The 140,896-nt window shown below is 32.1% G+C and overlaps 4 protein-coding genes across 7 annotated transcripts in view; 2 read left to right on the plus strand and 2 right to left on the minus strand.

Moving 5' to 3' along the window:
• LOC130444510 (uncharacterized) overlaps positions 1-1,586 on the plus strand; it is a 26,689-nt gene extending 25,103 nt beyond the window's left edge. For all 3 annotated transcript variants that reach the window (XM_056779656.1, XM_056779657.1, XM_056779658.1), the window contains exons 5-6: positions 899-1,003; positions 1,481-1,586. In XM_056779656.1, the coding sequence (XP_056635634.1) occupies positions 899-1,003; positions 1,481-1,495 (120 nt within the window). In that variant the 3' untranslated portion in view covers positions 1,496-1,586. The remainder of the gene's footprint in view (positions 1-898; positions 1,004-1,480) is intronic.
• Positions 1,587-4,733: 3,147 nt separating this feature from the next.
• On the minus strand, positions 4,734-9,928 carry LOC130443812 (glucose dehydrogenase [FAD, quinone]-like). Its single transcript, XM_056778663.1, has 3 exons — positions 9,687-9,928; positions 8,012-8,234; positions 4,734-6,570 (listed from the first exon to the last, which is right to left on the minus strand). The coding sequence occupies exons 1-3, from the start codon at positions 9,889-9,891 to the stop codon at positions 5,121-5,123; spliced, it is 1,878 nt and encodes a 625-aa protein (XP_056634641.1). The 5' UTR covers positions 9,892-9,928; the 3' UTR covers positions 4,734-5,120.
• An 8,186-nt stretch (positions 9,929-18,114) lies between these two features.
• LOC130443813 (uncharacterized) lies at positions 18,115-83,662 on the plus strand. The gene is made up of 26 exons (XM_056778664.1): positions 18,115-18,352; positions 20,672-20,857; positions 23,197-23,327; positions 24,999-25,150; positions 26,957-27,372; positions 27,897-28,147; positions 30,830-31,158; positions 32,514-32,767; positions 36,165-36,421; positions 37,215-37,314; positions 39,310-39,461; positions 43,788-43,970; positions 48,948-49,368; positions 53,168-53,398; positions 55,460-55,581; positions 58,043-58,391; positions 58,470-58,618; positions 59,459-59,705; positions 60,332-60,540; positions 63,601-64,014; positions 66,519-66,893; positions 68,391-68,541; positions 68,601-68,732; positions 79,710-79,864; positions 80,039-80,186; positions 83,369-83,662. The coding sequence occupies exons 1-26, from the start codon at positions 18,238-18,240 to the stop codon at positions 83,557-83,559; spliced, it is 5,820 nt and encodes a 1,939-aa protein (XP_056634642.1). The 5' UTR covers positions 18,115-18,237; the 3' UTR covers positions 83,560-83,662.
• A 27,564-nt stretch (positions 83,663-111,226) lies between these two features.
• On the minus strand, positions 111,227-135,885 carry LOC130443972 (F-box only protein 28). 2 transcript variants are annotated; one of them, XM_056778903.1, is made up of 7 exons: positions 135,594-135,885; positions 130,376-130,672; positions 126,115-126,559; positions 123,072-123,407; positions 119,750-119,914; positions 117,927-118,156; positions 111,227-114,505 (listed from the first exon to the last, which is right to left on the minus strand). In XM_056778903.1, the coding sequence occupies exons 2-7, from the start codon at positions 130,631-130,633 to the stop codon at positions 114,416-114,418; spliced, it is 1,524 nt and encodes a 507-aa protein (XP_056634881.1). In that variant the 5' UTR covers positions 130,634-130,672; positions 135,594-135,885; the 3' UTR covers positions 111,227-114,415. The 2 variants fall into 2 exon arrangements, with proteins under 2 accessions (XP_056634881.1, XP_056634882.1); XM_056778904.1 differs by having other exon boundaries at positions 123,081-123,407; positions 135,594-135,879.
• Between the last annotated feature and the right edge of the window lie 5,011 nt (positions 135,886-140,896).

Genomic DNA, 140,896 nt, shown 5'->3' on the forward strand with positions numbered 1-140,896 from the left:
AGAGTGGTCAATAATGTCGAATAGTAATCTCCAGTTACTGTTCTACCTTTATCCAAAAAATCAATCATGATAACTCCATGGCAATCACAAAAAACTGAAGCAAGAACTTTTCCAGCAGATCGAACTAGAACGTAACCTCTTAGGTCTTGGAGAACCAGAGTGTCATTATTCCATCGATTGTTGCTTTTTTGGATCGTAGAAATGTACCCAAGTCTCATCCATAGTAACAATTCGGTTTAAGAATTCTACATCGTTTTCAAATCGAGCACAGCAATGCTTCTACCCTTGCACGCTTTTGGTCAACAAACAAACATTTGGAGATCCATTTTGCAGCAATTTTTCTCATGTCCAAATTGACGTGAACTATATGATGAACGCGTTCGTATGAAATATTCAGTGCTTCAGATATCCGTTTTAGACCAATTCGACGATTTGATAAAATCATGTCATGAACTGCATCGATATTTTCAGAGACTGACACAGAAACTGGCCAGTCCGATCGATTATCATCTTCAATGGAAAATTTACCTCTTTTGAGTCCAATTTTTCACGGTCGCATACGAAGGCCATTGATCACCAAGGGTATTAAGTATATCTTCGTAAATGTGCGTAAATTTATTGCGTAGCTCTGGTTTTCTTTTTTGATGTCAAACTTTACACTGACACTTCTAATAAGTTATTGTTTGTTGCTATGGTAACACAATATTTTGTTTATGTATGGAACTGGTCTAGGCTAACTAGATATCAATACATCCTCGTAAGTAGGTTTATGCGAGTTCGATGAATATTGGCTTATCTGTACCCAAATTTTCAAAATTTGATTTCATAGAAAATAGAAATGTATGCTGTAATAAATTACATGTCACTTTCCATTTATTATGTGATGTGTATTTTTTAGAATCAACATATAAATGAATGGAGAAGAATAGCAGCAATATTTTTAGAAATAATTAGGCAATCTACTAATTACTTAGACGTAACTTTATACGATGAAGAAGAACAGGTAAATGTAGATATTTAGTTTTATAATACAGTTTATACAATACAAAATTGATTTTCGTAATTAATGATTGATCGTTTTCAAAAGCAATGCCAATTATACATATTGAAAACTACCTTTACCAATATAATGGTTGTTGGATATAGTGCAACATGCTTCTCAGCATTTTTCTTCAAATATTTTTCATATTTCGTTGTTTATTTATTGTGGCTCAGTAATCATTTCTATTTTATTATCACCTTCAAGTTCAGTGTCGATTCTAAAACGTCGTCTATCTACAAGTTTGTGGTACAAATATTCCGTATATTCGCTGTTTCACAGCTGCAAGTTGCAATTATGCACCCATGACATCGATTTATCTATTTATTCTTTTTTCGTAGCGGAAACACTCCTCTTTGGATCCCCCCTACTTTAAAAACATCAATTCCAAATTTACAACTAAACATTACTAAATTTAACTAAACTATATTTTATTTTCAGGGGTGCGATGATTAAAACTATTTATTGAAAGAAAAGAAGAGCCGAAATAAAACATTTGTTTTTGTTAAAGTTGAATATTTAGATAAGACATAAAATATAAAGTGGATATCAATAAAGTCTTTCTATTAATGTTTTCGAAAATATTCTTCAGATATTCATGGTAGGGGCTTTGTTTTTAAGGAATTTGATATCAGTTGAGTTTAATACGGTGCGTTGAAGACACGTTCCTATCACGAAATCGATCGTAAATCTCAATACCATCGATGGGTGCGTGTATGGGAGGCAGCGATAATCGTGAAAAAAAAGTTAGTTGTCTGAAGTTGTTTTATCCCAGGAAAAATTGTTCTCACACAAAATCGATGTCAATTAGCAACGAAAACAACCGTCATTCGTGCGGCAGACGGGGGATAATGCGTCTTTCGAGTGCGTTAGCTTGACAAAAAAATATCCTGCCTGTCGAGTGGGGGTAATGCGGTAGACATAATGAACGCGAACATGACGAGGGTTCACTAGTAAACATAACCTTAAAAGTGCATGTATATAAAAAAATTTGAATTATTTATAATGTATTATATACTTACTTTACTGTATAAAATGCATGGAGAAATATATACAAGGCGTCATTTGACAAGGCGTTGGTGGATGAGACCCCTCAATTTAATTAGAAATATCTACAGCTACTTCAATAAAACATATTTTAAAATGAACCAAATAGATCCAGACGAATTTTTTAAATAGAAGAATCAATCGAGGTTTTTGCGATCAACATTTGAACAGGAGCAGAGACTTAACACAAAACCTGATTGTCTATTAGATCAGGAAGTTTTGTTACGGAATTTTCAAATGGGAAAATCTTTTATCCAGCCGACCGTTGACTCATGAGCAGGTATAAATTCTATTAGCTTTTCAGTCAGAGAAGTCATGTTTCAGGGCATCTGCAACTACAAACTACATTAGAAAAGTGAGGTTATGTTTTTGACGTTCAGCGACGATTAGCGCATAAAAAAGAGGAAGTTGGTTAACTTCGACGTCAAAAGCGCGATCATTGTGTGCGTTATCACAGTTTCTCAGCAAGTCAATCTACCTCTGACATTTATGAACGTTTATAGCGAGTTATGCTCGTTTTTATTCTGGCTATCGCTTAGTCGGTCAATCAGGGTGACGCGAGGAATTTCATAACGATAGACTGACGACTTTTCGGTCAATAGACGCAATTACCTGACGGTTATTATCACATTTCTAATAATTCACATTGTAAAATATAGTATAAATATATTTTAGTCCTCGCTATATAATAAAATATGTATAGTCTAAAACTAAATACTCGCCACAAGAAAGATTCACAATTTAAAGACATTACATATTTGCAGCCCCTTTGGTAATTTCTCCTTCCAACGTGGAAGGTACAAGGGCTTTTGACATTAATTTATTGTTCAGTCGTGAATCATCTGTTGATACGTGACATTTTTAATCAGTGAACATGAACAATATTTTGAAAATGCTATGGCGTAAATGAAACCATGTATTTTGCAATAAAAAAGCGAAAACTGAACATTTTCACTACTGATAATAATTTGGCAATTAGTTATATCAAATATTAGGCAAATGATTACATGGCACCATGGATCGGTGTAAAAACAATTATCGTCATTCACCTGGAATGTTATAAATATGAAGTTATTGTTGAGCAGCTCACGAAGAAGCAGACACATATTTGTCACTTGAATTCTGATATTGAAATTACAATACGCTGCTCTTATACAACGGGAAGAATTTACAAATCTCGATGCATGTTGAAATCGAAAAACAATCAAGAATTCCTTGACATCACCAAATTGTATGACACAATAGGTACAAATTTGAATTTTGCACCAAGATTTCATATCTTCATATCTTCACGAACTGAGATTTTAATTCAGCTTTCTACCGTAAAGAAAAAACCAATTTGAAATTCTCCGAATGTCTCGAATGTACACTAAGCATTCTGGAACATATCACAAATTCCCAATTGTAAGCAGATCATATGCACTTAAAGGAGTTAATGATATTAAAATGCCTTGTGTCCACTAAACTTGGAAAAAAGAATAGATGGCTCTTTATTTCAGTTTTGTAAAGCTGAACTGCAGCAACATGTTGTAGGCACGGAATACATCGCTAATATTTGGAAAAATGTTCATGTACCCGTGCCTCCTACCTTATTGCTTACTGAGTATGGATGTGAGGAAAGCGGTGATAAATATTTATTTGAATGGTTTGTGAGTGATCAATAATTGCCACCTTCCATCAAAGCATTGCTAATTTAGACGTAAGTCCTGAAGGTAGAAATAATGGTTTCCTTCCTTAATTTCGGACAATTTATATTAAACAATATGATTTTATATTTTTAATTGATAATATTTCCACGAGCGACGATGGAACAGAAGCAGATATTAATTCCCATAATTCCCAGATAATTCCTATGATAATAGGATGATGATTGAGGATTTTCTATTGAGGATAAAGAGAAAGATAAAGAGAAAATCGCCACCCCGACTGATGGTCTACCCCCTCTAGACTGGCAACTGACGGTCATTATTATATTTCTGTATATGTATGAAATCATGTATGAAAATTTCAAGTGAGATAAGATAATTTGAAATTTATATTTTTTTGTCAAATTAACACGCTCGACAATCGCATCATCCCCCGTCTGCCGCACGACTGCGATGGTTGGTTTCGTTGCAAATTGGCATCAATTTTGTATGAGAACAATTTCACCTGGGATAAAATAACTGAAAGAAAACTTTTCTTTCACGAGTACCGCAGCCTTTTTCGCACGCAGCACCCGCGAGACATACAGTATTAAGCCCGAGTCATGAATTTGACTTTCACAAACATTGAAATTCATAAGACCATTCATAGTTGCCGTTTTGGGATCGGTCTGCCGTGGATGACTTTCAACATAATTTTATGTTTTCCCTTCGGCCCCCGTTCGAAGCAATAGAAAAAAGTCAATCACATGCGTTTGCGTTTGTTACGTGATTTATCTTCCTGTCTGTTTGTTTATGGTGGTCTTTTGGCTTTGCTTGTTTTCCCTTCATTATTTTCCATGATATCTTCCATAAATACCGGATTACAAACAAAAATACCACAAAAACAAGAGAATAAAAAAATTATTAGGTGAATGATAGCAACGTCAAATTTATGAATAGGATGTAGAATTTACTACGAACTTCAAACGACAAACGTCACCCACGAACGGCAACTGCAAACGGAATATTAAGTTTATGATTCGGCCTTTAAACTCAACCATCTTTGAAAAAAAAAACACTGCTTCCCGGACTATCACTATACACTCTTTCAACTTTATTACAAATATAGAAGTATAAAAATGTTTTATACAAAAGTTTTACGGAATCACCTAGACTTTTTTAAAATTATATCATAAGATAAAATATATACAGGTTAATTATGGTGGCCAAAGTGAAGCGGAATATTTGAAGTTTCAAAAGGATTTGAGACATTCAAGTGCTTCAAAGTTCAAATCAAAGTTGTATCACGAGATTTAGAATCCACTCACGAACAAAAAACGAAGTAAAGTGAAGAAAAGAATGTAGAAAACATTTCAATATTTCATATAAAATGATTTATTTAAATACGTTTAATTCAAGTACACAGTTTCTCCATAATCTTTTTTAATAACATCGCTTATTTTCTCTCCTATAGTTGCACAGGGAATTGTGGAATGTCCCGCAATATTATTCGGGTATACACTGCAGTCGGCAACTCTTAAATTATTGACTCCAAAAACTTTCAAATTCGAATCAACTACGGCTCCTTTGCTAGGGTCAGTACCCATAGCACAGGTACCCACCATATGTAATCCAGGTATAGCATTTTGTTTCAATGCACAATGCCAGTACTCTCTTCCTTTACCTTGAATTGTTGAACAAGCCGGAACAGGAACATTTAAAGATTTTAATTGATATTTTTTGTATGGTCCGGAATTAACTAGCTTAAAAATGAACTCCACACTTTGATATAAACCTTCTAAATCTTCATTATGCTCATCAGAGAAGCCGTTGGGATTTATTAAGGGATAATCATATGGATTATTACTTGCCAGTCTTACCGAGCCAATAGATTTAGTGGGAAAATATTCAACACCTAATATCAATAACGTGTTATTGGAATATTTTGGCTTATCTTGCATTAAAGCTTTCAAGTCTAAGCCAACCAATGTGAAAAATTCCAGATCTGGTATACCAGTCTCTGTTTTATTCAATTGATAAAATCCTACAAGTTGAGGTAACGATGGAGGAAATGATAAAGCACCAGTACCATTGAAATATTCTTTCAGTTGATCGCGGAGGGATGGTTGATAGTATTTAAAACTGGACATGAAAGGTAGAACTGCAATTGAAGTATCTTGATAGTTATCTCCTACTGCTAAATTTTCTATTACAGGTATATTTAGCTCTTTCAAATGTTTCTGTGGACCTATTCCTGAAAGCATGAGAATTTGAGGACTAGCTATACTACCAGCGGATAATATAATTTCTTTAGTAGCTTTCGCTCTATAAATTTCACCATCTTTGGTGAATAAAACGCTCTCGGCAACTTTCGTAACATTATTGATTTCTATTTTGATAACGTAACTGTTTTGAGTTACTTTTAAGCTGGGTCGTCCAAGGAACGGTGTTACAAAAACAGATCCAAAATCTTGTCGCTTTCCATTTTTAATGAAACGTTGAATATAAGAAGGTCCTATCATGTTTGGTCCATTATAATCGATTATCTCATATCCCATTTCTTTGTTCGCCTCAAAGAAGGGTTGGTTAAAAACGCTATCTGGTAAACCATGCTCATTGTGTAGTAAACCCACTTGACCGTGATAGGATAAGTCTATTGGCGCTTTCGTATTTCTCCAACTGAAATGCTCGGTTTTTTTGAAGTAAGGTAAAAGATTTTCAAAATTCCACGAAGGGTCATTCAGTTTACTAGCTAATCTATTGTATTGTTCGGAAGGACCATGGCTATATATTATTTCATTAACAAGAGAACCGCCCCCTACGCCTTTTCCACGACTTATTTCACAGGTTTGATTCACACTACCTAAAACAAAGTGAAATTTTATTACGTTTGATAGTTATTCCATGTTATTGTAGTGTAATGTAAACATTCCATATTTCAGGGGTTGTAACTATATATCTTTGAAAATAATATTCATTGTAACGTAAAAAAAGCAAAAACACTAGCTAAACACTTAGATTTGTGCACTTCTGCCAACATTTTTGGTACCCAACGTCAACGTGGATAAAAGTATCGTCGAGACGTTTCTGAAAAACTGTACAGATAATCAAGATCACAAAGCGTCTATTCCCTTTGACAGAAACACATATAATGCTTTCTTCACGCATAACCCAATTACTATCGATTGCTTTTATACGTTTAGCACAAAAAAGGGATAACAGACCGGATACATTTCAAACTGTCACAACAACCGTACGCTCCGATAAAAATGCCGGTTTGGCGTCAGTTCGTTGCCGGTGTGTGGAATTACATAGAGGGCATGTGTGGAACTACAAACGCGATAATGCAAACGCCTCGCATATACACTTTGGAAAGTAGAAACCATATTAAGTTCAAAATAAAATCAAATCCAAATTTGATGAAAATAAATTAAAAAATTTTCCCAAAAGATGATATCTTGTTAGTAAAGTCAAAGTCTGAATCATTAGATTTCGAACTAAAGTTCAAATTTCACTATTCAACTTGACTAGCTACTTGATACTCAAGAAAGTTTATAGAATATGAGATGGATGCAAAGCAATTTAATTATTGAGCCAAGGTCTACTACCTATTTTCTCTGATTCCAATTCCAAATCTCTTAGTAACTGGCTAGCCTTATGTGCATATAGTTCATAGTTGGAGTGAGCTATCAAGAACCGTAGCGCACACATGCTTTCGGATAACCCCGTCGTGTCTCACTTGAAACTATCAAAGACCGATGTCATTTCAGAAGCAAATCGGACCCTGTGAATTGAGCTGTGACGGGTTGCCCAAGTGTTTGAAACTCGTACGTGTGAGTGCTGGGCAATCACCGATGATATGGTCTTCATTTTCTTTCTTCTCCACGCACCAGCGGTATTCCCGATCGTCCATGATGTCTACAGTGTGGAGATGGCGTCTTAGAAGACCGTGTTCGGTTCAAAAGTCTGTCACCAATCAAATTTGGTGGCTCGTTTCATGCCATCCATCTCCGTTGAGCCTAATTTGCGTGTAGATTGCTGAAAAATCTGGGAATCAAATCAGTCTCATCGTTGCCTTTGTTGACTTGCACCTAAACGACATAGACTTACAGCCAGCACTCCCAGTTTTTGTGGAAAATTTTACGCTCTAGTTCAAGCTGTCCTTATGTACATAAATTAAAAGAATACTGTTATATCTAAAATCATTATATCAATTATATCGATTATATCAATCAATCAATCATTTTCACATAAAGGAAAATCTATGTAATTTTTTTCACATAATTTCTTCATAATATACCTACCAAGGCACATATTTTTTTGCGGCACCGATGGATATTCCCAATTATATTTAGAAGATTTATGCTGTCGCAAAAAACCTGGGATTTGAATGAAGCCCCCATCACTATAATCTCCGGCTTCTATTAATAAAACTTTCCAGTTAGTTATTTCCGACAATCTATTTGCCACCACACTGCCGGTTACTCCAGCGCCAATTATGACAAAATCGTAAGTACCATAATCTAAAAAATGAAGAAAGTATTACATCATCATCAAAGTGATGCAGTTCATAGTGACACTGTAGCTATACCAAGATTATATATATTCAACAAAACCTTATTAAATGTATGGATTAAAAGTGAAGCTGAGTCATAAGGAAATGTAAGTCTTATTTACTGCCAAAATAGTGGTGTATAAGCTAACACCATAGTTTCGTCATTTTCATGAATTTCTCTTTGACCGTTGATTTGTATAAATATAAAAAAAATAACTTTTAATTGACCTTGGCACTTGAAATTTGAACTTCGCTACAAATACTAGAATTTTGAAAATTGAAAAAACATTCGTTTCATGACCAATATGTAGATATTTCTAGTGATAAATAAAGATAAATTAAATAAAGATATGCAGCTAGAACTTCTTCTTAATAATTGAAATTTTTGTCAATTCTTTATTACGCTCCAACTTCTTCTTCTGTAAGCTGGTAACTCTCATCATATTTTCTCACTCTTATTTTTTCTCAACATTTTAGACTAGGTATCTCTCATTTTCCACAGTGTCAGGTATCTACGATGGTGGTTTGTGATCTATTTCAATACGAACTTTTCAAATTTATTGTAATCCTCTAGTTTAGATCACATTCTCCAGCCATATTCTTTTTCTGAAATCTCTCAGCTTAGAATCATAAAGTTCCTTGCTGATGGCTTTCATGTGACTAGTAGTTGGAGCTCTTAATACCCATTTCAAGTACTTATTATTTGAATATAAAGTTTTACCATTTAAAATACATATAAATACTTTTTTCTTCAAATTTCTAATACATAGTCACTTTTTACAATAATGCAACTCAGTTCGATGGACCTTGCGGGGAATTTTATGCTCTTACAAGTCGCTTTGGAGCTTTTTGTGTAACTCGCACTGGTACACCAATAGGAGAAAAAATTTTTTTAAAAAAACTGTGCTTCAACGCTCCTATTGGTGCGAGTTACACAAAAAACTTGAAAGTACTTAAAATTGATAACAATACCGCATTTTTTTTAATATGCAGATTAATATTTTGCTTAAACACCGAAAAAATTTTTGTTGGAAATGAATCATCCTACTATATAGTTTTCTATATGAAAGACTGATCCAATATTATTTCGAAATATATACTTTCTTTTACGGGTCTTAATGTGAAAGAGTTTTGATGGTTATATCAAATTTTGAAACCATTGGTAAGTAAAGTAAACTGTTTTTTTTTTTAATTCTCCAATAATAATCTGTAGTTCAACTAGGTTTTAATTTGGGCAAAATCCTTATCAATTTCGTATTTGTATTCTTATAAACAACCACAGTATCATCGACTAGGCTGCTGATTTGCAAAATTTCTTTCCTAATATCTACAATGTGAAATTCCTATACAAATCAAACACTTACTGAAAAATTAAATTTCTACGATTATAAGAATGATAGAGCATATTATTTGTACTCACCCTTCACTTTATCATCTTTTGGTTTATATTCATATGCATTCGTAGGAAATTTGTAATTTGAAGATTCTTTGATCGATTTATTTATAAGGTCTACAAAATAATCCAAGGTACTTTTTTGTGCTTCACATATATTAATGCGAGATGATATGAATAATGGTAATATTAATAAGTATATTTTTGGATAACCCATATTGACTAGTGTCATAACTAGGTCAACAGTCTTTTATACAAACGATTCGATTAAAAGTCAATTTTTGTACATTGTTTTACATCCATTATGTAAATATTTCATACAATGAATAGTTGTTGGATTATACAATTGATTTAGAATAATTATGACAATTCATTTTTGGTTGAAATATTTACGAAATGGAATTAGTCAGTCCCTAAAATATATTTAAAATTGTTATATGTTTAATATTACCAATAGCAAAACTAAAATAATGGGGTTAGGGGCACTTAGGACAAAGAAGCACTGCAAAACGATGACGATGGTACAGAGACAAGGTGCGCTGAGGATTGCCGGTACCTACGGTTTCTCCACAGGCTGTCCTAGTAATAGCGGGATTAATTCCCGAGGACCTCCTGGCTTAGAGCGTCAGCGCTAAATGAGAATAATGCGACTATTGCGAAGAGAACCAATCAGCACCTTGACGCATGCTTCACTGAATTCCTCATCCACCGCGAGGCCAGAAAGTGACAAACGTCATATCGTTCAACGTTCAGTTTTTGATGTTCGGTGTATCATTTTTGTAATTAACTATAAAGGCTAATATATCCCTAATATATATATATATATATATATATATATATATATATATATATATATATATTATTCTATTATACCTAATAATACTGATAAAATAAATAAATAATAAAATTATTGTTCCACGTCTATGAACACGTGGACAGAATGACCAGAGAAAGATTAGCAAAAATCGCACGAGACGGTAAACCAGGGACACGACGACCTTTAGGAAGACCTCCAACAATATGGATGGATTCATGGACATCAAAATCTCAAGGATGACAAGCTGGAAACTACAGGCCTACAATATATTGAAGAAAGAAGAAGAAGAAGATTATATAAGCATATACATAAAGAAAAATGTGATTAGAAACTTTCTGTGATTTGACAACGTTTGATTTTTGTTCCCAATCAATATCGACTTTCGCGTGCTATTGGTGTAGAAAGAGAAGTAAGAGGGCGTGCGAGCAGTGTTTCTTGCATCGCTCATTATGTACTACATTTGATGTTTGAATATTACAGAGAAATAACGTTTATATCATTTTTCACTATATCAATTTGTGCAAAATGGATTAAGACACATTAATGAAGCTCCGAGTGCAAATTTAATTGAAATATGGGTTAAGCGTTTTGAAGGGATAGGTTCCACGTTTAAACCACCAACAAATTTCATCCAAGAACGTCTAGGACCACAGACAATATTGAAAGGATCGCGACGAAGTTTACAGTGAATTTTGAAGTTGGATCTTAAACTAGAAACTTATAAGCTCCAGTTAACACAGGAATTAAAAGATACCAACTTTAGAGCAAGATTAGCATTTGCTGAAGAAATGCTTAGTCGATATTCCACTTTTGACATATGCTATAGAGCCGTAAACCGACGGGATTGTCGTTATTGGATCGAAAAAAATCCAAAAATGAAACATCAAAAACCACTGCATAATCCTAAAGTAACGGTATGGGCAGCAATCTCAAGCAAAGGAATTATTGGTCCTTCCTTTTTTGAAGATTCACGAGGACGAAACATCACCGTCAACACCGATCGCTATGTTGCGATGTTAAAGGAAGATTTGACTCCAGAACTTGCGAGATCAACAGTTCCAGTTCCAACAAGACGGAGAGATCTGTCACACATCAAATAACTGTAAGACTAATTTCCAAAAGAGGTGATATCCCTTGATCCCCACGTAGCCCTGTCTTGATGCCTCTTGATTTTTTCCTGTGGGGACACCTCAAACATTAAGTTTACATAAACAATCCGATGGACATCACTCAGATAAAGAAAAATATCCGCCAGGAAATGGCAGCAATCATCCCAGATTTATTGACAAGAGTTTTCACAAATCTTCGAGAGGGCCGACATTTAGATGATGTTATTTTTGGAAAATAAACTTCATTTAATTACTTAACAATCATATCTTGTATTTCATAAATACCTTTTGTATTTATTTTTTTATCCTATACTTAATAAATGCACGTTCTATTGCGCCACCCTGTATTTGCGGCCAATTTAACAGTGAGAGAGAAAAAGTATGAGTTAAGTACAATTCGAAGATTTGCTTACTTTAACTTACCAATCAAAAATCAATACCTAATATTCAAAACGAGGATGTGTCTACAATATTTCATGAAATTCATCGCCAGAAGTAGAATTCCATGTGTAGAAATTTACCCGAAATACGATCCGGAGGACGATTTCGACGAAAGTATGCGAGACCTTCTACAAAACATCATATATATGATGTCCTCAAGTATAGAAAGTTTAATAAGAGAACAAGGAGCTCGCCTCAAGTATCTACCGAGCAGCATACCGGATATTTTATTGGTATTCGATTTCAAAGAATCCAAAGGTAAATCACTATAATCGATTCGACGACATATACACAGTGTTTTTTTAAATTTTTAGTACGATCTTATTCGATATGTTGAATAATATACCGTTGGGACGTCTGACTGATCAACGAAATTATTCACAGTAAATTATTTTTATATCCTCAATGTCGTAAAATATTGTTGCCCGTTATAACCGATCAAGTGAAAACTTTATTTACCACTAAAGAAGAGGTAAGTAACGTTAGCTGTATAAATCCGCTTTTACTGCTTCTTTTTTCGTTGTGTATATTTGGACCAATGGCCTCTACATGTATAACATAACGTTACGTTTTATTGTAGGTTGGTACCAAGGTGAGAAAAGAGTAATGAAGTTTAAAATAACGAGAATTTGGAGGGAATCCAGTGATCATTACACTGATTGTTATTTTTGTATTGTTAATCCACTCAGAGGTGAAAATTCCTAGAATACGACCTACAATCCACATCTGTTCCAATACTATATGAAGAAAAAAATCCTGTGCCAGCTGCGCCATTGTTGGAAAAGCAACTACTCTCTCAAGGCAAGTTCGACGAAGTTCATCGGTATCCGTATATTCTGAATTGGTTTTTGAATCTAAATCAAAAATATCACATCTCATCCACTCTCAAGATCTCAATGACTTAATAATAGACTTAAATCTTCCAAAAAATAAAGCCAAGTTACTCGAATCGTTGAAAGTTGAAAAAATGAAATTCAATTAAATATGATGTTCAAATATCTGTCTATTCAAAGAAATCGGCATTCCAAGTCATACATCTGAATGGTGTCTTTTTATTGACAGTTCAACCAAAAGTCTGATAGCTGCTCTACTTCAAAATGTAAGCAAATTTCCATCGATTCCATTAGCACATAACGTACATCCCAAAGATGTTATTAACTAATATGTGGAATAAGAGTGGGAAATAATTGGTTATTTCAAGATGGTGTATTTTTTGACAGGAATGTAAGGTGACTATACTACTAAACACTCCCTTTATCTATGCCTATGGGATAATAGAAATGATCACTACCGATAAAAACATTGCCCAGCAATTATCGATCTCAAAACTATATTGAAGCCACCATTGCATATTAAATTTGGTCTTATTAAACAATTTGTGAAGGCTCTTAATCATGAACAAATATTTGAAAAGTCTTTTTCCAAAGTTCTCAGAAGCGAAAATTAAAGCTAGAGTCTTCATTGGCACTCAAATAAAAAAAATGATGAATTGTGATATTTTTGTGGAGTTACTAAGCAATAAAAAGAAAAAATCCTGGATCAGTTTTAAGGTTATCTTGAAAACCATAAAGCCGACAAGTATGAGGAGCTGATCACTGACATGATCACGAATTTTTTTATCATGGAATTTAGATAAATCTAGATTAATTTAAAGATAAGACGGGATCTTATTCCTGGAACTATGTTCTTTAGTTATACTGAAGTTTTGCAGTTCAGGCAAGAAGAAATTGTTTAACATCGGCATATAACGCTCTGAATTCACTGTAACTGCGTTTATCATCTTCAAAAAAGTATGGGACACCATCAAAGCAAGAGGAGTTTGTCCAAAGAAAATAGATCCGTCGATGTTACCCTGGACAAACTTGGTTGACAATCTGGAAAAAATATTTAGTCAATTTTCAGAAATTAGATATTTGGTCAAATTTTCTCAATAATTTACACTACCAGGTCAAAAACCTAGACTATAATTCATAATCGTCACACACGGCACAAAAAGCTGACATATCAGCAGGTATCAGAAAAATTCGTGGTTAGAACTGAGGAGTCAGTTCCAGTATAACCAAACTATTGATTCTTCACAAGCATAGTTAGGCCAAAGATAACCTATGTATCAAAGTTGTGGTGGACGAAGACACAGCAAATGAGGACTATAAGGCAATTAAGTAACAAACAAGAACTAGCCTGCCTATATGTCATAGAGACCATAAAAACTATTTTGATAACTGCAATAGACGTCTTACTGAATCCTTCGCTTGTACTCATTTTTCTACGGGGCGAGGCCAGATATGGTACCTATTATAAGAAACTAATCACAGACTGAAAGGCGAGAATGAAATGAGGTAATTTTTTAATGCAACAGTCAAAGCTGTCATACCAATTTCAAAATAACTGTACCAGTTAGGGAAAACTGGAAGAAATGTGCAACCGTACAGGTGGAAGCTACTACTCATACGAACAATACAAAGACGTCGGAAGTTGTAGGGGCAGGAACTACAACAACTGAGAGCTGTCTCAGTAAGAACGCCATAATTTTCCAAGCGGAAAACCACCACTATAAGGAACAAATTAAAAGATGTTGGTCAACTATCTTTATAGACGCCCGAAATTGTCAATATCGAATGATTTAGTTTACGGTGGAGGAATTCTTCATATCAAAGACAAAAAAAAACAGTTTATTATAGAACAATCATCATAATTCACATCTGACCTGCTAAGTAAAGACAATAATCCTCTGAAGCTGTCGTTGTGAATCTGTGAATGAGGCACTGTTAGCTCAATACACATGTGAAATTAATAAAGTCGACGAAAAGTCTTTATGAAGTTTATGTAAATCAAGAAAATAAATTGTAGATCATATTCTGTTACACTCTGAATCTCTTATTTACTAATTAACATGATGGTCAAAGCAGTACGATGCTTGACAGTACACAGTTAAATTAGAAATGTTTAATTATGTCAATACCTCCTGTAAGTATTTTCAATAAATAATTACAATTTATGATAATTTTCTTCAGAATGACTCTTTATGGCAAACGGTTTCCTTAGCATGTACAACAATCTAAAAATTTACATATCTCCTAAATCATAAATTTTATCGAATTAAACAAAAAGTATTTTGTTGTTAAAAAAATCGATTGAAAAATTCATTTTTGCTATCTTTGGATTGTACAGGTTATCCTTGTAAAAGTTAGATTATTAACTATTGGGCATGAGCCGTCTCTGGCCTTCAGATAGTAGTGTAGAATTATTTATTCCATCAACACATAACCATCCATCAAAAATTCATAATGTTCACATGTATCATTTAGAAAATATACTTAAATATAGGAAGAATTTTTTTATGTCTGCATTACTTCCACGACATCTACTCACACCAGAATTTTTTGCATCAAGTCCCACTCTGTATGCGCAGCTTTATTGTACATGTAATATAATGTTTCCTGATAAAGCCAAGCTTATGTTTAATGGTACAGTTAATCGCCATAATTGTAGATATAAAGTAATGTGGCAACATACAACATGAATACCTTTGAAAACTAATGTTAACAGACTCAAGTATTTAGATGTGGTAAAAAATCAAAAAGATCCTGTATTGAGAAATGATATCAATTTTAATCATATTTGGTTTCAGTATTGTTGATGTTATTTATTAATTCAAATTTCGAGGCCAAATGGATTTAAAGATGCACACTAAGGTGTGCTCAGTTTTCTGGTTCACCCTATTCTTCTAGGGTTATCTAGAATCATTGTGTAAAAGAAAATAGAATACTTTAAAAGCATTTACTTAATTCCATATCAGCTTTTTGTAAATAACTTGGATAATGTCAAATAAAAAAAATTAGAACATTAAATTAAACAAAATTATTTGGTCTTTTGAGAAAAATGTATCCATAAATTATTTTTTTTCCAAAAACTGTGGGATAAGTTGGAATTATATGGCAATGAACAGTTGTATTTATAATTTAAGTAGATTATGAAAAACTGAAAATATGTAAAGAATATACCATCTAATCGAGTTTTGCAGATAGCCTGAATTATTTGAAGAAACTACTTAAAATTTTTCACATCCCTCTTATAAATCAAAAGATTAACAAGTTACTTATATTTCATGAACACATTGTATTAAGTTGACAAATCTACAAAGAAAATGTGGTGATTTTGTTTATTGAAGTACCTAGTAATGTCTGAACTTCTATGTAAAAATTATCAATGAATGCTGAAGTTTCAATTACTGGAAATTTAGCTATCAAGAATCCTTTTAATTATATAAAATACAGTGATATGTTTTCTAATATTGTTCTAACAAGTATGGACACAGACACAAGTATTTTCAAAAAGTCCTTGTTCAAGAAAAACTAACTGTAGATTTTTCAGAAAAAAAATTAATTGAAGATATGTCACAACGACATCCACTTAGTCTTTAAATAAAAATTACAAGTTAATTCATTCAATCGTACAAATTGGTACAATCAATATAAATTAGTATTCTAATTCAAACATCATTCGTTAGATAATAATTATCAATATATCCACGTATGCTGTATTATCTTCGATAACATCATAGATTCCTACACGAGAAAACTTTTACTTAAACTTTGGAAATTGTATTTTTCTACGACCGCGCGTTAATTAATATTTATAATAATTAGTAATTTTTAGCTAAAGTTTTGTATATTATTATGTTTGTTGGAATAAAATAATTTTAGAAAAATGGGTTGGTATACTTTTTTGTATATACTGTCGTATAAAAAATAATGTTCCTAACTTCTGCGTAAAGTGTCTTTCCGCACTTGACTGCTTGCCCGAACTCCGCTCCGTGTCGTTCGGGACAACTGCAGTCGCGTGCGGGAAAGTATCACTTTCCGCACTTGTTAGGAAAATAACTATTCAGAATTTCAGTTTCTCCAAATAGAAGGCGTATTTGAAAATATGAAATTAAGGAAGCAGAATTTGAAATTTACCCAATTAAGTGGCACTTTATACACGATAATCGAATTCTTCAACACATTTTGCGCTTTTTTCATCAGGTCTATGTCTTCATATAAGAGGTGGGGGAGCGTGGGTCCCTTTTTATGAAAACATACCTGTAAGCCCATTTCTACTTAGCTGATTTTCATAAACACTTAATGTTGTTCGAAGAGCTTTTGTCTAGCAATACAGAATATATAAATATTAAGCATTTTTATAAGCAACGTAAATGCAAAAGGGAGTTGTTTCATATATTCTAGATATTGTGATTTCTCATGTAAAATTTAAATGGAAGTATAAAAGTTCAAGTAGGTCTTTTAAAAGTAAACTAAATTAACATTAAAATAGCGAAAAGCGCATGTAAATATCTTTTTACTCTCCCGAGATATCTTAAAAAATTTGTAAACGGCTAGAATTTTTCTTCAAACGTCTATTAGGCTGATTCACCCGAACGGAAATTAAAAATTTATTCTAGATGAAAAGTTCTTACATTGGCCTACTTGCAGTCATTTAAACTATTCTCATAATCATCTTATTCTGACCGCTAGATGACGTCATCTTAATGTAATCTCACCAAGTCCCACCACTGCTTATCGCAGACTGTCTGGTAGGAATATTTCGAAGAAATTGTGTACATACAGCTTCGGCCAATAGAAATCCATTTATGTTTACGATTCGATGTTTTGATTGGTAAACAGTGGAGATGATTAGTCTACGTGGACTGAAGATTTGTTGATATTCACCGGGAGTAAACATTATTTTTCATTTCATAATTTTGTATAAATGCCGTGCGTATTTATGAAATATTGATTGTTCCTCGCATAAGTGTCTTCTGCAATTGATATTGGAAGAACTATAATAACTTTGATATGTCAATTTTCTGGCGAAAAAAATCAATAATTTTTCAATAAGATAAATTGCTACGAAATGTATTAGATCAGAAAATATGTTTGTTGAAAGAATAGCATGAATTTTTTGAAAAATTTTTATTCATCTTTTCTTGTAATTAAAACAAAAATCTAAATATCAAGTTTACATTACTTTATGAACACACTGTATAATACATTCATTGGCCAATCGAACATTAACGTGAATAATTTTTTATTAAAGTTGGACTAGTAACTTAATGTGAAAGTTTTTCAAGAAACAACTATTTTTGATAATATTTGATATGAATATAATTGTGTAGTTATTTGTGTTCATGTGTTTTAAATTATGAGAAAATATTGAAAGTTTCACAAATATGTTCAAATATATTTATATCTCAATCGCAATAGTTCCTTTTTCAATTTTATGTCAAAATTTTGAAGAAGCTTGGCATTCTTATCAAAGTTCCATATTCAATGGGAATAGAGAAGGTTAGTTATAACTCCTTATAATTATGGGCATTTTTTTCATGCTATTAGTTTCCAAGTTATCCAAATAACTGTGTTCTTACTTAAAAGAAATGTGGAATACTTTTTAAATAGTTTATCGTAAAAAGTTGATGAACTTAGATTAATACATCTAATTATAAAATGAGTTTATGAAGTAACAGAAACATAAATCTTGTGGGTTAACATTAAATGCAGGAAAGTAGCTGCACATAATGCTTAGTGGCCGGTTTAATATCCTCCAGTTGATTATGTTGAGTAAAGTTGAAGATCGTAGAGGAATTGGAAGCCTCTTGGTTGAAGAATACTAGGGAATGGGCTGGGAGCAGGACTACCTCAAGATAGAGAGAGTTTTGCCATGCGGATCACCACCGTCAAGGGGATGATACAGCTAAGAAGAAGAATAAGAAGGGTTATTATGAATGCAATTTTATTTGTGATACTAAACTTTCTGAATGGAATACGGAATATGCGTTTCATAATTGACAATTAGCCTAAATGTTCTTTCAGTCTGAAATTCAAATTTAATCGAAGACGAAAAATCGGATTCGTAGCATAGTAGCACGTTGACCAGATTCTGTTTCCGACCAGACAATATTCAATAGAAGTGATTTGAGAAGGTAGTTTGAGGAAAGACACTTTGGAAGACATTTTTTAGTAGGACAGCTGATATCGCATTCAGAGATACCTTATTAGTACAGGCAAATTAGGCGATATTGAGCTCAAGTCTCAAATTGAATTGGGCGGTTTTGATTTTCTAGATTCTGGGAGTTTTTGGGATACTGAATAAGTCTAGCAACTCTTTAACAAAATTATGAGCACGGATTATCGAAATTTTTGGATTTGAAACTCAAAAAAATTTTGAAAGGCGAATAACTCGAAAAACTTTTGTAAGCATTTTTTCCTAGCCTCAAAATTTTCACCGTAAAATGGGTTTATGTACTCAAAACATTTTGAATTGCGATTAACTCGAAAATTATGAGGATTTCGACACAAACTGCCGAGAAAAAAATGTGGAGCAGTACAAAATAGGTTTAAATTTCTTCTCAACCTCTAAATTTCCATTATAAAATGGGTTTGATCGTTCGAAAATATTTTGAATCGCGAATAACTCGAAAGCTACTTAGAATTCGTAAAAAAGTGCCGAAGCGAATTCATGCTCCTTATTTATGTTAAAAACACTGTTCAGACAATACACTAATATAGTACGGACTCGGCAACTGCAAGAGAAACTATTAAAGAGTCTGTGAATATTGAAATAATAATCAACCGAAACCGAACGATAAATATCTCGTTCCGAGGAGCGACAAATAGAGACCATTTCAACCAAATAGTCATGGAGATAGTTCACCCTTAGAGGCAGGCACGGCACCGAAAGAAGGTGAGGAATTTAACGACATTTTTTCATTTCTTCATGAACATAAAGAGGAGTCAAACCCATGAGTAGTTAAAGTAAGAATCGTAATAAAGTGTAGAAACCAGGTAGTGGTGAACTCTGTTTGTTGACTGTTCTTGTTACCAATATTTGTAAAATTAATTGTATATTTGCATCATTTTTTGTATGTAAGAAGCGAGTACAAGAGGGCAAATCCTATTATACTCGAGTAAGTCGAGATTTGCTTGCACTGTGGAGATAACTGTGAATATTGTTCTTTTGAACTTCTGTAGGCTGTAGTTTTAGAGCAAGACTTGACTTGGTAGCTAATTCCACAAGCTTGCACCTCTCCAAAAGAAAGAGACCAGATAAATTGACATTTTGGGCGCCTGCAGGCGAACTTGGTGCTCATGAGCCATGTCTGCCTGTCGAGTACGACTTGCAAAAACTGCTCTAGGTAGGATTATGCTGGACAACTCGGAAGAGCATCTGCCGTGGTAGTATCAGTTAAACAGAGTCAGCTGAGTAGCTTTCTTCTATGCTCTATGCTGTCCAAGTTTCTAGCCAACAAAAAGGTATGCTTTGAGGACGCGCTCCATATCTGCTAACAATACTCCATAGACGAACCAATCGGGGACTTGTTGTGGGGTATATGGCTTTTGCTTCTTTCAGAGGTCTCCAAGTTTTTATGAAACTGCCTTAGCTGTTTTGGTTGTGTTGGGTAGAAAGTTGATGTGCAGGAGAAAGAGGGCAGGCTCAAACACTTCTGAAGGTGCCAAGCCAATAGATAAGTATTTTACTATGGTTCGTGAACGTATTACAATTTCCAAGTAAATTGATCTTTTTTTTCTATTCAATAAGTGTTGAGACCAATTGTTTGGTTTGATATTCATTTGATTTATATCTGAAACGTGGTTTTCTCATTTCAGAACTGATAATATCTAATGTAACAGCACAAACGATTTTGTCTTTTAAGTCAAATGTAGTAACATGGCGAAGTCAGAATATCGGATCCATTTGCTACTCAGTTGGTTTGGCAGATACCGGACTAACAATTTTAATGTCGTATCTTAATACAAATAAAAGCGGGTTTAATACGACAACAAACTTCATTCGTAAGTATTATTTGCCTAACCTATTAAAACACTGCTTTTGTTTAAGTCAAATAGTATTCTTGAAACAAATCCAGCATAAGCACAGAAGGCAAAAATGTTATCATTAATAACAGTCACGAAAAATAATTTCGATCATACGCACAGCTTTTGGCAACAACAATGATCATCAATTTTTGAACATAAAAGCAAAACAAATGCTTGTGTTTCACTCTATTATTAGTATATTATTGGTCTAATTTGCTCTGGTTTTCATAACACGTACTAATTCAAAGGGTTTGGATTTTTTCAGTTTCCGGATATTATGTTGATTACCCAGGAAATTACAGCCTTCTATGTTTTCCTTCCTGTTTCTAGGACAAATGTGAAGTTGTTCAAAGTAATCTCTTATAAATTTGACATGGGTGCAGAGAAAAAAACATTCATTGAGTCATTGAAGTAGTCATTTTTATTTGAAATAAATTTCAGTTCAATTAAACATTTTCAACAGACACAATTTAATCTTAAAAAATAATAAATACTAAATATTTTCGACCTTGCACAAAAATCACGTCGTTTTTGAAAGCTATGAAAAATTTGATAAATTGTAAATTACTTTGATCTTGGGTTTTTCAACCCAAAATTCAATTTCAAAATCACTCAGGTTTAAGTCCGGAGAATACGAGAGACAGACTATACCTTATTGTGCAAACTTGGGATATGCTAAACCGATGACGATATATTTTTTTATTCTTACCTTCTAGGAGTATTTTTACTGACTACTCTTTTACTTCCAAGGTTGGTACGAAAACCTCTTTATGCTTCAGTATAGTTTTTACTCTAGATACTCGATGAGATACACCTTCCGAAATCTCACTCATTTTAAAATACATGTACTACTTTTTACGACGTGTCAATAGAAACTGACAACATTGTAGAATATACTTAAGTGATCCAGCCTTACTTCCAAAACCTCCTGAGTCAGTTTTGACTAATTTTACAAGAGGGATGAAAAATCCAATTATATACAGTATAGTGCGAATGAAAGGAATAAATTCGTTATTTCGTAAACCGGAGACTTTAAGGAAAAATCCTGAAACCCGTCGATTTTTAGTTTAAAACGGGCTATTCATAAGGATACCTTTTTATTTTTGACGTCATCTATGCGAGCGTGATGACGTCATCGCTAAAATGTTTAAATGGAAATGTGGGTGTAATACATTATTTGAAAGGTCTTTTAAATACCTATTCAGCCATATCAATATGTACAGTAATTGATTTTTGTATTAGATTAAAAAACTAATAAAATTTTATTATTACAATAAATATTTAATATGTTTTGTTCATTAAATACAACGAAACCTAAATATTAAGTGCCCAAATTGTTTCCCTTCAGCTAAATTACAATGAGAAAGACGTGCCGCGAACTCTTTTCGAACCTTCTCTATAACTTCCCGAGTTGTTTGTGCAATCTCAATACGTATCCTTTCTTTGAGTTCATTGATATTTTGTGGTCTATTTTGGTACACTTTACTTTTCAAGTATCCCCATAAAAATAAATCAAGAGGAATCAAATCAGGTGACCTAGGCGGCCATTCTATTGTTCCTCTTCAACCTATTCGCCGATTTGGAAAAACGTTGTTCAAGTAGTGCACACCAATACAGCATAGTGTGGAGGCGCACCAACTTGATGCAATAAATACATCATACCAATACTTAATACATTTTATTAAGAAATCTGTTGAAATTTCATAAATAATATTTGTGACAATACGCAAATCAATTACTGTACATATTGATATGGCTAAATAGGTATTTAAAAGACCTTTGAAATAATGTATTACAACACCCACATTTCCATTTAAAAATTTTAGCGATGTCGTCATCACTTTCATATAGATGACGTCAAAAATAAAAAGGTCTCCTTACTTACATTTCGTTATGATTGTTTATAATGATTTCTACCAAAAGTTATAATTATAATCTTCAAACTGCAAAAACGTTCTTTTTGTATTTAATATCTTATGTTTTTCCAATGCAGTTTTTTATGTGGTATTAATAACATTTTAATCTATTTTCTGAATATTGAGATAATCAATGACATTTTTCAACAGAGGATGAATGAATACTATAATCAGTTAAGAAACAAAAAAGATCGTACATATAAAAATATAAAACGTTTTTCTTCGTCACATGAACAAGAACTTCCTCAAAAATTAGGATAGAAATAATAAATTATCAAAATAAACCAAAAAATAAAAGAAGTTATTATATGTGAAATTGGTGTAATGTTAATTTGAATTATGATGTTTATATGTATTATTTAATTTCTAATAAATATCATCTTTTTTCCCAAATTTTAGCTACTTCGTACAAACCAAGAGATGTAGTTCTATTTCATAATCGAAGAAATATGAAATCAGAATGTATAATATTGATTTCATTCTTTGGGTTGAATAAAATAAAATGGATGAAAATTGTAGATAAATTTGTGGTGAGTTGAAAATATTATAAGCAAAAGAAGAAGCTAAATTAAACTAGGGAATTATCGGAATAATTGAGATGTTATTAAATACGACTTTACTTGCTTTTATTTTTAGATAATAAAGTGGATTTTAAAAATCAACTTATCAGAACATTGTCACATTCAACGTTAGCTGCTATTTTTAAATTAAATTATTGTCTTTTTTTATGAAGTGGTGATATTTGAGTTTCATTTTTTTTTCACTTGATATATCAAAATGACATTAAAAAATTGATTGTTGAGATATACTATAAATTTCTAACTATTTATTTAAAATACTACCTACTAAAAGATCATTTTTCTTAAAAGGCAATTCTAACGCTAACCAAACTATTTTTTGATTAAAAACAGCAGTCGAATATTGAAACGTAGTACCAATTATCCAAATAAAAGGATACCCAAATTGTTTTAGATTACCTACCAATTATGAGGGTTAACTATAGGGTTATTAGACACGATTTACTTTAAAAACGAGAATGGAATCTTTGGATTTGGACATACAAATCAAAAATGAAAAAAAAAAATAAAACTATATAGCAAATATCAGGAATTTGGTTATTTATTAAAACCGATATTCCTTTTTTTTTTATTTTTGAAAACACATGAGTCATATAGGCAACTAGACATTGATTTAAAAAAAGAAAAATCATAAAGCCGATATAATCAAGTAAATCCTTTATTAAAATATAGTAGTATAGTTCTACCAATATCAGTTGCAGATTGTAAAAACCCTTGCCTTGGAACTTAGAAAAAAATCATTATTATACCTCGTTAACTTGCTACAACTGAATATTAAATTATAAAACGTAAATCGTCGAGTAAAATGTATATACCTATACGGGTGTTTGGTTTAAACAGGGTACCAGACGTGAACTGATTCCTTTTTGTACCCAATTCGTTTTTTTTTCTGGAAAACGAAATTTCAAAGCAAAAACCATGCAGAAAAATGAATTCTTTGCAAATAATACCAAGGAAAAAAATATTTCGATTCAAAATTATCTTTATAAATAATAATGGTAGTAAGAATCATCTGAACTAGAGTCTTCAGTCTGTGTTTGTATATCATTATTATTAAATTAATACCTGTCTTTAATCTCACTACACAGAACAATTTCATTGTCTTCATTCGCCCAGTGTAAAGAATGCCACATTTCTCTTTATTTAAAGAAATTTATTATTCAAATCAATCTCACCAAGCGACACCACTGCTTAACGCAGACTGTCTAGCAGGAATATTTCGAAGAAATAGTATACATACAGTTTCGGCTGAATTTATGTTTAGGATTACGATGTTTTCATTGGTAAACAGAGTCCACGTGGACTGACGGTTTGTTAGATATTTACTGAATTTTAAATGGGAAGTAAACATTATTTTTCATTTCTTAATTTGGTATGAGTATCGTGAGTATTTATCCTCGCATAACTGTCTTTTGCAATTGATATTGGAAGAATTATAACTTAATGTTATTAATAGCGACTTGTGCGCGTGCGTACATGTCAAATATGTCACAATAAAGTTGATTTTATTTAAATTGCAGTTTCGATAATTCCTAATTATTATTTCCTAATCGATGTCTGATTTCATGATGATTCTCAAATAGTACTACGCAATAAATATAAATTTTACTAACTGTATTTTAGGAAGAAGATTTTTGGTCCTGGACTCTAGATGATCCAGTGGAGCATATCAATTATTTTAAAATAGCAACGCGTAATATATTATTCGTTACTACAAATAGCAGTGATGCATTTCTTTATGAATTCAACATTAATAACGCACGTTTGGAAAAATGGTAATTACATCGTCTATCGACAAGTGTTATATTTTCAAAACCAATTTGGTGTTTCTGCTATTCATCCATATATGATTAAGTGAAGAATCAACCAATTGATTAATTGGGCACATAAGTATAATCAAAATTCGAAATCGAATAGATTTCTTGACAAGTCCCAAGGGTTAACTATCTCTTGGTTATAACTGTGTGTTTACAAACTATAGGGTAATGTATGTGTGTGTACTGGATACATAATCTTTTTGGTTTCAGTTTTATACGTGGGAGCTCCGACTTCCAACGGTACTATAGTTAAAAATATGTTCTGTTTATATATTAAATTTCTATTTTTCAAAAATATACTTTTTGCCAATTACGTAGTATTGGTAAGTATTTGTCCGCTGGATATAAATGGCTGAGGGTTTATTTCGTAAATTTGTTACGTGAAAAATAACATTAACCGAAGGATAACTACGAGTGAAGAAACCAGTCATTAGTGTGTTTGAGGTTTTATAAATCCTGTAATATCCCTTTTATTGTATTAAAAAATATACAAATAAGGAATCGTTAGTGGAAGCCAAATTTGTATACTTCTTGCCTAACCTAAAATATCGCTATAAGTAAGTAATGCGTCCCTCAAAAACATAAAAATTTTAACACTAGAGTATACATTTTGAAGTAAAAAAATTAAGCCCCTAAATATCAGCAATTTCTCAAATAATAAGTCAGTTTTCTTTAACATATTATGGATATACATGTCATTTCATTCATGTTTTCACTCACAATATTTTCTTATCGTAATGTGTATAAAAAGCATAGTACGTTACACGACTTGTGAGCATAACGCACTCGTGAAACTTACGTAAACTGTAGAGCAAATGTACAATACTTACCACTGATTTTCAAAATTAAAAAAATAGAAAAAATATATCAAAAAATAGTTGCATTGAACACCTCAATTATCTCGTAAACGACTTGTGCGATTTTTATAGTTTTTTGTGCGCAAGGGTCTTTTGATACGGCCCGTATAATGGTGGTATTTACATTGTTGTCAGATCTATCTTTTTCCGGCAAAATAATCAACTTTGATATTTCGAATAGATCACCCTTTATATTTTGTTTTTTAGAAATCCTTAAGAAATACGGATTATTTTGCATGTAATATTCTCTATACCCAAATGCCATAATTTCGGAGTTATACATTTACAGTATCTCCACCAACTACCATTGAATAAACTCGTTTAATTTGAATATTCTTTAATAATTTATGTGCTAATACAAATCTCGTAACAAGGTCGAGTGTCAGTGAGTTAGTAAGAAGTTTAACGAAACTGGTGTAGTAAAATATTTATCCAAATCATGGCGCATAAAATCTACAACAACTAAAGACAATACATTATATAATATTATTATTCAATTTAATAATATATTGTTATATATATGATTGAATAATTTCAAGACTTTGCTAATCTTATTTCACGGAGCAGGTTAAAAATTATATTCTTTGTAAACCGCACGTGGCATTAAGAACATGAAATTTAACTGATAAACTCAATAATCATATAATTAATAGATATATCAGGTCAAAACAGGTATACAGCATACAGTATACTTCACATTTTGATTCCAACGTGACGTCATATTGTGTGAGAGAGATCACACGTGCCCGCGCATAAGCGTACCGGTGTATGTGTATCATTTACCAAGTCATTAAGAGATTATATCGCTTTTCAATAATTAGTTTGATTTCTCATAAAATACAAATTTCTGGACTACAACTTTAACCTAATATGAAATAATCGATCATTGATTTGTATTCGTTTGTAGGTTAATCCAGAATATACAATTAGAATCACCTGTGAGTTTATCGACGTTTAACAGTTTTAAGTTTACTAGCTTCCTATCGATACTCCAACCTGGACAAGTTCTAATATACAAATACCAACTTGGAAAGTTTAGATTGCAATCTAAGCTGCAAAGTATGGGTGTGAACCAAATAACTTCTTTCAATATAGGATTCAAATCTTTTTTGGCAATTAATGGTAACAGCGCTGGTATATACGAATTGTTTGAAAACACTATTATCAGACATACAATTGGAAATAGTAATTTGAATGGTATTACTTATTGGTTATCAATACCGATTCAAACGTACAGAGATGAAGTGCTTCTATTAGCGCAGAAGTGTATAGATCACGCAACACATGTAAATAATGAAGTAGATGTTTTTATCTACAATGGCAGTGAGTATTTCTATTTTTTAAATTCTTTTCGATATTCTATGTATCGTGAGATCAGCTTTTGTATTTCATTGTCGAAGAAGTTTACTTCCTGATTAAATACCTATTGCATTAGGTTCTTTTCACGAGGGTTGTCCAATAAGGAGGAAAAACGGGCTTATTTACCGAAAAAATTGCTTTCATATCGTGGCGACGCATCAGCTCTCACCTCTGCCCATACGTCCTTAAGTTCAAAAAAAAACAGTGATCTCTTGGTGCTTGATATATTGGTGGTCTAATTTTTTCCAGATGAAAGAAGGTTTATGCTCGATTTCCGCATAGTGAGATCATCATCGTGAAGCAGAGTACACAACATTCTCCACGTGGTTTGAATTGTAAACGTTATTACATTTATCGTATTCCGCGTAGCAAAAAATCAACCAGCATACACCCTTGAAACTTCTCTTTAATAAATCAGAATTATTATTTTCTATGCAACGCTTGAACTACATTAATAAAAATACATTACTTTGATAATTTTGTTACAGATAAATTTGAAGAACATGAAGATATTCCCTGTTTTCTATTTGAAGAAAGTACTACCAGATTAACTTGCCTTGCCCACAACAAAGGAATTTTAGGTTCAAGTTATATAGTCATTGAAGATGTTGTGGCTTTGTTAATTCCAGCATTTAACAATTCTTCTATCATATTCATTATTCACTTCGGCTTAAAGGAAGTTTCTAATCCATTAGAAAAGGATCTGCTTGATTTATTGCGACTTAAAAATAGTTTAGAGGTAACTATGTAATGTCGTTGTTTGAGTCTTAGAAAATTCCTAGTTAACTTTAGAACAATAAACCATTTAAAAAATTATTACATATCGTATCAGCTCTAGAAAGTACTTCACTCAATAATCGACTTTAGTACTTACCACCGATTCTAGTTTTGCATATTCTATCGAATGGAAAGTTCACTTTCAATAGGAATCTTGTGAATAGTGTCAAAATTGATGTTTGATGTGGTACGAATTATTCATGAGACATAAATTCCAGCGACTATCTGTTGTCTGTTCTTTTTTCTCCTTGACCTTTATTAGGTTCATGGATAAAAGTGAGAAAAATCTACCACCTCGTCTTCTCTCTCCATTTAACAGAGATAAAAGAGACCTACAGTTTAATGATGAAATTGAAATTGAATAAATATCGGTCAATTATCTCATTATATGATGAGAAAATTTAAGTTATTTCATGGTTTTTTCCTTTTTCATCAACAAGCATTGCTACTGATGAAACCTTTCATTATGTTCATCTGATACGGCTCCAAGATTTTCAGATAAAAAATCTAAATGTGAGTCCAAACAATGAATCTTGAGTGAAGTGATATATTGCATCCTAAAGCTTTATAAGCAGAAAGAAGCTCCCGAATGATTTGTCGGTAGTTCTCAGCTTTTCTATTCTCAAAAAAATTATAACGAACTTTCACAAAAGTGACCCAAGCTCTTTTTTCTGCTTTGTTCAACTTCGAATCAAAAGCTTCGCCTTTCATTACTTTACGTATCAGCAGACCTACAAAAGTTCCTTCCTTCAATTTTGCGTCACTGATTTAAAAAAATGTTGTTTTTAGATATTGAAAACCTGCACCATTTTTATTCATAGCTTTCACACACACAGTTTTTCATGAGTCCCAACTTTATATGTGGTATGTGTTGGCAGAAAAATTTTCTCCTTGGCACCAAAGATTTATGAATTACATTTTTAAGCACAGGAGTTTTTTAGTGAGCAATTTTTATTTTGTAATGTTTTTCTCTTGCCAGATTGTCCCACTCACAAAGAAAACAACAAACTTTGTGTATTCAATATTGAATTTTTTCTTGTAATACCTCTAGGTTTGCATAATTTTCCTTTATGTTCGTAGCATGTGCACAGAGGGTAATTATCACCATTAACGAGTAGAACAACTTTTGAGCTTATTTTTTAAACATCATTAAAAGTCTCCATTCACTAGAATCCTCTGAAAAACTCAGTTTTTGAATAAGCATCATTACAATGTACCAAATCATCTTCTTTGGAAAAGTAACTCATAAAATCTTCTTGCCTCGTATAAAATTATGAAACTCTAGTACTTTTATCAAATAGATTCCACTGTTTTAATCTTGATCCAAGATTTTGAAAGTCCCAAGCCTCTATCAAGATTAATTAAGTCACTTGTTCAAGTAAATGAGTTTCTTTAGACTGGAAGATCCAGACAAAGTGTATGAAGATTTACCGACAAAAAGAAAACTCAATTGAGATTATAGACCAGAAATATTTTTACTTTCCAAATTTTTGAAATATAAAAAAAGTCATATCGAAAAATCTAGACGTGATTGAAAAAATCGGCCAACGGGAGTAGATTCAGAACATTTGGATCGTCATATTCATAAAGTTTTTTAATGGATGGTTTCGTTGCAGACCAGTGTAATTTTATTAAACTTTAAGTTGTATGTTTAGTAAGTTAGTAAGTTTAATTTTAAAAAAATGCATATTGCAAAATTCAAGGTTTTTTGTAAAATATTTGCTACAAATGCGCTACTGCTGGCAATGTTTATTTAACTGTAGGAAATTTACTAGCGTTCGTAAATATTTTTACATCGAAATTAATATTCTTCCATGAAAAGTCATCCCACGTTAGAAGAATGCAATTATACTAGAAACTGCATAATTGTGTAACTATCAATGCCTTTGAGTGAGTTATTTATATCAAAATACACATCAAAAACACAATTCTTGTCAGTGTGCAGTCTTGGAAAGCATTTAATCTATGGAATCCAATCAACAAGTACAATTTCATGGATTTCGTGAACGTTCGACGCTGGCTTAGAGCGTCAAAAGAGGTCACGTGGTATAATTTTGATCGGAGCATCATCTTAAAATAATGCAGCGCCAAAAATAAGAGCGTCAAGCTTGAAAAACGCTGAAAAAAAACACTAAAATATACGACCTCTGTCAATAGTCTGTAAACTTATAAACATAAAGAGTGTTAAATATAAATTAATAAATATATATTTGGTGGTTAAAGATGAAATACGATAAAATATTTACCTCGTAGTCCATTACACTTCTTAGAACACTAGTAAATAGTTTTTTGCCATAATATCCGATTTATAAAGCTAAACAATATTTTCTCGCTGCATTAATTCAAGATGACGCTCCAGTCAAAATTGACGCTCTAAATCAGCGTCGAGCGTCAACTTAAAACTTATTCAATTTAACCTTTCGATAAGCTACGTTTATCGTATTCCACAGAGATGATAAAAGCAGTTTACTTTTAATACTGTGTCTTAGTAATAACTATAACCAAAATCGGACTACAAAAAAAAATAATTACATTTAAAAAGCAGTTACAATCAAACAGTGTTTATATTAATTGTATCGTGATATACATATTCTGAATAATTTTTCGAATTTCAAATTCTAATATAAGCTAAATGTTACGTTAGGCATCGATAGAGATGATAGCAAAAAAGGATGTAAATACATCATACCCCTCCATATCGTATTCTACCGGTAAGGACAAATTACTGATAGACTTAAACCAAAGCAAGTCGAATATTTCTGAGTATATGGATCAATTAAATAATTCAGAAGACGAAATAGCTGAATTACTAAGTAAAATCGATAAACTTAATATAGATGAAAATAAACAAGACTTTAAGAATATTATCATCAACGGTAGAGTGAAATTTGAAGGAGACGTGATATTGGATGAAATTGAAACTGAGAACATTGATGGACAAGAAACTTCATTGGCATTTTCAGATGTTGTAAGGTAACAAATAATCATTCCACAAGTATCAAATTCATAATTTGCAAATTTGAATCGATAGGAGTTTTCTTCAATTGCTGGAAAATTCATGAGTTTCTAATTGCACTTGTCGTTTTTTACCCCATCCGTCTAGGGCGCCCTCTAGGCGCGCAGTGTCGTTATTTAATAGTAAGATCTCGTATTCACTCAATCCTATTTTCTTTCACAATTGAATTCAGAATCTGTGTATCTCAATGTAAAAAAAATATAATTATAATTACATAACAAAATACATGATAAAAAAAGTAATAATTAACAAATACGAGTTTACATTAAAGATAAATCGCTAAACGATATTGGATTACTGACTATGTTTGATGTATTTGATTTGTTTAAAGAAGGATTTTTTGTTCACACATATGTAAAATTTACGTATCTTAAAAATTGATCAGATTTTCAAAATTATTAAAAGTAACTAACTATTTTCATTCCTTGTAATTAAATAATGTTATATGCAGTTGACGATTTTCAATAAATGATTTTCAGTTGAAGAGAATTACATAAAAATTGCTTCCAATTCTACATTCATAAGGCTCTTTTAAACATTTGAATTCAAAAGTATGACATGGAAGATTATTTTCTTGGAAACGTTCCTGATAATGCTGTTAATCTATCGTCTCCTTCTTTCTTTCAATACAGGTCTATCGCTTGTTCCTTCTTCGGCATTTTTATCCATCCGGGCTCTAGATTGTCACTTCACCTCTGTGGTGTTCGTTTTATCCTTTGCTATTTTTATCAGTCTGTCTTCTGTCATTGGACTTACATCTTGGTTTAATTGTTTTTACCATCCCCTTTTCCTTCTTCAACATCTCTCTCCATCATGGCTCTACGTTGTCACTGCACCTCTTTCGTTGTCGAACTTTACTATATGCTCCAATTGAAGATTTATCTCTTGCTATTTTTACCATTCTGTCTTCTGTCATTCGACTTATATGTTGGTTCCATTGTTTTACATTATGTGGTTTCACGGTCTAGAAGTGTTTTCCCGATATCCACCTGAGAATTTTCATCCCAGTGATCTCCAATAGATGTTTCATTTTTTGATATTTCAAGCCTTGTTTCTGATGTTTTTTGTATTAGTTGTTTTTTCGCCATACTACGTTTCTAAGACATTCCCCGACTTTATTTGCACTGGATACTTTTCCTCTTACCTCGTTTTCTATGTCTTAATAACTGGTTATGTCGATTCCATGGTACTTGAATTCTTCTACTCTAATTTACATGTGATGGGCTCTTTTATTTGTCGTTTTGCATATGGCTTTTTCAGTCGAGGTAGTTATATTATAAAAACTTAATCCTAAAATACCCTTCATTTTTAGGCGAAATAATATTACAAGTAAAGTGAAAAATAAAATATTCAATGATACACTAATGGTAGAAGATTTATTTTCCTCCACAATAAATAGACTCAAATCCAATGATATTACTTTTGCTGATGATGCTGGTATAATCCTGAATGGGAACATTAAATTCGAGAAGCCTGTAGAACTTGTAAATGTACATCTCAGAAGTAACCAAATCAACAACATCGTTTTTGGAGATGAAATAATAGAAATGGGGAAGAATCATGAAGGTATTGCAGCATTTACATCGTGTACATTTCATCTTTCTTATTATAATCTAATGAAAATTTATCGCCTCTTTAGTGTAGATTACTTTAATCTTAGACAGGCAGAAAAGTCTTTTTTTATATCTACTAATTATCTGTTTATTCTACATACAGGATGTATTTTAGTATTCCAATTGTCTAACTTCATTATTTTGACAATTATCCAAAAAGTTATCAGCAAAAATTTTATTCGAAAGCATGTTCTTAATCTGGAAAATATGTGAATAGTTTTGTTCGCAGATCTGATTCCGAATCAATTCAGGGACCGATCGCATGCGCACTTTCAAAATGGTCATTCGCGGGTCCCACCTAAAGGGTAATTGATTAATTTGATAAAGTTCAGCGCTTCCTTTGTCGTTTGAGTTATCAATTTGAAACTTTCACATCTCAAATTACAGTGCAACCTCGATATAACAAATCGGATGGGAACAAGTAAATATTTGTTATATCAAGTAATTCGTTGAACTGAGGTTTGTTATGTTGAGGTTAGGTATGTCTAAAATTCGTTATAAAAAGGTAAAAAAATAGTAACGAGCAGCAGTGTTTACATTACTTTCCATTAAACAACAATGATTGTTTTACGAACAAAACGTGTCGAAGCCTGTCGCGACATGAATCTCATACTATGAAATTAAGAGTTATACATTGGTGGGACCTTTATATAAAGGTTTTGAGTTGACAAAATTCATTAATAAGAGGTATTTATACTGTTTCTTGATAGTTGAAAATTCGTTATAAAGAGGTTGTTCGCAAAAAATGTATAGGTATATTTTACATTGACTCTCATGGACAAAAAAACACTTTGTATTTATTCTTTTATGTTTAAAATGTCGTTTTGCCTTATGAAAATACGTGGTGCAAACTAAAATATTTATTTCATACACAGTCTTCATGCGACCCTCTGTAGCAAATTGAACACTGCACCCAGGCTTCTCCATGTTTGTCCGTTGAATATTGTCCAGAGCAGAGAATGCACTATGCGTCACTTTCTTCATCGGCATCCATAGAGTCATCATCATATAAAATATCTTCTGAAGAAACCGAGGATCCACTTTCATCTTCTATATTCTTCACCCTTTTGTTTTTGCCCAACGTCTTCTTTTTAGTTTTACTCAATGCTTTTAATTTTGGCAACTGTTTTTTTTCTTGAGTGATTCTTTGCTTTGTTTCTCTTTAACAATGGCTTCTAATTCGTGCTTATAGGGTGTAATTGTTATCAACGCTGCAGAACCGTTCCCTGTTTGAGGTAGGAATCATTGAACTGCAGGATGGTAAAGGCGCAAAGTCTTGAACTTTTACAATGTTCGATAATTGTTTAGTTTTAACACCGCTACCCGTTTGTTGTTTCGGGGGTGTTTTTTCAACAGACAGTTGCATTGAGCTATTGGTGTAGACTGGTTCGGACAAAAAGTCTAATCGGAAGAGTATTCTCGAGGTGGGGTCTACGTCTGAGAATATATTCCGATCGAATAGGAAAATTCCTGCTTTACGAAATCCATTGGCTGATATCTCAGCAGTAGCACATTTTTGATAAGCAGGACACAATAATTTGCATATTTGAAAAGGACTTATATTTCGAGAAGGGTTATTCTTTAACCAATTTTGTATTTTTTTTTAATAGTATGTCTTTAAGGGAGACATAAAACAGTAATCTAACGGTTGAATTTTATGTGACATGTGTGGAGGAATACAAACAATAAAGAGAGACATAATAGCTGTCAAAAATGAGCAGTACGGGGTCTTTTTCTGAAGGTTTGACATGATTGATAAAATGTTCCATCCATCTGGTGAATATGGTCCTGGATCCATCCTGAAGGGTGACACTCAGCGATTGACCCTACCGGAGCTCCGTCTAATAGCTCGGCCGTCATTTTCCGTGAAAAAATAAATAACGGAGGAACGAATCCTTCGGCGGCATTCATGCATGTAACAACGGTTACAAGTGCTCCTCTCTCTGCAGCAGTCACAGCTCCCACTTGTTTTTTTTTCTTTCAAGGTGATGACTCTAGCAACCTTAGATTGTACCGTGGTGATACCGGTTTCGTCTACATTATAGACTCTTAGGGGATTGAAATTTATCTTCTTCATCGCTATTCCAGAATATCAAAAAAACGTTTGATATGATATTTTCCGGGGTAAAACTATTTAGTCTATTTTTTGAAATCCTCTGCGGTTTTCTCTCATCTGGGATGACGTCTCAAGAAATTTCGGAGCCATTTTTTACCGGCATTACCATCTCTGTTTGAAAATGGATGGGGAAGGTTGCTTCATCTATTTCAGCCGATAATACTGGTTTGCGACCCATTCGTAACATGTATTGTTCTTCTGAGGGTTTGCCACGTACAACATACAGTTCGAAGGTTGATTTTGAAACATTGAAGGTTTTTGACGCCTTCAAGTATCCCATTTCCTTAGATTTAATAGCCTCTATGGCATTATTCATATTTTCTTTATTCTATTTTTTATGTGGGAGTCCTAGTCCTCTTAGAAGCGTGCTTACGAATCAGACAAACGATTTCAAAGATGAATTAGGGAAAGTCAGAATTTTTAATCTTTTAAAGTTACTGCTGTTTAGTCCGAGTAAATATCTAGCAGCTCTCTTTTGAAGTTGGAAGATTCGCTCAAATTGAGTCGCACCACACGCACCTTAGAAGAAAAGGGTATATCGGAGATACAGCTCAATAAGGACCTCCAACAACAAGGGATGGAGGGAATACGAAATTAATTTTGGATTGGTTCTAAAGAAATGCTTCGTAATATGAATAAATCTTCCAAACAGGACAGTTTTTCATTGTTTGATTCCTGTAATTTTTTTTAATATACTAATTTTTTCTTTGTATTCGTCAATCAAAATCTACAGTACTAAAAAGCAATGATAAAATGTTAGCTTTTGACAAATAAATCATAACTAATTCACAATTAATTATTAAATAATGAGATATAGGGATACAGTTATTGTTTTGTACAGAAATATCAAAATATCTCAAGAACTAATAATTTCAGGTAATTTCGATACTCAAATAAAATACAGGGTGATTTATTTCAACAAACGGAGAAAATAATGTAATAGTATTTTGATTCCCCCTGTATCAATATTAACAAAATAGATAGATAATTTAAATTTTTTCGAATTTTCACTACTGTTAGAATGCTTGTGTAGGTGGGTCTTTCTGATTGACCTGGAATGTGTACCATTTACTTTGAATGCTATCGCTGGACTATGGCTGCTTGAAGGGAACTCGTGACATTGGCGTGGAGTAGAGTAATAAGGGAAATATTTATTTCATTTTGCTATTTACTTAGTGCACTTTTTACTTTTCGTTCTCCATTTTGACATATATTGAAAACATTTCACTTTTAGGGAGCTTAGCATTTGAAAATATAAATATAAAGAATAATATGCGTGCTGCTAAAATCAACAATGTTTATCTTGAGAAAAATCTAAAAACTCGGAGCAATCCATCGAGAGAAACAGATTTTGATAGTTTTCCCGATATTCATATTTCGCACAACATAACAGTCAATTATATAAATGAAGAAAATTTTACAGAATTCATGCAAAGTATATGTTTGACTAACTTAAAGTGTACAATTCCAGGTACATTGAAAATTTCAGGGGTAAGTGATATGTATTCATTATATTCTTAGTCAAAAAGATAACACAAGAAACAAGATAAAGTGTATTATAAAAAACAAATACATAAGTTTAATTTCCTTGAAATTCGATGACGATAGATTCTCCAATTATTTCATAGATGCCTAAGAAATTGTTGTGCATGGTAAAGATCTGAAATTATTAAGAACTGACATGGTCATAGTGCCTAAAAAGTGTGCAGAAATTTTTCTGGTAACAATCGGAGATGTCTTGATTCACTAGTTGGTTAAATAAAGTGCGGAAACTATTCGTCAACGAAGGAAGTTATCTTTTATTGAACATTGTAACGAAAATTGCGATTATTTCAACACAGCTCACCTTAATCTGAATATACGCACAAAAAAGTAAAGCCCTTTTTCTTCTCTTTTTCTTTCATTGCTCTATCCGTTGCAAATCCTTATCTTGTTTACTGCGTTTCTAAACAGATCAACAGATGACACTCCAAACCACTGGAGTAGATTTTGCCTTCTTCTCCCCGGTACCCTCTTACTATCCATTTTGCCTTGGACAATCAACTGCTAAAACTGTACATGTACTGGCGAATGTGGACAGAATGAAAGTCGAACGTGTCGATAATGTGGTCACAAGAAATATGTTCTGAAATATCTATGAAAATAAAATGGTAGAAGTGACTTAAAAGAATGCAATACAATCTTGTTTCCTCATAACAATGAGAAAATAATATCTGGAAAATTTATTTTTCATAAAATCTCTAAGCCACATCAATTATTTTTATTTACTATATATTTATTTCAGAAAATTGCAGCGACTGAAATAATAACCAATTATTTAAATGATTTGAAATTTCCTGAAGTTTATATTTCACCTAACTCTATATCGGAAGTTAATATTACAGGTAAGCTCTTCCAATATCAATTGCAGAAGACATTTATACGAGAATCAATCAATATTTCATAAATACTCACGACACTCATTATTATATCAAATTATTATATCAAATTATTATATCAAATTAAGAAACTAAAAATAATGTTTACTCCCCATATAAAATTCGGTAAACATCTAACAAACCGTCAATCCACGTGAACTCAATAATCTCCACTATTTATCAATGAAAACAACGAATCGTAAATATAAATGTATTTCTATTGGCCGAAGTTGTCGGAAGGCGTATGTACACAATTTTTTCGAAATATACCTGACATACAGTCTGCGATAAGCAGTGGCCTCATTGAATTCATGAAATTCTTCAAATAAATAGAAATGTGAGTGAAGACCAGTTATTGATTTACTAGAGCTCAATGGACTAAACATAACTTTTCGTAAATTTCGATATCTGTTAGGTCCACAGAAAATGTTGTAAGAAATGTTTTTCAAATAGGCGTAAGTTGATTGGATGTTGAAGGTCACTCCAAAATAACCTATCGACATGTTTTTTCAGTTTTTGATAATCTATTAAATTGCATACAGAAATGTCAAGACAGCATAATTATAACTTTGTTTATTATATAGATCTTTTAGAAAATATATTACAGAAATTATTTTCTCATAAAAACAATTGATAAAAATTAATCTGTTTTAATTGGATGTTCAAATAGCCTCCCATCTTCTACTTAATAGTAAAAAGTCTTTTATACAATGCCGATAATAAATTTTCGACCATGTTTTTTAGATAGGTGAAAAAAAGTTTAAAGCATTGTATCCCAAATTTTTTTTACATAGACCACTTTGTGCTACACTACTACCAATTTCCAAATCTCGAGAAAAAGTGAAGATTAGATCGATCTAGAGAAACTTGCGTTGTGGCTTAGTTTAAACGACGAATTAACAATTTTAGAAATGAAAAAGGTTAGAATTGATTGCTTGGTAGAGCAAATTTTAATTAATTGTGGTGTGAATGGATATCAAAAAAACAAAGCTGACCAATCAAAGAAATGACTACATCCAACCTTACTTTTTTGAAATCTTCAATGACTCACAGTACAATTACCAATCAATTCTCATAAATTTTATTTTGAAAACTTGACTCACTACTCCGATATTGGCAATCACTAATATGCATTGACTTTTCTTAATAAAATTCTGGAAACCAATGAGATTATCTTTGACATTCGTATTTAGATCGGTGAGAAATCAAGCTCTTGTAAAATTCCAAGCATTTACACTACAAGTCGTATTAATTTGCTCGTCGGAACAAACGTTGCGGACGGGAGGTGGCCGGCGCGACAACGGCATGTGTCAACGCGTTGTACTTAATATGGAATATGCAAGTTTTTACAACAGTCGTTGAACTTCTTAGAATATTATCTGTCTGTATTTAAGCCAACATTTTAGTCTCCACTATGGAAACCAATCAAATAAATTCTTAAGGACTCCGCTTATTATAGTGGACCCCAATTTTCGGTCACGCCCAACGAGGAGCCCCGTCGAGTCTTCCGTGGACCCCTGGTGGACCTGAACCAATTCGGGAATCAGGGGTCTAAAAGCGATAAATCGGGAGATCTAGTAGGCTGCTCTATTGCGGCCCCTCTTCTAATTCATGTGTTTAGGAAAACTTCATTTGAAGAATTTTGAATAGCTATAATAAAGTGGGGTAATGCATCATTTTGCTTAAACCAAATGTCATCATATCAACTGATGGTTATATTGATAATTTTTTAGATTATAAAAACTGAAAACATATACAGACTTATTTTTTAAATAGTTATTTTAGAGTGATTAGTGGGCATTACATTATGAACATATTTCATTTCTAAGCTTTAGAATTATTGATTATTTTCACAAAACGCCCTGTAATTGTTATGTATACCTGTCTTAATCTTTGTACATCCTGATTACAACTGTCCATAATATCAATTTAGAAGTTATTTCAATAAATTCGTTTAAATAGGAAATAAGCATTTCACAACGCTTGAAACAGATGAGATTACAGTTGCTGGTTCTGTCAACCAAGTAGATACCAGAACTGTTATAACAACATCTACCGAACAGCATCTTGGCAATAAAACACTTAAAAATTGCGGTATCACTGATGAACTTGAGGTAAGACTTATGTAGATAATTGTATCTAGTTAATTTTGATTCATAATTTGTGATACTACTTGTTGAATATTCAATTTTCTAAAAATTTGTAAAATATCTAATATGAACAAGCAATCAAAATAAGATCACTTCATAAGGGATTTTCCGAAAATTTCGGATTCACAAAATGTGACATTTAATTGATGCATTCAAATCATTTAATATTAGAGCTGCATTAAAAAAAAATTCTCAGTTAACGTGGTTCGTTCAGATAAGTAGTTTGACATAATCAAAAATATAACTAGCTGAATTGGCTAGTAACACAATTTGGTTCAATGGAAGGATTTTGTTAGCCCCTTTGTAGACTCATTCTCCACTTATATTTTAAAGACCACAACTGATTTGACTCAATAGAATATCTACACTAGAGACGGTCAGCAACAATATTCATATGAATCTAATCAAAACTTGTGACAAGTCACTGGAAATAATCGTTATGACTAATATTCCAAAGGTAGGCCCTTTTAAGAATTTGTCATTAAAAAATAATTTCAACATTTTTAATTGTTGTCGATGAATCGGGTGTGTGTGGGTATCCATATGGGAGGGTCCGTACTTGTTTGAGGGTCAAGTGACGTGTCAAAGTTATCTGGAAATGCTCGAAATTTACGTGGTCAAATAGACAACGATTCAACATCTTAATTTCGTGAACGGTGAAGCCTCGCCTCACTACGCTTTTTTATAGAAATTAAAATAAATCTAATAATTTTTTTATTGAACAGAGTCATTCATATTCAAGTCATTAGTCTCATTTATCTGAACAAAGCACAACAACTCGTCCTACAGACGTTTCAAAAATTGCAAAAGATAATATTATGAAATTTTATCGAATTTATGAAATTTATTGGTTTTTCGTCACAAATAACTGCATCATGTTATATCGGGAGTTGACCTTAAATTTTCATTTTAAATCTTTTGAAATTTTAGATTTTTAGCTTTATAGTGGACAGCTTCCTCTCAATTTTTTACTTCGAAGGCTTTTTGGAGATAAATCGTCTCCATTTCAGGTCTCATTAGATTGTAAATTTGTTTTAAAACAGATGAGAATATGAAGCTTCAACTTATTGTGGTCTTCATCAAAATGAAATTTGATATTGAGAAATCTCAGCTACAATTTACGAACTCACATTATCACATAATTCAACAGGGTGGAAGACATACCAGAAATTCTTAAAACAGGCTCTGTTGTCAACGCGTCGCGTCCTGGACGACCAGTATTGTAACAATTTTCCTCAGGTGCAGTCAGGATGATCCGTAGTTCTAGCATTCCATTTTGTCGTCGGATGAAACAACCTTCAAGCTGAGAGCGGTACGGACAATCGGCATAACTGCATGTACTGGAAAGACCAGAGAGCTCATGTCTTCATTGAAGAAGAATTAAACCTGCCTGGTTGTGTTTCTGGGCAGGTATTCATGCAGGAGGTCTCGTCGGCTCGTACTTTTTTGAAGTTCAAAGTTAGTTGGAAATGCTCGAAGCATTATCTGTGAAAATGGACAACGATCCAACACCACGCGAACATCCGTAATTTCATGCAGGATGAAGCTTCATCGTTATGTTTTGATTTATGATTTTCCTCCACAAGTTTCAGTTTTATAAAAGAGTTCACCCTGGACCAGAATTCTCTTCTAACACAATTCTTTTTGATGGATTGAACTTGAAGTGTTACAAGCTGCACTTTTTAGATTCAGACTTTCAGTGACTCCAACATGATGAACGATTCCGTGTTTCCCCAGAACTTCTTCATACTCTTCTGGCTTGAGAATAGTGTCCTACATTTTCAGATCTTTCCCAATCAATCCAAACACCTATTTGGATTTGGAATATTTTGAAATTGAAAATGGTGTAACTGCCTTTAGACTTGGCGAATATTGTAACTAAATCTCAAAATGCACTAGGATGTGGCGGGATTTACTACAAAATAACAGTTTTATTGAATTCAGATTGGAAAAATCAATGAGAAACAATATCAACTCAACTGCGAAAGAACTATGGATATGGCGGATTTTTTATAAGGATTTGGTGTACAGGTTTCACTCTTCAATGCACCTTGTATTGGACGACATTTTTTCTAGTATTATCATGTCCAAGAAGAAATAACCGGTTTCTTCCTGTAGGGCTTCCTCAAAGACAGTGTTTTACAAGAAGACCTCACAACTTTCCCGACTTTCGAACTGCAAATGAAGAAGAAGAATTTGAAACTCCTCGCGGTCAGCTTGATATGCTTCTCCGTTAAGAAACGTTACCATAAATGCATTGATCAAGATGGGCATCAGTTTGAACCCTTTTTCGATTCTGTTTTGTAATTTCTTTCAATATTTTCATTTTGACACCGTATTTTTTTCTCTCAATGCAAATTTGTTGTCTAATTTATGCTGACCTCTATATCATCATCACATCGATATATTAAACAGAACTCTTTAGATATAAATATCGATATATTGATTAAATAAGTTTCAAGTATCAACCGTGTTTAGCCGACTTGTTACTGGAGAACTGATTTTTTGCAAGATGTTTTGGATTTTACATAAGTAGGTACATGTAGTTCACAAAAGTATTATATAGAGGTTTCCCTCTAACTAAATTAAAATCACACTTCTTAAACTGATTTATATTAGGAACGTTAGTCGACTGTCGAATTGTTGCAGAAAATCTTGCTTTAGAGTTCATCCAATTTGGAATCTGAGCTGTCTTCACCAGCATTTATTATCCCTGGTCCAATATCTATATTCATCAAATTAATCAATGACATATACATTTTCTTTTCGGTTCATTTTAGCAATCTGTAATGGTTCAGGTCTTGAGAGGTTTTCATTTAACTTTGTTGGCTTTTAAACAAGTGATAACTTCATATTTTTTGACGAATTAGAAAGTTGCTTTTCTGGAAGTATACTATGATGATAAGGCGCATTGTCCATTACTATTAACGACGATTATTCTTAAGTAAGAATTAACTGTGTCACAATCCATTTTCTAAATATTTCACCGTGGTAATCTGACGATGACGTTTGGAGAAAAACATTAAACTCCCATTTTCCACGAATTCTTTGGAAGATCAAAGTGAAAAATAACGAAATGTTTAAATTCGTAGTCTTTTTCGTTCTAATAATGCCCTTTGTTGTCTTCCTCTTTTTATTTATATAACAAATCAATAACACCGATAAATAGGTACTTTCCATAAAAATAGTTTCATTATTATTAAGTTCGTTATTTATGGTTTTAATAGTAACATTTTTCTCTAAAATATAAAACGTTTAATATTTTCAGTACCTAATCGGCTGAAATAAAACTTCATCACCAATTTTTTTATCAGTTTCTTATTGTCCGTGAAAGCAAAATCATGAAATAACAAGATTCAGAACCTGTATGATCAAAATTACAATAAATCACTAATTTCGAAAGAATTTTAAATACATTACTGTGAACAACTGGTAAAAAATCACACTGTATAGATAATACGACATGTACAAAGATATCATAGCTTCAAATTTTACAGTAGGCGCAAAAAACTTAACGATGAAAGAATATTTGAATGAAGACTTGTCCTGTTTTTTTAATAAAAAATTGAAAAAGTGACCAGATATCAAATTTCGGAAAAATAATTGAAGAAAAACAGCTCAAGTAAATTAACACGGAGAGATGTTAGCTGTAAACAAAATGGCCGTGAGATATTACGAAGTTGTCTATTTAGACTTTCAAATTGTAACGGATTCTTTTGTATCTTTATGAATTTATCTGTTGAGTTCGGAAATTATTTATCCAATGGTTTCAAGATGTTGATAAAGAAAAAAACGGATTTACCTGGTTTGCGACTCTCGCAGAGGATATGTAAACTAGATTTTTCTTCATATTATTTAAAGTGATTACTGATTTTAATCTGAAAATTAAGACTATACTGTATCATTATTTCAAATGATTTTTAATTTGTTCATATATAAGCTAATCATTACGGCCATTTTGGTTCCTTCAGACACATCCTCTGTTTTTAGTTTTAAGGAAGTATCCGATTAAGGGGTGTTTGCAAACTGGATAATTCTCTCCCTTCTTTTAAAGGAATACATCTGCTTATAGATATTTTCCGCGCAATTGCAACTCTCTCAATTATATAATTTTCAACTCAAAATGTGTGTTAACATACTCTTATTATATTTTTTTCATGAAAGACGATAGTTGTTTATCTTTAAATCATTAACACCGTGAATGTGGATCGATGTTCTGTTTACTTTTTATGAATATTTGTCAATTCCAAGTTTCCGTATTAGTAATTAGAGAGAGGTTATTTCCTTCAGGTCTATGGAAAGATAGTTGGAAATCTCGTTCAACAATTTCCACCCAATCTACAACTACCAGATGTTGATGAAATTAAATCCAATGCTCTTTTCAAAAATTTGGAAATCAGAGGAAACATTTTCATTAAAAATAACTTCAATCAAGAAGATTACTATTCATCACTTCAAGATATCCTGTATCGAGTAAGTGAAGTGATTTTTATAAGCAAAGCAATAAAAAGTATGTATATTTTTTATCAAATACAAGTAATTATGATGCTATCTATCAATTCCTAACTTGTAGAGCAGTGTTTTCATTTGACATATATCTACCAACCTATTTTTATTGGTTAAGAATTATTAGTAGTTCGGATCCAATTCTACTCATGTCATTCCCGATACACACTTATACGACCGGTGATCAGTTGATCATTGATTGAACTGATACGAGTGATTAAAAACAGGCTCCATCTGCGTCAATCACTTCCAAAGAGTCTCAACTTTCAATACATTGCGGTAGATATTTTTGAATATATTTTTTGGAGATGTCATACAATGCCGAAGTACAAGCTCTAACCTAACCTAACCTAACCTTAACCATTCTTAAATTAAGAGGATTTTTTTTGGAAAATTTGGAATACACACTTTTTTAATTACTTAATTTATAATATATTTAATACCAAAAATATACTCATTCTTAAAAAAATAATTTTTTCTACGACCGTGCGTTTTAACCCACTTTCCCGCACGCATTTTAGTTTTGAAAGTGTCACTTTCCCGCACTAGTGCAGGAAAGTGACATTCTTCAAAGGAGAAACAACTATCAAACCACCCGGGTTTGAAATCAGTTGCTATGACACAACCCAAGCGTGTAATTGTTACTAAAACGTCAAAGTTGTTCAAAACGTCTTGAAAGTGACCGAATAAGTCTTCTTCTAAATTAAACCACATTAAACCGAATCCGATACAATAATATTAATGGATTCATCCGACGAAGAACTTCCCAAAGCCATTTTGAAGGCTGCAAATGAAGCTAATTCCGAGCTGTTACCTGCCAAATCCAGACTAAAGTATAAGAAGCAATACGACCATTTTGTTACATGGTATAAGGAGAAAGGAGCCAAAACTTATAAGGAAGAGGTATTTCTGGCGTATTTTTCAGACCTAAGTAAGGTTTTGAAATCTAATACATTATGGTTCCGCTATTCGATGGTAAAAAGTTTCTCTGTTCTACAAATGACTTAAAACTGTTGCCGTCACCGTCATCGTCATCGTCATCTTTATGCGACCTGCAACCGATGCCATCCTCATCGACGTCATCTACCTTCCAGTTGAAACCAAATAACTCCACTGGGCCGGCAATTCTTACTAGTCTACAGAATACAACAAATTGTGTTTTCAATATTAATATTTATAATAATTAGTAGTTTTTAGTTAAAGTTTTGTATATTATTATGTTTGTTGGAATAAAATAATTTTAGAAAAATGGGTTGGTATACTTTTTTGTATATACGGTCGTAGAAAAAATAACTTCAGTCGCGTGCGGAAAGTATCACTTTTCGCACTTGTTGGGAAAATAACTATTTTCTACGACCGTGCGTTTTAACCCACTTTCCCGCACGCATTTAAGTTTTGAAAGTGTCTCTTTCCCGCACTAGTGCGGGAAAGTAAAATTATACAAATTTTGACCTTATTAGATAGTTTTTTACTTCTGAGATTATAACTATTATTACGACAGGTAAATAAATATTTACGAAATACTCCATCAAATACAATTTAAACGTTTTCTAGCTTTTTGTAGCATTTTTAATTTTTTGAAAATATGAAATAATACAGATATTTTTTATATAACCTTGTAATTGTTACTAAAACGTCAAAGTTGTTCAAAACATCTTGAAAGTGACTGAATATGTGGAATTTTCTTCTAAATTAAACCACATTAAACCGAATCCGATACAATAATATTAATGGATTCATCCGACGAAGAACTTCCCGAAGCCATTTTGAAGGCTGCAAATGAAACTAATTCCGAGCTGTTACCTGCCAAATGACTTAAAACTGTTGCCGTCATCGTCATCTTTATGCGACCTGCAACCGATGCCATCCTCATCGACGTCATCTACTTTCCAGTTGAAACCAAATAACTCCACTGGGCCGGCAATTCTTACTAGTCTACAGAATACAACAAATTGTGTTTTCAATATTAATATTTATAATAATTAGTAGTTTTTAGTTAAAGTTTTGTATATTATTATGTTTGTTGGAATAAAATAATTTTTGAAAAACGGGTTGGTATACTTTTTTGTACATACGGTCGTAGAAAAAATAATGTTCCTAACTCATGCGTAAAGTGTCTTTCCCGCACTTGACCGCTTGCCCGAACTCCGCTCCGCGTCGTTCGGGACAACTGCAGTCGCGTGCGGGAAAGTATCACTTTCCGCACTTGTTAGGAAAATAACTATATTCTATCATTTGTTCAATATAATATTTAACATTTGCTGATTTTGTTCAATCTTAGATGTAGCTGATATTTTTTGGTTTTGTCTTAATAATAATTATTATTCAAAAGTTCGTATGTTTGCCCATCCCTAGGACTCACTTCGACAGATCAAATTTTCTTGCGCGCTCTTCGAACGATATCTCTGATAGTGTGCGCTAGATGCACGAAATATTTTCTAAATGTGCCTGCACGCGCGATGCACGTGCACTTCTTGCATCCCACTGCTATGTTCGGGCTGTACAGAACGTTAATGCCTCCATTCTCACCAGGTAGTCGAATAGGATAAGCGTTGTGTGGTCCCGAGTACATAATTGTCGTGGTGCAGCCTCCAATTGTATGCGATGACTAGTTGAACGCCTTAACCACTGCTTTTCAGTTTCTCAATAACATCTCGATAACTTTTGGAGTTCACAATTTAACAGGCTAGACAACTCGTGATAAACTGGTTATATCCAAATACTCAAGTCTCTTCATCTATAATTATGTTATCTAAAAATAGGAGATCACGTTTGCGCATGTCGATAGTACTGAGTAAACACTTTTGGTAACATCTCAGCGCACGCCTGTGTTGGTTGTGAAACCTCGTTTGGCGCGGTCTTCTTCGTCGTCTTCTTTCAAGCCTTCGAAAAAGGCTTTGGGTCTTATACAACAAAGCATTTCTGACTTAATATCACGAAGGTGGTTCAAATATGAGCCGGAATTTTGATATAAAACTTTTCTTATAAAGTTACAGGGTCTTTGTCACACTCCACACACTTTTCGTCTTTTCTCGTAACCATTCGCTCACGAAGGAGTTCTACCTCCGCATTGCTTTAGAATGGCAGTCCGCCAAGTGCCTCCTTTAATGGATCAAATAAAGCATAATATCATGGCAACAAATTGGGACTATAAGGATGTTCCAGTGTCTACCAACCCATCCATCTTAAGCAGATCTGAATGCGCTATTGTGATGTCTTACAGCAATATCGTACTACAGATTGGAATATCGCGTCGTTTTGATCTATAGACAGGTTTTACTGTGATTTTAGGAGGCAATCAGGTGATCCGTAGTTCTAGCATTTCATTTTGTTGTCGGATGAAACAACCTACAAGCTGAGCGTTACGGTACGGTCAATCGGCGTAACGTCGTGGACTGGAACGACCAGAGTGCTCACGTCTTCATTGAAGAAGAATTAAACCTGCCTGGGGTGTGTATGTGGGTAGATATTCATGCAGGAGGTCTCGTCGGCTCGTACTATCGAGTTTACCATCCGCGTTACCTCGAATGCAGTCAGGATGATCCGTAGTTCTAGCATTCTATTTTGTGGTCGGATGAAACAACCCAGTTCGTTTAAAGTTTCCAGTAGATCTGAATGGGCTCTAATGTTGTCTTTCAGCAATATTGTACTACACATTGGAATATCGCTTCGTTTTGATCTGTACACAGATTTCACTGTGTTTTTAGGAGGTTAATGTAATAGTGAGTGAAAAAATCAACTGCAATTACTCCTCTTATCTTCCAAAACAAGGTACATAACTCCTTTCCCGGTGAGAGAGCAGCGTTCGCTTTAACTGGCGTGGTGTATACAAGTCGCGTATTTGGTGATACTGGGTGCAACAAATTCCCTCATTTCTCTTCATACCGTTGCGGAAGACCCAAGCAAACCTTCCAGCGTGGGAATTTCTGCTCAAGATTCTTGTCACCCATCTGGCAGAAATTTTGCGGTAACCGACCCGTTCCTAAATCATTTGCTCAATGCTACCTAAGGTGATGCCTAATTTTTCTCCCATATTGTGTCTGGTATAGTAAAAAATTATAAAATAAATCTTGTACGTTTTCCTTCTTTGGCTTAGAGCTGACAATAACTTCCAAGACACACTATGTATAGAAATTATGTATTTAACATTGACTTCCTCTCGAAAAATTACTATTAATTTCAATATACTTGAAAAGTACACATCGTGATCTTCAGAATTTTATATCTGTAACAACATTTAATAGTCTTCAATTACTGATTAGATCAGTCATGTCAAAAATACACCCCACAGGCCGCTTCCGGCTCCTGGACCGTATCAATAAGCTCCGCAATCGCAATGCGTCACAGAAAGAAGAATCATGTTTTTTAGAGCTTTTACGCTTCATTCGATTACTCTATGTTTTAAATACTCATACTCTCAAGTCTATGGATGTTTATAAGTGATTTTAGCATCAAGCGGAAATGTCCTATTATTTTTGTCGACCACGCGCTTCGAGTCTAGAGTAGAGCCTTCATTAACCATATAAAACGAGTGCGTCGGCGCGAACGGGAGTCAGTTGAGTCGAGTAATCGAAACGATACGGTTGGAGAAAGATTTTAATTGCACCGCGAAGTAGTGACTGTGTTGAGTTCCATAATTATCAAAAACAAGAGAAGTCGAGCTCAACATAATTACTTCGATATGATTTTTAACAACCGTATATTATATACTTATATAATTTAATAAATAAAATGTTATAATAATTCAGTTCATTTTTTTTATTTTCAATCTGGCCCACCTACGAATTTGAAATTGAATATATGACCCTCTGCAAAATTGAGTTTAACACCTCTGCATTAGAGTTTGCATTGATTCCAATCAATATAATCAAAAAGTTTTTCTTAATCTTTGAGAATATGTTGAGAATATATAAGAAATTTTCGCTTTTATTTAATTTTTTTTAGGATGATGTGAATGCAACAATTTTTTCTTCAAAAGAATTTCTAAAGGGTCTTAAAACTTCCACTTTGTATATAGATTCAAATTCAATTAACGATGTGAAGATAAATTCGATTATTACTCAAAATACCGATCAACAACTTAATTATAATGTATTAAACGGAAGTGTTTCAATTCAGAAACTTGATGTACACGGCCTATACGAGAATATGAATATAACTAAGCTGGATACTTTTACTAAATTAAAAACCAATCAATTCATTGATTCAAGCATAGAATTTGATGAAATAGAAGCAGCGAATTTGGAAATTTTCAAAACGCTTAACAACTTAAGTTTAAATGAATATTTATACGTAACAGATGGTGGATACTTTGACCAAGTTGTAACGTTTGATAAAATTGGTGCTGGAAATATAACGATAAAAGGTAATTTGCAAAGCAAAATGATATTTCTTGACATATTTTCACATTTTATGTTAAAATTCTGTAGTCAGTTTCAGGTATATGAAGAATAGTGTGTTAGATTATGGTTGTTTCATTAAATAATTTTACTCTATGAATCTTAATAGTTTGTCCAGAGAACAAGATTAATTGAATTCTTCGTTAGTTGACAAGAGTACAAATAAATAAGTAGAATGACAATTTTATGCCATTGCGCGAAAGATTTAAATTATTACTGTTCAACTGGTAATATACGAGGGCTACTACATAAGTTTTGAGATAGACAAATAAGAACTAATATTTATAATGAGATATGGCTTTATTTTTTTTAAATATTCTCCATTAAGATTAATTTATTTTTTCATGCGTTGGAACCAACCGTCGAAGCATGTTTTGCCTTCCGATTGAGGTACCTCCAAAACATGTGATTCGAACACATCAACAAAAACATTGACCTATACAGGTGAATTTTTATCAAAAATTCACCTGTATACCTAAGTGAATAAGAAACTTCTAAATATCAAAAAATGTTTCGTTTATGTAAACACAAGAAATGTGATAACTAAAATAAGATTTTTGAATAAAAAAATAAAACATAATAAACATAAACATAACATGATAAACCATTATTTAATTCTTTTTGTTTCTTATATTTTGCTGAGAAATGAATTTAACAAATTTTTGTTGTCCTATATATTTCATTTAAATTATTTTTGAAAATCAACAAAGATTTCTTGCAGGGGCAGAAACACACTTGCTATCCTGTCAGCAATTTTGGTTTTAAGCTCATTATAAATGATATGTTTCATAGAATTACGAGGTCTGCCTAATAAATAACGAAACTGGTTACCAAAAAGGGTTTTATTATAAAAATTATTCTACATTCGAATGCTCCCCTTTAATATACTCCCCCCTCGCCACACATCTTTCCATATGTTTTTCCATTGATCGATGCAGTGCTGGAAGTCTTCTTTGGTAAGAATCTTTAGGTCTCTGCCGTTTTTTGCTTTAACTCTTCTATCGTTTCAAATCGGGTCCCTTTCAAAGCAGATCTTTTTCTAACTAATCAAGGAAATCTGAGTAGACCCGTTGACGCAAGAACTTGTGGTCAGGAGTCAGATTTTTTAGCACCAACTTCGCACAGACTTTGCTCATGTGTAATTCCTTGTGTAAAATTTTTCTAACTGTTACTTTATCGGCTTTTATAGCATCGGCAATCATCCGGATGCTCATTCGACTATCTGCACGCACAGTTTGGAAAATTTTGGTTACTGTTTCCGTAGGGCGACCTAGACGCTGGTCATCACCAGTGATCACTCGGAACACACTAAAGCACTTACACCAGAAACGCGCACATGAGGTAGAGAATTATCCCCATATGCCGTTTACAACAATTTATAGCACTCAATCGGTTTTTTTTTAATTCATCGAGAAATTTTAGATTGATTGTTTCTGTTTTGGTCACACATGGTTTTCGGCACGAAAAGAAAACACGTTCGTTTCAAACCGCTACTGCACAAATACTATAATAGTGACTGAAACGTGTTTTGGGACGTGCATAGACAAGATATGTAGACACCCAACGCACTATTCGATTCTTACTTCACCCATTTAGGGTACCCTCTAGGCACGCAGTCTCGTTATTTACTAGCCACATCTCGTATCCTGTCCTTTTATCTTTAAAACCGTGTTATGAAACATCGACGACACATTATGGAGAAAGAAAAGCCAAGATTCGGTTTCGGGATTTTCAAAATAATTTTTAATTTTAATGCAGGAAATATTTCAGATATGCATATTTAAAATATGCGCTGAGCAACAAATTCCCATAAGCTGCCGTACGTCCAAAGTAGCTTTTAGCTTGGTGAAAATATTTTTCCCGGCTCTTCCCATGACTCCAAAGCTAGTGTTATATTTTTTTAAGAGCTTTACAATATATTCGGTAAATATGTCAGACGCTTCTCCTGGAAAATCCTTTACTCCAATAATTTTTACCTGTATTCCATTCTTGTATGAAAAATATTTAACAAGTGAAGAAATAAGTTTAATTTCTTTGTGATTTGACGTGTCTGAATATACTGATATAAAACTTACGTTTCTCAAATCTTTAGCCAATATTTCATTTGCATAAGGGACAAGTACATCGGTGATTATAGCTCAACATTTGGTCCAAGGGCATGTGAATTTACCATCGAAACATACCTTGATAAGTTTACAGGTACAGTCCATTGATCGAAAAGATTGATTATGCATAACTGTATGATATGTCCATAAACCTATTTTCTTCTCGGTAGTTTTAAATTCTTTTTTCTTAAACTATGATGTCATACTCGAACTTGCAATTGCTGCTGACACTGCTCGTTTGTGTTTAACTGTTTTTATGTGGTTTTCGATGTCACTTTTTCCACAATTTGCAATAGAAAACGTACTTCTACATTTTTCACAATATACTTCACTAGGATCAATATTATTACTTTCTTTAATAAATGTATATTTTAATTTTAAATCATCATTAAATACAAACTTTCGTCGTTTTGCCGCCGAGATAATAATAATATAGGTACATCACAGTAGTTAGTACATCAAAACACCACTGACTTTAAGATATCGTGGCGGTCCTACTCATGCGACACCATATCATATAGAATTATCAGGGTAGCCAGTTCTAGTTTTATTATTTTCATTTTATTACATTTATTGTTTTAATGTTTTCTAACCAGTACTTTTCATGTACTAGTTTTGTTTAATGACTAACCAGGACTTATTTCTTGAAAACCAGTACTATACTGGTAAAATCAGTACGAATGGTCACCCTACCTTAGATGATGTTTCATCCCCAATAGTGAAGCTTGTTGATCGGCACACTGCTGTTAGTCTAATCCACGTAGAAAGTCATAATAAATCATGCAAATAGCACTCATATGACAACTTGTTCTAAGTTTACCAATAAAAATGTTACATTTTATAATATCAGATTTGACATATTCGCATCAGTGTTGCCATATCTGAAAACTAAAGGAGCAACTCCAGCAAAAATCAAATAATTTTACGTTTTATTTTTTTAACCCCTTAACAATGAATAACTTTGTTGCACTTATTGGAAAATGAGAACAAGTACTTTTTAATGTTATCGGTGCGAAAGGTCAAGGCGTGTTTAAAGAAAATTTGAGATTACTTCTTCATTTTGTTTGTGTGAAATTTTTATCTGAATGGTATTAATGTAAATTAAGAATTTTCCGTAAACGGGAATAACATAGTAGAAGATAATATTCTTTGCGAAGAAAACGTATAGTTTAACGAACAGATATCATTTTGTAATACAAAATTATCGATGTAACTTTATTCGGTAGAAACTGTTTTATATTTTTATTAATAATGACAAGAGCGGTCAAAAATGATGTTTTTCTCGAAAAAGCTGGATTTTAGCGTAAACTTGTTACTTTTTTAGCAAAGAATTATGGTAAAACTCAAAATTTCGAAAAAAATAACATTTTATCTAGTTTCGCAGAATTCAGAGGTAGAAAAAGTGTCCTTGACCCCTGCTGCACGCCTCTGGAAAAAATTAGAAATCATCTATTCATGCTAGAAGAACCTGATAATCATCAAAAAGTTTCTATAACAATCTATCACTCCATTTGAAACTTATGAAGAATAAATTATTTTATTTTTAAAACTTTAATACCATGGATGCGTTGCGGGGATAATTTGACCCAAGGAATTTCCTCTATAGCGTTGGCAGTCGAATTAATGGACACCCTGTATATTTATTCGTATACTGTTTTAGGGGAGGTTATTGGAAATGTAACAAAATTTGACTTGGAGAAGCTTAGTGAGAATTATTTAAGTATAAGCAGGAACCAGAGTGTGAAATTTGATATGAATATTTTGGAATCTAGATTAGATTCTTTGTCCTTCACAAAAATTAATGGAAGAAAAAACGAAGCGATCTTAGATGATGAAGACTTGATTGAGAAATTGATTGAAAAGCTTAATTGTGGGAACCTATCTGTTACGAGTGAGTTCTTCAATATTGAATATTCGAATAAGTTAGTCCTACATCCGTGCTTATTCTCGAAATTTACTCCTTTCCTTTTTAATAACAATCTCAGTGAAGATTTGATATTCTTTTTGATCTTCTTCTTTATCTCAGTATTTGTCATTAAATATTTAGACAGTCACAAAATTTATGGACTGTATTTGGTTTATCAAATACTTTTTTTCATGTCTTTAGCTTACTATTTTAGTATCACTCCGATTTCTCATATTACTAATGTTCTTTTTTACTTAGTAGTTTTTACTTAGTAGTTTCGCTTTTTAGCTCTTCCAAATTTTCCATTATTTATTATTTCTCATGCATCTAACCGATATGTAAGAGACTAACCGTTTCCTACTAATACCTATCCCTCGCACTACCCTATGTAGGCTCTTCAGAATTGAAAAATTGGAAGAGAATGTTGACGATTTTGATGCAAGGCTCTTGCACTAAGTAAGATCCTACTATTGTCCATAAGAGCTTGAACATTGCAGAAGATGTGTATCATAATGTCTTCCTCTATGGCATTGAGCTGGACAGCTGAGGCTGTATCTACAATCTGAGTACCTTGTAGCATTCAAGAATCATATTTGATTAGGTGTACATCCTTTGTATTGCCATTAATGCTACTGCGCTGTATAAAGCAGTGGCGCTCCTGAACCTCTTTAGGCTCTTAGATATCTGAGGTATTGCAGAAACTCTCTTTATATCTATGAAAATCTTGACACATCAAAACCTCCAGCCCCCATATGGGCCATCATAGAGATGCCGTCTTGGTACGGCCTATTTTGAAATCGCAGTTTTGTAGGCATGCAAGCTGCCGTTTGAGAGGTATCTCTATATATCTCTCTACTGTCTTCAATATGACAGATCTATATTTGGCCAAAAGCTAGACCAGTCCGGACAAGTTTGACTAGAATTCCAACAACCACCTTCGTTTACTCGTTGAAGAACGCCGGGATGAAACCAATTTAGCTAGCTTGAAGGCCCAGTATATCCTGTGGGTTCCTTAGAAGTATCTTACCAAGTCTAGTCCTTTCATTCCTTGTTCTATTTAACTGTAAAATAACCTCCAATCATCCCGTCTGGGTGTCCTTCTCGTTTCCCTGTACTCATTTGTGGTCTGGTTTACCAATTGTGAGTACATATTTGTCCTCATGGCATTGGCAACTTTAGCTTAAGTGCTTACAGTGTTTTAGTCCACCAAGGGGGACTTTTCAGTGCATATATTAGCAGATTTGCTGCCTCTTCGTGTTAAAACTGTGATCAAAGTTGATTTGAGTGATGCAGAGGTCCAAAGTAGCTATTTTTAGGATGCTACCTCATTATTCTCTTTATCCGTTTTCCGTTTGTCATTCGGTTACTTTGAAGACACCCCTTTCAAGACTTGTAGAGCCTGTTTCAGTTTTCCATCAAAAATGGTTACGAACATTCTCAAGATCTCTGCTGGTTTCCCCAATGGAACTGGGAAGTACGCTGAATGTTTATCGTCTTTGATTACCACCTTTTATAGAAGCAATTTTTGACTTTGAAGTAGCTGTCAGAACTGTCAGCGGTTTGGCTTTCTCAGCAATCAATAACAGAGCAGTACCCCTTCCACTTGTTCCATGATATCTCTCCAAATTCTTTTTAGTTTTTCATGATTTACCCAAATTGATACGTTTCTTCGAGTGCCTGGCAGAATGAATGAACCCAAAAAGCTTTTCTGGCCTATTGATAGTTGTATCTTAATACACAGACTAAATAGAACTGGTAAAATATAATCACCTAGTTTCTTGAACACTTGAAATATTTGATGTAATACTGTTACTTAAACGTTTTTTTCAAATCCACTCTTTTTCAACTGAATTAAATTTTTCAAATAATCCTTTCATCTTGTCTTCGTCAGATGTTTTATCGTACCATATTTTCTTAGATTTCTACCAGCTTGAAAAAAATGTTGCATGATTAATACCACATTAATATTTTCTTTACTTCATAGTCATTATCTTTTTGTATATTGCATTATTCACGTTTCATTGACCATTTTTGTAAATTTTCCAGATCTAATAGCATTAGATTCCATCGAATTTGAGAAAGTTAATGAAAAACTAGCAGATTTTTTTATGCCCATCAATTTATTTGATCATTTGAATAATACAAACGTCACAGAACTCACGTTTGAGGTAAGTACATTTATTGAGAATGGCTAGAGCCATTGATGTATGAATCATGTTGTACAGGGTGTTTCTAAATTCATGCGACAAAATTCAGGGAATGATTGCTCGTATGAAATCAAGATGGGTCTTTTCTAGAACATAATTTCCTCAATCCACCCATTTTCCAGATCAGTTCACTATGTCTATTCATTATAAACTAACTATCTCCGCTGAACAAACTCGTTTATATATCCAAAACGAATTTCTCAAAAATTCCAGAAAAAAACCACCAAAAAAAAAATAAAAATTAGTTCAGAAAAATAATGTAAACAAATCGCTGTTGTTATAAAAACATATATAAAAACAAACCTCAAACGAATTCCGCTTTCGCCAAATTTTAGACGTCTAAATTTCGTTTGTATTCTTAATATTTTTATCCAATCATTCGTCAAATTTCAGTTAGGTACATAATACATTTTTGGCTATTTTTCAATTAATTGTTAACCAATTTTTAAGATATTGAAAAGCAAATCAATACAATCTTCCTATTAATATCTAGATATTTTTTTTTTCATCAAATGATAATGTGCAACTAATGAGACATGTCTGTGGATTATTTTCATTTTATTAAAAAATTAACACTTATTTGGTAGGAATTTATAATTAGTGATTTTTTAAGAGGTATAAGATTTGATTTTGGAAAAAACCACAAAAATTTTGAAGAAAATTGATGAAATCTTTATTGGAATCGATAGAACGATCAGTATAATTTAACGTTTGAAGATGATTTCATGGAAATGTTGACCGGGGCTTCGCTTTAGATAGCCCATGCGGAAGGTCTAATTTTGGCACAGATTTTGGTCGGTATTTCACGGATAAATGCTTCAATATTGGTTTCCAGTGCGTCACTCGTTGCTGGTTTATCCCTGTAGACATTAGCCTTAACATGGCTCCCCAAGAAATAGCCCGAATGCGTTAAATCACGTGAGATGAACTGTTCGCCGAAGGCGGCTCCAAATTTGGTCATCGTTTCGTGTGATGTGTGACACCGTCTTATTGAAACATGTCAGGCATGACCAATTCTTCCATTTTGGGCAAAAAAAGTCGTCAATCATCACACCGTATCGCCATTCACAGTAGTGTTACGGCCATCGTCGCTTTTGAAGATAATGCCACTGGCCCATAATCCACAGTAAACAGTGACTTTTTCGGGATGCATTCGAAGCTCTTGCAATACTTTTGGCTGGTCTTCACTCCAGATACGGCAATTTTGCTTGTTGACCTATCCATTCAACCAGAAATGAGCTTCATCGCTGAACACAATTTTTCGATAAAAAATTGGATCTCCCTCCAAATTTGCCAGCGCCCATTTACCAAATGTTAGAGGTTTTGGTAGATCGTGTGGCTTTAATTCTTGCTCCAGCCGTATCTTATAAGGTTTTGCACCCAAATTCTTTGGCAAAATTTTCCTACGTAGTAGAGTAACAGAGGCCCAATTGATGCGAACGGCGACGAATCGATATTTCACGGTCATCAGTAATACCGGAGGATACAGCCGCAATATTTTCTTCGGTTCTCACTGTACGTTTGCGTATTAGTGGTTTAATGTCCAATAGTGGTAACTGGGTTCAAAATTTAGTCACAAGCTTCCGTCCCTCAGTAGGTCGATCAAACTGCCCATAAATTGTAAGAAGTGCGCGATGGACTCTCTTAACCGAGCATGAATTTTGATAGTAAAATTCAATAATTTGCAAGCGTTGCTCGTTCGTGAATCAATTCATGATTAAATTATAGACCAAATTGAACAAGTTTGAGAATGACACAAGACACGATAATGCAATATAATAAAGTGGTGACAGTGCAGTTCATACAACTTATTTTCTCATAGTGAAACCTGATCATAATTTTTTAACGTTATCAGCAAACATGTTTAGAAACATCCTGTTATCAATTATTTACTATTTCTTTATATTTAATTGTATTCAGTATTTCTAGTTTTCTCATAAAACTTGAACTTGAGAATATTTTTTAATGTTTTATATTCAGTATTTTTCCATTTATTTAATATTTTCTTAATTGATTGATACAGTTAGTCTTCATTCTATCACCTATTGTTGTAGTCATCAAGTAGGTAAATAAAGTTTTTTAAAAAGTAAATTTTTACTTTCGAAATTTAACTGGCGTGATCTGTCAAAAACAGTGTTGCCAAAAAGAAACCTGCAAAGAAAATCAGTCTTTAGTATCGCCATTTAACAAAATTAACTAAGTCGCCTATCTCTGAATTGGGACAACCACTATTTATTATGAAAGTATATAAGAAACCGCGATTGGAAATACCAATCACTGGGTCTGATTAAATAGTATCGACTATATTACCAACCAAAGATTAATATTGTATATTAACAATGTAATTTTTAAGATTTCTTAAAATTTTTTATTTTCATTCTTTTCTCAGCATACGCTTCATCTTACTGAAAAATTATTTTAGAATGACATCTACGTGCCAACGATTGAAATCTTTGAATTAAGTTTTGTGGAATGGGATAACTATGTAAAACAGATCGTCTTCAAAAATGAAACAGATGTTGCATTTTCTGGTAATAAAACATTTCAGAGTGGTATTAATGTCATGAAGCTAATAGAAACTAAACGCCTTAACAACATTTTTTTGGAATACATATTAACAAAGGAGTACAACCAAACAATAATGGGTCCCATACAAATTGAAGGAGATGTTAATCTAAACCGAGTAGTTGTCAACGAAAATATGAACGATGTACCAGTACCAGTTGTTTTAGAATATATTCTTGTATCTAACGGCAATTATTATCTTAAAAGTGAGTAATTAATGATTATTCAAGGGTGAATTATGGTTGGTACAATTTGTAATCCAATCCTGGTTCACTATTTTGTAGGCGATGTAATATTCAGAAGGTTACCTTACATTGAATCATTAAAGATATTTGGGAAAATAAATAACAAAGATATCCTGGAAGTTTTTAAAGATATTGCTTTCAGGAATAAGGATATAACTTTTAGGAATTACACAATTTTCAAAGAGCGCGTGAGTGTTTCTAATTATTTTTTTTATTTATAATAGTCAACAATCAGATCAGAATGTTAAAATACTGAATTCTGTATTCGATTAAACGCTTACTCCACGATTACTTGAAATACACCTTATTGGCTTCGGAAATTATTGCATTGCAAAATAATATCCTGTGTTGCTCAGTTCATACGAGGATGTTTGATATCTAGTTAGCCTAGACCTAGATCTGCTGGAAAAGTCTTGCTTCAGTTTTTTGGGATTGCCTTGATTGATTTTTTGGTTAAGGGTTGAACAATAACTGGAGACTACTATTCAATATTACTGACCACTCTACGGAAAACGGAAAAAATCGAAGAGAAAAGACGCGAAAAGCTATCCAAAGGTGTGTTGTTTTGCAGGACAACGCTCCTGCACAAAAATCTCATGTTGCCATGCAAAAAATTCGTGATTTAGGGGTGGAATTACTAGAACACCTCCCTTATTCATCAGATTTGGCTCCGTCCGACTATCATCTCTCCTCAACTGAAAAAAGTTTAAAAGGTCGTAAATTTTCTTCCAACGAAGAGGTAATAAAAGCTATGGAGGTCTGGTTTGCAGAGCAAGAAGAAACATTTTTTTTGAAAGGTTTAGAGACGTTGCAGGTTCGCTGTAATAAATGTATCCAATTAAGAGGAAAATATGCTGAGTAATAAAATATTTTGACATTGAAATTTTGTTTGGATCTATAGTAGACTAAGAATTTTTCAATATATCTTCGTATCTACATAGAAAATATAGAAATTTTGTTGATTTAACTGCCTAGTAAACATTATCAGTGAATGGATCAATATTAAAAAGCTACTAAAATATTCATAGGTTTCGATTGCTGGAAATTTAGCTATCAAGAATAATTTTAATTACATAAAATTCAATGATGTCGTCTCCAATATTGTTCTAACAAGTATGGACACAGATATAAACAGCAAAGTAGTATTTTCAAAAACGGTCCTTGTTCAAGAAAAACTAACTGTAGATGAGAATGTAGGTGCTCATACTATAGGTGGGTTGAATGTGAGTAATTGGATTGATAGAGGCATTTCTTTAGACAAAGGACTAATTCGAGGTATGTATTGATTTATGTCATAATTAAAAAAAATTTCATATAGAAAATGATTATTATCATAGGGAATACAACTAGTTTCATTTTAATGCTAACACTCCAATTATGTAACACAACGAAATAATAATTTAATTGACTCTACACCTGTTCCACAATCTTATGAAGAGATTAATACGAGATACTTGGAATATTTCATTTCGTCTAATATAAAGAATATTTAACTAAGTTGGAATATTTGAAACCGATGGTCATACTACTAAAAACTTTTCAGTTGTGGGAATCAAATCAAACACACAAAGTGTTTGTATAAATTCCTAGCTTTCGAGTACTTGTATATTCATCATCGGGGACTGAAATTAAAGTCAATATACAATGTAAAATTGTGTATATACCTAACCTAATCTAACCATATTATAAATAACTGACAATATTTTATTAAGGATATCGGTGTATATGTTTTTTCTTCTAAAAAAATTATCAAATTCATAAGATTCTAAATTGAATATTCGAATTGACACACGATATAAATATAGAGTTTATTGATTCTTGTCGCTACACACATTGTTTTGAATTTTTATTGGTTGAATTTTAGGTCTTTTCCAATACATATAAATAATTTTCACTTACAGATCACTACATTTTCGAACACGTATACATTAATGATAACTTGATAACAGATTTTGTTAGTGGAATAGACATGAAGAGATTGGTTCCATTGAAAACGAATCAAACCATTGAAAAGATGGAATTTATCAAGCTGAAACTTCTCAAAGATATTTTTGTGGGAAAAACAATCAACAACTTATATTTACCTGAGGAAATGAGCAAAACCATAATGGTGAGATTATGTAGCTATTGGTAACTAAACGGAAAAAAATATTGAACGTGAAACCAACAATTATCAAGAGAACAAATTTAGATCGTCAGAATAAAAAAAGATATGACTTAAACTGAGAGCTTCATAATTCAGTCCAGCAGTCATGTTGAAAATATTGGGGTCTCCTAGACAAAATTAGAAAGTTAATGAAATTTTCGGGGATTGTTTGGGGATGTATAGGGAAGCTAAATCCAAGTTTTCGAAGAAATCTAACCTGTGCTCGAGTGGGGGTGGCCAAAAAACCACGATTTTTTCGGACTTGTTTCGGTTTTTGGCTTATAACTCCAAAACTATGCATCATACCGAAAAAGATACTATATGTATACCTTTTTGAAGTAGATGAGAATCACTATCGTTTATGATCAACCGCACTTATTTCAAACCATTTTTTAATTTTGAGAAATTTGACGTATTTTGAAATGCCTGCATTTTCGGAATTATACGGTCAGCATAGTAATGTGAATAGTGAAATTTGAAGGGAATTTAATGCTCATTCCGAAAATAGAATAAAAGAAACCCTTATGATGCCTAGTTTTTGAGATATAGGACAAACACCGAAAGACGTCAGAAAAAATCGCGGTATTTTGGCCACCCGATCGAGCGCAGGCTTTTTTGTCAAAGAAACTCGGATTCCCTTGGTATCCCCGAACAATATACCAACATTTCTAATCAATTTTGTACAGGATAACTGCTATACTATTGAGAGCTTCATTTCTTCAGAAATCGGATTTTGTTGATGTTTAGATTTTTCCTTATAACTTGCAAATTGTTTGTTCTACAGCGTTGCGGTTGTGCTTAGATTGAAGCGAAATAACTGCACTACAACTTCACTTGTAATGACTTTCTCGTGGGATCAATAGTTTAGCCAATATGCCTTTCGTGCAAAAGACGGCCAAAACATATATTTTTCAAATTTTTGAAAAAAATTGGCAAATTTTGAAGAGCTGTATCTCTGGACCTATTAGACCTTCAAAGCTATGGTTAGTCTGCGATAGCGATTCTCATCTACTTTGAAAAGGTATATAATATTTTTTTCGGTAAGATGCATAGTTTGGTAGTTATAAGACAAAAAGTCCGAAAAAATCGTGGGTTTTCGGCTACTCCCACTCGAGCTCAGGCTAATTTATTCGAAAACTTGGATTTAGCTTCCCTATACATCCCCAAACAATCCCCGCAAATTTCATTAACTTTCTAATTTTGTTCAGGAGACCACAATATTTTCGACATGACTGCTGGACGAAAATATTTTATTACGAAAATTGATTCAGAATCAGTACTAATTATTTCTCGATAATCAACTGATTTTAATATTGTTTTCTACGACCACCATTAAAATTGTTTAATTATAACATCCAAAAGAGTGCGAAAAAGTACAATGTACAATTTCAAATGGGACAATCTTCATAACACTCTCTTTTATTTGTATATTTAGATAATTTTGTGTTCTGTGACAGGTTCTAATTTATTTTGTTTCATTTATATTCTCATTGTTCTTTCTTTTGTATTTTAAACTGTATATCGTAAATTTTTTGTTTGTAACGTGAACTTTTCATCTAACCTGCTGACTGTTCATTCTATATAATGCCATGGACAAAAAGAGCTAAATCAGAAGCCTGCAAATACATATTTTTATGCCTCTTTCACAGAATGACTCGTGTTCTTTTCAATTAATAAAAACATTTTTACTTTTATGAAACTTCCATTTTCACAGATACCCAAAGAATCACCAATTTCATGATTTTCCACATAGCAAACATGTTTTTCGTGCGCACATTCTATGTCTTAATATTGGCCGATATTCAAGGGATTTATCCTCGAACATTTAGCATAATTGAATTTATTAAAGCAGTTTTTACGATGTGGCGGGATAATATTTTTATATGAAAAATTCTCTAGTTTGTATAATCCACGTCAAAAGTTGGACATTCTCATGCTAATTTTGAAAAATATTTTCAGCAAAAATGTCCCAGTCACTCATGACATAACATTGCAAACTTCCAAGTCTATCTACTGCATAGCTGATTAGCTTAGAATTAGCGCATGTATTGCAACTAAAAAATATCTTTTGTCCTGCTGAGTCGGACATATATGCTACAGCTCTCCATACAGATTCAAAGCATTAATGAATCCAACTATTTGAGATCATGGGATCGATTCGCCAATGTTGTTTGACCCGTATACTCGAAATGCAGTAGCGAAATTTTTCAATTTTATTTCCACAAAAACCCTGTTAGAGTTAGTAGAAATGGAAAGATGCGCTTCCCTTTTGCCATTTCGTTCAACTTCCATCAGACATTTTGATACCTATGGTAATTTTTTTGGTGTACAATTGCCTTTTGTTGGCAGACCTTTTAAAGAGTTTCCGTACTTCTATTCTAAATTTTAACAGTTTATTGCTCCATAATGGCGTGTTTCTTTTCTTATAGAGTGTCTTATGCCTCTTGGGCATGATGTAAGCTTATTTGGTGCGTTCCATATGAAAATGGGTGGAAGTGTGATATTAGAGTTTTTGTTCATGACCTGCTGGTATTTCCTCCATTCAAATTACTAGCTCCTGGCATGGAGAGGCTACTCGCCACTTCACGGATTGTTGGAATCGTGATCCCATTGATAAACAGCAGTGTTTAGTTCAATATCCTTAGGTTATTCTTGCCCATTAGTTCTTGAAAAAAGCATAACGATCGTAGCTTCTTGTGGTACTTTTCCCTCCTCACGCCATTAGCTTCGTATCCTGAATTTGTGCAGCTTGGAATGAATCTCCATCAACTAAATGCAGATTACTGCATCACACAGTTCACGAGTGACGTGTCCGCGCAAAAATTGTTTCCTGCTATTTCATCTTCTAGCTCCGTAAGCTTATAGCTTCGTAGTACCTAACATTGAACATACATTTATTATATTTAATTTATGTTATAAAAATTATTCTCAGTTAATCACTTATACATTCTGACGATTTGAATATGTTCACAATTCAACAGAATCTTTCAAGAAGCAATTAATACGATTTTTTTGATATTCCAGAAAAACAGCCTTCAAGAAATATATACTAAAACAGTCTTCAATAATATCATCTTGGTTCGTCAGAATTTGAATGTCAGCTTAGTCAATAACAAAAATACATCGAAAATAGTGACTACACACACCGATCAAACACTTACTTCAGATTATAATTTCAACTCAAAAGCAGTCAGTGAATCGAATATAACCATCGATGGTTTTATTAATGAGGTTAATTTAGTAAAGTGGAAGACAACTAGCTTGAAAATTGATTCAAGAGAAACTCAACAAATTTGTAATGATTGGAATCTGAATAACCTCACATTTTTCGATGATGTTCAAGAACTTTGGACAATTAATGGTTTAAATTTGACTCGAATCTCTATAGACGTGGAAGATAGGAAAAACAAGAAATCACAGTTTGAAGATACTATATTGGTAAATATATATTTGATTATTAGAAATTCGATACTCTTCGGAAACTATCCTGATTCAGGTAGATCAGCTGATTGCGGATCCTATCACAGAACGAAATCGCAGTTTCCAATGCTGCGTTCAATTTTCGGGGGAAATTTTTTTCTGTTTTGCAATTTGTTATTATTTACCCCTCCTCTCAGAACGCTTCGTAATCCATTTCAATTTGGTTTACGATTAAAACGCTCTGGACTGAGTGGAACGGCAATCACCGAGGTTATGATCGTGATAATCGTGAGTGGAGTGCAACAAATATATTGCAATCATCGGGAAATTGAAGGATATATCATTTTCGTAAATACCAGGACGCCGCTGCATTAGCTAATATCCGGCAAATGTTTAGTAGCAGTGACCTTGGAATGCAGTGACCGTATTTATGTACGAAAAACTAGAATTTTAAATTAACTAAAAAATTGTGCAATAATAAATTTCCGAAGCATTCCGAACATATCGTGTTATTCTAAGTCAACAAAGTGAAGACTACCATCCATCAGTTGAAGTTGAAACATTTATGATGGAGGCATTGCCAGAGGCTGTCGAAGAGAAGACATTTATATTTTATAAATAGACGATGTAGAGGATACTGGTTCTCAGTTAATAGTCCGTATTAATCACATAGAAACAAATGGTCGACGGGTTTTTATTGAGATCTATAGCAATGCGGTGCAATATTTGGATGTGTTCAGAAAATATAAAAATTTACGAAAACACCTTCCTCTAAAAGCACTTTTGGTAGGCTACAGATAAAGAAAATGCTTAATCTCGAGCATCCATAAAGGAAAAACGGATATTGCTTCAGAAGGACTTCTGAAGCAATTCTGTTGACCAACGCTGGGGCTGGTTAGGTATGGTGGATGGAAGAGTTCATCAGTGGCTGAAGAGTATGTGGAAGAATCCGTCGAGAGCAAAAAGAAAATAGAAAGAATGATACAAGGGGGTGAAACTTTTGTTAAACCAAAACCACGCAGTATAAAAAATAAAGATGTACATCCAGTAATTCCTACAATAAATGTTTCTGGTAATGGTAGCTGCACCATTACTGTTAACATTCAAACAAAAATTGAAATAAATGTTTAATTATCAATGGTAATTGATTTTTTATTTCAAAAAGTTACGAAGATAAATAAAAATCCTGAAGTATGAGTACTGATCGAAAGATAGAAGATCTAGTACGAGTTAGGAAACATATTGGATTGAATTGGATTAAAGGTATAATCTAAAATAAGCTAGAGTTTTATTTGAATCCAACATTATAAGGTGTCGTTACCTAATATGAATCTTAATAATCAATCAAATAATATTAGTACATTTTTAAAATTCTAATTGTGTATTTCAGCATCTGTCACAAATGACAGATTTAGGACAATTTATAAAGATTTTTTGATATTTGATCTACCTAGATCATTATCCTCGAGACAATACAACTGTTTAGACTTATTAAGCAAAATCTAATTATAAATACTATTAATTGAAACAATAAAACCCACCGAAAAAGGGAGAGAGTGTTCTTCATTTAATAGTTCATGTATCGCTACTCTAAGTTGGAATTTCTAGAACCGTTGGCGATATTCATACTGTTAGAAGTTAGGAGTTTACCTTCAGCCTCTGAAGACGATAGCTTCATTATCGAAACACGTGTCAGACAGTGTAATTGTGAGTGTTGGTGTAGTGGGGTCTGAATAGCTTATTCAGTATCGCTACTCTGTTAATGGACATTAGATATATATTTTTTAGGATACAGGGCAAGTCAAAATTTTATAAACAATATAAATGTCACAACTAACTTCATTAAATCTATTCTCTTTTTAGTTCACATCGTATACTTCAATACGTAACAATTGGCGCCCAACGTTTCCTCTTCTTCTTCTCAATTAATCAATAGTCGCCGAAAATTAGAATATACATCTTTCCATTCATATTTTGCTGATCAATAGCTCTTTTAAGTTGGCGGGGACAAATATTTTTTTTTACTTTTTTTGTTAAATCGTTAGCTCTTGATTGTTCGATCACATTTGATGTTTGTTCGAAATTCTTTTTTTTTATTAATTATTATTTAAATTTTGGCCTTAACCTAGCTCTTAAGGTAATTAATTATGAGTTTTTTTTATTATTCTATCCAATCTCGGTCAGTTTAAAATTAAAATTAATTATTAAGAATAAAACGATCGAATAAACATATTTTTTAACCGAACAAACAATAACTGACTAAGATTGAGTAGAAAAATAAAAAAACTCATAATTGATTATGATTATGAATTTCGAACAAAGATCAAATTTAATCGAACAATCAAGAGCAAATGACGTACAAACGATTTAGGAAAAAAATATAAAAAAAAATTATTTGTTCCCGCCAAGCTCTGATCATTAATATTATTCTCCATCAAATATAGTTTAAACTTATACGTGAACTTATATATTGGATTTGGTATGAATTTTTTTCATAAATAATTACAATATTAATGTTTTAGGAGGATTACACAAACATTTGTAAAGATGCTACATTCTTATATGGTAAAGCCAAATCGCAAATATACAAGCTAAAATATTTTGAAGAATTTCAAAGATTTAGTTTTCCGAGTAAAATTAAATTGGTTCATGATTTCATTTACAATAGCTTTCACTACCTCTTAGTGAATCATGAAAATTGTATGACAGATATATACGTGTTTAATGGAACTAGATTTATTCCACTTTTTACAAACGTTACCAGTGGTCAATTTGAACAGATAGTTACAGTTGTTGATGAGGACGTTCTCTTTTTAGTTACACGCGGAAATCATAAAAACAAATGTGATTCCATTGAGGGTGTCAACATATGGATATTTAATAACGAAGGACTTGAGGTGAGTTAAAATCATCTTTCGTTATTAGACCAATGTAATAATGGCGCTCCAGACAATATTCAAACATATTATTGAATCAGCGCCAATCACATATTGAATAAGATCTTTAGATATTTCGTAAATAATATTTGCATTAAATAATTCTAATTTACATATTTACTTGATTCTTGGTAATGCCTTGAATACCGGACAGGAGAAGAACTAATTCTTTCAGTAGGATATGTTTCCCACCAAAGGTGTACTTTGTACAATGTCAGGAATATCGAAATATAATCAACATTGCTTGAAATCTTGATGTTCTCATAAGTTATTCTGATTCTGGGTGAAATGTATTAGCGATTAATCCGAGAATGACTCACTATTAGGCGGCCCATAGACCCTACAATAACATTGTACAATATATTGTATTGTACAATAAGATTGAAAGGCGCTTCAAATTCAAACGATCAATTAAATTGCACAATAAACGAACTGCTGGGCAATGTTTTCCTGTTTAGTCAAAGAATACTGTTGATTCCGTGTACACTGTGCGTAAAGCAACATGTCCGAACAAGATTTAGCTGCTGAACACGTCGATAGTCGAGAGATTAGTTCAAGAAAAGGAGGAAATACACTCGCGAAAATCTTTTAAAAGATTTGATGATATCTGATGAAGCAGACAAAAGTTTTGTACGACTGAACTTGGAACAGTTTCAATATCTACTAGAAGACAAAGTAGTTTGGAATATAATGTTGTCTGTACTAGATCCGGATTTTATCGACTAGAGATGTTTCTTAAGCTCCCTCCGGTAGTTAGTTCTCAAAGAATTGAATTTTTTCTTCACATCATTTTTGCTTGCCCGTGGAAACTCGCTTGCCTCTTTGTATTTAGACAACAATATTTCGTAAGCATCACGTCACAAATGTGGCAATTCTCTGTACAATTGGATAAATTCGACGAAAAACTCTTTTCTTAACTTTTTAATTCTCTTTTCCCGTCATTATGCGCAATACTGACCCTATACGATGCAATGGAAAAACATGGTGCAATAAAAATTAAGCTCACTCAAACTTTCGTTCAATCATTGTGCAATCTTCAATATTAAACCTAAACAGTCAATAATATTGCACAATTCGTAATATTGGGCAATAAAATTAATAAATTGATTGTCTAGGGGCCGCCTTACCTTTTCCAGGAAAAATATTTTATTTATCATTATAAAATGTCACCTGAGTATTATTAAATGTGCGAATGTTAGTACTCACATTCCTATATTAAGATTTGGGAATAGCAATCGTTTCAAAAATTGTTTTGGCAACTTTTATGCTTATCTTGTGATGATCTCCATTTTTTAACATTCTCATCTCAATATTTGATAGATTTGGTCAAATGGTCAAATTTAGTTCCTTAACAAAATAACAACTTGAGCAACTTAGAACATAAGATTACATTTCGTAAAGATCTAACTATTTTTATATATTGAAATATGACTTAAATATGAAAATTGTATTTTTCAGTTGATGTATAACATGGAAAATCAAGATATTATCCAAGAATCAGTAGTACCATCCACATTTTATACAATTGGTAGAAGAGGGGTGATAGAACATAAAATTAGAAAGAATTCAACGGGACCAATTAGATATAGAGAATGGGAAGTTTTCGATGGTATGATGAATTAATTATATGACAAAATTGATTTCTCGATCATCATATTATTTTAAAAGGTGATGCAGCGTTTGTACCCCGGGGACTAAAAACAGGGTTGGCCATACGAACTGGAAAAGATTTAATATTTTTAAATCGTAACCAACCAATTATACAAGATGCAAGTGCGTTTTCAGAGGCTGTAATCAAAGGTAAATTATCAACATAAATACAGGGTTATTCATTACTAATTGTAAATATTCTACACAGATAATGAAATAAAAATCGAAATATAACAATTTATTTTGGTCGTTTCTTCATTCGTAGTTGAATTGATTTATCACCATAAGACTGTAATTAATAAATTAATAATATATTAAAGAATATGAATTAAGCCTAGAACGCTAAGAATCCTAACTTTTACAATATTTCACTTCAAAATATGGAGTAACAGCTGATAACATATAATAAATGTGATGACTTCGCGGAAACATGGAAGATAATAAAAACCGCATTTCTTTTAATAATTCATTCTTTGTTCTAACGTTGCTTAATAAACATATATTGTAATTGTAATTTTTGTTTTTAAAAATCCAAATTCGAAGTTTTAATATATAATTGGCGCAGTCAGTAGGATACGCACGGGTTTCGGAAGTGAACAGTTTCGCATTGTGCCGGAAGTGAAATTCGGGACCTTGGAGTTTCTACACCTTAAGTGCGTATTACGAACTTAAAAACTTTCGAAGTTGTGGCAACAGGAGCAGGGAATCAAGAAAAGGAGCAGGAAAGCAGAGCGCTCGAATCGACGAACAATCTGTAAGTGCCTTTTCCTTTTTACCTTTCCAAACCCCTCTGTATAAGGATTTTGGTAAAGATAGATAAATTTTGCTCATTGCGAATAAATTGCTTATTATAATAATTAATTTTAAATTATTTTCATGAGCGATATTGATGAAATAATTAACGGAATTTCAAAGAATTAGATAACAAAAATAATAATCACACTCAACGGAATATTAATAAACAATTCACTAATTCTTTCAAATCAATAAATTCAACTTTAAATATGCCTGAGATGAACTGGGATCTTTTAAAGTCTAGAATTGATAATATTAAACCGTATGACGGTAACAGTAACACGTTAAATAAATTTCTAATTAGGTGTGAAGACCTTATTAATGATTATCGGCAATTTAATGATGCACAATTATCTAAACACATATTCCAATCAGTTCAAGAAAAACTTATAGATAAAGCAGAAATATTAGTAGGTAATCGTGCTGAGTTAACAGATTGGCCGAGATTGAAAGAAGCCCTGATTCAGTGTTTCGCTGATCGTAGAAATATTGACTGTTTAGTACAAGAACTCACTAGAATGAAACCATTTAGGAACGAACCATTGATGAACTTTGGAAGCCGAATTCAATTATTAAGAAGTAGTATAGCGCAGAAAATTAGTAATAATCCTAACATAACTAACGCGGAGAAAGTGTGCCAAATAAACCATTATGATAAAACTGCACTTAGTACCTTTATAGCAGGTTGTAGTGGTACCTTAAGAAATAACTTGCATCTTAAAAATCCAGCCTCACTGGAAGATGCAATGGCCTATCTGAACGAATTTGAAAAATTATATGGCAATCTAAATGACAATAACCGAGCAACGACGTCCAGATTTAATAGTAATTATCGACAACCTTATTCACAACCAAGATACTATCCTGAAAACCAAACACAACCCTCTTTCCAACAACCCTATCATCCCGTTGACAATAATAAACCAGTTAATCAATTCCCCAGTCAACCTATTAACATCCAACCTAGACAAATGCCCCCCAGACAATACCCGACGAACAAACAAGTATTTGGACCTCCACAAAACGTTTTCAGACCAAACCAAAAACCCATGCACCAACTTCCTAAACCAACACCTATGTCAACGACTTCAAGAAATTCTTCCACATTATCACAAAGACAAAGATGGCCAAATAATAACAATTACAATCGAAATCAACAATTTCGAAATTCTGGACAGAATTCAAATTTTACTTCCGAAGAGCTATTCACAAACGATTACGACCAATCAGACGAACAACATTACTATCAGAACCAAAATACGGACGATAATGACCAAAATCAAATGTATTATAACTATGACAAGACAGAAAATGAAAATTTTATCCAAACGAGCCAACAACAAGGAATACCTTAGTAGAAATTAACATTTCAACAGAAAACGCATTACCTTACATAGAAATTAATAATCCCAAATTAAAATTACTTATAGATACCGGTAGTTCACGTTCAATTATTAAACCTGATATTATAGAAAAAACTTATCCAAATTCCGTTAATCGAATCAATGCACAAATTAAGACAGCTTTGGGTAGTCGAGATATTGTATATCAATCAACACTTAGAGCATTTCCTGAATTTCAGAATCCAAACTATTTCATCTCCTTTTTATTATTTGATTTCCACGAATATTTCGATGGTATTATAGGACTAAATGATTTAAGAAATATGAACTTTAATATTGATCTTATAAATAACAAATTAATAGGACCAAATACTGAGATACCTCTCAGATATAAACGGAAAGAAAACTCAAATATATTATTCTCAGTAGAACCACAACAAAAAATTCTAAAGAAGTTACCTGTTTCTATTTTTAATGGAGAAATATTGATAAATGAAGGCAAAATAGGACCATTATATATACCGCAAATTTTGACTGATGCCAGAAACGGATTTGCTCTTGTAGAAATCCAAAACAAAACAGATCAAACAATTTCAGTTAATATTAAAGAACCTTTAGAGGTAGAGTCATTTGAAAAAACTAGTTATGATACCTTTAATGTTAATTCGTTTCTAAATTTAAATAACGAAGACAATAATAAATCAAAAAAACATATCGATATATCACAATTAATTAGGACAAACCATATGAACGCGGAAGAAAAAGCTGAAATCTTAAAGCTTATTCGAAAATTTTCAGACATCTTCTTTAAACCGGGTGATAAATTATCCTTCACGGCAAGAACAAAACACGAAATTAAAACGACCGACGAAATTCCTATACATTGTAAATCGTACAGATATCCCCATATTCATAAACAAGAAATAAATAACCAGATAGATGAAATGCTGGATAAAGGCATAATACGGCCCTCAACTTCACCATGGTCATCCCCTATTTGGATAGTAAATAAAAAAGAAGACCAATCGGGGAAACAAAAATATCGTCTAGTCATCGATTATCGGAAACTCAACGAAAAAACGATCCCAGATCGATATCCGATACCAAATATTAATTCGATTCTCGACAAACTGGGAAGATCAAACTATTTTTCAGCTATTGACCTTTGAGCTGGTTTTTATCAAATCCAAATGGACAAAAATTCCATACCAAAAACAGCTTTTACTGTCGATAACGGCCATTATGAGTTTCTAAGAATGCCGTTTGGGTTAAGAAACTCGCCATCCACCTTTCAACGTGTTATGGATGAAATTTTAAAAGATCTCCAAAATAAAGTGTGTATGGTCTATATGGACGACATAATAATATTCAGTACCGGACTTCAAGAACACCTTCAAAATTTAAAACTTGTTTTTTCGAAACTACGCGAAGCGAAACTTAAAATTCAATTAGACAAATCAGAATTCCTACGAAAAGAGGTAGAATTTCTAGGTCATATAGTAACAACAGACGGGATAAAACCCAATCCAAAAAAAATCTCAGCTATTAAGAACTTTCCCTTACCAAAAACACAAAAAGAAATAAAATCTTTTCTAGGATTATTAGGATACTACCGTAAATTTATAAAAAATTTTGCTAAAATCACAAAACCCATGACTAAATGCCTGAAGAAAAACGAAAAAGTAATACATACAAAAGAATTTATAGATTGTTTTGAAACATGTAAAAATATTTTAACGTCTGAACCAGTTTTAATTTATCCGGATTTCGATAAAGAATTTGAAGTAACTACAGATAGTTCCAACTACGCAATAGGAGCAGTTCTTTCACAAAATAACCACGCTATATGCTATGCATCAAGGACTTTCAATCCAGCCGAAAAAAACTATTCAACGATTCAGAAAGAACTCCTAGCAATAGTATGGAGCTGCAAATACTTTCGCCCATACCTTTTCGGCCGAAAATTCACAATATATTCAGACCACAAGCCACTGCGATGGCTCTTCTCCATGAAAGACCCAAATTCTATGTTAGTCAGATGGAGATTGAAATTAGAAGAGTACGACTACGTCATCAAATATAAAAAAGGATCGTCGAACTCAGCCGCAGATGCCCTAAGTAGAAATCCATACATAGAATTGAATGCTATGGATAATGAATCAATAATAAATAACGTAGGGGATGCGGACGAAATAATAGAAAACTTCCTACAAAATCCTGACGAAATTCCTCCACTCTCTAGCCCTGACCTCGAGGAAATACTGAATAATATAAGACCCACTGACACCGTAAATCAAGAAACAAATATAGTTCGAGACATACAAAAAGAATCAGATAGACCTCAAGATTCAAACTCAGAATCTGACATTGAAACTCAACATACGTCGAGAGAGAATCCTATCTTTTCTATTCCAATTACCGAGAGAGTATCAAATGTAAAACTGCCAAAATTTTCGACAATACTAGATTATATGTTACACTACCTTCAAAAATTTCCTCCTTCCATATAATAAATTTCGTAAAAGAACACATCGCCCCAAACAAAAGATACGCTATTTATTTCAAACACCGCGATTTACCTAGAATATTCACGACTACGATGCAATCGTACTTCAAAAATTCTGCTTTCAAAATTACACAAAGTAACACCGTTTTAGAGGATTTACAAACTAAAGAAGCACAAGAAGAGAAACTCAAATTTTATCATGAAACTAAAACTTGCCACCGCGGTATTAACGAAATGAAAATAGCACTTGGTAAACGATTTTATTGGCCAAAAATGTCCGATGACATTGTAGAATACGTGAATAATTGCGAAATTTGTCAAAAAAACAAATACGATCGAAACCCACCAGTAGTAAAATTTAACCTAACACCAACTACTTCGCGTCCTTTTCAACATATTCATATTGACTGTTTTCAAATTTCAGGAAACACTTACTTAACCGTAATAGATACATTTTCTCGATACGGCCAAGCCTATCCTTTATCAGCTGTAAACGGAATATCTATAGTAGAATGCCTATTTAATTTTATAACACACCATGGATTGCCCATAAAAATAACAGCAGATTCGGGTACGGAATTTAAGAATAAAGATCTTGAAAACTTTACAAAATTGAACTTCACTTCACAACTGCTAGAAACAGCAATTCAAATAGCCCCGTGGAGAGGTTTCATTCCACACTGATTGAACATGTACGATGTTTAAGAGAACAATCTCACATCAGATCAATTGATAAAACGGGCCATACTTGGGTATAACAACTCAATTCATAGTGTCACCAAATATACACCGTTCGAGGTAATAAAGGGACACATAAATGAAACAAACCCTTTTAACCTTAATGATCACATAATAATATCAGACTATGTACAAGCTCATAAACAAGCAACCACAAGACTTTACGAAAATATAACAGAGACTAATAAAACCATAAAAGAAAAGATTATTAATGATAGGAACGAAAAGCGCACCGAAGCCCCTGACTACAAAAACGAAAAAGTAGCCTATATTCGTACAAAAACAAGAAACAAAAAACTTCCAAAATTCGAAAAATTGAAAATATTAGCTCAGACAAAAAATAAATTAATAACAGATAAAAACATTTATCACAAAGCAAGTGCAAGAAAACCCAAAACTAATAAAAAACAAATTTTTCAGGAATATGGGGCAGATGAAAATAATATTCCTAGCTCTTCTGGCAATACAAAAACTGCACAAGAGTAACGCTACGGAAGACATAGACCTAACTACTATCGATAATCCTTTACTACCGATACAATTAGGAGACTCCCGTCTCATATATAGTAAACATACCTTTATACATTATTTAAATTTAGAACCTATTATTAAGCAATTGTTCAACATTGAAAAACATTTTTTCATTATAAAAAATAATTTAGAAGTGAGAAATGCAACTAATGAAATCTCATATCATGCCTTATCTCAAGACATGTTGTTGAGAACAGAATTTCTCATCAAAATTACACGTACGAAACTTGATAATTTACAACCTCATATACGTAATAAAAGAAGTTTCTTTGACGGGGTCGGTCAACTACAAAAATGGTTGTTTGGTACACTTGATACCGATGACGGTAATAAATATGATAACGCAATAAAAATTCTAGAAACAAACCAACAAAACATGATTACGGAAATAAACTTACAAAGTTCACTTTCCAAGAATCTTATAAGAAATTACAATGTAACAATTCACACCTTATCAAAAAATCAAGAAAAATTTGCAGCTTCTCTCGAAAAATTTCAAATCAGCGTACAAAAATCAATCACTGAATCACACGAGTATTTAACCTTTCAAGCAATCATTTCACAAATAAATTTAGACTGTCAAAATATTATCACATTCTTAGATAATTTGGAAGACTCCATAGCTTTCGCAAAACTAAACACACTTCATCCTTCTATTATCCCTAGTCAAGAGTTACAAAAAACGCTAGAATATTTAAGGAAAATTTACCCCGACAACCAAATTACAAAATTTAAAAACATTCTAATATACTACCAATTTTTAGGCACTCAAGTTTCGGTTGCTAAAAATAAATTAATTTTTGCTATACATATACCAATTATCAAAGCCGAAGTCCTTAAATTATATCACCTCTTCCCCATCATTCAAAACAACCAAATATTCTCCCTAAAATACTCCTATCTGGCACGAAACAACTCGAATAATCAATTTATAGAAGAAATCTGTCCACTACTAGAAAATGTATATTTCTGCATCGAAGACCACTCTCCTAACGACAATTGCACCCTGCAGCTCCTCGAAAACCAGTCGACTAAAGGTTGCCAAAAAATAAATTCAAAATTAGAAGAATCACTTACTGAACAAATCACACAAGACGAGATAATTATCATTCCAGCAAAAACGGAAAAAGTTTTTTCCAAATGCAACACAGACAAATATCTAGAAGTAAAAAAACCTACACTAATAAAAATACCAAAGTCATGTCAAATAGAAATCAACGCAAAAAAATTCTTCAACGACGCCAAAATACAACGAGGAAAACCACTACTTCTTCCCAAACCAATTACGGAAGAATACGATACGATTGCAGAATACGAAACACCCAAAATGGAAAAAATCAATTTAGAAGACATTCAAGAAATAAGTAGAATGACGAATCAACTTATACCACTAAAAATACCAATATCCAACCACTATCCCAAAATTTCTGGTAGTTTATCTTTACTAGCCATAATTTTATTTATACTGGGATGGGTTTTTAAGAAGAAAATCAAGAAAATCCTGCAAAAATGCTGCAAAAACCAGAAAAAGAAAGAAAATTCAATAGAAGAGTACCCAGAAGAGTCCAAAATCGAACACCACTCCGTATTGTTCTCATCTTAGAGGGGAGGAGTTACATATGAAGTAACAGCTGATAACATATAATAAATGTGATGACTTCGCGGAAACATGGAAGATAATAAAAACTGCATTTCTTTTAATAATTCATTCTTTGTTCTAACGTTGCTTAATAAACATATATTGTAATTGTAATTTTTGTTTTTAAAAATCCAAATTCAAAGTTTTAATATATAATTCGCGAAACTAAAGTAATTCAAGCTACTAGATAATCTTAATGTGGGTGATGCCGCCTGCTTCGTCAGTATTTTTATACGAGGTCTGGGTATTAAATAACAAAACTGATTACGAAAAAGGGTTTTATTATAAAAAATATTCTACATTCTAATGCTCCCCTTCAATATACTCCCCTCCCTCGATACACCTTTCTATACGTTTTTTCTGTTGATCGAAGCAGTGCTGGAAGTCTTCTTTGGTGAGTGCTTTTAGGAGCTTAGTTTTTTGCTTTACCGCTTCCATCGACTCAAATCGGGTCTCTTTCAAAGTAGATTTCATCTTCTGAAACAAAAAAAGTTGCACAGTGTTAAATCTGGTGAGTACGGCGGATGTTCAAACACTGGAGTGCGCTTACTAGGCAAATACTGCTTCACAGTTATCCTAGTGCAAAATCGGGCCGTATTTTACGAAATCGTTCTCGCAGTGTTGCCAAAACTGACAAATAGTAAGTCTGGTTGTCAGTCTGATCCTCTGGAACCCATTTAGTCATCAGGATACCGTTAATGTCGAAAAAAACGATCAATATTGCCTTTAATTTTGATTTGCTCTCACTAAAGCACTTACACCACTCAAAAACACGCACACATACTTGAAAAACACATGTCCCTCCAGCGCATGTTAAGATACCAGCTATAATATTTGAGACTAATTTCAATTACAGAAACTGAAACCATTTGGATACAAGTGATGTTATCTTATTAAGAGTTATAAGACTTAATGAAACTAACATTTACTACCATCCAAAAGAAGAACAAAATCTTGAAGAAAAACAAAGTGGAGATGAAAAAAAAGAGAGAAGGGATACTATTGAAGAAAAATCATAAACAAAAAAAGAAATATAAACAGGAGCTAAAGATAAAACAATATTTAATGCAACAATGAAGAAGAAAATGAAGCATTTTGTTCGACAATTGATAATTGAAAAAGATCCCAAAAGTTATAAAGAAGCGATGGACAATACTTGGAGAGAAGCGATCAGCACAGAAATATAAGCTTTGAAAAAAAGGACTCATGAACTGAAGCAGATATGCCCAGCAATATGACTACGATTGAAACAAAATGGATGTATAAAACTAGAGAAAACAGCTTGAAAAAGTGCGACTTCTCCTGAAGGAGTAGAAATCGTAGAAATAAAGTATTGTGATTAAGAAGAGGCTCTGAGAGAAATCCCTAAATGTTGGAATCAAAAATTTAATGACTATGTAGAATAAAAGGGATTTCAAATCTATATTCCAATCCATTTCCAATTTATACTGAAAGTAGTGAATGATTTGAAGGTAGCTGAAGATTTTGGATTTCCGAAATAATTGCTTGGAATGGAAATAGAATAGAAAGAAGAAAATTTGAAAATCGCACAGAAAAGACAAATAAAAAAGATGCCACAGAAATTTAATATGAATTATTGCAACACTTCAGCCACATCTCTTGCAAAAGGCTTTCATGCTTAAGAAAATGAGGAAACTGAAAATATTGTTAAAATAAAATTTATTGAATAAACAAAAACTTTTTTACAAGAAAGATGCGCACTCTACCACCAACCAGTTCAATATACGAGAGTTTTTTTTTCAAACTCCGATCACAGAATATAATGACTACGAATCCAGTAGGTGATTTGTGTGCGTAATAGAGATAAAACATTGCGTCACTAACGATTCCATTAATTTTCCTAAAAACTATAGGGATTGAGTTGTAGTCACATAAACATGGCTGTCGCTATTGATTCTCCCGCCAAGTTTGAATTGGGAGCAGTTAGTCATTTCTTGCAAGACAAGGGAAAATTGCGCCGGAAGATCATCGAAGAATGAATCAAGTGTATTGTAGACACCTTTATGAGTTTTGGCCTTGTTTGTGATTGGTGTCGAAAATATAAATGGCTGAACTGTTGTTCATAAAGAAGCAGATATAGAGCGCAAATCTGTCACTACAGACATTCCAACTTTATTCCAACTTAGTTTCAGTTTCGATATCCAGTTACCAACCAACTGTTTAGTTTATCTTCAGTCTCTGAAGATGATAATTTGGTTATCGAAACGAGCGTCAGACAGTGTAATTATGAGTGTTGGTGTAGTGGTGGTGTAAACAGTGTATTTAGTATGAATATCGCCAATGATACAAAAAATTCCAACTTAACAGACGGCATTGTACAGCACGTTGTCCAAGCGGCTAAGGACAGTCGAAGGTTCACAATAACTGAATTATCGATGCAATTTCCGGAAGTTTCAATATCTGCCCTGACATTACTAAGCAGAAAAGTTTGCGCTCGCTGGATCCCAACTATGTTGACTGATAACCACAAAACACGCGGTGACGCTTTGGAGTTTCTAGACCTTTATTATACTTATGAAACTTTTTTAAATTCGTTGTGGCAGATGATGAGGCCCACAAAAGTGAAACGATCCTTCAACAACTGTAAGATTGTGGCAACTGTTTTTTCAGTCCAAAAAGGTGAGTTGCTTGTGGAATGTCTGAAACAATAATTAATGCAGATTCGTACGGTGAAATGAAATGGAATTTTTCTCATACACTACAATGCCCGTCCCCACAGCGCTCGTACAAATTAACAACTTTTTTAGCAATTTGAATAGGACATTTCTGAACATCCAGTATAATCAGACCTGTCGTTACTAAATAGTTGCGTTACAGAAATGTTTGCACTCACTGGATCCCAAAGATGTTGACTGATAACCACAAAACTCGCGGTGAATCTTTCGAGTCTCTTGACCGTTATAATACTTATAAATGTGTGTTGCTTGTGGAACGCCTGAAACAACAATTAATGCAGATTCGTATTATGAAATGAAATGAAATAAAAACTGGAATTTTTCTCATCTACTACAATGCCCGACCCCACGGCGCTCGTACAACTCAACTAATTCTTTAGCAATTTCAATGGGACATTTTCGAACACCAACTTTAGAATCTCCATCATCGAGGGATTTTCATCTTTCCCCTGAACCCTGAACCATTGCAGTGGCTTAGAGGGCTACGCTTCCAAACTGAGATGGAATTCAAAGAAACCATCACAACTCATTTCAAATCATTGGCGACTACATTTTATGAAAAGGGTATCGCAAGGCTTGTCACAGATATGACCAATGTTTAATCCTCAAGGTGATTATGTAAAGAAATAATCTGCATTGTACCTTACTTTTGGTAATAAAATATTATTTACTCGTATATATTCACCCTTCTAAAAATGTCGTCAGCTCTGATACTATTTTACCAAATACGGCCGATTATTTTGAATTTATGAACGATTTCCTAGGGATGAGTCATCTAGGTGCTTAAATAATCATTTGGAAAACGAGAGAGAAGCTTGTTTTATTCTATAAAGACTATATTTTTTATGAAAAGTGAAGTAATTTAGATTATAATTATAGGATCTATCAAACGTGTTCATAATACATATATACCCGGAAAAAATGGTGGTGACATAGCTGTTCTTAATGTGGGTATAAAAAGTGCTAAAAAAGAATTATTGGCAGTTGCTAGTCATAAAAAAAGCATCGTTAGAGATTCATTGGATGTTATAGAGGTACATATTTTCTATTATTAGAATTTAACTAATTCAATAAACCTTTGTCTTTATTTTGTCAACATTTTCGCATCGTTGGTAGTGATAAGAACTTGAAAGAGTTGAGTAATGAAATTGTATTCTCATGTTTAGTGGATTTTAAGTAATCTCTATAATTACATTATATTTTTTTAGATCTACGATAATCCATTGACAGGAGAAGTATTTGGAAAAGTTTTAACTTATAAACCATCTTCTCTATTAACTATAGAATTGGGTCAAGGAGAAACGCTTTTAGCTTTTTTGGAAAATAAACAAATCGCCCACTTTTATGAATATAAAGGTAAAAATAAATAATATACAACTTCATCACAATATTAGAATTTTTGACTTTGAAACAAAATGTTCATATGACATAGAGTATAAACTACTACTATCGATATTGACCCCTTGGGGTCGATATCGATTTCCAAGGGGTCGACATAAACGAAAACTGTTTTTGAGGGTCGACGACGTCTAAAAATCGGCCCGTATTAACTAACCATAGTCCTTATTTAAAATTTTTCAGATATTGTATAACTTGTTCTAGGGGTACCGACGTGTTATGAGATTGACTAATATTTTAGTAGGAAGTATCATTCTTATACTTTTAGAAACTTTTAGAGACTGATACCAGAGAAGAATCAATTTCTCAAGCCGTGGACCGTTTTTTCACCGACAAAGCTATTCCGTGGAAAAATATTGTTTCTGTTGCGACTGATGGAGCACCATCTATGGTTAGTGGTCATCACGGTTTTATAGCTCACTTAAAGCGAAAACTGCTTGACGTACTGGTCATTCACTGCATAATTCATAGACAGCATTTAGTTGCAAAAAATCTGAGTCCTAGATTGCATCAATCTTTACAATATGTTATAAATGCTGTCAACGAGATACGAAGCAATTCTTTGAACTGTCGGTTATTTGCTCAGCTTTGTGAGAAAAACGATGAAGTCTTCACTCGGTTACTTCTGCACACTGAAGTTCGCCAGCTATCAAGAGGCTCTTGTTTAACAAGATTTTCAGCCATTTTTAAATCTGTGCTTGAGTTTTTACAAGAAAAAGATCCAAATTTGAAAAAAAATCTAAACAATTGTAAATCAGATATTTATTACTTGACTAATATTTTGAAATGTTGAACAATGTTAATTTGCAACTGCGGGGTGACGATCTATCAATTAAAACAAAATAAATATTATCAGCCTTTGTGCGTAAACTCATCCTTTGTAAACAAAATTTAAGCAGAAAAGAATATTTACAGTTCCGGCATTTGTCAAAATTAACAAAAATGCTTCAAGACGATGTTATTTTATCATTTGTCACGCACTTAGACGCATTACCCAAGGATTTTACTTAGAGGTTTGAGGATCTCTTAAATTTACAAATTCCTCAATGGATAATAAATCCATACAATATCACAGCCATGGAAGAAACCAATGTGATAATACAAGAAGAGTTTATTACCATCAACACAGACGAGGAGCTTCAGGACAAGTTCAACCAAGGCTATAGAAATTCTGGCTGCAACGCAACATTAAAACACAGTATCCTGCATTGTGGAACATTACTGAAAAATACCTAATCGCTTTTCCATCAACTTACCTCGTCGAAAAAGGTTTCAGTGTGGTAACAAACATTTTGGCAAAACAAAGGTACCGTTTGAAAATCAACAAACGTGGCGTTTTATGGCTGCAACTCACCAATATTGAACTGAAACCAGCTAAATTGGTAGAAAATCACCAGATTCATCCACCATACTGAATTTTTCATTTTTCAAGCTTCACATTGCGATTTAAATGTTTTTTCAAAAAATAATTTCTACTCAAGTATTCTTACATAACTTGTATTAATAATTATTGATTACACTTGGTATTTAGTGAGTTTTATTGTATTTGATAAATTTTGATGACTAAAAAAGAATGTTAAGTTCAATCACTTAACCAACCGCAAAGTTTCTAAATTGGTAATTATTTTGTATTAATAAAAAAAATAGAGATAAAAGTTTTTAATTAATTGTAAAGTAATTACGGGGGTCTGAGATATCAGTACAGTTAGGAAAAGGGGTCTCTTGCCTAAAATGGTTTGGGAATCCGTACTATATGTGAATTACAAGAGCTGCTACTTAAGTTTTGAGATACACAAATATTTATAATTATACATGGATTTATTGTTTTTCGAAAAACATGTGATTTGTACGCATTAATCGCGTCTTTAGAAAGGATTGTATAGCGGATGACCTATCAATTCGTTGTTTTGATTGTACAAAAACGTTTTAGATGAACTGATGTGTGAAAACTCGCATTATTATCTTGCTAGAGAATGATTCGTTTTCTGCGATTGGTTTCCCTGATTTTTGGCAAACAAATACTGGTGTACCGTTCACAATTGACCCTTCTACGTTGCTCTAATGGAACAGTGTCGACAGGCGACCATTTGCTTCGAAGTGCTTCGTGCGCGAACAATTTTTGTTGGATTTGGCTCGTCTTGAAAGACCCACACAGTTGATTGTTGCCTGATACGATCTTATAGACGATTTTTTCCTGCTTTTTTTTCCCATCAATCAACACGAGCATTTTTTGAGCGATTGTCAAATTATGCGGTATCTAAAGTAAACAAATATTTTTGATAATAGCCGATTTTGGACGACCTTCACTAAATTCTTCCTGTAGCGAAGGGCTATCACGATTGAATTCGAGAAACCAGTGAAACACGGTGGCTGGAAATGGTGCTTCATCACCAAAAGTCGGCATACTACTGTTTAATCCACGTCGAAAGTCATAGAAAATTCTCGTCATTTTTAAACCAAGATAAATGTCTCAAAAATCTGTAAACAACTTGAATAGTATTTGTATGACAATATATTATGAGTACGTTCACCATTAAAAATGTCAATCTCTTCGATGGCAATGTCATTTTTGACATATTCATCTCAGTGTTGCCGTACCTCAAAATTTAAGTAGCAGCCTTCGTATTATGTATGGAAATTTTTCGTTACAAAAACTCGATTCATTTCAGGGTATAGTGTGGCAGTTATGAAAAGACTGTGATGTTTTTGAAAACTTCTATCATATAATAACAATAAAAATAATCAGGTATTTTGGATCTAGGTATTACTCGTATTATAGAAACTTCCTAGAAATTTTTCCAAAAACTTTTGTTTCATACGTTATGTGCAAATTTTATACTTATTCTTCCAAATATCTAAATTTATCTTTATATCAGTTTGTTCTAAGCACATTTAAATTGTTTCTAATAATGCTGTCAATATTCTTAATTTCGAAGCTATTTTAAAGATTTACCATACATGCGTTAATTTCTTAGATGTTTTCCACATCCTGTCTCGCACGTATTTTCCTTGATACAAAAGATACAGCTATAAATTTCGACTGAAATTTGTGGCTGGAACTTATCAGTTAAAAAAACAAATATTTTCAATGTTTTGACTGTTGAAATTGCGGCTAGTACAAAGATTTGTGAATATTTTAGGAATTGAAGGATTTGTTAGAAGAATTTCTATCAAAATGGAAACTTCCGATTTATTCAAAATGGATTTATCAAACAACAAACAACTGCATTCAAAAAAGATTGTTGGAGTCATTCACCAAAATAGAATGAGATTATTGATAGCAGTAATGGATGGAAACCAAATAAGTGATAACTTACACTGTGAATTATGAAGTGATTTTTTTTAAATTATTATTATTTATTATATTTTACTTCTCTCGTTGAAATTATTGTTAATATATTTATTAATAAAAAGAAAATAAATGAATTGAAAAATTTTATGCTAATGGGAAGCAGGACTACCCAAAATCTATGAAAATTTTCTTGGTTATTGATGCAGTTAAACAGCTGAGAACATGTAGGATGTATATTGCACATCATTTTTTCACAAAAAAATCAGAAGATAAGATAGTCGTCAATAGTGACAATTATTCGAATTTGTTTGTATTCGTTATATAATTTATTGATTCCTTCATATAGTAAGAAGGAATATGCAATTTAACGTAAAATGCGAAGATTAAAATTCTGAAACTTATCCTGGTATTAAGCTGGTTAATAGCGAGTAGGTATAATCAATTATATGTATGTACTTTTTACTTTTTGAAAATATTTGAATCATATACAGCAAGGTGCAATTGAAAGTAAAAAATCCGTTATTTCTTAAACTGACTAAACTATCAAAATCTTGAAACCCGTTGATTTTTATTTAGTAAGGATACCTTTTATTTTTGACGTCATCTATGTGTGAGTGATGACAACATCGATAAAATTTTTAAATGGAAATGTAGGTGTTGTAATACATATTTTTAAAGGTCCATTCAGCCATATCTATATGTGAAGTGATTGATTTAGGTGTTATATTATTGATGAAATTTTAACCGGTTTCTTACTAAAAAGTATTGATGTATTTATTGACACATCGTCACTGATAACGAAATGTCTTATCTACCTACTTTTCACCTTTTTGAAAACTCTATTTACCTTATCAACTTAACATTGATACTTGGACATTCCAAATTAATCAACTTTCTATCAATTGATTAATGGTATTATTGTAGTAGACTTATTCAAAAATTCTTTGTATATCTATCAATAATATTTCGAAAATGAATTCTTCCGTTCTTCAAAGGAGAAAACAACTACTTTCCTGATTAATGTCTCGACGAATATTGATCGAAATCTATATTATCGGCGACTACGCTAGATTTCTACCTGACCAGTGGTTCGCAGTTGGAAGTGAGGATGGCACCACTTAGCATTCAATGGGAAATGTTCAACTACATGTACCAAAAGTGACGCACTTTGAAGTTGTCTTCAGTTCAGGTTTCAAGTTCGAACGAGGGTTGTAAACTGCTCTGATGAGACGTAATAACGTCACAACTAGTTAGTAGTTACTCCTTGCAATTACGAGCCATTCAGGAAGTTAATATCGACATAGAGGTCGATTTACATCACGCTCATCAGAGGGGTTGTAATTCGTGGAGGCATCAGCCAGAAAATTAGTTGTTTTCCCCTTTCGAAGAACGGCGGAATACATTTTCGAAATAATTGCAGAGGTGGATAGTAGAAATCCTTTATTTTGATACATACGAGGATATATTGGAAAATTCTTAGCCTATTATGGAACCAAACAAAATTTCAATGACAAAATATTTTTTTACTCAACATATTCTCCTCTTGATTGCATACATTTATTAGAGAAATGTAACTACATGTACAAAATAGCGACGCTCTTTGAAGTTGTCTTCAGTTTAGGTTTCAAGTCCAAACGAGGGTTATTAAATTGCTCTGATGAGACGTAATAACGTCGAAACTAGTCAGTAGTTACATCTTCTCCTTACAATTGCCAGCCATTGGGGATGTTAATATAGACATTACTTTTTAAATTATTCAATAAATCATAAATTTCTAGAGGATACATTGCCAGAAATGCAGAGAGTCCAGTAAACAACTGTAAAAATGTGGTATCGTCTTAGAATTCCATCAAGATGCATGGATTTGCGAGAAATTTTGGTTCTATTTACCCTTCACTTCAATATCTATCCTTTGCTAATATGAGCAAGGGTAGAAACTACCCTTATTCATTAAAATAGAAGTTAAAGCATTTAGAAAGATGAAAAAATTAGTAGGAGTAAAATAAAAAATGCATGATGTTTTAAGATACGCTTAGTCTTTATGATTTTCAACCCTTAATCAATGTATTTCAGCCGTTAAAAACCAGCTCCTCTAATGGTAAAATTGAAAAAAAAAACAATTATAGTACTTACTTACTTTTTATTGTATTAAACTCAAATGTTTCTTTAATACAAATTTTTCACCAAAGCAGATGTTGAAAGTGACATACCGGTTTTTTTTTTCACTGTGTATATAGACGCACGCACACATACACACACACATACACACATACACACACACAAATTTCAGAAAATTTAAAAATTTTAAGAAGCTACAACGTTCAATAAAAATAAATTGGAGTACAGGAATGCAAAATTTGGGAATTTGTTTCTGATTCAGAATTTTATAGAATGATGCACTTTGCTGGTAACCTGAGGGAAGAAATTCAGAAATTATATATGGGATATCGATTTTAAACTGACGGTCAGTGGTACCAATAATAAAAAAAGAACATATGTGTATCGATATAAATATAGAAAATTAAATTTACACTAAATTAATTTAACTCTGTGCCATTTTAATTTATTAAATCATCAATATAAAATTATTAAGCAAATATAGCTGAACAAAATAGTTGGAAAACAACGAAGATTTTAAAGAAAATTGTCACAAATAGAGCAATCGCAGTAATGACTGACCTGCCAGAGTATAATACTTAAAGGAAGATAATAGACAATTTTATTAATACTTATTAAAATTAGAGAACCACTACACCAACACTCACAATTACAATGTCTGAAGCGCGTTTCGATAAGCAATTCATCGTCTTCAGATACTGAAGATAAACAGTTTACCTTCAGTCTCTGACGACAATATCTTGGTGAAGCACAAAATAAGCGACATATTGTATAACTTAATATATGGTTAGATTTTAAATGGTTCCCATCGAGAGTGGTGAGATAATTCGTGTGAATAAGTCAAAGTTAAATTTGATAGTATTATCACCTTTAATTTTGATGCTCCACCATCCAATAAGATTAAGCCGTTCTAATTCTAATTATTTTTATTCGTTTTTACATTGAAGTTGTACTCACCTTACTTCCTAGAAAATCACTACAAGTAGTATATTCACATACACTATCGTGAAAATATGTTAATTAAGCAGAAGCTCACTTCAATTCCTTTTTCTGCAACCAAACAAAATAATCTATATTGTAGTTTTAGGTACGAGGAACAATTGATAATTGTCAAACTCTTTTTGTTCTTCAAATTTAACTAAACCCTAAACAATAACAAAATATTTGGAGCATTTCAACCGATTTATTCGATTTTGGTTTTTACATTAAATGATTATTCAATAATATAGATTATTTTCCCTAAATCTCAGTTTTTTCACCAGTTCGAACTTCGGCCAATTTATTAAGATCTTCAGTAACAAATATATTTTCATGAGAAAAACGGAATAAAAAAATTTGTTCAAACTTTAATCCATGTAATAAGAAGTACATATAATTTATAGTTTTTTCATTAAATGTATTGAAATTCAAAACATAATATTCAACATATTCTACTATTTCCAATTTTTTATAAGACTGACTGTTTCTGATAATAATAATTAGATATTTCTGCTAGACACTATTCGAAAATTTGCTAATTGCCGCACAATATAATGGATTGAATGTGATACTTCAGTTTGTGAATTTTCAGGTGAAATAATCAGAATTAGAACAACTAAAAACCATTAGCAACTATTAATTAAATATGGGAAGATATAATACTTTCATATTTGCTTTGTAAAATTTCTTATTCAGAGATAGAAACTTTCAAAATTTGACAATGAGCTCACAAATAAAGAAATACCTAAAATATCTATTTTCAAAATTCCTATAACATGAATGCGACTGAATTTCTCATCAAATCTCAGCTTGTAACCAAAATGCTCTTATTTCTAGTTAAAAGACACGGAACACCGTGGTTGATGAACTGAGTAATGGTAGAAAACGGAAGAATATCTTCACATCACCAAAATAGTTTCTAATATAGTGTTTTTGAGTTTCACTTCTAAGAGAACAATATTGTTATCAATCACAAATTTATTAAAAGTCACTTTTTCAAATTTGGATCTTCAGTCATATAATGAAATAGAGTCTCTACCAATAATTTTTTAAAAAAATGGAAAAGAGAGAAGATTCATAATGGCGTTACTATTAACCAAACGCTGCATTTTGTTTGTTGGGATGTTTTGGTTGAATATTTCTTTTGACTTGCTGTTTGTTTTCAGGAAACTTGGAGGAAACATGGTTATTTAACGTTCAACTGAATGTATTCTGAAAAACTCTAAGTATTATATAACATTAATAGTTTGTTTCTTATAGTCGGAGAGCTGGTCGCCACTTCGACTTTCACAAGGCTAAAACTTTTTCTATATATTAGTAGAAAAATCAACTTCTGACAGGGTTAGAGCGGTTGCAACAATATCAACTGTTGCATATTGCAAATTTTTTATTTAAAAAAATGTATCTTCACAAATCTGGTTTTCTACTAAATTTCTAATTATACAATTTTGTTGCCAGATGATTTGCTCGGTTTCGAGTATCTGTGAAATGGATCGAAAGTTGCTAACACGGGCAGTACAGTAATTTCATCACAAAAGTCTACCGACTTTGTCGACCCTCCAGCCAAAGAATTTTTACCTGAATATAAGGTTTACAGGTAATACATTCTTAGTTAGGGGATTAGAACATTTTAAGACAAATTTCCGTTAGATTTGTCAGTTGCAACGCTGCTAATTAACTAACGAAATGAAAAATTGCATTTTTGTATTATTTTTGGATATTTGATCGTTCAATATCCGTTTCGTTACATATTTGAGTGTTTTTAGAGTCAAAATTGTCTAATAAAAAATATATTCAAAAGCCAGATTTGTGAAGATACATTTTTTTAAATAAAAAATTTGCAATATGCAAAAAAACGCGTTAACCTTGCCAAGTTGATTTTTCTACTTTAAATATATATATATATATAACATAAAGAAAAAGTTTCAGCCTTGTGAAATTACCTAAATTATACTAAAAAATGCTTATTAGCCTTCAAATTTGTTCAAATTGATATCAAACGAACACTAAATAAATTATTAGATTTTAGTATTTATCGTAAATTTTATTTGTTATTTTTTTTTTGTTGGTTTAGCTGTAAACCATCCTAATATTAATAATTTGACCGAAATTTTAACACAAGTCATTATGATGAATAAGGTTCAAGTTCATGAGCTTTTACCAATTCATCCAATTTCTGCTTCTGTTCGTTTGTTAAATCCAACTGATTATATAAGTCTAGCATCTTTTCTAAATAATCTATTCTCTGTAAGAGCTGTTTTATTTTCTCATCTTTGAAAGCTGCTATCGATTCTACTAAATATTCCATAGGGACTATTTCTACCGAATGCAAACCCTGTAATCAATAATTTAAATTGATTACAAATTATGAAAATTGCAGACATACAAAAGTAAGGTTAGACTCATCCTCTAACGAATTGTCAAAATCAGCTGTCATCCATTTAAAAATGGCCACAGAGAGAGTGTAGAGATTTATCTGCTTTATGAAGTTATTTGTTGATTTTTAGACGTCATTATTTTCAGTTTTATTGCGAAAAGATGCAAAGCGGTAGCTGCTTCCAATACGCGTTGAAATTCATACCCTAATACCCGGCATTACTATATTTCGTTTGAATCAAATAAATTTGGTTTAGAATACGAGTATCTTCGAAAATGCACCTACTCTAAATTTGTTTACATTAGCAGTGCCCAGCCTACGGCCAGCGAAGAGGCTCAATTCGGCCCGTAGAGTTGACTTTACTCTTTCACGTACATCAGTATTTTAAGCGTCACTAACAATCTTGTAAAGATATAGTTCTTCCAATATCAATTGCAAAAGACAGTTAAGCGAGGAACAATCAATATATCATAAATACGCAGGGCAATCATAACAAATTAAGAAATGAAAAATAACGTTTACTCCTCGTATAAAATTCGGTAAACATCTAACAAACCGTCAGTTCACGTGGACTCATCATCTTCACTGTTTACCAATGAAAACATCGAATCGTAAACATAAATGGATTTCTATTGGCCGAAGCTGTATGTACACACATACAACAAATTTCTTTAAATAGATATATGGCGTTCTTTAGACCATGGACGAATGAAGATAATGCACAGTGTGGTGAGAATAAAGACAGGTATGAATTTATTAATAAAGATTTAGAAATACAAACACTGCAAGTTATTTTAAATATATTTGAATATTTAAAAAAGGAAAATTTTCAGCAATCTGATAATGCAATCATAATAAATTAACTAGAGTAAATAAATTTTCATTCACAGAACTGAAACACATGTGAAGGAAAACCAAAATCAGTTGTCAAAGCAACTCAAGATTTTATACGTAGGACAATTTATAGTTTAAATAAAGAGAATAGGGTTGCGTCATTAGATTAGAAGTAATACAGCAAAAAGTAGCAGATCATCCAGAATACAATTATACTATTTTAGAAACATTCCGTCAAGTTTTATCAGCGTGTGGTTTTGAACACAAAAAACTGAATAAACGGATGGCAATAACCAAATCGTCAAGGATAGTTCGATGGCGACAAGATTATTTGCGTCAGATAAAAGACTACCGAAGTTCAGCTCACGTCTGGTACCCTGTTTAAACCAAACTCCCTTACAGGCAGGTACATTTTACTCGTCTATTCACGTTTTATAATTTATTATTCAGTTCTAGCAAGTTAACGAGGTATAATAATAATTTTTTTGAAATTCCAAGTAGTACTAAAATTAAGTGCATCTGTTGTCGCATAAGATGAACATATTTTTAAAAGTATTTATAGAAATGATAAATTTATAAAATGAGGTATCTACCCCAATGTAGAACAAACAAAATTATCAGCAAATGCTTCGAACCAGTTTTTATAATCTGCAATTGATCTTGGAAGAACTATAAATAAGTTTGTAACATTGGTATTTAAAAAAAACTCATTTTTTGAAATATTTTTAGTCTTTTTCTACTGTTAAAATTTAACATTGAGAACATAGAATTTTTTCACCCCAAATCATGTGAAATGGAAATAAAAAAGGTAAAAATCTATTTGAATCTATGAATTTATCACGTATGACGACGACGCGGAGAGTAAAAGATTTGAAATTTTTTCCATTTCCACACTGATACAGCGCAATTGCTAGTATCCAATAGTGTTATAAATAACAGTTTTGAAATAAAAGAAGAAAATCCTGCAATGAGAGGTATTGAAACGACTACTAAGGGCGGAGATTTATTTAGGTAGGGATCAGAAATTTTTTATGACCAGTGCCTTGACTGTAATAAATTAATGGCCGTAACCACAGATGGTGCGCCATTTGTGTTAGTATAATTGGTTAGTAACCAGATTAAGGCAAAAAGTACTGGAATCAAATGGATCACCGTCGTTTAATATACATTGCATCATCCATCAACAAAATATTTGTAGTAAAATATTAAACTTAGATCATGATATAAAAATAGTTACTAAATCCGTATATCTCATAAAATCTTATGAATCACGAAACATTCAAAGAATTTCTTTTAAAAATTGAAGCGCATTTGATACAAGAAATTGACATAGTCTTTAGTCACCTCAATTCCACGACCCTCTGTGTGACCTGTGTTTTACCTATACGCAGCGATTTGACTGCATCTTTAAATGAACTGAATCTCAAATTATAATGCAATGACAAAGTTATTTCGCAGGTATATCCTCATTTATGTGCGTTAAATGAAAAGTTATCGCACCATCCGACTTGTACTACTTCAAATAAAGAAAGGAAAAACGATTGTTTTCAAAAAAAAATTACCAAGATGCTGCAATTACTCGACAATAATTTCGAAAATAGATTTACAGATTTTCACCGAATTAAAAATGAAATAAGCTTTTAAACATCATAAAACAGAAGAATAATATAATATATACAACTTCCACTACCGGTAAAACCAAAAAAGATTCTGAAGTCAAAGTAAAACACACATTTTTGAAGATTGATTTAGTTTAGAAGAAACTTTTCGGTAATAACCACATTATCGACTAAGGGAAATTATTCTTATTGTTTGCATTAGTTTTCAGAAATTGAAGGAAGCATAACTATGTTACTACTAAGAAAACTATGAAAATTGTTATTTGAATCAATTAAATCCAAAATAAACGGATACTCACCAGCCTAGGTTTGGAATGATAATCTAAAATATACTGCCTTCTTTCCTCTGTAATATCGCTCCATGCTCTTACGTCTTGTGCTGATTGATACGTTTTCATGCGACCTTCTGATCTTGCTCGTACTATTTGTAAATCGTTTCGATTCTGAAACACTCTTGTCCTTTTGTTAACGTAACTCATTTTAGTTATTTGGTAGGTAAAACTATCTTTGTGCTAACTATCGGCGATCAAAATATTGTAAATAAATAATAGTATACATCTTCTCTCTTGTTAATTATTCAACTTTGTCAGCTGAAATGTCAATATGTCAGATCGTATATCAATCAAATCCGAAAGTAAAGTGACGTGACGTTCTTAGAAAGCTAATTCGATCAGGTTAACATAATAATTCTGTTCCCTACGTTTCTCTCTCGTTCGAGACATTTTATCTACACTACGCATGCTTGAGAATGCGCAGAACCGAGCTAGAACCTCGGAGGATAGAAAAAGCGTTATCATTCTGTCTTCCTTAGTCGGAATACCTTCCAATTATAGAAACTGTCCATATAGAAGCATTATTCGATCAGAAGTGTTTTTTTAACTTATTAACATATTTTTTCAACGGTAGATCCTGTATATTTTTCAACTCTCACGTAACGTAAAGTTTAAAAAGAATTATATTCATAAACTCAGCTGAATTGTACAAGAATAACGGTGTTTATTCCAAGTCGATAGGATTAGTATTAACAAACTTATGAAGATCCGTTCCAAATAAGTACTACGTCATCAGCACCGATAGTATAGGAGAGCGGCCGGCTTATTTTACAAAATGATACTGGCTAGTCACTATTCTGACGACAAAGAGTTGGTTCGCGCGTTAAAGTGTTGATTTGTTAATAAAAATAGAGCAGGGGTTTGATGGTGATCAATCAGACAACTTACCCCAAACAGCTTACCTTGCAATGGCTAGTTATTTTGCCACAAATAACGATTTTATAAGTGTTGAGATACGCGGCATAAAAGCATCAAGGAAATATGCAACCATTCCGTCATTTTTCTTTCTTTCTTTCTTTTCTTTCTTTAATATCCTTCCACTTCCTATTTTATATATTCTCCTTTAATCTATTTTTATTATATAATAATTCATTGTCGAAAGTTCCGACTTCTCTAAAGTGCTATTGGGCGAAATAAACATTGTCTCCAGAACAAGTTTTTACCTATCGAGAATTTTTTGAGATAGTTATAAAAGATTCTGAAAACTCAGTCATTTTTATTTCTTTAATACCATTTATTCCATTCCTTTGAACTTTCTAAAAACACATAAAAGTTTAATAATAAAATTTTACAATACTCCAAATTATTGCACCTTGTATTAAAGTACACACAGGGCCAAATCCGATGATTTTAAGGCCGCGTTTAAGGTAGGGCTGAAAACATTTTGTTAAGGTAGCTTGATATGGTACAAGACAACGAGCAAGAAATTGCATGCAATTTTCTACAAAATCAAAATATTTCATATATTATTATTGGACTTCGCACACTGGGGCAAAAAGGTCCTATACCAATAAATCAGGAACTCTATAAATATATGCTAAAATTGATTATTTTGATTGATTATTTATTTTGAGTTTTATTTTATTTCAAAAAGACATTATCGTAATATATAAATATTTTCTTCTAGTTATTTATTTACGTGATTACATACAGCTATTACATTTCATCATCTTCAGAATCAAAAGAGCTCTTCTTGTCATCGCTTTCAATACCATCGTTGGCATCATTAATTTTGTCAAAACCACAGTGTTGTAGAAGTCCCGGTTTTAATAAATCTCTTGTTTCTTTAAGAAGGCACTCAATTTTTTTCTCTTGAAATTTTCTTTTACTGGTTATTACGGAATCGGACTAAGCTTTTGAAAAATGCTCCCGATATTTTTTTAAATATTTGTTTCTGGCTTCTTGAGCTTCTTCTGTTAATTGGCCTATAGACAGCAAAGACATTATTTCTGGGCCATGTATAAAATATTTATGTATAGTAGGAGGTATAGTACAATTCAAATAAGAAAAACACACATCGTAATTATGGCGTCATCACTCAGTCCCAAATTTAAATAAGAATTCAAACAGTTGATTGTTGAGTCTATGTCAACTAAAATTGGTTGATCGCTTGAAATTGGTTCAAGATTATGACAAAAGCGGATAATCAAATTAACAAATTACAACTCGCAATCTTACCCATAAACACTATTACTATGAAAGTAATATTTACATTTTTAAAAAATATTCTTTAGTTTACGTTAAATTTTGTAATAAGGACTATATTTTTAATCAGTTGATCCCTTTTCGCTCATAGGAGCAATGGGTAAGATGGGAAAATCATTTTTTTTCTCTTTTTAGCATATTGCTTTAATAAAATGGTCTTATGAAGACCTTCAAATTTTAAACTCATATCTCAAAAAATAAAAATGAAGGGGACGTAGCTATAATAGAATAAAAAATAAAAATCTTTGCATTATATTAAATTAATTATTTATTACAAAAAATTTAATCGTCCTCAGAACTAGAGGGAAGAGGAAAACAATCTACAGTTTATTTCAGAAATATATAGAGGATTAAAATCTCATTAGGTATACAAAGGGACCACAGAGTGACCCAACGAATATTTAAGCCACTTTCATAGTTTGGCATTGATTTTATTGTAAAATTTTTTTTTCCAAGTGCAGGTAGTACCACCCGGGCTAGGGTCAATTTATGGGCTTAGCCTATTGTTATCCATTCACAAACACTGAAAATAGTGTGCCAAAGGTGTGCCGGTAGGATACTGGTAAAATAGAAAGAATTTTATTCTAACCGAATAAAAATTAGGCATTATGTACATTATACTAATAGGTACACTTATTTTTTATTGAACATCATACAAAAAATACATTATACAGAAATTAAATTATAAAAAATCATAATATTCTTCGTCACCTGAGGAACTGTCATCACCTCTTGACGTTATAATTAACGGGTCGACGGTCCGATCGATCAAGTAGTCAAGATCCCACATTTTCTCCTCTTCTTCAATGACATGCTGGACTGCTTTTCGCCAGTTCTCTGGTATCACCTCCTTAATGGCTTGATCCAACAGTAGCTTAACGTCTTTCATTTTGAATGTCGTGTTGTGTCTTGCTACAAATCCTTTCACTTGCGCCCATATAGGATTTAGTTCGCAATGATATGGCGGTGTGCGCAGTACAGTTACACTATGTTTTTCTGCTATATCTTCCACGGGCTATTTTATAAAACGATGTTTGTGTCAATTTGCTATAGATAATAGCTCTTTTTTTATCAAATTTTCTTCAAATTCAATACTTTTGGTGGTTAACTAGTCAATAATTTCTTGGTTTCTCCAAGATGAAGTTGGAGTCTTCGCTATGCGTCGAGAATGATAACTTGCGTTATCCATAACTACTACTGAATCAGCCGGAAGAAATTTTATCATTTCACCAAAATAGTCTTCAAAAACATCCAAATCCATGTCCTCGTTGTAATCTCCCGTATGGCATGAATGAAAGGTTAGCAAACCTTCTTTTAAAAATCCCTCTTCACTTCCAATATGGACGATTATTAGTCTTTTCCCTCTACCTGAAGGCACCTTGATACCCGTTGAATGCCTTCCATGAAAGCTTGGCGAGCACTGGTTATATTTTTGTCTTGCCACATTTTTGGTACTGTATCACTTTCATTAATCCACGTCTCATCAAGATAAAAGTTTTTCTTTTGCTCTCTTCTATACTGCTTTATATTTATTATGTAATTTTGTCGCCAGCTAACAATTTCGTCGCTTTCCAGTAAAAAGGCTTTACGTTTATGCTTTTCCCAGGCAAAATCCATATTTCTCAAAGTGGTCCATAAAAGTTTTTTAGTTATCAACGGAATACTGTCATCCTGACCAAGCTCCATTAAAATCTTATCTAGGGTGGGTATTTCTTTTTTAAAATAAAAAGAGTGAACTTTTCTTCGAATTACACTTTTGGTGTCTTCATCAAGGACCTTTAGTGGTCTGCCTGGACTTTTCTTAGGAAGTTCCACTTGACCTGCTATATTTCTCTCCCGCAATAATTTAAAAACGGTGGACTTTCCAACTTAAGTCATTTGGGAACATCGCTCGATAGTTTCTTGTACAGTAAATTTCGGGTAATCGTAGTTTATGCAATCGTGTACATTTGAAATAATAAGTTTTTCATTCACTGATAGTGGAGAATTATTGGAACATCTTTTCGTTGGTGTGTCGCCATTTTATTACTAATCTTATAATACTGTGAACATTATTTACGGCTTAACAGCAAATACTGATGCGTTAAACTAAACAAATATACTTATAAAGATCTAAAAATTTTGGGTAAGACACCATTGCCCTTATGGCGCATGGTTAAGCCGAATCTAAAATAGGGTTGGAATTAGGCAGAGGCACTAATAGAAGGTTAAACGGTACCTGTTAAACGGAAAACGTATTCACCGTAAATTTAAAATTATCTAGAGCATCATCAAAAAGATTCTGATTTTATATAAGTTCATCCTCGAGTTTTTTATATTTCTACAAATTCTACATCATTCCTGTGCCGTCACCACCGCAAATTTTTGCCTAGCCAGCGCCCCTGCATACGCCAACCAAAATGTGTTGTGCGCTGCTACCCAGTTTTTTACTAACGCCCAAACTTTTTCTAGGAAGTTAAACTTGGTACGTAAATAATTAAGTATGCTTATTAGCTGAATCCAATTTTATCAGGAGAAATAAGATCAAGTTTTTTTCTTAGCCTCACGAGTCGTCTTCGGTGATTAAATGACGTACTTGGCCCTTCCATTCAACTTTTTGAGCTTCCTTACTAATTTTTTGATAAGAAGATTGGGACACACCTGTAGCAGCTAGTGTCCTTTCTCTGCAATATTATTTCATATTTAAAAAAAAAATAATGTAAAGTGTAAAATTTGCTAATATAAAACTTAAAATACCTCTTGATCAGCTTATCTTTGCTATTAAAAAAGCGCAAAATATACTAAAATCATCTTGAACTACTTTGTAAGAAGGAAATTTTTCTGGAGCACTCATCCTCTTTATGTCATACTCAAATGCTTTTCTGTATCGACTCGCACGCATGATGTAAAGACTACAAGGTGCGTTCTTCTCGAGGGCTCATTTTCGACTCGTTTTGCGCATTTCTCAAGAGCCAATGAGAATTCGCTCCCAAATTGGAGCGACGTTTTGGGAGCGAATTCTCATTGGCTGCTTCCCAGCTGGTGCCCTATAGCACACCTTGTAGTCTTTACATCATGCTCGCACGTTTCGGAGATATGCTGGTAATATCATCAAACACTTTTGAAGCTTGCGTTTGTCCATTAGCTCTTAAACTCATTTGAGTGGGATAATTTGATACATTTATTGATGTAGACTCTCTCAACTGTTTTGTTTTTAGTCGTTTGGTTTACATCGGAACTAGATTCAAATGGAATTTCTAGGCGACCTTTTTCCTTTTAGGAGTCTCTACATCTTATATTATTGTAAATGAAATTGATGTATCAAGCCGCTCAGCATTATTTTTAAGTAACCTTTTTTCTATCCTGAACGCTTTCATCCAGCGCAATTTAAACTGTGATTTGAAATATGATAAAGTTTTATTTTAAGGGCTTTAAGAGCTCTTCACTTTCATATTTCGTTCGCTTCATTATTTCATCTTTTAAATAAACAATTTGTTCATCAATTTTTATTCCAAATCCTGAAATAAAATATTGATAAAATTGTTTTCATTTCATTGGTACCCAGACAAAAATTTTTTTTAAAAAAAGTAAAAATAAGTGCGAGAAAACTAAACAATTATGAAAAGCTAAAATAATAGAATAATAACTTTTCTAAAATGTTGTTACATACCTGAAGTCGAAGGTTTCATGTTGAAATTCAAACAAAAAATATGAAAATATAACTTTAAATTCACACAAAAAAAAATCAAATCTACAATAGTACACATATACGGATATTGGTTTTTCCAAAAATTATGAAAAGTGGGCTTTCTTTGCTATTTACTTTTTCGATTTATTGCCAGGTATAGGACCTTTCTACCACAGTGTACGTCGCTTGACATTATGGTAGTCTCTTGCCAGTCATCATGGCTGCCAGTAACAGAAATTCCATAATTCCATTGAGCCTGATTGACAGATTGGTTGTTACGCCAAAAGTAACTAGACTTCTCCCTAAAATTGCAATTTGCAATAAAAATGGCACCAATGGAAACAATCAGCTGGGACTTCATCTGCGCATGCTTTTGATTCAAAATATTGCGTCTTGCATTGCACTGCACGTCGTATTACATCATGTCAAGCAACATTTAAATTTCCTAAAATTGATTGGAAGCGCCTTCTTATGTTCACAATCGCTTCTGTTGTATCATGTTTGGACTTTAATTTGCCTAAACCATTGTATAAAGAATTGGATAGTAGGTTAACCTTATGAAAATATCATTTGACGAGGTGGACGCCACCAATAGATGGCAGTGGAGAGTTGGCGTCCACAGCACGTCTTTTCTTACTATACGTCGTAGCTTGAATTACGTGGTTTCTTAGCTTTGGTTGCTGAATTACCCCAATAGCAAATGAAGCCAAAATTATTGAAAATATATTCAACGCTTAAGCTGTGTTGTGAAGTTTCTTATTTTGGGTGCCTATAGCAAAGTTGCAATTTGAGTTCATTATTGTATTGTGGTCGTTGTGTTATTGTTGAGTTTCGTTTGTTGTGAATTTGGATTCTTTTTTTTTTATTATCTTTGAACTTGGATATATATTTCATTTTTAAGATAAGCGGATATTATTACAATTAATATACATCACTACTCTCTTAGTTAATATATTCAAATTATAAGAGGCGCTAGATCTATAAATGCTACAGCTTACAATTTCGAAAAAAAACTGTATATTTAGCGAACTACTTACTAAAATGTATTTATATAACAAATAATCACTTCTTCTTTTCAATTTTTTAGAAATGGATGGAAATAAGTGTGTTATTTCAAGTGTACAGTAACCATGAAGATGAAGAGTGGTTGAAACAGTTACAGAACCTTCCAAATTGTTCTATAGGAATTGGAGTTAGGAAGCAGTAATTGCAAGAAGAAAATAAACGGTTGAAAAAGAAACTAACCAATGTTAGGAAAAAAGTCAATAACCTGAATACTCAATTGGGAGCTACAACAAAAAATGATTATGAAAACGCAACTCTCTGCGAACGTTTTGTATGGAGAAGGAACTCTCACGAATTTTACAAAATCTCTTGTGAATATGCGACATAAGATGAAATTCCCATGGTTACTATCTTAAAAGAAAACTGCCCTGTCATTATTTTATAAAGGACCTAAGACACACAGATATTTGCGACAAAAAGGGTTTATCTTCCCAGCAATATCAACAGTGAAATCATGGGTTGCCAATTTCCGTTGCAAACCTGGATTCAATAAAAAAAATTTGATGCACCTTATTTTAAAGGCAGATACGATGCTGCCTTACGAGAAGAAATGTATTCTGATGTTCGACGAAATATCTATTAAGAGGAATCTTGAGTACAACATGAAAACAGATTTAATTGAGGGTTTCGAAGATCTGGGCGAGTTTGAAAGAAAGCTTTTCCCTGCCAGTGAAGCTCTAGTTCTCATGATCAGAGGAATATATAGCAACTGGAAAATTCCTATTGCCTACTTTGTATCGAATGGTGGGGTGTCATATGCAATCACCAAGGCAATGGAAAAACTTAGTGAGACAAAACTAGACACTATAGGCATAGTATGTGATTTATCAACTACCAATCAGAAACTCATAAAGCATTTGGGGGTTAATAAAAACCAACCTTATTTTTTTCATAATGAGAAAAAATATTATGCTTTTTTGATGCTCTCCATCTGTTGAAATGCGTTAGAAACAATTTTTTGAACAATAGTTTCATATATAATGGGCAGTTCATATTTTTTTCTGTTTATAATCTTGATAAAAGGAGCAAAACAGAAAATGAAGGTTAAATTAGTTGCCCAATTGTTGAGTCACAGTGTTTATTCTGCCATAAAAACATCTTTGGAAACTGGTGAACTTATTTCAAGTACAGCTAAAAACACGGCTAACTTTGGTCTAACCATGAACAGTTTATTTGATGCCCTGAATAGTACACGTTTACATTCAACAAAACTCTGTAATCGTGTTCTGAGCGATACGAATCCAGAAGTGCTAGCAACTTAAGCTCAGGATATGATTTATTGGAAAATTTATACAAAGTTGGAAAAAAGGGAAATTTGACCAAAAATTCATTCAAATGATATTGCGACGTTAGAAAATTGTTCTGTAGTATATTTTGGGGGTTAATAATCAAAAAATGTTTAGATCGCTTCAATTGCAAAGACTGTAAAGTTAGTTTAGAAGCTTCTGATGACATAAATAGTGGACAAGAGCTTTTTATATTCTATAAGAATTATTATTCAAATGATAAGTGTGCATTGAAAACTCTAACAACATTAATGAAAAATTTCACTTTGATAGTACTTAATAGCTTCGACAAAAATATAGGGATAATTTCAGATAATAAAATAATATTAAATTTTAAAAAGAAAATTGTTGGAAAAATAGAAAAAATCTTCCGGAGTGGTATGCCACAAATGCAATCTTTAGTCATAGTTAATGTATGTTTCTTTTGGTATAGTATGGTATATTCTTTCTGTTTTTTTTTTGGTAAATAATAATAAATAACAATAATATTATATATAATAAGATGGTTTAAGATTGATGCAAAAAATTGTCGTACATTTTCCAATGTTCATTCACAGTAGATTAGATTTTCGATAAAAGGTGAATATTGAAATATTTGTGTGGATTGTGGTTTGATTTCCAATATTCAACAACAAAAAGAATAATGAATAACCAATAATAATCAACGTTTTTATTTATAGTAGGTGTTTCAATAGTAAATGTGATCACTTGACCCAAGAATATCTAGAGTTCATCGCGAGTAGATTCTACATGTACTACATTTTGGGTTTTACAGTCTTCTTAACGGAGATTCAGGTTGTTTAGTGGATTTTGTCCATTCCTTTCTGTGGTCAAAATTAATAGCTACTTTGTATATATTTTCTTGATTACACATAGTCCAAATGGGTCGAGTACTAGTAATAAAAAAAATTATTTCCAGAAAACAAAAATATTAGAATGTGAATAATGTTCCGAAGCAACATTTTCATACTTTTTAAGAAACATTTTGAGAATTTGAAAAAGTTTTAAAATTACAATAAATTTACTCAATTTGTTGGCCATTCGAATTTCCCACTAACAATGTTGTAGCTGTAAAATGCACAAGGAATATATACAGGACCGTACTACTTGTAGTTTCTGATAATTTTTTCAAACGCTTAGTCTATAATTATTATAATTTTATAAAATTTCATAAAAAGTGTAGTTTCTTTATTTAATATTTCTGTTCGATATTTTCTAATAAATTCATTTACTAAAACTTTGAGTGTTTTATTTAGTTATCTAATAAGAAGGATGCAATTACCTCAGAGCAAAAATCCGCGATTCCTGACGTTTATGCCAAAATCTAACATTTTTATTATTTACATTCATTTATTTCAATTTATTCATAATATACTTCATAACTTCACATTGTATTGAAAATACTAAATTTTAACTCATCCTACTCTATTTATATTGAAATCCGTCTGTTTACAATTTAACTGAAAGTCCAAGCATTAAGTAATGCCATAAGATGTTTATTGCCCAACCGACCTCTGACCTGTTAGAAGCTTCATGCTAAAAAATTATCATCTAGGTATCTTTAGAATTATAAGCAACAAATAGATTTAGTAAGTTCCGCATATTGACGACGGCATTTCTTCAAGAAAGGACATATTGCACAATTGAATAATTCTACAATGTCATGAATTGAATTATTAGTACGATATTGTATTATCATACATTTAGTATATTTCATCTCGTTACGTTTAAAATATTAGTATAGTTTTAACTTTTACAAGTTATTGCTTTTGATTTGATCAAATATATTAATACAGTACGAAAGCGGAGCAAAGTCAAAAATATTTTTCCCAGGAAGAAAGAGGAAAATGGATAAATCACATAAATCAACTAAAAATTGAAAAAAAAAACATACAAAATAGCCAGGACTTATTTTTTCGCCTCTTCAAAATATCATCAAAATATGAAAGTTTCAAAAATACATTCATGACCGAGGTTCTGAAATCGGAAATTCATATTATTTCAGTCACCAAATGAAAGTATATATATTTTATATACCGTGCAAGGATCCTTCTTTCTATCCCAAATTTAAATAATTAACAGATTAATGAAAAATTATTTGCTTATTTGTTTTATTTGCTAGTGTTACACGAACTAATTACATTATTTACATATTATACATTGAAATTGGTGACAAATAATTAGAACTGAGATTAAGTTTATTTTCGGTTCGAGATGAATACATGCTATAACATATTGTACATGCTATTGTAAAGATTCCTATCGAATAGGTAATTTGTGTCACTTTCGTAATAAAAAGTAAAATCGGCAACAATGTACTGTCGGTTCGAATTTCGAAGATAAAGAAAAATTCAAATTTAGTTGGGATCTTTCCAAAAAAAATTAGTTGTTGAAAATAGTGCTGTTTATTTCAGATGGCACTAAGCTACGGGTCATTTTTAAGAAGAACGAGCGTAAAAGTTACTAGATGGCGTGCAAAATTGCCTCAAATTGTTTTAACATTGTCACTGTTCTACTACTGTTCTTTATACAATGCCTAAACATACTAAAAATTTTGAAAGTCTGGCAAAAAAAAGTTTTGTAGTGCGGAGATATTATTAAAAAAATGATAGCCTCAACATCCCCTTGGAACCGTGATCAGTATCCTTACAGATGAAATACCAAATTAATTAGTACTGGGAATGGGAACAGTTTTAATTTTTTTAAATTAAATTGGATAATGTGCTGCCTACATTTAGGGGTATCACTCTTTCAATGAAATTTTAATGTTTTTTAATTGACTAAATTTGTGAAATAAATCAAAATTTGATTGTAATTTAATTAAACCAAGAAGTTTAAGTTTTCTTCTCCAAACGCACGTGTATGTTATGAGAACTCATTACGGTGCATGTTATTGTTAAATGTCATTTGCAAAGAATGTCGACAGTGCGATTTTTGACGTTTACAGACATTTTAAATAAAAAAATTAAAACCTAACTGAACATGCATAGTTTGACATTCTTGCTAAGGCAAATTGAAAATTCGTTTTAGAAAATTAAATAATCAAAATTAATATACGTCGAATATCAGCAATGACGAAAAAGCGCAGAACAGTTCCTAGTTTCCTTGGGAACTTCAGAACTGAAAATATTGATGAGATTATTTTGATTTTTTGCAACATTGAATTTAGAGTGTTTCTGAAAAAACATTAATTTAACTCTCATTTTATAAGTTTAAAGACAATAGTGAGCTTATTTGGAAAAATAAGAGGAACTTTTACATACCAAGGCCCGTACACTGAAAGCATAATATGGAGTTTTGTTTGGAATCTGATAACAGAAACTTCAGTTGAAGATAACAGGAAACTTGAATTGTTTATTCAAACATTTCCAATTCACTATCGTATATACCGTAAATTGATGTTCATTATCTTTTAATAACAAATTTCTTTGTACCGGGCGGGCAACTTTCAGGAACATCTTCAGGGAAAAAAATATAACAAAAGTGGCTCCGAGAAAAATTTGGAAATGATTTTCAGAATTTCAGGTCTATCACTAGAGGGCGTGTTTGAAAATATATAAATAAAAAAGCTAAATGTTTCAAAGTTTACCCAATTAAGTGGCACAATACAAAATCTATAAATTCTAAGCTATTTAATCAGCAAAGTGAATGGTAAAGGGGTTGTTTCATCTCAATTTAAATAGAAGCATAAAAGTTCAAGTAGGTCTTTCAAAAGTAAGGTAAATTAACATTAAAATTGCTAAAAATGTCTGTCGATATATCTTGTCTTTCCCGAACAAAAAACTTCAACAAAAATATTCAGTAGTCGTGGATAAATATAGTATTCTACTCGCGTATAAAGACTTATTATACAGAAGTATTTCTTGTTCTTATTAATATTTCCAACTATGAAAGTAATGAAAATAAGGTATATTTGTGCAAAAATTTTATAGACAGGTGAAAATACACAAAAATACAAGTCACACAAATAATTTATTAAGTAAATAAAATATAGAGTACATAGTACAATCAATTTGAAAATAGACAAAAATTTTTTTCTTTTTATATAATTACTATCACTCCTATTCTAATTATTAAAGATAAATAAAAGGTCACTTCATTCAAATTAGATGAAAATGCCAGTAATTTTTCCCACAAAAATATTTTATAATTCTTTCAAATGTTTATTTTCCATGTTTTATATATAAAAAATTCGGATCGGATAGATTGCAATTTTTTTTGTATATACAATTATGAGAAAAACTTCCGTGAATTTATCAAGTCCAAATTAAAGGTAATTTCGTTACAATTTTAATAAAAAATTAATATTAATTACAAATTCAATTTAACATTATGAAATAAACTATAAATTCACTTAAACTCTATGTGGTTATGACCGTAAAAAAAAACAAAATTGTATATTACAACTAAATTAGGTACTGAAATTATTTCTAGAAAAAACAACATTTTCAAAAAATAGTCGATGTATTCTAAAGAAAAATTGATACAAAAGTTCTTTGCTTGTAGCTTTCAAGAAAATTCTATTGTTTTCTACTACTCTACTACTCATATCAAATTCTCTTAAATCCGATTTTTTGAAAATTTTGTGGATCTAAATCACAACAAAATTTAATAATAAAATAATTCAATCAAATAACATTTTGTGTCCAAACACCTGTCGTGTATGGACTACAAAAATATGGACACCTGAGACATATCCTCCATCGTTTTAACAACACTAAAATTATAGAGTCCGTGAAAAAATTTATGTCATTAAAACGTACAGACGATATAGAGAATACACAACAATCAGTGATTGCAATTTTTCCTTAAAGCTGATAAATCATTATTGTACTTTCTATGTCAAATGTGACAATATTCCATTTATTAAATGAGGGGATAATTAGTGTGCTATCGACAAAATAATTTTGTAATGGTTTCATTTAAGTAAAAATGTCTGTACTTCTTCGACGACTGTAAGATTCTTTTATTAGACAAAAATGATATCTGAAATATTTTAGCACAAGGAAAATTGAATAAGCGATTTAATATAATAATTACTGATTTCATTGAAGTATGAGATAAATCATATCGTCGGATGAATGCTGTAAATCCACATTTCATGGAAGTTGACATTTTTAACGCCATCTTTCGCATAAAAAATGGCGAATTTATGTAAGGAATAGCAGAAACTCCAAAAATTCTTTATTTACGTTATAAGTTCGGGAAGTGATTTAGTACGATACGAGATAGATGTTTATGGACGAGGTGACGAAGGAGCCGAGTCAAGAATATCTAATGTTTTTTTTCATACTGTTTCATACGCTCCAGACAGATTATTTACTGGTGAAAGTAGTCGAAGGGAAGACATTTATAATGTAGAAGTAGACGTTGTAGAGGATTCTCAGTTAGTAGTTTGTATTAATCACACAAAAACACATGTTCGAAGTGTTTTTACTGTGATCATCAGCAATGCGGTGCAATATTTGAATGTGTTTAGAAAATATATAAATTTGCGAAAACACCTTCCACTAAAAGCACTTTTGGTAGGCTACACTCAGGGAAAATGCGTAGATCAAAGAGCTGGAATACACACTGTTGGCGGAGCATCTGAAAAATTGCTGAATTTCCCAATCTTGATCATCCAGAAAAGTACAAACGGACATTGCTTCAGAAGGACTTCGTTAACAATGTTGACCAACGCTGGAGCTGATATTAATGTTTTATAACGGCATGGTGGCTGAAAAATATGTGGAAGAATCCGCCGAGAGCCAAAAGAAATTAGCAAGAATAAAGAAAGAGGGTGAAACTTTTGTTAAGCCAAAACCACACATCTGCACCATTACTGTTAAAATTCAAAAATAAAAGTTAAATTATTGATGTTAATTGATTTTTTATTTCTAGTCATTTCAAACGGGATTGGGAGACTCAAATTAGTACTGTAAAATCGACTTTACAATACAGTACGTAAAAAAATAATTTTCAAGCGCATTTGCAAAACTTGTAAATCTGGTTGTTGGCTAAAATCACCAACTCATCCAGTATGCGTTACAAAGCAAGTACAGTTTGGTAAATATTTTAAGCGTTGTTAGCAATCTTATAACATGGTGAATCACAAAAGACAAAGAGTTTTAGGTTAGGGGTTTTATAAGAAAACCCTCTAATACTTTACAAATATGTTGTTTTTTACTTTTTATATACTTTCAGAAAATATCATTAGTTTTAATCCCGTTTAAAAAAATTTAAAAATGAAATCGATGTATTTTTTTAAATCAAAATATAAATCTATGAAATTCATTTTACACAAAATTATTTTAATGGTCAAAAATTATTTCAGCCTGTTTAGATATACCTAAACAAGCTGTAGAATAAATCATTTCAAAGATTTTTAACAACTTGTGGTAACAAAAAAAAATTATAATGGGGACCACGAGACTCCAGGGTTATATTTCAGTAAGTGTTATACATAAAGGTTAAAAAATCAACTAAAAATCTATATAGAAAATGAAAATTACTTTTCTCCAACCCCAAAAAAAATTAGAGAAGCTGCTTTATTAAATTGATTGTCGAAAGTCAAAAAAGTATTTAATAATGAATCTTTTTTGAACTTGAAAAAGGAAAATAAAACCACTTCATTTTTTGAATCGTTTTTGTTAATATCCTTTACTGAATATAAATCTTCAACGCTTAGAAATATGATTACCTTACATCAAGGTATAAATTTGGAAAATTCTGAAAAAATTATTATTATTAAAACGGTAAGCAAAAGGTTATCAGCATAAAAAATAAAAACACTTTTTTTAACGAAGATATCAATAACTTTGTAACTAAACCATGTGATGATTAATCCCTGGAAATAAAAGTAAGATATTAAGTAAATATTTCACATATTTATTTCATTACATTCTGTAATTTAAAGTTGCTTCAATAATGGGGGTGATTGGTGCATGTAGAAGTAATGAGTTTCAAAATATTTAGTAGTCGTGGATAAAGTTTAGTATTCTACTTATAATGAGTTATTATTCACTCGTGGATATGAGGTGTTCTGAAGATTAGCTGTCTTAGTTAATCATCAACAGGTCTTCCAAAATTTCATTTCAAACAATATTATATAGCTAATTTCAATTAACCATTCAATATATATTGAGTTAGTACAGTAAATATCCCCAAATTTAAAAAAAAGGATATCATACGTTATTTTTGAAAGGTGAAGGCTTTTCAAAGAAGATTTGCAGTGCGTGAGGGTAAAGCTACAATTATAAAATGAGAGTATTTGTGGGAGAGGGCAAATATTTCCAAGTAGTCTCTCCAGTCTCCCACATTTTTTTTCATCAAAAATCACTACATCCCAACAAAAGCTTAAAGTTGTAAGTAAACATTTAGGGTAGTTTTAATCGACTTATCTAGAATACAATTGAACCACCAATTGAAAGAAGGGAATAAACGCCACGTTGCCACGAGTCAAGTTTTCTAAATTTTTCTATTCTATACTATACTGCTCGATTGTGAGTTCGAGGAAAGGAATAAAAACCATTCACTTGGTATAGATTCGTGGGGCAACAAAAACCGTTAGTCGGAAGAAAGAAAGAAATAAATCCTTCCTTCATATCCTTCTTTCAACTTACTTTGATATATCGGAGACGTTGAAAATAGTTGTAACGACTCATTTGATAATTAATCTGAAGCTGAGACTATGAAAAGGAAGAGAAGAGGTGTTATAAATACCCATTTTTACAAAAAAGAAAAACAGAAGTCGCAGTAACTACTCGGTCAATATTATGTGAGTACAATGTGAGTATTGGGAGGTTACTGTCAGCTAAATCTAACTGTAATATTGACTGTTTGTGAAAAAAAATTGCACTCGGCATTTTAGTACTGTAGAATAACAGCAAATATTTAAATTAGTTTAAAATGGAAGATCGAAAAATAAAAAAAAAACGTATATTTGATGAGTCTCCTTGAATACTCAATACTCAAATCGTCGCCGTTCAAAAAGAAGAATCCGAAAAAACGTGAAAATCATGCTTTCTCCATGTTACATGCTTTAAAAGTACCTGAAGATAAAAGAGGGAAAATTGTAACCGAAGTAATGTTTTACTAAATGAACCTATTGCTATTATTCATGAGCATATCCGATAACTTCCCCTAAAATAATCTCATTACAGCACAATATTTAGAAGCGAACCTAAACGTCAAAATAATTCATGAACATTTTTTGGAAAAATACCCCCGATATCAATACATAAAATGGTAATTATTACAGAAAATATTTTAATTATAATCATGACTACAGATTTGGCCATAAGTGAACGTTTACTCGACGTACGAAGAACTAGAAGCAAAAATAAAAAGTCAAATTTCTCAATGAAAATGCGAATACTGTAGATTTTACGTGCATCTTAAACATGTTAAAAACTGTTTAAAAAAAATTATTGGCATTGTGTCAGTAAAGATAAGATGCAAAATCTAACGATGCATAAGATCCCAATTCAAGGGATGTTTTATTTGAGAAAACTATTGCTTTAAATGTTTTGTGTTCAGGGAAAATCCAGCTGTTTCTTTACTTATCATGAGTGTGTAGTTTATTGTGGAAAACGATAAAGAACATGGATCCTTGTATCAAAGAATTACACGTTTTTAGCGATGCAAGCAGATAACAAAATAAGAATAACACTCTTTCTTACCCTTGTTGCAATGAATAAAATATATCAATACGTTCCAGTTTGTTTTTACAGTGTGACCAAAATTTCAGGACTGATAAAAGACTCATTAGGAGAAAGGACAGAATTTACGATCCAAATGAGTATAATAGTCTTACTTTGGCTGCCAAAAACAGAGGTTTCTTAGTTAAATCCGTTACTTCAAACGACATACTAGATTTTTGACTGTGTTCCTAATGTCTTATAACCGAAAGTCTTCGATTTTTTACTCCAAAATGTCGTGGACTTGTCTTTGCACCACAAATATTGTGTGTACAGAATACACTGGAACGTATTGAGTCGCACTCAATTTCTGTGTGATCAGATTGAGAGAATTTGAAGGCACATGGCAGCGAAATGGAGTTTTTTTTATCACCTCAACCATCAGACTTTGATGTTATTTTGATGTGCGAAAATGTAAATGTGTATGCAGAAGAGATTTCAACTGATCTTCTTTTGACTTGACTTTCCTCCCAAATATAACAAAGAACATCTTGTTTGGCTAAGTTGCGAACTATCAAATTCTAGATGCCTAACCTTCTCAAATAAAAAATTTGAGCTGAGCCTGCCGGTGTTATGAGGACTGCTTGTAGGTCAAAATTTAAAGATAAAACCGTATTTTCCTGTGCAATTTTTTAGTCGTCATCCCTGGAATTGCAAACTAATTCTTTTTTCCCTAATGTTCTTGAAATGTTTCTTCTATTTTTATTTTTTCAGTTTCACCCATTTCCTTATGCTCTAAAAACTTTTTAAACTGGTGGAAACAACCCTAAATTATATTTCCTGTCTATATTTCCAAAGAAACTGAGTTTATAATTTTTTTCTCCTGGCGCACATTGCATACATAACGGAAATATTTAAAGAGGAGTCAAGGTAGTTTTTTTGTGAAGAGTTTCTGCAGTAATGTGACTTGATTTTAAAAACTCATCGCAGCGATGTTTCAAAAAAAGGTGTAGATCATTAGAAAAGACAACATTCAAAATCCCGCTATACACAAGCTTTGATTATAGTTCAAGTCATAAAGGTTACTTGACATTTTTCGAATTTATCTATGATCAAAGCTACATTGTTGTTACAAAAACCTTCTAAAATCCAGAAAAACCGGCATGTTACTAAAATACCCATAAATGAGAAAAAAATACAAAAAATGTATTCTTGACAAATTCAATAGGATACTATTCAGACCTGGCAACTACAAGGACCGAAAATAAAGAAATAGATAAATAATAGTGTGTCCTTACGTTTTTCGAATCAATCAATAGTTTTTGCATTTATTGTTTATTTTAATAATTGTTTTGTATATGATTCATCCCTTGCCAAAATCATGAATCTGCACAATTGGCCGTTTTGGATTAAGTGCACCATAAGTCTTATAGTATTAGCCATGCTAAACTCACGAATGTGTTTACCCGCCAATTCTCCACCAGGTCAATTATTCACGGAAAATCAGTTCTCCAACCAAGATGTTCTTTGTTATGTTCGGCAAGAAAGTCAAGTCAAAAGAGGATCAGTCTTGCTTTCACAATTACATTTTCGCATATCAAAACTATATTAAAGAGTTTCGTATAATGTCTGATGATTGTAAAGGTAAAAAAAACTCCATTTTCTCTGCCATGTGCGACTCAATACATTCAAAAATAGAAGTTAAGATCAAATATGTTCCAATGTACTCTGTAGAGGATTGTACACACAATATTTGTGGTGCAAGGACAAGTCGAAGACATCTTGAAGTGACAAATCGAAGATTTTGGATTTTAAGACATTAGAAACACAGTCTTTCAACATTAATCACTCCATTGCGTAAAGTTTGCTGACTTCGCTATGTAAAAGATGAGCCAACAAAAATTTTCTTTGAAACCAATAGGGTCCTTGCAGTGATCTGTAATTTGGGTATTTAATATATTCAAACATTTATATATTACTTCTTATTTATAAATTTAGGTTGATAATTTGAATAATAACACGTGACAGAAAACATGTGTCTATTGGTTACTGAGGTTGTGACGTAGAAAGTAAGTAAATACTAAAACGTGGTCGCCACGTGTCTCCTTTTCAAACTCCATTCTGTTGTTGTTAGTGGAAGAAATTGGTTGTTTAGTGCGATTTGTGTTTTGTAAGGATTTCAAAGATTAGTCTAATTGAAATGATGACCGAAATAGAATTTATATAAGCAAGATCGGACAATCTACCTAAGGTAGATGCATTCGTGGTTGCTACGTTCTTTGCTTATAATCAATAGGTGGAGTAAAAGCAGATACGTAAGCAATTTAAAAAGTAGTTAGCAGCGGCCAAAAGATGTAGTACATTCGTATATATATATATATATATATATATATATATATATATATATGTATATATATATATATATATATATATATATATATATATATACATATGTATATACATATGCGGCCAAAAGATGTAGTACATTCGTATATATATATATATATATATATATATATATATATATATGTATATATATATATATATATATATATATGTATATACATATGTATATATATATATATATATATATATATACAAGGAACTTTTTAATTTTAATGGTTTTTCATATAAATTGCAATATTAAAATCCTTTCTTGCTAGGATTTTAAACTGTTTGTTTATGGCAATTAAAAGGCCAATTGACATGACAAACATTAAATGAATAACTATTAAAATAAAATTATTTTGCATTGTTTTTAGGTTCCACATCATACAATTTTGAAAATCTGTTTCAAACTACAGTAAAAATAGCAATAAGTTAACATTTTTTTAATACCCATAGATAAAACTAACATTGAAATGGTCTTCACAAATATAATAATTGCATAATCCCTTCTTATAGCTTCAAACCATTGTTTTCGTTGCTTGTCCTCCCGAGGGACTTGCACGAAAACTTTATTTATTGTTTTTATACTAGTGATTGTACAATACATCTTGTATTCTACAAAATACTCACAACGATGCGAGTGTTTTTTGAAAAGAATCCCAACTACTCTGTTTAAACTGTATTTACTTCTAACCTCACTTAAGTCTGTTTACTTTCTTTTTACGTCACACTCAATCATGTAATATCAAATGTGTTTTGGCGATTCATTTAGGCATTTAAATTTATTCAATTTTTTTCATAAAATAATATACTGTTTAAAAAAAATTAAGAAATAGTGTGTGATTAAGAACGATATACTAAACGTAATTAAGGTATAAAAAAAAGTATGCAAGGACCCTATTACATAGATGAAGATTTTAAGGAAGTAAATTGTTCCAAAAAGGACGTCAAAGAAAAGTTACATTAAACATGTCCAACAATGATCAGCTACCTATTTCATTTCATTTCAGTTTTTATTTTCAGGTTACAAAATGTTTTTTTTACTTTTAATTAGCTGACTGTTACAGTTTAAATCCTTGTTTGAGTTTGTGAAAACTTAACGACTTTAATTATTGTGTTCAGCGAACATTTGTTTAAAATATTTCAATGGCATAAACACAAGGGTATGTTTTTCCAAAAAAAAAAATAAATAAACATATCCAAAATTTTGTTAGGCTGCTTAAATTGGTCAGTACGAATTATACTTATGGCAGAAAATATTTAAAATCGCACAAAAATCATATTTTTCCCTGTCATTACAAACTAAAAGTCATTATCTCGAAATTATAGTTTTGAACATTCATGGTTTTGGCTTGGGACGATATAGTATAAGATAATTTGGAAGATGGAAATAAATCCAACACATTTACATTAGTAAGTTTTTTCAGTTATCTCCAAAATTAATTTTTGGATTTATTTCCATCTTCCAATAGGCGGTTCAATTATTAATTACTATACAAATATAAAAATATCATTAAAAGGAAGCAGCTTCAAGATAGTTTTCTACTAAATTAATATCAACAGATAATAATAGAATTAGATGAACTGCATAAATTTTTCATATAATATTGCGTATTGAAAATAGAAATAATGTGAATAAAATTTGCTTTTTAATGTGTGTGAGTTCAAGATATCAGTATGAACCAAGCTTGATAGTACTTTCTATATTCATTGATAAGGTAATTTATGAACATGGGATATTCCAAAAAGTGATAATTCCTACAATAAATTCAAGTGTTATTTACAACTCTTTTGATTTATAGTGTATGCGTATATGTGTGCCCATAATTATGGAAATGGTCTCAGTCAAAACTTAAAAAAACTGAGTTTATCAATTATTTCACACCACACATTATTTTAAACTGATTCAATGGAGTTTTTACAATAATGTCAAAAATTAACCTTCAAATAGTGATTGTAATTGTTCAACGTTATTTAGTATTAATTATGAAAGTGGTCCAAGTCAAAAATTTGGCGCGACACCCTCTTTGATGATGATAAGCCGATAAAAAACAATCAAATAATAGAAAAACGACAATTAATTCCGATTTATCTAACAATATAATTCAGTTGTGCTCTTCGGAACTAATTATTAGTGGAAAATATTTATATATTTGACCACTGTCAACAGATAGGGGTTTAGTTAAGTTAATGACAACGTACTTTTTATAGGAATATGTATAAAAAGAATAAGACAATTATCTACCATCTTCAGATGAATCGTAACAAGACTTCACTGTAAATTTAGAAATCCCAGATATGGTGCAAGGTAAAACAATACAAATGGTGTAGATAGAAAAATATAAGAAAAGAAAACGGACAAGAAATGAGGATAGTTACGCACAAAGTATTAGAAAATTAAAAGAAATAATGGCGAAGAATACACAACAAAAAAAAATCAAAACTTGTGAATACTTTTGTTCAAAAAAATGTTCAGATCGCGTAGAATATAATGAAATAAAATCTAATTTTGATAATTTTTGGAAACTAAAAGATTTTATAACCCAGAATCTATATCTGTGAGAAAGACATAAGAAAATGCAGTTAAAAATATTTTCTGTCAATAATAATAAGTCAGAAGTGTCGGTTTGCGGAAAATTTTTTAGTCACCTATAAAATTTCTGTACGGCGGTTAACTCGTGCTCTGAATACTGAAACAACTGGAACTGATCTTCGTGGAAAGATGCCTCGATGGATTTACAGGAAACTATTAAATACTGAATTTAATTCAAATTTCCATGCTCCTCGAAAATACACATGCCAAAAATGTAATTTACTGAAAGGAAAAATCAGTATGTAATTTACTGAAAGGAAAAATCAGTATGCAATTTTACAAAATGCCGAAGAACTGTCTTGCAGAAGACCAGAAAAAAGCAAAAGAAACTATTTCGTTAATAAGCGAAATATGTACGTTTACAACTTGGGTTTCCATAATTTCCATGACGACAATGTCAAGATGTATTTATGCGATTAAATTACAGCTTCAAGGGGTGCACAGGAAGTAGATTCATGCATTTTAGCGCATATTGACAACTCAAATACACATAATAAAAAGTAGCATTAGCAGGGAGGAAAATTCCTCAGTCATCAAATAATAATAATGAAATGGTAGACCACAAATTTTTGGTATCGGGTCATTCCTTTCTGCCGAATAACTGTGATTTGGGTTTTATAGAAATGAAAATAAAAAAAAATTAACTACTACAAACCTGAGCATTATTATGAATTGATAGAAAAGTGTAGAAGAAGAAATACATTTTCGATAAAACGAATTTCGCAGCCGGATTTTATTTAAACGAAATTTCTAGAAGAATCTATAACAAGAGTAAAAAATACTGCAGTCGAATCTGTCTCTTGTCTGCAAATTCAATGGGTGAGATTCTGGAAAATGAACCTTATAAAACGTTCTATAAACTTCTTTAAATAATTCCAAATTCCACGAGTTGGATCTCTCACCTAAAAGAGAAAGACCACAAATGTAAGAAAATATTAAATTACTTCTATTATACACCACCACTAGACCAGTAACGGAAGAAAACAGAAAGATATTATCTTTACTACCATATATCCCTCCAGTTTTTTATGAACATTTTAAGAATCTTAAAATTTCGAAAAGATACAAATGGATCACGTTTTAAAAATAATAAATATACATGAATTATCTTATTAGTTATTGTTTCAAACAAAACTCATAGTTCTTCATTGCTTCAAGTCATTTATAGGACGTTTAGTTAATTTTGAAAACGGTCTAGGTCAATTCAAGCTTAAAAACATTTTCGTGTGAAATTTACACAAAATTTTTCATATTTATAATTAATTTCTATAAATTTAAGCCGAAAAAACTATACATTAAATGTCGCATAATGTAAAAATAGTTTTAAATACCGCGAAAAGAAATATACAACTTAGATCACTTTCATAATTATGGGCACATATACCAGATCTGGGAAAATGGGGGAAACACCGAATTTGTGGCTTAATTATGACGGAAAAATCTCAAATAAAATTTTCTCACCTTCTATTTATACTTTTTTTGACTACACATGTTATTTCTGAATTAAATAATACAAGGTAAGTACTATGTTTCATGTCTTTGTCAATTAAGGAATTTCCCTTCGTTTTTTTCAATAAGGTCTTTTTTCGATCGATTTTTCAATGACATTTAAATATAATTATTACCACAGTATCCCAAAGGGAAGTTTATTAATTTTTGTAGCATGAGATCAGGAAATCTCAAAATCTCATGAACATTTTATTAAGTGTTGATGATACCAAAACAAAACTACTTCATTTATGGTTCTTTCAGAATTTATATCGTACAATCGAGTTTGTTAATACTTGAAACTACTCGTATAATACAATAAAAAGTTGATCATTATGATGGAAAGTGACCAATAAAGACATTATCAAATTTATATACTATTATTATAGATTGCCATTCAGTTTCCCAACTTGTATGCCGAAAATTTTTTATTCATTTTAACGTTTATGTAAAATCACATTTATTTCCCATTTGTCATTGTGAGAATGTACATTCGAATAAAGCCGGTACTACACGATGCGTCCAACATTCACCTTCCATCGTTGATTTAAACAGTGGACGCAGTCTGAAACTTCATCTGAACTTACCTAAAGAAATGAAAACGTTGTAAAAAAGTGATGAACAGCATACAACTGATATAAATTCTTTTAAAATAACGTAGCATTTATGCGCAAGATTGCAAGAAGTGTGTATAATTCTACCACTAGTATTGGTTCCAAGTTCGTTCCAATGTTGAATACTTCTTTGACGCGGATCAAAAAAACCGACTTTTCATTGCTAACGTTCCAATGCCAACGTTGAAATCAAAACATTCGTCACACCATACCAGCGTATAATGTTGTAAGCATTGGACGCATCGTTTAGTACGGGCTTAACACAATTAAATTTGAAAATCGTTTGTTTCAATTGTTTTATTAAATTTGGAACTAAGTGAAAGTGATGATTGTTGGTTACAAGAAGCCGCCTCATGCGAATGTCATTGAACTACTGGATTCCTTAGACTTGCTTCTATATATATAAATTTTGAAATCCCACAATGAAGAAATCAGTAGCATATTCGTCACAGATGGAACAGGAAGGTTTATATTTGAAGCAGTGATGTCAAAAGAATGATTTTCAAATTTATTAAGAGCTCTGCGGTTCGACAATTCAGAAGATAGAGAACAGAGAAAGTAAACGAATCATACCACCACTATTAGTAAGTTTCTTCACATAACTTTAAAAAATGTAAAAAATGTATTCTCTTGGTGCCTCTGCCTGCATCGGCGAGATGCTGATGGAATTTAGAGGTAGATGCCAATTAAACATGTATATTCCCTCCAAGCCAGAGAATATGACATAAAAAATATAGCTTTTACAGATACGGAATATTTGTACAATGTAAATACTTATGCAGAAAGATATACCAATATTGAAGGTCTAGCCCATGACAAAGGAAAATTAGACAAGCCAATGCAATCAGTTATCAGAGTAGCTAAACCTTCGAATTCCAATAGAAATATAACAAAGGACAACTGGTTTTCATCAATCAAGTTAGCAGACCATCTGTTTAAAAATAAGTTAATCTTTGTTAACCTGCAGAATTCCTACCTAATAAAAGCCGTATAACACACTGATATTGTACATCCCTAAAAAAGGAAAAGTCTCTTTTGTCAACAATACACCATGAAACACCAATTTGCAGATACCAGAAAACCCGAAATAATAGAGTACTACAATTCCGCCAAAGGTGGTGTGGATGCAATGGACGAAAAATGTTCAAATATACATGTGATCGTCGAACAAGGTATTGGCCTATGGCAATTTTTTATAAACTGTTTGACATCTGCAGTATAAACTTCTACATAATATACACTTCATGTTCTGGAAATAACACAAGCCTCTATAGTTTTGTTAAAACATTAGCTAGGCAGTTAGTAGAAAGTGAGAGCCCACAGATTCTTATGGAAACCAAAAATAAATTTAGCAAATTGTGAGAGAGCCTCGATTCCATGAAAAAGTTTTGCACCTTTGCAATCCAATATTCTATTCTGTTACAACTGTTCATGTTAATATTTCAGAGATTTTGTGAAAAAAACTTTTCTTATTTTATTATATAAGAACTTTTATTTCAACCCTTACTTTGGATACCTACTCTGATTGGAAATCTAAGAGATATCTATCTACATAGATCAATTAATTTCTAAGGATAGAAAAAATTAAAGTTCTCTACCGCCATTATTGACGCAAAAAATACAATGAGAAAAGTTTATTTTATAAATTCTGAGAAATATAAATATGAACAAAGATAATTAAACAAAAAATTTTATTGCAGAAATGCAAATCACAAATCGTGCACTGCATGAAATGTACAATTTTTTTAGTCGCTCTAGCAACCATTTCAGCAGCATTTGTAGAAATACTGCAAGCATATCGACTTTCTGCATGTAACACAAGTGAATTTGCTAGTATTAGTGTCCATAATTAGGGTTTCAGGATTTAAGGAGTAAAACGATTCATTTTCATAAAAAATGTTCGATAGATGATTCTAATTTATTAATACAGTTTTACAATTTTTCGTAGTCATAATTTAGCCACAAATTCAGTGTTCCGACTATTGTTTCCGACCCTGTATATATATAATATAAAATTTTGATTTTAATCCATATTCAGTACCCTCATTATTTCTTACGTCCTTTAAGCTAGAATCGTTGACTTGCCCTAACTTCTCAAACTCTCTAGTCTATTTTTTAGTATCATAACTGGTCTGCTACACATCAACTACGATTATGAAGCATATTCTGTTAAAACGGTATGCCCTCAAATGAACGTTAATATTATAAAATATTTTTAAACCTTTGCACTGCGTTTACTACGTATCTTTGAAAACCTTCGCGTTTTCTTTATTGGCTGTTCCTCAATTTCTTCATCTACCTTTCTCTTTGTTTTAGAAGGAAGCGTATCTACTGACGTACTTGGCTGGTCTATAGTTACATATTTCTTCTCAGTGGCTTTTAGATCTTCATCAATAGCTTTAGAGCATTCTGGATGTTCCAAATTACCTGAGTCAGATATTACTTCTATACCTAAAATATTAACATATATGAAAGTTCATAATTTACAACTCAAGCAGTTTTTAAAAAAGTTTGCAACATATTTTTATATATCATCAAGACTTTTTGTCAGCGTTCAAATATAAAATTCACCGAAAAATCACGATTGAATCTAAAATGCTTTGCTATTGGCTGTCACGTCACATAAGACGAATAAATCTGAGAATTTTGTTTTTTTTTTCTTCTAAAATTTGAACCTGATATAAGATAAAAGTCTGACAATTTGATCAAAATTACATCAACCCTGATTTATTTCAACTCTTAACACTGATCTTGTGTTAGAGAAATCACAAAATTATTTTATTTATCTGATATCCAAGATTGCTGTGGTAGATCACCTAACCGTTAATCTTGAAGTTAATTTTAATGATATATATTAATTATAATTAATTAATAATAATTAAATAATTAATTTATTTTCTCTTCTATTTGATATATATATTTTTTTTAAATATACAGTAGCTTCTCTTTCTAACAGGACAATTATCTACTAGAACCAAAGTCTTTTCTCTGAAGCTCAGAATCCCATTTTCTTATTTCTTCTCGAAAATTTGAGAAGATTCTTTACTTTAATAATTTCTTTCCAATACACTTTTCTGACTTGTATTTCAAATTTTTGTTTGGTGTCAGTTTGTGAAACAACGCAGGTTCATCAGCATTGGAAATTTATTCTACTGAACCTTTCATATCAGGCGCACTATCCCCAACCAGCAATTTGCACAAGCCTGTCCACTGATCTGCCCATAGTTTATATTATGACTTTGCTTTTAGTTTAAAAGAGAAGCTCAAAAAGTGATTTCAACTGTTTTTAATCGACTTTGTAGTCCAGCAATTTCCAAAAAGAGATGCTATACCACAGACAATGTTTGACAAATACTCAGACTATACTTGCATAATATAATTGCAAAGCAAGGTTGGACAAGAAAACGAAAAAGGAATGTTACGTCATGATTTTACAGTTATAAACTATTCACTGTATTTTATCTATATAATGGCAACAAAAAAAAATAAAACAACTTTTTTGCCAAAGATTTTTTAGTTCTATGAGTAACTTTTATCAAAAAGTGCTATATGTAACTTTTACTGTAAATTTTAAGTTGCAAAACTTTGAAGCAACAAATTCATCTCTGTATTTAATTTTACTGAAATTATCTTGGCTTGTTGTATCAAGTACAACTCTGAACAATTTTAATTATAGGTTCCTTATCTACGTTTGTAACCCGATTATGGTGAGAACATCTGTGGTAACATTTTCGCTATTTGACGGCATGCATTATACTCGGGAACTGAAAGGCGAGCTATAGATGCCAAAAGCAACTCTGATAGAGAAGCTCAATTACATATCTACTTTTAGAAGATTACTAGAAATAAAATATAAAAATTTTAATTTTGTTGTAAATAATTTTTGTAGAGTAATTATAAGTTCTGTCATTTACTGTAGGCCATAACCTTGTTATGGTAGGATAGTACTGAGATGAAATGCAGTTCTTTAATTTTTTTTTGTTCAAAATTGTATTTGAAATGTATTAACAAGTTTAATATAAGAGTTGCTGTTCAAAATCTCACCTAATCCCTCCGGATTCACCCCTTGATTCATTAAAGCTTGAATTTCTTCTGGTTGTGGACCAATAGCATTGCCACAATTATTACAAAATGGCGGAGTAGTTGGAGATCTACATCGCCAATATTGCAACTCCGTTTTGCATTTATTCAATTCTTGAAGCAATGTACCTATAAGAAAAATTATAAATTAATACACAAATTGTAACGTTTTTCAATTACCGATGTTTAGATTTATAGAAGAATTAAAATACAACTAATTGTAAATTAATTATTTTAGAATCACCATGGATTTTGATCACCTTTTCTTCATAACTCCCATTCATATTAAGAACCTATAAGAGAAAATTATATAATTGAAGTAACATAAATAATAACCTGATCCTACTAAAAGTTGAATTTGACTTAAGCTTTATTCACTGTGTTTTTTAGGGAATTATTTAATTTAATCTTAAATTATTTAATTTAAAAGTTTGATCATAGAGGTTCTGATTTGATTTTACTTTTATGGAGTAATAATTCATGTCTACACTGGTACAAAAATTTAATAATAAAATGTTAGCTGGTTAAGTATTGAAATTTGAATACAGATTGGGTAGTTTTAAACTTTTTATTTTTTAGAAAAACATATTACTGTCAAAACCATATGAACTGAAAAATGAGGAATTTTTTTCTATTAGATGTACCTATGTATCGGTGTTATTAATACAACTGGGATTTGAATTTAAAAAGAAAAACAATAGAAGATTTTTAATAGAACCGAACAAATAATACTAGCCAAACATGTTTTCTTCAAAAATATAGAGAAAATCGTGATATATTTTCAAGATAAATTATGTTTGTAGATAAAACATGGATATATGCCAAAGGAAACAAATCAAGTTCTTGGCAGGACAATTATGTTAAAAGGGTAAGTAAACCAGGAGCTTACAAGGGTGAACGTTTTATTATTGTTCACGCTGAGCATCAAAAGAAAGGATTCATAGAAAATGCGAGTTTAGTTTGTTTCTCTAATTCATAGTTGTCAGATGACCACGGTGAAGTGAATGGTGAAATATTTTCAAAGCGACACAGTCAATTCCCCATTTAGAAGAACAGTCGTTAAAAGTAATGGATAATGCAACTTGCAGAAAAGTAACCTTTTACTTTGTCAAAAAAATATGGAATTATTACTTAGTTGGAAGCCAATAATTATGAGTTCAATGAAAACCTTTCAAGACCTGAACTGCTAAAATGAACCGAAAAGAAAATGTATATATCATTGATGAATTGTTTCAATATAGTTTGAGGCTACCACAGTACCACTGCGAATTTAATGCCATTGAACTTATTTGGGTGCATTGCAAAACATGATGAAAGGTGTTGAAAGGGTCTAGATTACATCGGAAAGAGGCATTGGAAAACTGTAGTGCAAATAATTGAGATAATTGTGATAAGACAAACCGAAAAAATAATTAAAGACTGGTTTAACCGAGAACGAAATTTCGTATTGAACCAATGATAATAAATAGTGGTGAAGACAGTTCAGATTCTGAATTGAATGAACTCAGTCTCAGTCAAATATTCTGCTATCAACGTTATACAATTGTGAAGTTACTAACGCTCCTAATATAAATCATTTTATAAAGTGTAATTTTGATTCAGTTAAGAGGATAGGCTAAATATGTTATTTTTGTGAACTACATAAGTATGCGCCTACTTATATGAAGTCATCCTGTAAAAAATCATCTCTCCAGTAATAATATTAATTTTGGATTTTGTAACTTATTCATCCAATATATCCATATTTTTATCAAAAGACTTTTACTAAAGATGCTGATATCATAACGCTTATTTCTAATGAGTTGATAGAAATTTTGATTGGATACATATGAATATTGTGGTTAAGGTATTAGTCACGTGATAAAAAATGCCACAGTTTCTTTTTTCTTTTTCATATGCGTTCCAACTTATCCGAACAACTATGTATTCATCACAGGGAATGAATTAAACGAAGATTGTGATATTATAAATTTCCTATATAAATTGAATTCATATAACATATAATATAGTACCAAAAATAAGATGCAGAAAGTAGTTTATAAATGATCTAATGAAATAGGAAATGTGAAAATTATTCCCTTTAAAACTAAAGTGATCATCATAAATTGGATGAAAGTATAAATGAAATAAAATGCGAAGATACTGGAAAGATTAACTAGAGAAAGCGGAAAGATAGAAGCAGGAATAACAAATAAAAATGATTATACCACACACTAAACAAAACCACCTTTAAACACAGAGATATAGACAAGGAAGTGGAACTGAAGATAACACAATAACGATGGGAAAGAAAGATAAAGCCAATATGATCCCAAATGAGATGAAACACCTAAGGAGAATAGTATTGAAATCAAGTGAGACAAACGTAGGAATAAAGGGATAAAACAAATTATCAAACAAGAACATATAATAAGAAAAATAAAGAAAAAAAATTCAATTGGTATAGGCACATTTATGGAATGGAAGCATGCAGACTTCCAAGACTAGGTATATGTTTAACAGCTTTTTATGAATAGTACCATGAACCACCCAACCTAATCAAACCTATAAAAGTTTACTGACACAATTCAAATAGCAAATTCTAACAAATGTATTATCAACTCGTTGTTTATCTAGAAACCAACGAGTGCCCACTTCGAACATTTATTATAGTTTTTTTATTCGATAAGTTGTTATTGTTGTTTTATTTGATATAAGATGACCAACTAAATTTTTCTACATTATAATTTTTTCCTCATAAAACAAATTTAATGTCATCAGTAATTAAATAATCTTACCTAACCTAAAAAATGTAACTTCATTCATAACCTAACCTAATCAAACCTATAAAAATTTACTGTCTTTCATGACCTAACCTAAAGAAGATTCAATTCATAGCGACAATTCAAATAGCAACAGGAATCAACAAGTTCCATATTTATGTCAATTTGAATTTTGATATTTTTCAAAGAGAATATTTTAAAACACCACAATTATTAATTAATATAATTAATTTTTAATATTGATATACATATTTTTACATTGTATTTTGACCATAATATTCTCTGATGATAAATACATAAGAATTCAAAAACTCAGAATACACATTAAAAAGAAGTGTTTTATTTGCTACAATCCCACAACTAAAACGTTCCCAATGATGAATACATAATTATTCAAAAGCTTGGAATACATTAAAAAGAGTATACTTTGGTATTTTATTGCCACAAACCCACAATACTCACATTTATTACCAGGACAAATCCATAAATAATGGACATACACATTAAGTTTTCATAATACTTACTGAACTTACGAGAGATTTCTTCATTTTTCTTATCATAGTCATCCAAACGAGTAGCGTATTCAAGAGTTTGTTTCTGTTGATCAGCAAGCTGTTTCTGTTGCTCCGATATCTGTTTTTGTTGATCAGATGTTTTCTTTTTACATGACCTCAGATCCTGTCGCAACAAACTAAGTTGACTATTGTAACGCTTCATACCTTGTTTAATTTTTCTAATACGTTTACGTAGTACCATATTAGACTGTGGAATTGTCTCAACCATATCTTCTCCGCTTTCTATTTCATCAGTAGATGCATGGCCACTATCTTTAGATGTTTCCGCCAAAAGAGAAGAAGAATCTAAAAACAAATTAGATTTAGCAATTCAATCTATATCAACAGTAAAAGAACCAATTAATTTTTCCATGGGAGTTTTGGAAGGACTCCAAGACTTTGTCAGCCAACATATTTTTATAGCAATGAAAATATATCTAATATTTTTTTTTATTGGACAGAATCATCTTTTATTAATACTCGGTCTCGTTTAATTGGAAATTGATTTTAAAACAGGTTAAAATGTGAAGTTTCAACCTTATTGTGGTTTTCACCAAAATAATATTTGATATTGACAATTTTCAGCAACAATTTCTGAACTCGCCGAACTACCAAATCGTTCAACAGTGTGGAAGACGTACTAGAAATTCTTAAAAACGGACTCTGTTGCCAACGCGCCGCGTCCTGAACGTCCGGTATCTGTAACAACTAACGAAAATATGTAAACAGTGGCGCTGGCGTTAGTTGAGCAGCCGTACCAATCTACAGTGCAGTTATCGGGAGAGCTTAAAATATTCGATCGTTCTTTACGACGAATACTGAAACGTACGCATTATCGAGTTTACCGTCCGCGTCTCCTCGGATACAGTCAGGATGATCCACAGTTCTAGTATTTTGTGGTCGGATGAAGCAACTGTCAAGTTGAACGGTACGGTCAATCGACACCACTGCGTGTACTAGAACGATCAGACTGCTCACAACTTCTTTGTTTTAAGCTTTCAAGTTTCTGGTCATCTGTAGATCGCCTATAAGTCGAATTCCTCATTTCTGTATTAAGTAGAGCATCTATGTTGTATGCTTGCCAGTTGAGCTTCAAATGTTCGAGCAAAATTCCAAAGATGGACGAATCTGGGCCTTGTAGAGGATTAGAAGCTGTTGCGGAGTATATAGCTTTTTGGTCTTGAAGAGGCCTTCAAATTTTTGTCAAGCTACCTTGGCTAAATCGACTACGTGACTATACCAGGACATATTGCTTCCAACCTCAACACCCAACAAACGAATTTGCGATGATGATGATTTACGTCCAGACAAAACAAAATCCAGAGCTGCAGTGCCAGCCTGGGTCTTTACTGTATTAAACTCAATCAAATTGCTTCCACCTGACACCAGAATATTTTCAAGACCAGTATTGATGGTGATCTGTTGCTGCCAACGGATTTGAGTGTTACCCGAGTTTATTGGCGCAGTTGATTTGAACGATTACAGTTTATTTTTTCATATATTCATTGAATAGTTCACAAAAGGTAACTCAACTTGAACAGGCACTACATCTTTTTAAAAATGTTGAAATTGTAATAACAAACATAACTTTTGATGAGACTGTCGCAAACTTTAGCATGTGAAGTGAATTAAATTAGTTTCAATGAAAATATTTTTTTAATGCCAGTTCCAGAAAATATTAAATTTACTTCCCTAGTACAAAGGGGAACTTAGAACTGAGCAACTTGAAAACTGACATAAGAAAATGGTTCAACCACACAGGTAGGGATACGAAACTATCGATAGTACTATCGATATTTTTTGACTATCGATACTATCGATAAACTATTGGGACTATCGAATACTATCGATAGTAATCAAGAAACGACAAGTTAGAACATGATAAGTTCAAGTTAAGCATACAGACACTTATTTCAAAAGAATACATTTTTCAAAATCTATCTTCACTGCAAAGTCCGGCTGAATTTGCTAAATGATACATTTTGCTGTCTGCATGCACAGGTAGAGAAGCAAGAAGAAACAAAAAAAGAAGAATAGCCGCGAAAGGCGGTTAAAGGAGACGTTAAATGTAAAGGTTAAGGTTCCAACCTGTGGCGTGGGCTTGGTTTTTGTGTGACACAGGGAATACTGGCGATTGGGTGAACTACAAAACACCCCTTGCAAACTATGCCAAAGAATTCAGGAAATCCAAGATAAGTACTTGGAGACAGTTTTGCGAGGGAAAACATAAGCAAGCCTCGGCACGACGTCTCCGAAAAGTCTTAGCAAAAACCTACTAAAACAGGGTTGGACTCCTTCAAAAACCAAACGAGGAAGAAAGTTTAGAGATAATTTTAAAGACTCACTTTCCCGGCTAACTAAAAGTGCAGAAAACCAGAAAAACTTACTGAAAGAAAAGATGAATGTTACTGACAGGAGAAGCAAACCAAGGAAACAGCAGAGCATCTACTCTACAAATATCCTGCCTATTTCATCAAAAGGTTTCATTACCTTCAAGAAGTAGTACTAACTCCTTGGGAAATGGAACACAAAAACCCCAGAAAAATAGCATACTTTGGGAGGAGTCCACACATATTGAAGGTAGCAAAACAATGAGATGTAGAGTCTTATATAAAATATCTTCTAGATATAGGTGCAGTGGCTGTGAAGCCACTACGATTCCCAAAGCAATCTACAATCTGATGAAGAATGAAAGATTGAATTTGCAATTGAAACGATATTTACTTCCCAAGTAATCTCATGAAAAATGGAAAAGATTGTGCACAGGTCGAGTTCGGCATAACTAAAAATAGTATCCAGTAACAATTTTGGAAGTAAAGTACAACCGTAAATATTTATCGGAAATTAAATAATAAAATACTATCAAAGAGCTGAGATTAATTTTTGAAACATAGATCCTAACTGAAATTTCTCTGTATATCTTAGTAACTAGTAGAACCTATGAATGGAATAAACGTTTTTTTTTATCTTTGACATTGATGAAACAATGTATATTGAAAAATTTAAGACTTACTAGTGAACCTTCCCGGAAAACTCAAAAAATCAGAACTAAAATAAGCAATTTCTGGCAAATTTGGTTCTATTTTTTCTTTAAAGTACTCCATGGCCATTGTGGACAAATCAAACATTTCGTCAGTAACTTTATAAGGCAGGTCTAATTTGGGAGTAACTTTAATATAATGTAAAATGTCGTTCACTTCATCTAAAATATCTCCTGGAAAAAAGCAACAATGTTTTCTTTCAATATGCTTTCCGAAAGACATTTGTAAAAGAGTCAAACGCATATGTAAAGTTTCTATGATGTCACTTTCACAGGCAAGATGATGACTACGTCTAGCGGACTCCCTTCGAGGCATTTTGGCTTTGATTTCTTGAAACCTTTGAAGCATTTGATTTTGTAGACGTAAAAAGTGAGAATTAAGAATTTGTTCGCATATGCGGTTTATAGTACGGCACACCTGTAAGAAAAAAATGTATATTAAATATACATATTACTTGGTAATATTATAAGTTGATATAATTTTATACAAATTAGTACTTCTCATCCACAATATACCAATATTTGATTGATATTTGAACTTTGTAAACTCGAGAGTTTATTAGGTTTCCAAATTGTTAAAAACAGGTCGTTTTGTTCTTGCAACTGTAGATGATGAAAGACAGCGTTTTATAAGTTCAAGAAATATGGTTAGAATATGTTAAAGAACTCACAGAAATATGTTAAAGACAATACTATTTTGTCTACTTGTTTCACAAGTAGGGGAACATTTCTATAACACGTTTATACTGTTGAAAATCAGCTTGCTATTGCTATTTGAGTTGTTTACAGATACTTGAAACATTCATCTTGGTCAAGGAATGCTGAAAAAATTCAATCACGGTGCTTCAAAAGACGTCTGTTAGACTTAACAGGCGACGAATCATGGATCTATGAGTATGAATGGATCTATGAGTATGAACCCGAAATAACAATCGACTGTATGGGTCTTTCAAGAGGAGCCAAATTAAAGAAAAGTTGTCCACGCACGAAGCAAATGGTCGCTTGCTTTTTCGGAATAACTGGACATGTTGCCACCGTTCTATTAGAGCAAGTGTTCGAAAAAATCAGGGAAATCAATCGCAGAAGACGAATCATTCTCCACCATGACAGTACGAGCTCTCAAACATCAATTTAAACAAAGATGTTTTGGAACAGTCAAGTCATCGAATTGAAGCTCTTACTTGTTTTTTAACGTCTGAAGAAGCAGTTGAAGCATTCAAATCACATGTTTTGGAGTTTCCTCAATTTGGATAGAAAAAATGGTTCGACAATTGGTTCACACGCATGTAAAAGTGTATTAATCATAATGGAGAATATTTCGAATAACAATAAAGCAATTTCCAATTATAAATATTTGTTTTTATTTGTCTACTTTAAGTAACAACTCTCGTACTAGACAGGTGGATAAGCTACTATATAGAAAAATGTCCAAAAAAGTACTGAAAATGGAAATACAAAGGAAAGGAAAAGTAAAAACAAGAAATAATGACAGAAGTGGTGGAAGAAGCCATATGGAACATCAAAAGAGGAAAAGACAGAATTATCAAGTTGCTAAAAGAGATATAGACTAGATGTGAAACATTGTGAAAGAATCATGAGAAAAAAAAGATCACAAGAAAAGGTGGACTAGCCTAATACATAAAAAAGGGAAACTCTATGGGAAAATAACAGTTTTGGACGATACCTACAACAATAATAAAGTTCAAAATTATGGACAGAGAAATTAAGGAGGGAGACAGCCCATTACTGTGGATAAGTATATTTAAAGTCATAGGTTCTATAAAAAGGAGTCTTCATAACCAATTCTAATAAGGAAATTTGGAAATAATGAGCTTATGGTATTCAGAAATAGGTAAAGTTAAAACACAAATCATACCGGTGTCATGATAAAGAATGAAAAACATAAAAAAATGTTGAGACAAATACTTTACAAATATTTGGTTGTACATTCCAATAGGAATAGTAACCACTCAATTAAGAACTCTTTGACTAATTTATTGTGGTGAGTCAATCTACGTTCTAACCAGTTTCTTTTTTAAATTCATTGCATGTTTTGGCTTTTTTTCTACATTTTTTTTTCTATTTTTCTTCATTTTTTCCTGTCCTGGGTCCACAGACTCCCATTTTGTTCAAATTACTTGTTACTTGACTTTCCCATTCGCTTTTTGGTCTTCCTTTGGGCCGGTTTCCATGCTGCTATTTTTCAACTGTTTTATGTGTCCTAGCCATCAAATTCGCTGCAATTTTATAAATCTGGTGATAATCTCTCATTTAAGATTTTTCTAATTTCAGCGTTCATAAGGATTGTATATTGTCAGTCACTCAACTTTTTTGGCCCATATTCTTTCTTATCATTTTTCTTTCAAAGGTGTTTAGTTTTTCTTCATCAGCTTTTGTTAGATTCCCATCTTGTAGTTTACGTGAAACACTACAAATAAAAACAATGCGATCGATTTTGATAATAATTTTTTAAAGAAAAAAGGTATATAGATAATATAGTTATAATAATACCACAATCTGCAACTGTTACACATTTGAATTTTTGATCCACCGATGTAACCACCTTTTGTTTATATTATTTCGGTGTACAATTTTGGCATTCTCTGTAACAATTTGTTCCACAAAAACTTATTCGGGTTGAGGTCGGCATTTTTTATGGCCAAACCATTACTTTTAGTACATTCTTCCTTTACAATTATTTTCAAATACTTTTTGCACAACTTCAAGGAATGCTTGGGATCGTTATCATGTTGGAAGATAAATTTTCTGCCAATCAGTCATTGGCCAGAATGACTAAATTTTTTATAGCCTTCTTTCATCAAAATCTTTTCAATTTTCACCAAATCTCCAGTGGTCCTCCCAAAACATTCCCAAACAATTACCAATGGATCTAACATCTGTTCTTCCTTTGACCTGCTCTCAACCACTCTTGTCTTAGATCGAAAAACATCAAACTTTGATTAATCTCTCCCACTCTTGGCCGACTGCAACACCTTAATTTTATTTTCAAATATTTACTGCCACAGTTCTAAAACTGTCAGTTTCTCTCAATCTCTTTCATGGTTGTCTTCAGCGGTTTTGGTTTTTCGAGGCCGCCTTGAACGTTTTGTATCGCCAAAACTCCTGCTGATCCATATTTTTTCAAGTTGTAGGCCATGGTACGTCGTATATTTTTAATTCGGCGGCAATGATACGGTTACTTTTGCCTAAACTAATGACACGATTAATGCACTAGTTTCAACTGATAGTTCTAATTTTTATACGAACTTCACCAAAAGTTATCTTGGTCCAAAAAATATAAATCATAGCCTGTTCTTACGTCTCAAATTGCTAATTGGGACTAAACTACAATCATAAACACCGAAGTAATAATTTACAGTTGAAGAATAATAAACAAATTAGCTGCCACTTGCAAATTTCAACTTGTTACATAAACAAATAAGAGAGGCTATTATTTTTGGTTTGTGAGACTCCTTTTTGACCTTCGCTTGACAATATGATTATTTTGAAATTTAAAGAATGGATTATGAGGTAGACAAAAACTTTTACCGATAGTGAAATGCAGAGATAGTTTACATGAATAATATCATAAATCTACAAAAATTCATATGAAATGAATAGAAATATACTAAGCTGGACAAGATGAAAAACAAAAAAACATTAGAAAAGGGAAAAAATTAGCCAATAATATACAAAATAAATAGAAAACTGCTGAAATGGTATGGATATAACTTAATAAATGGAAAATATTAATAAATTATAGGGTAGGTTATGAGAAAAATTAATAAATTAAATAAAAGACTGGAAACAAAAATAAGAAAAAAAGAGGAAAATCTTTAGAGGAACTGAGGCAAATGGCAAAAGACAGTGGAAGAGAGAACAAGGAATCCTGAAGACTTGAAAAGATATAAGGAAAAGAGAAGAAGAAATATTATAATTGCTTTTATATTTTTCTTGGTATTTTTAAAAATATCAACATATATAAAGAATAATACAAGAGGTTACTTTTTTAAGTGTACTTCATATATATCAAAATATACATTTACCTCATATAACTGAAGATCTATTTTCCACAACAGAAGATATAAAAATATTTATTACTGTCTATAAAGTTCCTTAGTTGCTAGTTTTTGAATTTAATGTTAAATTTCTTTACAAAACCTAGGAGCTATGGAAGAAAAACCAGAAACGAGGAGCTAAATCATCCAACTCACAAATGAAAATATTTACTTACCAATCTTAATTGGCAGATATTCTTAAATCTTAAGTAACTAAATATTTTTTCTATAATTTCTTGAGGTAAATCAAGAAGGTATGTTGATTGCACAGGTGATGAAGGAACTCTGCTGTATTGCATAGAACTACTGCAACCAGCAAGTGTAGTTGTCGTACTTGTGCTGTTTCTGGTAAATTTTGCAGGTCCTTCACTAGTGGACTGGTTACTTTCACCAGCTCCATTGTTCCCTATTGTCATTTGCCTTGTTGAAACCATTGTTTCAAATTCTTGAATATATCCAATTTATATTAATTACTGAAATAGAGAAGATTATATTAAATTAAAGGAATTTAAAGATAGATTTATTTGGAAAAATAGTTATTGTGATTGAATTTTAGAAATTCCAATCCATTTTTAAATAGAAAACGTGTAACCATGATTTCCAAAGGAAATGTACTTATGATCACCAAAATAGCATACAAGTCTTGGAACAGATTTTTGCTATTTTTTAGCTTTGTAAATTTAATCAGGTCCAGTCGACTCGGATAAATCCTCACCATTCAAATCCGTTTGTTCATTACAAGGTATTATGCTTTAGAATTACAGGGGAGCAGTTTTATTTTTTTATCGTATTGATGACCTTTTAGACTATTTTTTAAATACTGTGTGTGCCCTATATAGACTGCGTCACAATCAGTACAGAAATATTTGGATAATGTACAAAACCCAATATATTGGAGCTTGCAGCAAATTTTGGAAATAGTGAAATCTTTATTAAATCCAAGCTTTGGAAAATGTTCTTCCATCATTGGGGAAACTACAATATAACTGGAGAGGTGAATAAAAAATTCAAATCATGTTTTTTAATTTTGCCTTATAATCTTGCCCTTTTTCTGTTTCCAAACTATTCTGATTGGTCTATTTGAACTACTACAATTAGATTTTCAATTTTTCTTTAAAATCTTGACCTTTTTTTAGTTCCAAGCTATTCTGATTGGTCTATTTGAACTACTACAAATATATTTTCAATTTTTCTTTAAAATCTTGACCATTTTCTGCTTCCAATCTATTATGACTGCTCTATTTGAACTACTACAATTAGATTTTCAATTTTTCTTTAGAATCTTGACCTTTCTCTAGTTCCAAGCTATTCTGATTGGTGTATTTGAACGACTACAATTAAATTTTCAATTTTTCTTTAAAATCTTGACCTTTTTCTGCTTCCGAGCTATTCTGATTGGTCTATTTGAACTATTTCCATCGAATTTTTCAGTTCTTGACTTTTTTGCTTTCTAGCAGTTACGATTAGTTTATATGAACTACTACAACTGATTTTTTAAGTTCTTTTTGTCTTTTTCTTTTCACTTATATATATGGTCTATTTGAACTACTACATTTTTATCCTTATATTTTGATGTATATGTCCTTTTTTTGAACTACTACACCGTATATGTGTCCATTCGTCATCTTAATTTCGCGTCTTCAATTTTCCCAAACGTTTAATTTAAACTATTTTCTGTAGTTCTATCGTTGATTCATTTGAACTACCCATTATTATTCCAACAGATTCCTTTGGGAGTGAGCCCGCCCAAAACGTGCAGCAGCACCACATTATTCACTTCAAAGTTGAACAATTCCCAACCTGGCACGTCTTAATCATCCATCAGCAACGTTTCCACAACCGCTAACCAAACATGTGTGTTGAAGAAGACTTACGTTCAGTTTGAGAATAAATTCCTAGGTGTTTTCTTAACGAAGTAAACCATAGCAAAAGATTGAGGAGTTGGGTTTCACATTAATTATACATGTTATTAATATCAGGTTAAAAATATTTAAAATATGTAATTGAAGTTGATTTAATCATTAAATAATGTACATATTTTCATAAAATACCATGCGATGTCAATTACTAAAACTGATTTACAAATACATATTCACTTATGTGTTTACCCAATTAACCTGCTTATAACTTCCAAACAGATATGTTAAAAACATTGTGTTATACTAGTTATAGATGTACGAGAGTTTAAACTTTGATTTTTAAACAAGCTCACGCTCATAGCAAATATATATAATATAAAAACTCGCCAGTATCAGTAAACCTACTTCTGAATCCAAATAAGAATGGGAATCAGATAATGAATGGTTGCAATCGATATTCACAATGAGTGACTCCATCATTTCAACAGTAATATTGTCCAACGTCCACATTTTCTCTTATTTCTCTTTCATATGATTAACTGCTTTTGCCTAGTTTTCAGGCTTCACAGTTTCCAAAAACTACTGATTAACATCACTCAGTTTAAAAGAATTATTTTTCTTGCAACTTTTTCCTTTATCTGTAACCATACTAGTTCAATTGGATTTAGTTCGTAATGATATGGTGGAGATCTAATCACCGTTTATCCACAATTTTCTGCATTTCATCAGTTTCGTATTTTTTAATTTTCTCTTTATGAAGGGAATACAGAGAAAACAGTTCCTTTTTCACAGAAACGGGATAAAACTTAATATTCTTTAAATTTAGCCTATTCTGCGTTATCCATTACTACTATACAATTCTAAAAAAGAAGATCTACCTTTCAAACTATTCCTTAAAAAAATCAGCATTCATGCCTTCAATGTAGTCACTGGAACAAGTAGATTCAAAAATAAATAAACCACCTTTAACAAAACCATTTGAACTATCAATATGTACTATTACCAGTCTGCACCCCTTTCGTATTGGTGGATTTAGTAGACAATTTATGCAAAAAAGCCTGTCTTCTATTTGTAATAGTTCCTTCTTAATCAAAATTTATTTGGTGTAGTCCCTTATTTCTTCATTGATTTCTCATTTTTTTATAGTCCTTAGGTTCTTCTCCATTCAACAATATCGTTTCTTTCTATTAAAATAGAATGATTTTTTCCAGCAAAATTTTTTTTAAAGTTTCCATAGTGTGGTTCAACTCAGTTCAGGGTAATTTTTATCACCTCAAACCTTGACAAGAACTTTATCTACTATCGAAAATTCTTTACTAAACACATGATCTTCAATAACTCTGTAAATCGTAGATTTCTCAAAACCAAGCCTACAACTAGCTAATTCTACTGTGTATCAACACTTTTACATAAATGTTGTCTATATATGATTCAAAATAATTGACTATTAATGTCTTCCTATTAACTGTTTAATGACCGATTTTTTCTGCATTTACGCACTCCTTCAATTTTTCCATAAGACACTAGAATTCACAATAAATTGCACACTGCACCTTGAAAGTTGCAACTAAATTAAACTGTAAAAATGCACAACTTGGACTTCCTTACTATATGGAAACACCTAAAATAGAATTTTTGCTAAAATTTATCAGGAAGAAATTCTTAGAATTAAAACTAAATTTCTAACTGTCAAATAGGTACTTATACATCTATGATATGGCTATTTATTCTTTAATACACAGGGTTTTGACCAGTCCAAACCTTTTTTTATTCTTATGACAAGACCAATAAAAGCCCTAGAACTTTTATGACAGTATTAAGTTTTGAATTAGTAAGATGGTTTTATTAATATCCCATACATAAAAATAGAATATATTGCTATACCAAATATTTTCCATTTTTAATTCCTTCTCCTATAACAACACAAGCAATATGTGGAATGTATCTAGTACTGAACTTGATATCTTTGTAGGATGAATAGTCATCCTGTATATTGTTACTAAAATCAATGCTTCACTTTGAACATTTAATTAATCTATTATTACTGAACCAAATATTTCCATTCTCCTTTTTTGCTATAAAAGTTTGTTTTACGAATTCATTACCTATCAAGTACAAAAGCATCATGCCGGAGTATATCATCAATCCTACAATTGATAAATTGCTCAATAAAACAATTTATTCATTGTAAATTTGAAAATATACTGAGAATTGGATAGTCAGTCAATTTCATTTCTTACATACTCTGAGAACACATTTGTCTTCATTAATTTCTTTTTTTCAGTGCAGTTCTCTCCATTATATATTCTCAACTATTATATTTTCCTGATTCCAATGTCAACAACTACATTCCAACAAATTATGTTTTTTTTATTACCACTTTAAATGTAATCTCTTCATTTTTTCCTTAAATTACAACTGTGCAACCGAAATATAGATTTAATAATTTCACTTATTGATTGAACATAATTTATATGAAGTCTTTTGTTTAGTTAGAACTTCCACTATAAGAGGCACAGAAGTTGAATTGTAGATCTACCTATATATTCAATAAAATAGTTTATTATCTAAACTGAATTGCCATTTGAATAATTCAAAACATCAAAACTCTAAAACCATTTTTCATCTGTACAAAAAATTGTTAACATTATTCTTTGGTATATACTAGTTGATACCATCCATAAATTGACATCCCTGGGAATAATTACTGTTTGTTTACTTTTTACAATAGGTACTTTGATTAACAGGTCATCCGAATTCTGAAGAATACGGTATAGTTAAATTTGAGTATCACAAATTCCATTGGAGAAATGTTTTATTGTATAGTAGTTGTGGAATAGTTAATTTATGTCTAAATTCATGAATACACAACCAGAGCTAGTTTAAAACAATTTTCTAAGAAAGAAATGTGAGAAAATATGAAATTAACAAACATTAGGTATTAATGCGTATCATTTTCAATATGCATCTCAGGAAATGAAATTAAAATAGTTAGGTACAATATATATTCAGTTCCAGAGGATCATGTAGAAATGGGTTAAAATCAAATTTAATGTATTAAAAATTAAAATACCCAAATTAATTTCATTGCTTTCAATTATAATATGTAAGCTTTATGGAAAAGTAATGAATACCTTCTTATATGTTCATTACAAAAAATTATACTACCTACATAACCACATGAATGTGAATCTGGAAAATTTCAATCGAGAATATTTTATTAGGCCTGTTTCAAATACCTATAATTTTATCTTTATAAGTTCAGTATTTGAACTGGCGACTATCCATAAATTTTGTGTTATTTTTGATACAAGGATTACTTATGCCAAGACTTTGTACCAATCTTGTATCTTTTTAAAAATCTTGTAATTGTTATATAAAAAAAATAAGTTTTTCCCAAATAATATCAAGTTAGATAATAAATTTTGTTAACACTATAGCTAAAGGCACATAGTTAGAATACGCACAAAACATTAAATCGATTTCCAACTAAGCTTAAAATAGTAGTAAGGAAAATTACTATATGCCTACCTACCTTAAAACATTTTAAACAATACTTGAGCAAGACATTTTTTCCATCGAACTTTCCTGAATTTGTGTTTGTTCGAACACTTATCTAGGACCCCGCAGCTTTCAATTCATTTATCCGGAATTACGATTGTCTATACATTTATTTAAAACAAAGGATTAAATTGTAGTTTAAATAAAATAACGTTGGCAATAAAAAAGGGAAAAATTTCACGTATTGCCCTAATACTAACGACAAAATTTTCATTGCAAGAAGGAACTGATAATAATTTTATCCACCACTCTAAACATCTAAACGCATGCGTTATAGTCTCATTGGTTTCACGATGTGCGCGTCGACGTTGCGAGTTGTATTAAATTGAAAATGTATACTATTTATTTTTCTATTAATTCATGTTAAAATGCGAATTTAGAATAGCTAGTACCTAATTTCAATTTTAAATAACAATAAATATTCAAAACCATTCTATAGCACTGCCTCAGCTAAAAATTCTCTGATAGTTTGGGCAATTTCAAAAGGATTAAGTACAATATAAAAATAATATAAGAAATGTGGCAATAGTGATGCGCGACAATGTGATTACTGAAATTCAAAGTAAATATTTTTATTAAAAATGTTTCTGTCTGTTTTAATTTTTCAATAAAATTTGTGGGATTACTAATTAACTTGGAATTAAAAACATAATTCGTGAAAAATTAACACAGAGAAGTACATATCATACGTTTCCATATATGTAAATACATAGGCGTAGGCAATACTTTAAAAAGTGATATATATTAAAAAATATACCACAACAGAACAAAGAAAACACTGAAATGCTTACAGATACTCGATAATCAGATTAGTGGTTACGACGTTGGGGTATATAAAAACTTAGTGTTTGTAAATATAATAGCGTTGATAAACATTACAGTGACATAAAACACGAAATTAAATAACATTTAACCTCGAACAATAATATTTGGGTAAAAGAATAATGTGAATGTTCAGTAGGCACATAGAAAAATTGTTGTAATAATAATATTTGAGAAAAAGAAGATAACCTGAATGTTTAGTGTGCACATAGAAAAAATGTAAACAGGAAAATTCTATAATGATTTTGGTAAATCTGCGACTAAAAACAGAAAAATAGTGAGAGAAAAAAGGGAGTCCAGTTAACACAGGCTGAACATTTAAACATCTTAGGCGCACGTTAAATATCAGAGAAATCTGAAAGGGTCTCGGTAATTTTATACTTTCGCATTCCCCTCGTTTTTTGGCTCTAAAAAATCAAAAAATGAAAGCTTATTTTGGTTTCAGGGCTTTAAATTTTTATGAAAATGTAATCATTCACGTATAATTTTTTTCCAAATAATCAAATGAAGTTATTATATTTTTTTTCATACACCCTAATCGGTATGCGCTGCAGAAACCTAACCTAACTTTTAATATTATACACTTGATTACAATAAGTGATTTTAAGAATGTTTTTGTTCATATAACTTTAATGATTACTTAATCAAAAAAGTACAAACGATTATATGTGAGAAAAATTCAATTTTAAGAGAAATTGTTATTATTTTTAATTGTAAAAATATGATAAATCAATATTTTTGTAAATTTTTTTTAAATTCTTCATTATTATTATTACTATGTTAATTAGTTTGTTTGATTATTTGAATGGAATTTTCTACTTAAATTTTCACTAACTTCTGCTTTCTTGGTTTTGATATTTTGAATACATGAATTAATTAATTTCACTTTTAAATAGAAACATTGCATTTTTGTGATTCTCTAAAAATATGTTCAATTAAATCAAGGCCGCTTGTCATGATTGTTTCATGCAAGATCTCTCACTTGCAATTTTATCGATTAGGTGCCATTTTTATTGAGTCTAAGTTTCAATTTTATAAAGAAATTGGTTTTTATACTGCTTACATATATTTACGGTGCCGACAATATTCATTTTCTCTCTCATTCGAGACACTTTATACTGTGTATGCTTGACAATGCGCAGAACCGAGCTGGAACGTCGGAGAATAGAGAAATCGTTGTTATTCTGCCTTCCTTAGTCGGAGCAGCTTCCACTTATGGAAACTGTCCATATGGAAGTATTACATATATGACCGATTATATTGCGTTTTATTTTTCTCGGGAGTTTTTTAAATGTTTTTTCATCCATTCTCAACCAATTGTTTTATATTTTCTCGTCTAATAATCTAGCTAAACTGTCATCAGACTCCAAAAGCAAGGCAGAGGCAAATATAATTATTGCTAAAGTTTGAGGTTAGGAAATTGCTTTACTTTAGGAATTTTGATTTGTGGCAACCATGATGCAATGGTAAGAGACTTGCATGATGTCAAACGACGTACAATATTCCTCCATGTAATATTTTAATGTTGCAAGAAATTGCATGCAATTTCATGCATGTTTTCTTGCAATATGCCAAACGACCTTTGAATGATATCTTGTGAAATAAATCATCTATAAGAGCCTGTTACCAATGAGTTTGAAAGATGAAATAGTTTCGCTAGTTTTTAATTTTGTCATACATTGACTGACCGATCATCAAAACTCTAAGGCATAGGCAAGTAGACATAGAAGCTTCAAATTTTGAATACAATTAGTATTTGGTGTATGAACTACGGAAAAACTAAAATATTATGCAATTTCAGTCCTTTGGATGTAATAGGCCGGTACGACTATAGGAATAGGGAATTCGGCGAGTGTGTAAAAGAGAGATAGCAAAATCAATGAGTGTGTGAGAGATAGCATGACGTCACAATGACGCAGCGTGAGATAGGGTCTCGTGACGTCACATGAAGCCTATTACATCTACTCAGACCAGTTTTCTAGATACACCAACTGCATAAATAACTTTGTGTTCCCATATGATACGATATACAGAGTGAGTTTTATATATGGAACGCCTCAATTATCTCGGAAACGGCTTGTATGATTTTTATGTATTTTTTTGTACAAGGATCTTGTGATACGGCCGGTATTTATATTGTTGTCAGATCTTACCTCTTTCTTACCTTTATTATAATGCGAAGAAACGCATTCGGTCTAAGTCGTAAGTGGCGTGCACAAATTACTACTATATGTGGTATGGAGGGTAGAGGTGAGGAGGATCATCAGATATGAGGCCTTAGCTTTAAAACTGTACGCTTGTAGACGGTAAATTATAATTCAAAATTTGACCAGAATGGCGCTCCTGTCGGACGAGATATCATATGAATGATCTCTCGAATGATTTCTATCGGGCGTGCCGTGATTTCTCGCTCATCGGCTTCACCGCTTAGGGATTTTTTGGAAGAGGAACCCGTCCCTGATCACGTATTGTTCTCCGAGACATACCTCGTTCGGAGAGCTCATAATATAATATAAATAAGAAATCTGTGTATATAAATATTCTCTCTCGAGCGTTATTGAAAAATAATTCGATGCCTATAGACAGCTTCTTCTTCGTAATATATATAACTGACGGAAGGGTCTAAGGCGGGAGATGAATAAATAGTTTAATGATTCCCAGGTAGTTCGATTTCTAATGTAGTTCGACCAGAACGTATGAACGTTAAGCAGCTACTGCCAGCTGCATGAGAGAGATTCGTTGGTTAAAGTTTGTTAGGATAAGGAGGATTTTGTAAGGAAGGTGGTTTGTTTGAGTGGGTCCTGATATAGGAGTAGCTTCTCTGCAGGGCTGGGGTTGTGGTGGTGGTTTCGTTGGGTTGTGTTTGTGGAGCTTGTAAGCGAAAACAGTTCTTCTCGTTTTTTTTTATTTTTGAGTTTTTTTGGTTTTTCGAAATTTTGCGGATTTTTATTTGTTTGTTTTAAATTTATTTCTGTACGGGCGGGTACAGCTGCGGCTGCATTATTCCCTTTCATCGGCCATTTGGATGGAGAACTGGTTCACCAGGTTGCAGGAAAACCGCAGAAAACCTGCAACACCGACGATACGGGCTGCATGAACTCTGGCCTCTATTTATATACGTTCACGCTTGTGTTAAGAGCATTTTGATTGGAGAGGGCGGAAGCTATGCGCAGACACGCATGCGCTCTGATGACACAAAATCTAAACTAGAAAAGCTAGTGTGAGATAACGCTGAATGTTAATTAATTATTGTGAATTTGTAAGAATTTTTGCAAGTAATTTGTAAATTTACACTCAGGCTATAGTAACGCCTCCCTAACGTAAAGGGTTAAAAAGGCTTAAAACTTTAAAAGTTCAGAAGCTGTCATTGCGTTTCCACAGTGTAATCAAAATTTAAAGCGATAAGAAAAAACTGCAGTTCGGTTCACGCCCTATGAAGAGGAGCTAGAGGTAAGTAATAAAAACAAAACACCAAAGGAGAAAGATAGTGACCGTAGACGGTACAAAGAAGAGTAATAAGGAAGTGATAGTGAAGATATTCAGGGCGGCGACGCAGAATGACTTTATTATGGCCATTTTGAATCTACGTCTTCTGAGTGTCTGTGATTCGTGCTGACGTTGAGGCATATCATTCCCGTACTGGTATACAGGACGATGATGATAAGGCCGTATTTGTCTGTGAAATATGTTTAGATTTTTTACATGCCACTGTTTTGGCATTCGGTACCCATTTTGCACTACCTAGCAGACAAAACGGGGCAATTCGCACTTTTTGATTTTTTTATGTATGCATTGTAGAAAAATTATTCATATTCTACTACTTTGCTCTAACATGAGGTAAATTATAGTTTATTTCAGAAAGGTAAAGAGTAATAAAACCTCATTAAGTATGCAAAGGGATCACAGAGTGACCCAACGAATATTTAAGCCACTTTCATAGTTTGGCATTGATTTCATTGTAAAATTCTTTCTTTTTATCAAGTGCAGGTAGTACCACCTAGGTTGGGGTCAATATATGGGTTTAGCCTATTGTTATCCGTTCACAAACACTGAAAATAGTGTGCCAAAGGCGTGTCGGTAGGATACTCGTAAAAAGGAAAGCCGAATCTGAAATAGGCTTGGAATTAGGCAGAGGTTAAGGCTAAGGCTAGAAGGTTAAACGGTACCTGTTAAACGCAAAACGTAACTGTATAATCTACTACACAATAATTCGATATTGACACTTCAGGACAGAAAACATACTTTTCCTGATTCTCTTATGCAATTACTTCAAATTTTAATATTACAAACAATATTATTTCAAGACCTACGCCTATGGCCGACACCGAAATTGAGCCGAACTGGACGGAATTCCCCATTTTTTTACTCTATACCTTTCTGAAATAGACTATAAATATACTTGTCACTTTGTTTCTATACTAAATTCCTTAAAACCTCAAGTATCCAACAGTAAGT

The sequence above is a fragment of the Diorhabda sublineata genome, chromosome 5 (assembly GCF_026230105.1).
Source record: "Diorhabda sublineata isolate icDioSubl1.1 chromosome 5, icDioSubl1.1, whole genome shotgun sequence".
Lineage (NCBI taxonomy): Eukaryota > Metazoa > Arthropoda > Insecta > Coleoptera > Chrysomelidae > Diorhabda > Diorhabda sublineata.

Coding starts and splice junctions, on each gene's coding strand:
- LOC130443813 (XM_056778664.1), top strand. CDS start 18,238: ATGTTCAAATATATTTATATCTCAATCGCAATAGTTCCTTTTTCAATT. Junction 43,971..48,947: donor TTCAAGATATCCTGTATCGA/GTAAGTGAAGTG, acceptor AATTTTTTTTAG/GATGATGTGAATGCAACAAT. Junction 68,542..68,600: donor AGAATGGGAAGTTTTCGATG/GTATGATGAATT, acceptor TTATTTTAAAAG/GTGATGCAGCGTTTGTACCC.
- LOC130443972 (XM_056778903.1), bottom strand. CDS start 130,633: ATGGTTTCAACAAGGCAAATGACAATAGGGAACAATGGAGCTGGTGAA. Junction 126,560..130,375: donor ATATCTGCCAATTAAGATTG/GTAAGTAAATAT, acceptor TTTTTCTTACAG/GTGTGCCGTACTATAAACCG. Junction 119,915..123,071: donor AGAAATCTCTCGTAAGTTCA/GTAAGTATTATG, acceptor TTTTTCTTATAG/GTACATTGCTTCAAGAATTG.
- LOC130443812 (XM_056778663.1), bottom strand. CDS start 9,891: ATGACACTAGTCAATATGGGTTATCCAAAAATATACTTATTAATATTA. Junction 8,235..9,686: donor AAAAGATGATAAAGTGAAGG/GTGAGTACAAAT, acceptor TTCATTTTTTAG/ATTATGGTACTTACGATTTT. Junction 6,571..8,011: donor AAAAATATGTGCCTTGGTAG/GTATATTATGAA, acceptor TGTTTTAGGTAG/TGTGAATCAAACCTGTGAAA.